This window comes from Saccoglossus kowalevskii, chromosome 4 (genome assembly GCF_978046115.1).
Source record: "Saccoglossus kowalevskii chromosome 4, keSacKowa6.1, whole genome shotgun sequence".
NCBI lineage: Eukaryota > Metazoa > Hemichordata > Enteropneusta > Harrimaniidae > Saccoglossus > Saccoglossus kowalevskii.
The window spans coordinates 16,539,268-16,667,908 of record NC_140644.1 but is presented as its reverse complement, the minus strand read 5'-3'; the positions used below and the strand labels follow the sequence as shown (position 1 = coordinate 16,667,908).

Sequence of the window (128,641 nt, the reverse complement as noted above, 5' to 3'; positions counted from 1 at the left end):
CTCGTGTTAACAGGCAATCTTTGTGACATCCCCATGATACCACTGCGGATTTCGGCATGATAGTTACATATTGTTCAACAAGTATCATAATTGTAACTGTTGCAGTTTTTGCATTTTGATTCGGGCTTACACAATTTCAAACTCATCGCATATTTATGTGTTGGTCACTACGATTTATAACTATTATTTAAAGCAAATTTTTAAGCTCAGGCGTAAACGCGGGCGAATTTCCTCCTATTTCATGAAGGGCTACGGTAATTTTCTTTTGCAAATCTCTTCGATACTCGACGTAAAACGACCAATTTGATGTCCGACTACTAATAAACACCTCGGCGTCTGTAACATTAAAAGTAAACAACATGTATCAGGGAAAAAATCACTGGTTTCAATTGTTTGGGACTTGATGTTTCAAACATATTCACAAGGTTTTAAATTCATTGTTTTGTAAATAAAACAGTCCATTCTATTTTTAATTGTCAAATTTAAATATTCAATGGGATTTAGATTAATTTATTTAGCTATCAGCAAAATAAGCGGTTTGAAATTATAAATGTATGCCCAATATATTAATAAAATTAACTTACATTCAGCAATTAGTTGCTCCAGTAATGACAATACGTAATTATCATTTTTGTACTTGGCAACCATTTTCGACATACTGATAAGATCAACAATGGTGAATACCACGATGTCTTTCTGTTTGAGACTTGATATGAACAGCTATGAATATAGAAATAACATCATACAACTGAAATCAACATTTATAATCCGTGACATTAAATTATGTTCAAGAATACAAAACAATGAACATTACGACGTGCAAACACATTGCAGTATATGTCGAGTCAGTGGCAGGAAAACGTCGTCTTAATGTGAGATGTAAGGCGTTTTGTAAAAAATTATGTTTCAAATACAAATTATGGTATATTGAATGTTCAGTTTTGACCCAATATCTTTAAAACATGTGTTTGTCCGAATTGAATGACAATATAATAAAATAATAACATGACGTAATGTCATGTTCGTAGTATCAAGAGGAATGTATATCAATCCAATATTTAACTAAAATAAAGAAATTTATACACTATTTTTCTGGTTTTAAACCATTATTAGACTGGTTTAGACCGAATGGAGTGGGCAAAAAACACTTGAGCTGATAGTAATTTTTGAGATATTGAATAAGTTTGTGGGATGTACCACTAATCTCATCGCAATATGGCTGTAATAGTAATATACATACAAACAAAATTTCACACAATCTTCCAATCTAAGTTATTTCTCGTCGATAGGCCTAAACAGATTGTTAGAACTATATCTAATTTTTATCGGAATTGGTCTCATAAACAATATTGCTGTTGTCTACACTGTAAATCTGAGTGTTTTTAACTATGACACATATTTCTCCCCACTTTAAAATCACTTTAAGTGTTTGATAATTAAACACATTAATGAGTTTTCTACAACACTACTGTTTTAAAATAAAACATTTTTATTGTATTGTGGTAAAACAATTAATGTGCTTATAAACTTGTCCCCACTTTGAAAACACATGCGGTGTATATAATCTGCATAATAACGAAAAGTGTATATGATGACAACACTTGCTGTCAGTATTTTTATTGCAACATTTCAGGGTTGCTTTTGCACATAACACATTTATGTAAAGTGTTTCCAAATGAAACGCGTATTGCAAAGTGTTTCCTCAAGGAACATGTATAAAAGTATATTATCATTGAAAAGATATTTCACTAGACAGATATTTTGAAAAGTATTTCCACCAGAAATATATATTTGCAATATCATCTTGTCTACTCCAATCTTTTCTTTTCAAATCTAAAAAAGTATAATAATATCAAATCCTGTGAGTAATGATTAATTGTCATAAGAGTTTCAAGCAAATGGATATTTGAATCAGAAATATGTTCTGTAAAATATTATTGCCAGAAGAACTTTGGTTAGGTAAATACAGTTTCACAATGCCAAACCCCCCGTTTTAGGAATGATTTTACCAGTGTTGAAAATAAGCAATCAAACCATTTTAAAACTTTTAGAGTTACAGTGTAGATGCATATCAAATGTGTCATGTATAATGTATACAAAGGTTGAAACATGTATGTTTGTTTTCCGAATTATTTCAAAATAACAATTTTGAAAAAAAGTATGTTAGTTACTCTTATGAAATTGTATACATAAACACGTGCTTCAAATTAACACAGTTTGAAAGAAAAGTGTTTTAGTTACTCTCATGAACACAGATGTGCCTTATGCATTATAGTCCTGTGATTTAGTTTGAAACATCGTTGGTGATTTTGCTCTCTGAAGTGTTTCAAATTGAACAGTCTTCGATGTTTAAATCACATTGTAACTACAACCACCGTTCACCAAATGCGATGTATCAAAATCCATCAGGCCAAGAGGTACCTAATTCGCAACGTGTCTCGATTTTCAATTGTACTTATAGGTTGGTAAGACCATAATATATGCGTACATACAATTAATTCTTCTACAACCTGGTGTTGACATAAAAATATCATGACTATCTCATTATGCGTTGAATTACGTCACCATCGGTTATTGCCTAGTTAGCATATATACCATATACGAGTTTCCAGATTTTTCACTCAATGTTGTTAATACTGCTTGCATAAAGTTGGATGCATTAGTCCATAAATGTCCTAACAATAAACACTTTAATGACACGTTTATGTCAAAATAAAACACTAGGTTTTTTTATTATGAAAAAATGTATTTTTGTGTTCACAATTTGTTTAATTGCCAACAAAAAAGTGTTTTAATAACTCTTCAAAACACTAAAATACAAAAACAATACTGTTTTGATAGAAAATACATAATACAAATTGATAGAAAATGTTTTGTATGATAATACATTGTGCTTTCAATTAAAACTGTCTTAATACAATACATAAATGTTCTCGTAAGATTTACAGTGTAGTGATTTTCAATAGATGTTATGACGTCAGAAATTGTTACCAACACAGTAACTGAGATACAATAGGCCAATAATACATTCGAAAGCCCACATAAATCTCCATGGCCAATTTACATTGTATTTACACATGCCCTCGTATATTGGTAAATCAAATAAATAATGTTATTTATGAGTTTTAAATCCGAAAATAGTTGCTCACCTGTTCATATGGCGGTGAAGCCACATAAATACATCGTAGACTATGTAAATTGGCTGTCTCAATAACTCCGTCTACAATGTCGGGGGTCGCTCTTGATAATATGTTTAACTCACGTTGAGCGTTCGATTCACATTTCCCGTTTGGGTTAATTGGGGCGCATCTGAAACGAACAGTGAGATACTTGGTATTCTTATAAAATAAACGGTTGATTAATTGGAGTTTTCGTAAAATTAACAGTGGTTTAATTGTGGTGTATATAAAATGAATATTTGGGATCACAATGGAAATGAACATGAACTAGTTTGATATCTCATTTGGCAACACCGTTTATTAATTTTGAATCAGACATAAATATAGATGAATGACGTCAGCTGAGTATGTACACATGACTGATGTGACAATAGAAAGTCAAAAACAATTGTCCTGGATGGCGCCCTCAGCTTGTTACTGGTCACATACGACAGTGAAAATTACTAATACAGAATAGAGCTGTCCTTTTTACCTTAAATGAAGTACAAATCAAACTGATTGTTTTGTTTTATAATGGTTGCATCAAACGAAACACAGATGCTGAAGAAAACACAAAGTATAAAAAAAATATAGTATTTTCTCACCGTGATGTTTGCTGTCATAATACTGACAATATGATGTCATCATTGTGTCACCAATATTGTGATTGGTGTTTTCGATGTTGAAATGCTCGGCAATCATCGTACTGGCACAGTAAATTGCATCAATTTTGGCGAGTTTGGCGGCCAGTGAAAAAACCGTGGATCCGATCAGTATACATATAAATGCACAGTTATTACAATTCTCTGAAAAATGTCGACACAGATGAATGTGGGAACATTTTACAATTTGATCTAGTTTGCTCAAGCTCCCCCGGCGCCACGTTGGACGAGAAGTTGACTGGTATGCAAGAGTGACACTGTGGAAAGATCATTACTGTTATTGAGATTTCAGTTTAATTTTTTGTTTTACCTTTCACCTGTTTTATTTCTCCAATGCACTGCAACGTATTTACCATCACACAGCGTTCCAAATACATCATTGGCCATCCCATGTACATATGCAGCAGGTTTCCAATGTTTGACAATTCTCCGTCCCAACTCTTCTTCGTTGGAAAAGGCTAGCTCTCTCGATGGGAACACACCAACGCAATCGGCGGTGCGATTGAAGTCGTCTGTGATTATATCAGTGATAATGGGCAGCTGAATGCCCAACAATTTGTACAGATGACGTGTACCTTTGTAAACTAAAATTAAATAATCTGTGTCTAATGACCTTAGTTTGTAATAGTTCTCCAAAGTTGTGTTGCCATTTTTAATTTCCGTCCGATTAATGTTGTTGTCTGGTATAAGGATATTTCGGGCCGGCAGCACCACTCCACAGTGCTCTATGTATTCACTGAGATTGGCGATCGGTAAAAGTTTCGCAAGTTCTTTCACATCAAACGTTTCCTCGAAGGATCTCTGCACACGAAGACCTCCTTTCTGTGTTTGGCCATGATTGTGAAAGGGAATGGTGACAATGGTACGCTGTTCTTGCATTGCAAACATCATTGACCGTGAATACTCGTTATAGAGCGTCGATAACCCATGGGCCCATGCTAGTATTGGCAGGATATAGCGATTTCTAGAGTATTTGCTCCCGTTATTGAAATATTTCTGAAAATAAGAAATTCGTTTTGTAGTTTATGTGTCTGTTATTATTATGCGATACGACATGTGATCATGAGAATACATGTGCATGTACTGATGATATAATTATGCAGATTAGTTAGCAACACTTCTGTTCTCACTTATTGAACAACGTGAAATTCATCAATTCATCGAACTAAATGATGATTTTAATACTTTGTATGTACAAAATCCAGGATAGAAGCTTTAGTTACCATTTCCATCTTGATACTTAGTGTTGTATATATACTGATCGGATCCTAACAAATAATTTATTTACACTGTAGTTAGTCAAACCAATGTAAGGTGTATGGTGTTCCATTTTGCATGAGACTGTGATTGAGAAGTTATTTTCCAGTTTACAAATTCAAAACCGGGTAGTGCTTTTGGCTTGTTATTACATAGTCAATTTCAAAGAATCAGAATTGCAAAAAACAATCCAATAACTTTAACATCACACTCGGATCGGAAAGTCAAAGGTTAATAGCCTTCTTGGAATTGCTAGTAAAAACATTCCCAAATTACGCGAATTACGTAAGCGAGTTGACCAGTGAATCAGCAAAATACAATGACATCATCACATTCATAGAATTCTATGAGGAAAAGTTGGGCAATGAAAGTGGTGACCTGTCTTGATTCTGGATGGATGGACAACCTAAAGACCTTACAAGGAAAAGAATACTAAATGATGAAACCGTATATTCAGTTTGATAATTAATTTTGAACAAGAAAGATTTAGTCAAACTTTCAGCCATATGTTTGGCATCAGGGGTTGTTTTAATCCAGTAATGAAGTAATGATCGGATACCAAGAAGACTAAAATCTGAAACTATGATGAAAGATGATACTAGCTGCTCAAAGTAGAATAACGTAATAGCACATTGATTAAGACCCCCTTCCTTTGCAACGTCAAGTCCTTATGAAACGAACGAAAAACAAACAAGGGTAACGGCTAACTAGATAAAAAAACACATCCCAAATGCAAATCATATTCCAAAAATTGTGGTTTGAATGGGTCTTATTCATAGAATGAAGGCTGACCAAGTGACATTCACACGCCTCACACAAAGTGTTATTGCAATGGTGCTGTAAGAAGGCAGAATCAATCGATGTTAATGCAGATGATTTTATCAAATTAGCTGAGAGGGAGAGCAAAGGTCAAGAACTTCCGGTATTCGGTTTTCTCTCATTGCCCCAGGTCAAAAAATACAACCATAGAAGATATGTCTGAGCCACTGAGAGACACGACATTGTTTGTTACTTGTGAAGAAAATTGTTATCGACTTTCATCAAATGGAATAACAGGAGTTGAATCTCTATAAAGAAGTCACTTGGACTCAAATACTCAGATGCAATTCATGCTTCAGACTGATGTATTCGCAATGCATTTTAGAATAAGTCATGTTAATACAAAAGAAATACCAAGTAAATGGCAGTGAGGCATGTATAGCATTAGTTGGTTTGCATGCACTAAATGGTTGTGATTTGGTGAGCTGTTTTGCTGGGAAGAAAAAAAATTCGTGCTTTCCATCTGCTGAAAACACACCAAGGGTACTCAAATATCTTGTAGTGCTTTCTCAAACACATTATAGGATGAATATGTATATAATAATTTATTTTTTTCAAAATGTGGTAACTATGGAAAATTTAAGTGGAAACACATTCGACCTTTGAGTTTATTAAATAGTGTTGTGCTGAAAAGCTACCACCCAACCTTTGCCCCATGGCATTCATGTAGTAAGTAAAGAAGTTTATTGATTTTTTTTTCATAAGATATAACACATAACCCATTGAAATATGTGGATCATAGGTGGTGAAAAACATAAATATACTTACTGATTGTTGTGTGTTCGAACTAGACATCAACCAATGTGAATTTTGGAATCGGGAAAACATTCCAAAATGTACGTATTTAGTAGAGGCGAGAAGACTCACTATAACGTACACTAGTATACCTGCTATCACAAATTTAACTGTTCTCTTCATTGTCATGGTCCTATCGTGAATAGATGTGAATTAAACATTCATTAATTGATGGCATTAAATGTTCTTAAAACAGCACAGTTGTAGCACGTGATCGAATGTCGTGAAAACAAATAACGTTACACTCGGTGAATGTAATAGATGAATATAGCAGTATAATTACTCAAATGGAGGGAAACAGTATATGTATGTACGCCTAACGCTCTGGACTATGTACACCTGGTCCAATTGTACAGAATAACACGCACAGTAGACGTACGTATGTCGCTATTTTGTAACATGAACGTACTCACCACCGCACCAGTGTATAATATTCTGCCGAATACGTCCTAAACGTTGACAAGCGTCCCTATTCACTTGAAAGCATGGGTGATAATTACAAAAAAAACTGAATGCGATTTCATCTGATAAAGCAATGGTGTTTTGTTTCACCCCGCACGAGGTTAACAGCCCGAAAATGACATATATAAATCACGTTGCTCAAAGGGTTACTGTTAATCGTGCACGCAGTAAACAACTGAGCATTTGAGCAGGTTACTATTTGCAATGCATATTCATTTGAGTGTGTACGTATCTATTAACCACTATGGGGAAGGATTGTGAGAATTCTGTGAATACGTTTACCTGAATGCGTTTTTCTTCACATTATCCATATTCCTAAGCATACATATATTTTTAAGGTCAATGAGTGAACCAACTTGTAGTCTGCTTCTGAATTCCCCTCAGTTCACTCCGAGTTCACTCAATTGTGAACTCGGACAGAAGACCACAATTTTAACAATTATTTTCAATTGCTTGTGGGTTTCATGCTCGCATAACCACGAATGAATCGGCTATTGCTCTCTATATTGACATACTAATATCTAAACACGTCATACCATACGATATGAAATAACTGAAATACGAAAACATACCACATTACCTAGCATTATCATTGTGAATTATTGAAACCAATTATATTTTTAATTGCATTATAATAGTTATTTGCCACGGAGCAGTCCCAGACCAGCAGTGCTATACATACAGCTATTCGTATGTTAATTAGTTAATGGATCGGGGAACTTTGTCTCGCTTGGTTGACAACACTTACACGTAGAAATACCAGATTCGACACGATGGAATACAAATTAGTTCATTACAGATAGTCCAGCTTTATTCATCAATTTCTCTCCTTCTCTCTCTCTCTCTCCATCTCTATCTCTCTTACAAAAGGTTACAAACTCTCTATCTTAAAAGTCAAGTCTCTAAGGCGTGGCAGAGTAAATATGCGACCAGCCAATCTTCGAACACGTGATTACCAGGGATGTGTCTCACGGTTAGAGCCTTGCAAATTTGCCACTACTAAATACAATAATTAAACAATCTATTTATCAAATTCTTGAAATATATGTTTATAATCTCTAAAAAATAATATCACTAAAAAATACAAGAATACAAAAATGAACGCACCTTCAACACATCATATTAATTCATTAAAATAAAAGTTGTTCTGTATGACCATTTGAAAGTTAACATTTTATACACAAACTATGAATTATGAATCATGCATTGTATTGACGATTTTGCAATTCAAAATGGCCGCCAGATCAGGTTTCAACACTACGACAAAATCACATACTCGCTGATTACTAAATTATCTGAGCTTTCACTCGAAACAAATGTTTGGGTATGCCATTCAACTCCTGAAAATCCATGGTTAGTTTATGTTGACAATTTCTTCGTGATTCTACGTAAAAAGACCAATTAGATGTGCCACTACTAATAAACAGGACTGCATCTAAAACCAACATAAATAGAATATAGTATTAAATCTGGATATAATATTTAACAGTGAGATCTAGCCGTAAATATTTTAGTGTGTTAGTAAGCTAGTTAACGCACACGCTTTTACTAGCTGCGAACATTTTAAACAAGTTAATTTAATAAAAATCTGTTGGATATGTCACAACAAGCATAATTTGATTTAATTTGCTCTTTACAATTTTGATTCAATTTTACATCACCTCGTGTTTACAAATGTAATAGACCTTAGACATAAATGACAACCGAGACCTCGTTGAGAACGGGAAGAGAGAGCCACGAGACTTGTATTTCTTGTATTTGGGACAAACATAAATCGGCGTTTTTGCCCGAGCGCAGGTGATCATTTGCCCGACGATCTCCTTGCGCGAGGGCACTAACGCCCATATTCGGGCTGTAATATTTTTATTACATGCCTTCAATAACATAAAGAATACAGGGTTTATATCTTAATGTTTAAAGGTAATACTCATTGGTAAAAAGGTACATTTTTCATAATCAGTAACAAAGTTTTGCATGCAATCGCAGTTAATCGATAAGTTTGGCACTGCGGATGAATATGTTTACGCATCCTGTTAACCGGCTTCCTTGACAACCTGCAGACGATAATGGCTGCAGCAGACGAAATGGATATTATGCAGTGGTTGCGGTCGATAGGAGAAGGCCAACTTGATGAAATTCTTGGACCAGCACCAGAAAATGAAGTACCAGACGAAATGGACGGTTTTATAAAAGCTCACCAGAAGCGAAGTACCGTTAAAACCACCGAACTTGATGTACCAGCGGAGTGGCTAACTCAGAATTGCGGCGTCCCGAAGACGTACCACCGGTCTAGTTGAATGAGCTTCTGGGCAAATTTTTCATCAGCATACTAAGACGAATATGAGCCAGCTTTCCTCGCCAACATGAAAGGTATCTCCGGGAATTTCTTTGATCAGAGAGGTTCTCTCTGTTGCTATTGACGACGGTCCGTACATGGCTCACTGGCCCGCAAAAATCCCCGGATGTTCCTATTCTAAAGTCATGTCATAAGATTTAATTTGCTCTTTTCAATTTTACATCACCTCGTGTTTACAAATGTAATAGACCTTAGACACTATTTAGACACAAATAGCAACCGAGACCTCGTTGAGAACAAGAAGAGAGAGCCACGAGAATAGTGTTTCATCCTCTCCTGCCATCTCATCCACTGTTCCCCTGGTCTACCATGGTAATTGGAACACTGGGCGGAAGATTTTGAAACAGTGGACGCTATTTGAAAGCCAAGATCAAATCTCGTGGTGCACCTGCTGTTAACGAGATCTCGCGGTCATTTGAAGAGTATTTCGACCAACATTTAGAAAATGATTTAGCCATCAGAATGCCTAAAATCTGATGTGATACCACCACACTCAACAAATAGTATTTTCCAAATTTATGTCACGTATTGTGCACATGGTTGTACTAGTAAATTAGCAATAATTGTGTTTATCTTAGTTTAAAGTGTATCATAGTGTACAGTTAAAAGCAATGATCCACTCAAAATCTAAATTCCAGTGAGCGGTATCGATCAAGGTTTTCTATTGTGGTTAATTTGAGAAGGGGGGGGGTAATATTCATGGCGTCATATGTGTTGTCTTTCACTGGGCCCTGAGTAGTGTAGTGATGATCCAAAACTTAAAATTGAATTCATGTAAATGGTTCATGTCAATTCATTCATTAGAAAAATGAATGGGTTGCATTTCGACAGAAAATTTTTCCACCCCTGTATATAGAGCTCAGTCTTCATGCCACATGTTATTACACTTCTCCAAAATTACATTACATTGTCTATGCTAATATTAACATCGACTCATATTTGCAAAAACTATTTCCGCATTGTCAGCAAAATTGAAAAAGTGTGGATTGAAACGCAATATAATCAGTGAACTTACTTTCAGCAATTATTTGCTCCAGTAATGATAGCACGTAATTGTCGTCTTTGTAGCTGGTAATTTTTTTTGAAGCTATGATTAGATCCTTAACTGTAAACACTTTGACGTCTACATTAGTTGTAAGAACAGATATGAACATCTATGAAAACAAAAAGATGATTGAATATATAGTAGTACATGTTTTTAAATTAGTGATTTTAATTTATAACACGACAAATAAAAGAAGGAGACCTACGCAACTGAATATTTAACAGACGCATATTTGTTGCTATACTTCACGAATAAAGACAGTTGATAGTTTATCATACAGTTCACTCATTAGACATTCATGCCTCATTCTTGTGCCATTTTGAACCACCTGAATTATGCCCAAGACATTATAGTAAACTTCTAAAAAGTCATTTCTGCTTTCAATGAAAACCACCAGGCTCAGTTAGAAAGTTAAAAAATAGTACTTGTTTATAATCGAATCAATCCACATTAGAAAATTATGAAATTTACCGAATCTTGTGTAGTATTAATATTAGGCAAAAATGGTGCCAGAAAATTTAAGACGCAGCCCAATTTAAGACAAAAGCTTATTAATATAGACTTATATCAACAGTTCACAGCAACACTTGCAAAACTTATGACACTGCAATAAACTACATGGAATCATATACATATTTTGGTAATACTGTCTGACGACCCAATTCTTCAACATGATTCCATAGTAATTTAATAAAAGTTAAGTTTTCATTTTCTTTGACCAAACTTACAAATAACAATTGTTTGAATAACAACATCACGCTATTCATATCTTATATATGTGCATAGTTTCGAATGAAAGTACTAAAGCACGTTATTGCCGACAGCTATTCTATCCGTTACACATGGCAACAATAAATATATTAAGTTCACCTGTTGATATGGTGGCGAAGCCACGTAAATACACCGTAGATTGTGCGATTTGACGGTCTTCAAAACACTGCTAATGATTTTGCTAATGCTAATTTAATTTTGAATCAGACATAAATATAGATGAATGAGGTCAGCTGAGTATGTACAAATGACTGATGTGACAATAGAAAGTCAAAAACAATTGTCCTGGATGGCGCCCTCAGCTTGTTACTGGTCACATACGACAGTGAAAATTACTAATACAGAATAGAGCCACCTTTTTTACCTTAAATGAAGTACACAATTAATCAAACTGATTGTTTTGTTTTATAATGGTTGCATCAAACGAAACACAGATGCTGAAGAAAACACAAAGTATAAAAAAAAATATAGTATTTTCTCACCGTGATGTTTGCTGTCATAATACTGACAATATGATGTCATCATTGTGTCACCAATATTGTGATTGGTGTTTTCGATGTTGAAATGCTCGGCAATCATCGTACTGGCACAGTAAATTGCATCAATTTTAGCGAGTTTGGCGGCCAGTGAAAAAAACCGTGGATCCGATCAGTATACATATAAATACACAGTTATTAAAATTCTCTGAAAAATGTCGACACAGATGAATGTGGAAACATTTGACAATTTGATCTAGTTTGCTCAAGCTCCCCCGGCGCCACGTTGGACGAGAAGTTGACTGGTATGCAAGAGTGACACTGTGGAAAGATTATTACTGTTATTGAGATTTCAGTTTAATTTTTTGTTTTACCTTTCACCTGTTTTATTTCTCCAATGCACTGCAACGTATTTACCATCACACAGCGTTCCAAATACATCATTAGCCATCTCACGTACATATGCAGCAGGTTGCCAATGTTTGACAATTTTCCGTCCCAACTCTTCTTCGTTGGTAAAGGCTAGCTCTCTCGATGGGAACACACCAACGCAATCGGCGGTGCGATTGAAGTCGTCTGTGATTATATCAGTGATAATGGGCAGCTGAATGCCCAACAATTTGTACAGATGACGTGTACCTTTGTAAACTAAAATTAAATAATCTGTGTCTAATGACCTTAGTTTGTAATAGTTCTCCAAAGTTGTGTTGCCATTTTTAATTTCCGTCCGATTAATGTTGTTGTCTGGTAAGGATATTTCGGGCCGGCAGCACCACTCCACAGTGCTCTATGTATTCACTAAGATTGGCGATCGGTAAAAGTTTCGCAAGTTCTTTCACATCAAACGTTTCCTTGAAGGATCTCTGCACACGAAGACCTCCTTTCTGTGTTTGGCCATGATTGTGAAAGGGAATGGTGACAATGGTACGCTGTTCTTGCATTGCAAACATCATTGACCGTGAATACTCGTTATCGAGTGTCGATAACCCATGGGCCCATGCTAGTATTGGCAATATATAGCGATTTCTAGAGTATTTGCTCCCGTTATTGAAATATTTCTGAAAACAAGAAATTTGTGTTGTAGTTTATGTGATACGACATGTGATCATGAGAATACATGTGCATGTATTGATGATATAATTATGCAGATTAGTTAGCAACACTTCTGTTCTCACTTATTGAACAACGTAAAATTCATCAATTCATCGAACTAAATGATGATTTGAATACTTTGTATGTACAAAATCCAGGATAGAAGCTTTAGTTACCATTTCCATCTTGATACTTAGTGTTGTATATATACTGATCGGATCCTAACAAATAATTTATTTACACTGTAGTTAGTCAAACCAATGTAAGGTGTATGGTGTTCCATTTTGCATGAGACTGTGATTGAGAAGTTATTTTCCAGTTTACAAATTCAAAACCGGGTAGTGCTTTTGGCTTGTTATTACATAGTCAATTTCAAAGAATCAGAATTGCAAAAAACAATCCAATAACTTTAACATCACACTCGGATCGGAAAGTCAAAGGTTAATAGCCTTCTTGGAATTGCTAGTAAAAACATTCCCAAATTACGCGAATTACGTATGCGAGTTGACCAGTGAATCAGCAAAATACAATGACATCATCACATTCATAGAATTCTATGAGGAAAAGTTGGGCAATGAAAGTGGTGACCTGTCTTGATTCTGGATGGATGGACAACCTAAAGACCTTACAAGGAAAAGAATACTAAATGATGAAACCGTATATTCAGTTTGATAATTAATTTTGAACAAGAAAGATTTAGTCAAACTTTCAGCCACATGTTTGGCATCAGGGGTTGTTTTAATCCAGTAATGAAGTAATGATCAGATACCAAGGAGACTAAAATCTGAAACTATGATGAAAGATGATACTAGCTGCTCAAAGTAGAATAACGTAATAGCACATTGATTAAGACCCCCTTCCTTTGCAACGTCAAGTCCTTATGAAACGAACGAAAAACAAACAAGGGTAACGGCTAACTACATAAAAAAACACATCCCAAATGCAAATCATATTCCAAAAATTGTGGTTTGAATGAGTCTTATTCATAGAATGAAGGCTGACCAAGTGACATTCACACGCCTCACACAAAGTGTTATTGCAATGGTGCTGTAAGAAGGCAGAATCAATCGATGTTAATGCAGATGATTTTATCAAATTAGCTGAGAGGGAGAGCAAAGGTCAAGAACTTCCGGTATTCGGTTTTCTCTCATTGCCCCAGGTCAAAAAATACAACCATAGAAGATATGTCTGAGCCACTGAGAGACACGACATTGTTTGTTACTTGTGAAGAAAATTGTTATCGACTTTCATCAAATGGAATAACAGGAGTTGAATCTCTATAAAGAAGTCACTTGGACTCAAATACTCAGATGCAATTCATGCTTCAGACTGATGTATTCGCAATGCATTTTAGAATAAGTCATGTTAATACAAAAGAAATACCAAGTAAATGGCAGTGAGGCATGTATAGCATTAGTTGGTTTGCATGCACTAAATGGTTGTGATTCGGTGAGCTGTTTTGCTGGGAAGAAAAAAAAATCGTGCTTTCCATCTGCTGAAAACACACCAAGGGTACTCAAATATCTTGTAGTGCTTTCTCAAACACATTATAGGATGAATATGTATATAATAATTTATTTTTTTCAAAATGTGGTAACTATGGAAAATTTAAGTGGAAACACATTCGACCTTTGAGTTTATTAAATAATGTTGTGCTGAAAAGCTACCACCCAACCTTTGCCCCATGGCATTCATGTAGTAAGTAAAGAAGTTTATTGATTTTTTTTTTCATAAGATATAACACATAACCCATTGAAATACGTGGATCATAGGTGGTGAAAAACATAAATATACTTACTGATTGTTGTGTGTTCGAACTAGACATCAACCAATGTGAATTTTGGAATCGGGAAAACATTCCAAAATGTACGTATTTAGTAGAGGCGAGAAGACTCACTATAACGTACACTAGTATACCTGCTATCACAAATTTAACTGTTCTCTTCATTGTCATGGTCCTATCGTGAATAGATGTGAATTAAACATTCATTAATTGATGGCATTAAATGTTCTTAAAACAGCACAGTTGTAGCACGTGATCGAATGTCGTGAAAACAAATAACGTTACACTCGGTGAATGTAATAGATGAATATAGCAGTATAATTACTCAAATGGAGGGAAACAGTATATGTATGTACGCCTAACGCTCTGGACTATGTACACCTGGTCCAATTGTACAGAGTAACACGCACAGTAGACGTACGTATGTCGCTATTTTGTAACATGAACGTACTCACCACCGCACCAGTGTATAATATTCTGCCGAATACGTCCTAAACGTTGACAAGCGTCCCTATTCACTTGAAAGCATGGGTGATAATTACAAAAAAAAAATGAATGCGATTTCATCTGATAAAGCAATGGTGTTTTGTTTCACCCCGCACGAGGTTAACAGCCCGAAAATGACATATATAAATCACGTTGCTCAAAGGGTTACTGTTAATCGTGCACGTAGTAAACAACTGAGCATTTGAGCAGGTTACTATTTGCAATGCATATTCATTTGAGTGTGTACGTATCTATTAACCACTATGGGGAAGGATTGTGAGAATTCTGTGAATACGTTTACCTGAATGCGTTTTTCTTCACATTATCCATATTCCTAAGCATACATATATTTTTAAGGTCAATGAGTGAACCAACTTGTAGTCTGCTTCTGAATTCCCCTCAGTTCACTCCGAGTTCACTCAATTGTGAACTCGGACAGAAGACCACAATTTTAACAATTATTTTCAATTGCTTGTGGGTTTCATGCTCGCATAACCACGAATGAATCGGCTATTGCTCTCTATATTGACATACTAATATCTAAACACGTCATACCATACGATATGAAATAACTGAAATACGAAAACATACCACATTACCTAGCATTATCATTGTGAATTATTGAAACCAATTATATTTTTAATTGCATTATAATAGTTATTTGCCACGGAGCAGTCCCAGACCAGCAGTGCTATACATACAGCTATTCGTATGTTAATTAGTTAATGGATCGGGGAACTTTGTCTCGCTTGGTTGACAACACTTACACGTAGAAATACCAGATTCGACACGATGGAATACAAATTAGTTCATTACAGATAGTCCAGCTTTATTCATCAATTTCTCTCCTTCTCTCTCTCTCTCTCCATCTCTATCTCTCTTACAAAAGGTTACAAACTCTCTATCTTAAAAGTCAAGTCTCTAAGGCGTGGCAGAGTAAATATGCGACCAGCCAATCTTCGAACACGTGATTACCAGGGATGTGTCTCACGGTTAAAGCCTTGCAAATTTGCCACTACTAAATACAATAATTAAACAATCTATTTATCAAATTCTTGAAATATATGTTAATAATCTCTAAAAAAATAATATCACTAAAAAATACAAGAATACAAAAATGAACGCACCTTCATATTAATTCATTAAAATAAAAGTTGTTCTGTATGACCATTTGAAAGTTAACATTTTATACACAAACTATGAATTATGAATCATGCATTGTATTGACGATTTTGCAATTCAAAATGGCCGCCAGATCAGGTTTCAACACTACGACAAAATCACATACTCGCTGATTACTAAATTATCTGAGCTTTCACTCGAAACAAATGTTTGGGTATGCCATTCAACTCCTGAAAATCCATGGTTAGTTTATGTTGACAATTTCTTCGTGATTCTACGTAAAAAGACCAATTAGATGTGCCACTACTAATAAACAGGACTGCATCTAAAACCAACATAAATAGAATATAGTATTAAATCTGGATATAATATTTAACAGTGAGATCTAGCCGTAAATATTTTAGTGTGTTAGTAAGCTAGTTAACGCACACGCTTTTACTAGCTGCGAACATTTTAAACAAGTTAATTTAATAAAAATCTGTTGGATATGTCACAACAAGCATAATTTGATTTAATTTGCTCTTTACAATTTTGATTCAATTTTACATCACCTTGTGTTTACAAATGTAATAGACCTTAGACATAAATGACAACCGAGACCACGTTGAGAACGAGAAGAGAGAGCCATGAGACTTGTATTTCTTGTATTTGGGACAAACATAAATGGGCGTTTTTGCCCGAGCGCAGGTGATCATTTGCCCGACGATCTCCTTGCGCAAGGGCACTAACGCCCATATTCGGGCTGTAATATTTTTATTACATGTCTTCAATAACATAAAGAATACAGGGTTTATATCTTAATTTAAAGGTAATACTCATTGGTAAAAAGGTACATTTTTCATAATCAGTAACAAAGTTTTGCATGCAATCGCAGTTAATCGATAAGTTTGGCACTGCGGATGGATATGTTTACGCATCCTGTTAACCGGCTTCCTTGACAACCTGCAGACGATAATGGCTGCAGCAGACGAAATGGATATTATGCAGTGGTTACGGTCAATAGGAGAAGGCCAACTTGATGAAATTCTTGGACCAGCACCAGAAAATGAAGTACCAGACGAAATGGACGGTTTTATAAAAGCTCACCAGAAGCGAAATACCGTTAAAACCACCGAACTTGATGTACCAGCGGAGTGGCTAACTCAGAATTGCGGCGTCCCGAAGACGTACCACCGGTCTAGTTGAATGAGCTTCTGGGCAAATTTTTCATCAGCATACTAAGACGAATATGAGCCAGCTTTCCTCGCCAACATGAAAGGTATCTCCGGGATTTTCTTTGATCATTGGACCTCTCTGTTGCTATTGACGACGGTCCGTACATGGCTCACTTGGCCCGCAAAAATCCCTGGATGTTCCTATTCTAAAGTCATGTCATAAGATTTAATTTGCTCTTTTCAATTTTACATCACCTCGTGTTTACAAATGTAATAGACCTTAGACACTATTTAGACACAAATAGCAACCGAAACCACAGGGAGCCCAGGAACTATAATCAACTGTAATACGCAGTCTCTATGAACGGGGGGGGGGGTATCGGCTGGTATCTAGTGTAAGAAATAGACAAGGGATGAAGGCTCCAGCCAGCTCACATTTTTTAAACTCGAAAAAACAGACTCGGTTAACCTTGCTCAACTAGTTCGTAACCAGTCTTGTGATTGGTTGTTGACAAATGCTGAACAGGCCACGCCTCCAACGGTGTCATGCGTTCGGACTAACCGTTAGGAATTCCTAAATGGAGTCAATTTGTGTAGTTTTCTTGATTTATTCTGCAGATATCGGTAAAATATAGGTAAGGCTTTGGCGAAATTCGAAGGAGCAACTAATATTCTTCAACCTGGTATTTTTTTTAGATTTTATTTTTTATTTTTTTCGTCTGTTTTTTCGAGTTTAAAAAATGTGAGCTGGCTGGAGCCTTCATCCCTTGTCTATTTCTTACACTAGATACCAGCCGACAACCCCCCCCCCCACGCTCATAGAGACTGCGTATTACAGTTGATTATAGTTCCTGGGCTCCCTGTGCCGAAACCTCGTTGAGAACGAGAAGAGAGAGCCACGAAAATATTGTTTCATCGTCTCCTGCCATCTCATCCACAGTTCCCCTGGTCTACCATGGTAATTGGAACACTGGGCGGAAGATTTTGAAACAGTGGACGCTATTTGAAAGCCAAGATCAAATCTCGTGGTGCACCTGCTGTTAACGAGATCTCGCGGTCATTTGAAGAGTATTTCGACCAACATTTAGAAAATGATTTTTATTCATATTTAGCCATCAGAATGCCTAAAATCTGATGTGATACCACCACACTCAACAAATAGTATTTTCCAAATTTATGTCACGTATTGTGCACATGGTTGTACTAGTAAATTAGCAATAATTGTGTTTATCTTAGTTTAAAGTGTATCATAGTGTACAGTTAAAAGCAATGATCCACTCAAAATCTAAATTCCAGTGAGCGGTAGCGATCAAGGTTTTCTATTGTGGTTAATTTGAGAAGGGGGGGGGGGTAATATTCATGGCGTCATATGTGTTGTCTTTCACTGGGCCCTGAGTAGTGTAGTGATGACCCAAAACTTAAAATTGAATTCATATAAATGGTTCATGTCAATTCATTCATTAGAAAAATGAATGGGTTGCATTTCGACAGAATATTTTTCCACCCCTGTATATAGAGCTCAGTCTTCATGCCACATGTTATTACACTTCTCCAAAATTACATTACATTGTCTATGCTAATATTAACATCGACTCATATTTGCAAAAACTATTTCCGCATTGTCAGCAAAATTGAAAAAGTGTGGATTGAAACGCAATATAATCAGTGAACTTACTTTCAGCAATTATTTGCTCCAGTAATGATAGCACGTAATTGTCGTCTTTGTAGCTGGCAATTTTTTTTGAAGCTATGATTAGATCCTTAACTGTAAACACTTTGACGTCTACATTAGTTTTAAGAACAGATATGAACATCTATGAAAACAAAAAGATGATTGAATATATAGTAGTACATGTTTTTAAATTAGTGATTTTAATTTATAACACGACAAATAAAAGAAGGAGACCTACGCAACTGAATATTTAACAGACGCATATTTGTTGCTATACTTCACGAATAAAGACAGTTGATAGTTTATCATACAGTTCACTCATTATACATTCATGCCTCATTCTTGTGCCATTTTGAACCACTTGAATTATGCCCAAGACATTATAGTAAACTTCTAAAAAGTAATTTCTGCTTTCAATGAAAACCACCAGGCTCAGTTAGAAAGTTAAAAAATAGTACTTGTTTATAATCGAATCAATCCACATTAGAAAATTATGAAATTTACCGAATCTTGTGTAGTATTAATATTAGGCAAAAATGGTGCCAGAAAATTTAAGACGCAGCCCAATTTAAGACAAAAGCTTATTAATATAGAGTTATATCAACAGTTCACAGCAACACTTGCAAAACTTATGACACTGCAATAAACTACATGGAATCATATACATATTTTGGTAATACTGTCTGACGACCCAATTCTTCAACATGATTCCATAGTAATTTAATAAAAGTTAAGTAAATTGAAAGTTAAGTTTTCATTTTCTTTGACCAAACTTACAAATAACAATTGTTTGAATAACAACATCACGCTATTCATATCTTATATATGTGCATAGTTTCGAATGAAAGTACTAAAGCACGTTATTGCCGACAGCTATTCTATCCGTTACACATGGCAACAATAAATATATTAAGTTCACCTGTTGATATGGTGGCGAAGCCACGTAAATACACCGTAGATTGTGCGATTTGACGGTCTTCAAAACACTGCTAATGATTTTGGGAGTTGCTTTCGTTAATTTGTGTAAATTTGCTTTGTCGGCATGTGTACAATTCATTTTAGGGTTGTTTGGAAAACAACTGAAAAAAATAAGAATGAAAACACCGTACGTCAAAGTGTATTGATGCAGGGATATTTTTTGAACGTGGATTTGTATTGTAATTATCAATAATAAATAATACGCACAGTCGTTATTTAAACTTGCGAAAATAAGGTATGAGTTTCGACCAAGCTAGATTGCACACTGCGTCACTGAATCCTGACTAATGCATATAATAAATTATAATCTGTGAGTTTGTGAAGTTCACATATAATTATTGTTTTACTAATGTTATGTTTATGAGTCATGTTATACGTTTAGTGTAGAAGCAACCAGGTATGCCAATTTAATTACTATATTGTGGGAAAATATCTCACCTTTCACCAGTTTTATTCCTCCAATGTATTGCAGCGAATTCTCCTTCACACATTGTTCCTAACACATCCTCAGCCATTTTCTGTAAATATGATGCTGGTTTCCAATATTTGACAATTTCCTCTTCTAACGCTTTTTCGTTTAGGAAGACAAGGTCTCTGGACGGTATCACACCGACACAGTTGTCATTTTCATTGTAATCATTGTTGAAGATATCAGTTAGTAAAGGAAGACTAATTCCTAGATAATTTTAGTAGAGAATCTTCGTCTTATTATAAATCCTTACCAAGTATTCTGTTCTCAACGAATTCAAGGTGGAATATTTAATCTGATAATTTCGATCGTGTTTTTGCATCAGTGGAATGAGGACGTTATCTGCATGTAGGGCTTTCCCACAATGCTTAGTGTATTCACTGAGATTGGTGATCGGTAAAAGTTTCCCAAGTTCTTTAACATCAAACGTTTCCTCAAAGGATCTCTGCACACGAAGACCATCTTTCTGTGTTTCTAAATGGTTGTGAAAGGGAATGGTGACAATGGTACGTTGTTCTTTCAGTGCAAGCATCATTGTCCGCGTGTACCCGTTATAGAGCGACGATAAGCCATGGTTCCATGGTAGTATTGGTAGGATATAACGGGTTCGATTTTCAGTGTTTTCCTTTTCTGAGCGTTGCTGTGTTATACAAAAAATCAATGTAAATACTAAATTCTAAATCACAATTATAATAATAACAATGCATTTTTTCAGTGCCATGCATAATTAATTATACTGTACTGATATCATTTCTAATGATATTTATCACTTAAATTAACCTTGTCCGTGTTATATCACATGATAATCTGAAGTTACGCATTAAACAAGTTAACTACGTTTTACTAAATAAAAATGGTTCCCAAGTCACAAATACAAGACAAACATCACATAAAGTATGATGTCGAAACTAAGAGTCGAGCAGTCGCAATCTCGTTAAAATCGATCACATGGACCGCAAAAATCGTGACGTACGACACACACTTTTCCGCCAGTCGCCAGTGGACCAATCACCAATGAAAGGCCATCAGATAGACTTTGCCTCTCAAGATGGAAAGAGAGTTCCAATTGTACTGTTCCAATCTTGTACTGTAATTGTACTGTAGATGGAGTCCTCTAGGGGAACTTAACGCAAATCCATGGACTTCTGTCTTCACTTGCAAGTTATTTTACGTACAACGTTGGTATACAGCGTATATACTATTCCCTCAGTGTTCACATTACGGCGATGGCCGTTACAAATTAGCAATGATAACACGGGAAATGTTTCATCAACCAGAGAAAAAAATCGATAGTTACAGCTATTGCCACTTTATAAACAAGACTGATATGAACCAAAAAGCACAATCCTTTAAATTTACATTCAGGTATATAAATGTACTTTCAATCAACAATCCTAAATTTAGTTATTATATTCCAATGATGTATCCGTTTCAATTTGAGATTAAGATACTACAACATCTGCTTCTGTTTCATACTAAACAGCAATATCCAATTTTCTCCTACCTCTTTAATATACATTTCCGAACTTATTTGTTGTGGCTGAACATGTAGAACATATGGAATTTTTTTAAAAAAATGGGATTTTTTTGTTCGAACTATTCTTTTGGCAGATATAATGAGCTTGTAGTTAGATACAATAAGACTTTCACTAAAATGATCTCACATGTCATCAATGTCACTTGTAGGCAGTTATAAACAATGTAGACCTTGGTGATGACTAACAGAATATATAGTGAAAATCTGTATCATTGGTATACAGGAATAGATGACACTAAACAAGCTTCAATTAAACGACAGTAAAACTGAGGCCATGCGCATTATGTCACCAAGTCTGGCATTGAAATCATCATTTCCATCCTCATTTACTGTTGGCAGTTCACATATACCTTTTGTAACTTCAGTCATAAATCTTGGTGTTATATTAGACAGCAGTCTCAACATGTCACAACATGTCGGAAATGTTTGTAAGGCAGCATACACTCAGCTAAGACAGATAAGTTCGATTCGCCATTATTTGACCTCTGATGCTACCAAGACTCTATTCGGTGCATTTGTACTCTCTCGTCTAGATTATTGTAATAGTCTACTGGCCGGCTGTCCGCTCACTATCACAAACAAACTGCAACGTGTTCAAAACGCAGCTGTCCGGTTAATTTGTAAATCAAAGAAATCGGATCATGTCAGTCCAATTCTAAAATCACTGCACTGGTTACCAATTACATCTCGTATACATTATAAAGTCGGAACTATTTGTTACAATTCCATAGCTGCTACCGTACAATCATACATATCACAACTACTTCAACTATATACTCTGTGTTCTTTGGCTATACAAGTTTTGTCCTAAAAACTTTTATATACGTATTTGTGAGGTTAAAATATGCTTATCGTCGTGCCCAATAAATCTTGAGCTTAGGTAATATAATTGTACATGATGACACCCAAAGATTCGAATACATATTTTAATTTTGAATATGGCTTCATAAACATATATGATCTGAACTATAACTTCTCTCACATATTAATCATAGCGTGCAAATGTACAAACGTAATCATATAATTACCGATTTATTCATCGCCTGTTGATTTAACCTGACTCTTGGTGGGGGTTGAGTTTGAACATTCTTTAGAAATAATGTTAGTATATACAGACTGACAACAAGAAAAACAAAAATATAGCTCATATATTTTAGTTGATGATTCATTGCAACCATTAATGAGACGATCTGGAAAAAAATGTAAACAAAAGCATTATGAACTATAATACACAAAACAATAAAAATGTTTGAAAATGAAAGCCCGCACTCCAGCGATCAAGGGACTCTGACAGAGCGAGACGGATGATTAAACTTCTAACCTCAGCAGGGAGCCATAGAACCACAGAGACTCACATGTACCAAAGACAGACTTTAAAGGTCGGGTGTAGAAGTGTTGCTGAGTAGTCAGGGAATGAGTCAGTCAAATCAAAAATAAGGCCAAAACATATACTATAGTTATAATCAGTGACATCACATACTGCCGAATTAATAGAACTACTTCAGTTATGTTTCTTACCACAGAAATAACAAACACTAAAGGAAAAGATCAATAATAATCACCATACTGAATAAGCCGCACATAACATGGCTACTAAGCTAAGCAACATTAATCCAACCACTAAACTAAATTAACCTGACAGGACCTAGCTTACAAGTCAAGTTAAATAAATGCTTCGCCAACAAAATGGTTCCCATGAAATGTAAAAGGATAAAAGAATCACCCTAGAACGCCTTTCACAGGATATAGCAAATTCAACAACGTGGCTATGACTAACTAGAAAGTGCACGTCATTGCCCTAAGCACGTCAGCCAAACAGGAAAGTTCCCTTATATTTTCAAGTGAGCGACTAAAACGAATCTGGCCATAAAACAGACAAACAGCGCAAAGAATGGGCCCACCATAAAGTACGTCCACGGTAAAGTTTTATCCTTGATAAAGGCCAAAAACGGCAGCCAAACGGCCACAGAGTGTGTGGGAAAGTTTAGGAAAATTCACGGCGGGCACACCTTTTTTCGCTCCCAAAGATACAAACGTTCGATTGCAATCAACAATGTCCGGTACCCCTTTCCGCCAAAAACGGTTCACCTACTAGCCACAACGAACTCCACTTGGGTTGAAGCGCACTACAACAACAACAACGACGCCTTCGTCAGCAACGTCCCTCCTGTCCCGAAATTTTCGATTCACTTCTATTTTTCTTCAACGGCTGGACAGTCTTCTTTATTCTGTATATGTGAATTGTATGCTGAAGGCTGCGCTATTCTATAGGAGCCGGTGACCTGTGTGACCTGTTTATTCAAGCTACAAGCTGCATGTTGAAAAAAATCACAAAACAAAACATCTTACTTCTTCGACAAAATTCATGATAAGTTCAAATGTTGATTTTGGTGTTTTGATTTCTTTTTTTTGAAAAATCGCCGTAGCTGTAGCTGAAAAGTCTCCAACAATTAAATTAACGCTTTTTACAGTGCCCAACTCGCAGTCTGTCACCTGAATTCTGGACTTAAAAATTGTGTTTGTTTAAGGTGCTATTGTGAAAATTTGAATATCAAGACCATCGTTCATAGCAAGGCAGATTTAGTTGAAATTATTTTACTACCCAACAAAGTTTTGTTGATGGGATTTTTTCATCCTTTTTTGGGGAAATCAGTTTTAATGTAAATGAATTGCAACTATTCTTTTATAAAACTATTTATTTTTCAGACACCACCCTTGACTGAAGACACTGGGACATGATATCAGTGATACCTTAGACTACACCTAATCATTCAGTCATACAAAATGGACATGATTACAGTTTCCCATTACAGTGTTCAGAAATTGCATCTTTGGAGTTGCATTGTGCTAGTTTAGCAGAGCAGTTGGAAAAACAAACTGCAGATTTTTATAGTATGAAAGTGAAAATATCAGAGCTTTAGGAAGAAGTAGAAAACTAGCGAAAAAAAAAGAATTTTCACTTGAACGTATAAAAGAGTTGTACAGTTTTATACAGGTTTCCAAAACAACTACGATGCTTTGACAGCATTCCACGACTTTCTTAAAACTAAAGCTGAGAAGTTGCAATATTTGAGTAATACTAGTAAAGTGACAGAATCACAGTAGTACCAGACTATGAACAAAGGTAAACCAGGGTACAAACAAAAGATGTCCACCTTAGAAGAGTTATTTATGGTCTTAGTCAGGCTGAATGTAGGACTGTTTGTTGTGGACTTTTCAGACAGGTTTGACATAAGTTCTAGCCAGTTTTCTAGAAATTTCACAACTTGGATAAATTTTCTCAGTCATGAGCTGAAACTTTTATTTCCCTTTACAACACAAGCCCAGATTAAGGAAACTTTACCAGACGAGTTTATGCAGTTCCCTACAACCAGATTTATTGACTGTACAGAGGTGTGTGTTGAGGTCTTTACTGGCCCAAAGTCAGACTTACAAGCACCACACCACCTTTAAGTCACTTGTAGGCATCTCTCCAAATGGTGCGGTTACATTTATTTCTGATTTGTACGGGGGGCGGATATTGGATAAAGAAATAACATTAATCAAGTGACAATGTAATGGCCGACAGAGGGTTTGAAATTACGACTATTCTCCCAGTAGGTGTTGATCTGAATACACCACCATTTAAAGGTGACAGGGCACAACTCGCTGTCGATGGAGTGCAGGACATTACAATGAACATTACACCAGTTCGCATACTTGTTGAAAGGGTAATTGGGAGAATTATCACATTATATATGGAGTTGTGCCACTATCTTATGCAAAAATGTAAATCTGATGTTTATTGTTTGTAGTTACCTGACAAACTTTCTGCTACCATTATTAGCACCACAAAATGGAAAACAATGAGCCAGTAATAAGTGGTCAGTGTAAATAGGAATCATGTTGGTAAAAAGATTTGTTGGCAGTGGCTTATTATTTTTTGTTTACAATATTGCACCTTATCCAGATTAATTTTTTTTTTTAAAGACTGGCCACAGATAAGCAGTTTTATAATACCTTAAGTCCACACCTATTCTTTTAATAGCCAACATGTAACCAATAAGAAGAGTTTTATTCTTTAGTTTGCTAAACAAAATACTAGTAGCAGAAATAGTGTAACGCTTTTTTATTGATATTAGAAAACTGAAGAATGTATAACAATTTGTTTTACATTTTATAGGCACAGTAATAAATTATTGCAGAGGTTTTAAATAATTGTATTTTATGAATGGTTTTCCCGGGCAGCACATTAATTGCATCAATTCCAAATACGTACGAACATGAATGATGATGTGACAAAGCCCCGTCAGCAAATCGTGGTATATTTGTTAAGAAGGCTAGATCTTTGCTAGATCATGACTATTATTGTTAGACGACATTGCGTTTTTCAGGCTTCCCTTCCAGCCACGAGTAAAACTGAATGTTCCAATAAACTATTACTGACATATTTTTGACTCGCAATTGGCAAAACACGATAATTCTTTTTTAATATTTGAATTACGACGTTTGCTTGAGTAAGTCATGCTCGCATAACCACGAATGAATCGGTTATTGCTCTCTATATTGACATGTTCATATCCAAACACCTCATACCATACGATATTATTTAACTGAAAAAAAAAATGTATACAAAAGCAATAAAAATGTTTGAAAATGAAAGCTCGCCCTCCAGTGATCAAGAACTCTGACGGAGCGAGACGGATGATGAAACTTCTAACCTCAGCAGGGAACCAATAGGTATCTTCATTTTCACGACCACTAGGACTGTCACAAGTAATAACAACAGACTTTATAAAGGTCCGGAGTTGATTAATTGTTATATAGTTATAGTCAGGGAATGAGGCCAACACATATACTATAGTTATAATCAGTGACAGCACATTCTGCCGATTTAATAGAACTACTTCAGTTATGTTTCACAGAAATAACAAACAATAAAGGAAAAGATCACTAATAATCGCTAGACTGAACAAGCCGCACAGAACCTGGCTAATAAGCTAATTTAATTACCAAACCAAATCTAGCAGGCTGAACCAAGCCGCAAAATCAATCCAACCACTAAACTAAATTAACTCGACGGGACCTACATGCTAAGTCAACTTAATGCTAAACCAAATTAACTGACAAGTCGATTTGAATAAATGTTTTGCCTAGAACGCCGTTCACAGGATATAGCAAATTCAACAAAGTCGTTATGACTAACTAGAAAGTGAACGGCATAAAAGCCGAAACTGCTACAGAATAAGCGGTAAAATTTAGAAAATTACACGGAAGCGTGAAGACGCAAACCCGGCGGCCACACGTAAATAGCCAAACACAACAGTTTTTTTTTTCGCTCCCTAGACAAAGGTACAAACGATGTAAATTAGGAAGTTGTTATGCAATAAAAGTTCAAGTGAGTTCACTGTGTCTGCGTTGCAATCAACAATGTTCTGGCCCCTGTCTGCCCCAAACCTACCAGTGATGATGAATTACACTTCGGGGTGAACTAAAAATCCACTAGCCCGCCTGAATTTGCGATTCACTTCTAAGTTTCTTCAACGGCCAGAAACTCTTCTTCCAATAGCACAGTACGACGTTGTTTGCTCAAACCCAAATTTATACTGTATTTATACTGAATGTTGTAGTGTAGGCTGCGCTATTGTATATGAGCTAGTCACCTGTGTGACCTGTGGTGTGGACGTCAAACGACCTCGTTTCAGGCTACTTAAATAAAAAATCACAAAATTAAATGGTGAATTTTGATAATAGGGACTGCCAAAACTAGCTCATCAAGACTCATTTAATGTACTTAAATAATGTTGATGTAAATGAATACAGGCTCCGAATACAGTCTATACGTTGAAGCAAAAATAATAAAAAATAAATACAAAATATTGTGTTCATATGAAATTCAATCAAGTTGCAATACAATGAAATACAAAACGAGTTACCTATTTCACCAACAACAGAAGAAAATCAAAGAAAGCTTAGAAAGAACTCCCGTGTGCTGAGAGTATTGGAGACACATTAAAAATTAATTCAAAATTACTTGAACTTGAGATATTGATGGAAAAGAAGAGAACTAATTATGCAAATAAGGTTACTAATATGAACAGATTTAAGTGTAAAACTAATAAGGTCTGCACAATGTACCAAGTTTCATTGAAATGTGATTGGAACAAAAAAATTATTAATTATTATGCTAATTAGAGAATTAATATGAACTGATTTTAACCCAAAATTAATCAGGCTGTCTATTGTCCTAGACCATTTATGTACAAAGTTTTATTCAAATGTGATGATCAATACTTGAGATATCAGTACTAATTAATTATGTTAATTAGGTGATTAATAAATATAAAGCATAAATATTTACTAAAAACTAATATGGTGTATAATCCTAGGTTCATTGAAATGTGGTGGGTACTCTTAAAATCCAATGAGTGTTTTTTTAGATATCAGTGCAACAGCCATATAACAGCCACAAATTTACTAATTATGCAAATTAGGTAATTAATATGCACAATTATTTATCCCCAAATTAATCAAGTCTCTGCATAGTCCTAGATAATCTATGTCGCAAGTCTCATTGAAATGTGATGATTAGTACTTGAGATATCAGGTGAAAAGCTGAAAATTAACTAAGTATGCTATTAAGGTGATTACTATGCACAAATATTTACCCAAAAACTAATTAGGTCTCTGCACATTCCTCAAGTAATTATGTACAAAGTTTCATTGAAACGTGATCATTACTACTCGAAATATCAAAAGCTGAAAATTAATTATGAAAATTAGGTAGTAATTAATATGTACTGATATTACCCAAACAACTATCAGGTCTGTGCAGTGTCCTTTGATATCTATGTTTTATAAAAAATTTTATGATTAGTACTTGAGATATCAATGGAAAAGCCGAAAATTGATTAATTATTATGCGAATTAGGTAATTAATATAAACAGATTTTTAGCCAAGACTAATCAAATTTGCGCATTAGTTCAGAGTATCCATGTGCCAAGTTTCATCAAAATCCAATGAGTGATTCTTCAAATATCAATGGAACATTCATGGAACAGCTAAAAATCAGCTAATTATCATGCAATTTAGGTAATTAGTATTCATGGATGTTTACTAAAACCTAATCAACTCTGCGCATTATCCCAGAGCATCTATTTACCAAGTTTCACCAACATGTTATTAGTGGTTCTTGAGATAACAAAAAAGTGACATACATACATACATACAGACATACAGACAGGGTAACAGCAAAGAGTTCCTTTTGAGCTTCGCACACGTGAGTCAAAAAGAAAGAAAAATTGTATTTGTTGTGGAACTGTTTGGTGTTGATGAAAATACTTTGTTCCGTCTGCTGCTTGTACTGCGACTAAACGACAAAGCTACAATTATTTTACATTAACACAGGTTTCAAAACAAAATATATGCATATTTATTTGTGTGTGTACATTATCAGTGAAATGTACAATCAATGACATTGCGAATAAAACTGGCGAATGAAAGTAATACGTACAGTGCATTCCATCGCCGACGTAAACATTTGTAATAACACCTAAACTAGTGATTGCAATTAATGCAGTCGCCAACACTACAACATATTGTGAATGTACAACATGTAAAATATGAAAACAACGACACTGTACACACCCATACATATTGAACCAAATATAACAGATGTTTATATAAATGTAATTATAATTATAACAAATTACCACATCTGTAATCTGTTCACTAACTAAAATGTGGGTTTGCAATACCCGGGAAAATGGGATGGCATTACACTTGATGGTATATCGTTATAATTGAATATTGATGATGAACACATTTCCTACACTGACTATTTTAGTTGTTGTGCAAACGCTATTACACAAACAAATAAAATAACATTGTGAGTGTATATATTAACATTAAATAACGTTTTCTATATTTACCAGCGTTGCATGCAATGAGAGCTGCATGAAATTAATTATATATAACATTTTAATCAAGAATTTACGTTTTGCTCTGCCATTTATATTTATAATATTCATACATTGCTTGTGTATGTCAAAGTTCCCATTTAGCTGTTGTATTAAAATGATGTTGGTGTTTAATATTACATGTTAAGTAAATATTTTTTTTTGTAAATATATCAACAGTAAATAATTTTCTAATAGAGTAACTCGTCGCAACGTAGATATGTGTAAGCATGACACCACCACGTTCTGTAATTTTACATGATTAGTCCAACCTGTTGGAATTTGTATTGCAACTATTGCTGTTCTTGCATTGTTGCATAGCGTTAAATCAGAAATATTTTTCTCACAAGAAATTAGTGTTTTGTTAAAGTAGTTTCAGTAGCTCAGGGGCTGGAACCAAACAAATTGCCCCGACTCCATGAAGTGCCATGGTAATTTTTTTTTATTTGTGGATCTCTTCGAAATTCGACGTAAAAAGATCATTATGTCCGATTAGTATTTAACACCTCGGCGTCTGTAACATTAAAAACAAACAATATGTAACATGAAAAACAATTCACTGGTTTTAAATTTTATAAATTGATGCTGCAAACATATTCACAAAGCTTTCAATTCATTGCCTTGTAAATAAAACGGTAGATTATATTTAATTTTGAGTATTCAGTGCTATCGGCAAATTAAGCGGTTCAAAATTATACAGAAGTGCATGCCCAGTGTATTTATAAAATAACTTACATTCAGCAATTAGTTTCTCCAGTAATGACAATGCGTAAATTACCATCTTTGTACCTGACAACCAATTTCTAAACAATCTTATTTATGGAGGATTAATACAAAAATAGTTGCTCACCTTTCCATACGGGGGTGAAGTCACATAAATACATGGGAGACGATGTGACCTGGTGATATCAATAACACAATGTCAATGTCGGAGGTAACTTGTTACTGATCACAAACGACAATGACAATAATACACAAACAGAATGACTTAAATATCTTAAATGAAGTATAAATTAATTAATTCAGAAGATCTGGTAGGCAACCATCATCCTCAAGGACGTATGAATCCATTTGTATAATGTGTCTTCAAAGGGGTAGTATCTATATAACAGGAAATGTTCCTGACGCCTTGGTAATGTTTAGGGCACTTCAAAATGTATACCTTTGAATATAGGATCTCCTTCTACACCTACTTGCGAATGATTCAGCAAAGCAAACTGAAAAAGGCAAAGACGTAGCAAATTTAGTTGCAGAGGACAATAACCAGCAAAGCATAATTTATTGTTATTTGTAGACAAGAGCCCAACGGGGCAATGTTGAATTGATGCAGATGTTAGCATGGGATAGTATTGATAATTAAAATCGGAGTGGGGAAGTACGAAATTTATGTACAAACACGACCATTAGTTAGGCAAAATACCATTCGGTTCCATGTAAAAACTGTAGTCAGTAACTCAAGAAATAAGTAAAAACAAGGTGAGTATTGCACCTGATGTTCGTTCAGCATTTATTTCTAATGCTGGGGTGAAAGTTCGCCCAAATATCAATGTTATTAAAAGCATGGCTCTCGGGAAGAATGTAACATGGATTTCAGTGAAACTGGGTAACTCAAGAGAAGAGAAGGCTGACCAAGTGACATTCACAAACCTCGCACAAGGTGTTACTGTAATGGTGCTGAACCAAGGCAGGAACAGTTCACGAATTGATGTTTATACAGGGGTTTATATTACGTCATCAAAGAGAGAGAGAAAGAGAAAGAGCAAAGGGCAAGATCATCTCGTATTTAATTTTCGCTCCAGGTCACAAGATCCAACAATAGATATTTCTGAGCAACAATTTAAACTCACTGAATTAGAACATAGATCTACAGAGAGACTTATGTCATGATTTATTTCTATGTGTCTAAGATCGGTACGACTTGATCAATGTTTCTTGTTTATAGCTGGTTAACATCATTTATAATTTTCCCAATAATCTGTCATCATTTAAGTTTATACGAGATCCTGAACAGAACTTGAATCAGTCATTGAAACTATTTCTGACAGTTTGGTATGTGTAGTTTCTTAATATAATGAGCAATTAATCAATGGATATGACGTGTTGAATACTTCGTGTGATTGGCTACATGCGAGTTGAATGTTTGGAGGCTACGCCTTAAGCTTTTAAACTCCCCTGTGATTGGCTAATATTAGAGAAGTAAATAAAGCTGGTCTTAGTTAGTCTTGGCGAGAACACCACGAGGCACGCAGTGAGAGGTTTGAGCCAGTCTTGAGAGAGTCTCGGGGGACTTTTCTCTAGGGCATTCTGCCTTGGAAAGTTCTCGACAGACGCCGAGACTAGAAGTTGACACGTATTCTACCTGGGTGTGTGTCTGTGTTCAGTCGAAACGGTTGCAAATGTATTGATCCCTGGTACCTGAGATGATAAATAAGCCGCATCTTACTTACGCAGTTGTCAGGCATAACTAAATTTATAATGATATCACCAAACCTTTACTGAGTTTTGGAATCAGGAAACAGTCCAAAATAAACGTATTTAGTATAGGAGAGAAGATTCGCTATAACTACACTAGTACACCTGTTATCACAAATGTGACCGGTCTCTTCATTGTCATGGTCCTATCGTAAAAAAGATATGAATTAAACTTTCTCACTCATGTTGACGAGAAAGCAGTCAGCTATACAACTAGGAATAAATGTATTGCTGAGGTCAATAAGTCAACCAACTTGTAGTCTACTACTGGATTCTCTCTACCGGAACTGACGAGGCATGCTCATCGATTTTTCGGTGGAAATTACAATATTATTTCTCAAGAGTTGTGTTGGTGACATTGTAATGACTGGCTACAAGCAATGATTGACTGCGATCTCAATTAACAGGTGAGACAAATTGCCTTCAAACAGAAGTTTGTGTGTGAATAGTGCGGAAGTGCCCAGTTCACACAGAGTTCACTTAATCCATTCTCACAGTGAAACACTATATTCGTCGCACAGCGTCGTAACGTAAAATATATACAATAAATCTGATGACCCGTGACGTGACAAATACGGCGCTTTAACAGAAACAGAAGACCGCAATGTGTGTTCAAAGCATCTCTCATGTTTTAACAAATACTTTCACCTCCACATTAATTACATCAGCTCCAAATACGCACGAACATGCATGAAGACGTGACAAGACCTGTCAGCACATGGCATCGTGGTATATTTGTTTTCGAGATTATTGCTAGATCATGAATATCAATATACGACACCTCATTTTTTCGGGCATCTCTTCGTCCACAAGTATACGGAATGTTCCATCAAACGATATTTTGAATTCGCTGTTGGCGAAACATAATATTTTTTTTTTAAATATTTGAATAACGAAGTTTGCTTGGATATTTTCATACTCGCATGACCACGAATGAATCGGTTAATGCATTTGTAATTGCATTGTAATTGTTATTCAACCACGGCGCATGCCCAGACTAGCAGTCCATACAATGGTACGGTATAGATAGGAGAGCATGTTGAAAGTACAGGAGTGTGTGTGCATATTTGCAAACATTTTAGCACATATCGGTAATGTATTATCGTTTTACTAAATTGAATGTATAGCAGCCATGTTGAAAATTATAATAAGCATTATTTATTTATTCATCGTGAGTGCTGTAAATTAATTATATTGAAAATGTAAAAAAATAACATTACAGAACAGCAGAACATTATCTCCCATAACTGGTATACAAGAATGAACGCACCTTCAACACATTACATGAATTCATTAAAATAAAAGTAATTCCGTATGTTGTTTGAGTTATGAATCATGCATTGTATTGCCCATTTATTTTTATTTGATAACAATTTTCACTTAGCCAAATATAAAAGACTCATATTTCCACTCACTTCTTAGGAAGGAACTAATTTTTGCCACACAAAAAATTTGAGTGATTTTCATGGAGTTTATTTTCACTGCCTTTAATGATTTGATTGTAAAATATATAAGTAAAAAAAAAGGTATATTCGCTTGGTTTTATTTTTACTGAATCATCACTTCCTCGAATGTAGCAAAATAAATTCCAAGCGAAAATAAAGTTTTTTACAGTAGCCGCATCTGTTTTTCTTGATGTTATTTCAACAAGCAATACAAGAATGCTAAAAGATATAATCAAACCTAATATATGGTTGCCTTGTTAAATATATACATTATAATCATTTATCGCCGGCTTGACATGAGTATAAATCCTTAATGTGTCATGCTCTATAAAAATACATACGTCATTGTATTTGTATGGTAACAGCTAAATCCTAGAAAAAAGGAAAACAAACAATTTGATGGAAATGTTTTTTAATTTGCAAACGCCAATCCATATATTTCGAGCCATGTGGTTCAATCCACGAATTCCAAGCGAAAATAATGTATTCTACAGTACTTCTTGTAATGCATACAAATTTATTTTCGCTATTTTCGCTGAAGGGATGATTCCGTGAAAATTTAATCCAGTGAATATACTTTTTTTTCTATATTTCACATTAAACTCATCAAAAATCATTGAAAATAAATTCCACACAAAACACCCAAAAAGCCTTTTCAGTGAAAATTAATTCCAGCGAACATAAAGTATTCCACAGTATGTTACCACATTATTTATAGTTTGTTTAGAAACTGTCGGAAACACGTAGGCGCAACAATTACGCCAATATTATATGGCCACACATTGTTATCAGTCTGTGTGTTTGCGCGTATATTATACCGTATTGTAGCATACAGCATTTAAATATATCGCTTTATACAGCATCTAAATCATTGAGGTATTTTTGTATTTCCACGGCCACCATAATAATTGTATGAATTCTTCGAATTCAGTTGGAGATTGGTTCGTAAAACAGCTGAAATATCTGTGAGGATCCTGTGTGTGCTTTCTTTGTGTCGTATTCCTGTGTGTAACTGTAGATAGGCTGTGAGATGAATTTGCCCAGGTCAACGCCGCCAGCCGTAACACGTCTGGAGTCACACAATAATTTTCTTTGTCACTCGCCCCAGGGAACAAAACTTTGCCAGACGCCACGTGCAGCCATTATATCTCGTTCATAACATAGAGTTATTTCTCTGTACAAATTATCAGACAGCTCCTTTGTCACCATAAAACATATAACATGTGTCACAATAAAAAAAATGGATTTCATCTTTAATTGAAAGAATTAGACAAATGACTAGAAACAATTATTGTATTTATATTTATATTTAAATGTGATTCGATGTATTATGCAATGTACTGTATATTGTACTGCTGCTGGAAAGTTCATCTGTCTAATATCACACACTGCAACGGTAACTAAATTATCTGAGCTTTCACTCAAAACAAATGTTTGGGTATGCCATTCAACTCCTGAATTGCCATGGTTACTTTATGTTGACGTTTTCTTCGTGATTCTGTGTAAAAAGACCAATTAGATGTGCCACTACTAATAAACAGCTCTAAAAATAATAATTCACTATTGTTGTATTTTTTACATTTACACTGTTTACCTTTGCATAATATATTTAAAAAACAGCTTCAATTTTGCAATAGAAAGCCAAAAGTACAAACATTTGCTCAGTCGCATATACCGACATAAGCTTGAATGGATGAAATAATAATCTAAAGTTACGCATCAGAAACGTTACTACATTTTTTCAAATAATAATTTTTCTAGTCGTCACAAATACAAGACAAATATCACATAAAGTGTGAAGTGGAAACTTAGAGTCGAACACGGTCACGTGGTGAGGGCTGTAGAAAATCATAACGCACGACACATAAAGTTACGAAAAATGACCAGTCACCAGTGGTCAGTGGTGCAATTGCCAGTGAAAGGCTATCAGAGAGACACTTTCAGAATGGAAACGTAACTGATTTCGCAAAGGATTCCCAGTAAATTGTCATCTTGTACCGTCATCCTCGATGTTCATTTGACAACATTAAGATTTCAATAGATGGCGCCCTCTGGCAAACTTAACTAAACCTTACGGTCATTTGTTTTCACTCGCAAATGATTTAACGTACAACGTCGGTATATATAGCGTATATGCTATGCCCTCAGTGTCCACATTATGGCGATGTGATCATTTCATATTCAGGCATATTGTTGGCCAATAATTCTAAAGTTAGTCATTAAATTCCAACTTGAGATTACGGATACTACAGAATCTGCTTCTTCTATTTCACACTATGACTACGCTTTGGACCCTTTTACAGCAATATGCAATTTTCGTATACTTATTTACTAAACATTTCCAACTTATTTGCTATGCCCGTGCATCTAGAACATATGAACTTGAACCTTGAACTCAGCCAATATAATTAGCTTACTAGTATTTGATATGCTGGATACATATTCTACCACTAGATCGGTTATTAACACCCAGAGATTCGAATACATATTTTAATTGTGTATATAGCTTCATAAACATATATGATCTGAACTATACCTTCTCTCACATATTAATCATAGCGTGCAAATGTACAAACGTAATCATATAATTACCGATTTATTCATCGCCTGTTGATTTAACCTGACTTTTGATGGGGGTTGAGTCTGAACATTCTTTAGAAATAATGTTATTTTATACAGACTGGCAACAACAAAAAAACAAAAAATATAGCTCATATATTTTAGTTGATGATTCATTGCAATCTTAATAAGACGATCTGAAATGATTGTACACAAAAACAATAAAAATTGTATTGAGAACAATAAGAAATTTATTTAAAAAAACATGTCAACATGAACGATGAAGATATAATACAAAAAGATATCGGGAAACGTTTCTATAAAAGTGCTTTCCATACAATTAATTTACCCTATTTACTAACGCTGTTCTTTATATATATTTTTATTATTTGTATACTGTATGTGTGAATTGTATGTTGTAGGCTGCAATATTGTATACATGGTAGCCACCTGTCTGGCCTATTTATCAAATTTACAAAACAACAAGCCTTGTAATTTTGCCAGTTACAACTGCCCCTACATTTTCTCGCATATGATCAATGAACGGATCAATACGATACAAACTATATTGAGTGTTTTGTTCTTGTCAGCGAGCGCACCAACGAAAAATGTGCCAGTCGGTCTTTGTTTACACTTGTTGCAACTACATAACGCCCTCTGTTGATAAATTGAAACGCGCACAATTTGTGTGAATTATTTTAGCACGCACATTAGATGAGCAATACCATCGACATGGTCACTGAAAACTGGACGGGGAATATGTGAATTTAAGCAATTTTATTTGTTATAATTACCAGTTATATATTACTAGTTACAAAAGAATATTCAGTATGATACAATCGGTGTTACTCCAAATATCATCGTATTCAGGTTTTATTCAATCAAAGTGACATAATCCGCACATAAATCAGTTGGACATTTTAAATCACAAAACAAAACATCTTACTTGTTCGACGAAATTGATGATATATTCAAATGTTGATTTTGGTGTTAAAAAATCGACACCAGTCAATCAATATTCGAAGAAGCGAACAATGTGAACAATATCAGTTCAGACATGTTCCAGATATAATAAGATAATGTTAATTAATGTATTACAAATGCATAAATAAAATAAAAATTTCACAAATATACTCAACATTTTGAAAATAGAGATCGACAGGGCCGGGCCATCAAGACTCATTAATGTACGCGTCAACTTAAATAATTTTGATGTAAATGAATACAGGCTCCGAATAGAGTATACGTTGAAGCAAAAATAAGTATTAATACATATACATCTGTCATCATAACGCCATAAGTTACAACGTGACGTAATTTACGGCATTTGACGGGGTAGTTTCATTCTACCATATTAGGAAATGCGAATTCCAAATACAGAATGTGTACACCAGGGTTTGAATGGACTCCACACAAAGAAGTTCGCTGATTCTGTTCTAAAAAATTTGGATTTCGGCATTCCCATGATGTATCCTTTGAAGGAAAAGATGTATAATAATGAGGTTATTACGAGGATACCTCAAAGTGTGCACTCAGACAGTACACCGTCGCATCGACCTCTGCTGCGTGTCGGTCGATACTCCCACTGTACTGTCTTCGTGCATACTTTGAGGTATCGTCGTAATAACCTCATAATATTGCGTCCATATTAAATTCAATCAAATTGTAGTAATTCAACATTAACAAACGAATTTAAGCAATAAAACAAGTTGCCTACCTTACTAACAACAGCAGTAACGGAAACGGTACACAAGAAATTGTTTCATTGATGTTTATGAAAATACAATTATCCATGCAGTGTTTGCGCTGGTTGCACTGCGCCTAACGATGCAGTTACAATTATTTGGCATTACCGCATGTTTTTACACAAGTGCAATGGTGAGTTAATTAACACTAATACAACTCGTGCTAATATATAGTAGTATTTGCATATTTATTTATTTGTGTGTGTATGTTATCAATGAAATGTACAATCAATGCTTCTCGACGTAAACATTTGTAATAACAGCTAAACTAGTGATTGCAATTAACGCAGTCGTAAACACTACAGCATATTGTGAAAGTACCACAATATAAAGTCAATTGACAATTCTTACAAGTAAAATATGAATACAACGACATTGTACACACCTATACATATCGACCCAACATATCACAGCCATGTAAATAAATGTAACTATAATTATAACACATTGCCCTATTAATCAGTTCACTGACTAAATTGTGGGTTTGAAATACCCGGGAAAATGTGGTGGCATTACACTTGACGTACATGGTGTATCATTATAATTGATGATAAAAATACGTTTCGTATACTTACTATTTTTAGTTGTTTTATTATGAGACGATTTATAAATACAAATGACCTATTACATAGTGAGTGTATACCTCTAAAATGAATAATGTTTTCTATATTTACAAGTGAGGGTGGCATAAAATTAATTATGTATAATTACCACCACATGCACACATATTTATATACAACAATCGGTTGCACGTTTTAACCTGCGTTATTGGAGCCTGATGAATTCATGCGATACTATATTTCAAAAGCGGTGCATTTATCAAAATCCCGTTTATTTGGATCAAGTTAAAACTGAACTCAATGTGTTAATAATTTAGTAAACTGCCTACTACATAAATAAAAAAAACAATTACCGAACCAAAAATCTCGAAAAATTCTCCCCGCCCACAAACCTATTTAAATATTTCCCGCAAATGCTCACTCGGGGTTCGGTAATATGTCATACCATACGATATAGAATAACTGCAATCCAAAAAACATGCCACATTACCTAGCATTGTCATTGTAAATTATTCAAACCAATTAAAATACACCGATGCTTCATATTTCGTTTTTTCCGAGAATTCAAATGTTTAAAAGTAATAACTGATCAACGCTCGTACCTTCATTGTTAGTGTTTTTTGGGGGGTTACACGAACATCACTGTTTAATAGTTAATATCCTATTACTAATTACCACTGTGTAATTATAAAATATTAAGCTAATTTGCATGATATTAGTCTCACTCACTTTCCTCATTAAGATATGCATGTACGTAGTGTGTGCGATGCGCCAACTCAATATCCTGAAATAGTGATTTTATCTCAAAATTTTATTCAGTACATACAATGAAAAAATCGTATGTATTTACAAGGTAAGTAAGTATTGTTGTCGCAAGTACTATACGTTTTTCATTATAATATTTTTTTTAATGTTTTGTGGTAAAAGTTTTGAAGTTTTTATAAGCTTGTAAACTCTTAAAGTGTTCAATATTTGTTTTCATATTGTATTTATTGTATTAATGAAATTTCTAAATAACAGTTGAATGATTATGTATTATTAGACACTTAGAGGAGCTTTTTTAAATTATACGCAAATTTGAACAGGTGTGTAGTAATCACCATATTAGAATAATGGTTATGAAGAAAATTAATCTAATGATTATGTGATATCACCGTGCATGTTTAATTTCATCGGTTATTAAACTTGAAACAGGTACATGGTAAGCACACTCGCGAAATATACGAATATATAAAATTGTGTACTATTGACAATACTAAAATCAATAAATTTATCGCTACATGGATTGTATGTCTACTGACAATGGTGATGTGTACGAGCATACTTTTCTAATAAATGCTGCATAAATTCAATGATGAGAATTGTTTAGATTCTAGATGAATATCATAGACGGCATACAAACAAATCTAGTATATTAGCACTTGTATAGTCGGCTGAAGTATCTAAAATATAGTTTGGAAGAAAGTTGTTTTAGTTACTCTTATGAACTTGTGTACATATCGTATAAATAGACACTCATGAAACATTCATAGTCGGGTGGTTCGCCTTGAAACATTGCATGTATGTTTGTTTTCTGAAGTACTTTAAAAATAAAACAGTCTGGAAGAAAGTGTTTCAGTTACTCTTATGAACTTGTGTACATGTACATATACATAAACATATACATAAACATATACATAAAACATTCATAAAACATGCATAGCCGGAAGTTGTACAATGAAACATTACATTTGTGTTTTCTAGGAAGTGCTTCAAGATAAAACAAGGAAAACGTTTTAGTGAACACAAATACATTAACATTTATAGTCTGGTATTTTGGGTTGAAACATCGTTTATGATTTTGCTTTCTGAAGTGTTTCGAAATGAACAGTTTTCGATAACAATGTTTAAATCACTTGTGAGAATGCTCATATTTGATCATTGGAACTACAACCACTGCGGAATTATATCAAAGTTCATTTGGCCACGATGTACTTAATTCACCACGTGTCTCGATTTCCAGCTGTACTTATAAGTTGCTAAGACTATATAAGTGTAGATACAATTACATAGTTAGTGTATACTTCCAAATTAAATCGTGTTTTCTATATTTACCAGTGTTGTGTGTAATGACATCGGCAATCAATTATGTATAATTACCACCACATGGACACATAATTATATAAAACAATCTTTTTAATCAAGAAAGCATGTTTTGAGCTGCCGTTTTTATTTAGAATATTCATACAGGGATTATGTAGACTGCGTTATTGGATCCTTCTGAATTCATTCGATAGAATATTTTAAAAGTGGTGTATTTGACAAAGTCACGTTTATTTGGTTAAACCTGAACCTGAGTCGTCACCTGCGCATGCGTCAGATGGCCATACCGTGTCATTGTTTACAAACAAGCGTCTAGCCATGAGCCTTTGTATTTTAGCGTGTGTTGTTATCGTCGCTTGGGATTCAATTCCCGCGCGTGCGCAGGTGACGACCCTCCCCCTTTAATAATCTGCTAGTGTGTAAAGTTACATTTGTCAACTGGTACTGCTCACTCCATGAGAATGGTTAACAACATATGTTTCATATTATTTTGCACATTTTCTCGCCAGAATTTTTTCGTAACAAAATAATGTCTGAAGTGTCAGACTTAGAGTCAAGTCTAGTATCGCAGACAATGTGACCATCATGGATTTTGAAGTCTATACATATTTTTCTGATCGATTGTGTTCCGTTAGACCACACTTGATGAATCTGCATGATGCTATAAAACGGTCACCACCTCTAAATAACATTTTGTTGTGATTTAAATGCCAACATTTTTGTTTAAAGATACTTCAATGTTTCTTAAATAAATCATCTAATCATTTAAACATTCCTTATTTGAATACATACACTTCATTTTCATAAAATCAAGATGGCCACCATAGTTTCTTAAAGACTTCATTTTATTTTTGAAAAAATGTCGGACTCATATCATGTATGATTTGGTATTTATATAAATCTAAAATGGCGCCCATAATTGCATATTTGGAACTGTAATATGTTTCTCATGTGCATACAGAGAAATCGGCTGAGAAAAAAATCCTCTGTGAAAATCACTACCTATTATCATAACTTATATTAATAGTAAGCACCATACGACTATTATACATTAAATATTCTACATAATACGTTACAAGACAAATAAATTGAAAAAAACATTGATGTTGTTTTATGTATCGCTGATACATCTTAAGCAGAGGACACACACACTGTAATTTCTAAGCTTAAAAAATAGTCAAAAACATACTGCAAAATATAAAGGCTCTGATAAGATAATAAAAAATTGATATTATTATATTGATGATCATGCTTACTTTTTAGGTATGGCTCATCATCCATCCTTGCATCACATATCCCCTATCGAATATCATCTCGAGTTAATAGAAGATCTGTGTGACATGTATACATGATACCACCACGTTCTGTTATTCAGCACGATGGTTATATGTTGCTCAAGAATTGATTAAGTATCGTTTTGTCCAACCTCTTTGAATTCTTATCGTAACTGTTGCTGTCCTTGCATAGATGCAAAGCTTCAAATAGCGACATATTTCCTTAAAAGCTATTTAAGTGTTGGCCACTCCGTTATATTAAAGCAAATTTTTAAGCTCAGGAGTGAATGCAAGCGAACTGCCCCCTATTTCATGAAGTGCCACCGTAATTTTCTTTTGCAAATCTCTTCGATATTCGACGTAAAACGACCAATTTGATGTCCGACTACTAATAAACACCTCGGCGTCTGTAACATTAAAAGCAAACGACATGTAACAGGAAATAAAATTCACTGGTTTTACTTTTTTGGATTTGATGTTGCAAAATATTCACCGGGTTTTAAATTAAATGCTTTGAAAATGAAACAGTACATTATATTTATCTGTCAAATTTGAATATCCAATGGGATTAAAATAATGTAATTAGCTATCAGCGAAATAAGCGGTTTGAAATTATAAATGTATGCCTAATATATTAATAAAAAGTAACTTACATTCAGCAATTAGTTGCTCCAGTAATGACAATACGTAATTGTCATTTTTGTATTTGGCAACCTTTTTCGACATACCGATGAGATCCATGACGGTAAATACCACAAGGTCTTTCTGTTTGAGACTTGATACGAACAACTATGAATATAGAAATAACATCTTAAAACTGAAATCAACATTTATAATCTGTGACATCAAATTATGTCAAATAATCATTAAAACATGTGTTTGTCCAAATCGAACGTCAATATGAAAAATTAATAAAATTACATAATGGTGTTTGTTGTCATTCGTATAACTAAGAAAATGACATCAAAAGGAATGAATATCAAACTAATATTTTATCAAAATAAAAAACAAAACTATACACTATTTTCCTATATCAGACTGGTAATAGCCGAGAGCGAATAGTGTGGTCAATAACATCACTTGGGGTTAATCGTAATTATTGAGATAAGAAGAAAGTTTGTTGAATGTAGCACTAGTCTCACTGTATTATGGTTGTGTCATGATATATATTTACATGTGTTTAGCTGAGGCCGTTTTTTGTAGTCATAGCGACATTCACTGATGACCCCTGGATAATCTACACCTGCTCGTAACTTGTCATGATCAGGTTCATTCGTATGTTAGGGAATTAGTAAATGGAACAACTGGCTGGTATAATGGTCGACTACGGAAGTTGGTTAAGTCAATTTCGTACGCCATTATCGTTTTCACCGCAAAACCTTTACATCTGGCATACGTCCAATTTATTTATCATCGATAGACCCAAAACAGACAGGGCAATATCTGTATTTTAAATCAGAATTGATGTTGTCTTTGTGATTATCAAAAACAGTACACAGGAATGAAGAGACAAAGGGCCAATAATACAATCGCAAGCCCGTAACAACTTCCCTGGCCAAATTATATTGTATCGACAGCAGGCGCTAGTATATTGGTAAGTCAAATAAACAATGTTATTTATGGGTGATAAAAACGAAAATAATTACTCACCTGCTCATATGGCGGTGAAGCCACATAAATACATCGTAGTTGATGTGACCTGACTGTCTCAATAACTCCGTCTACAATGTCGGGGGTCGCTCTTGATAATATGATTAACTCACGTTGAGCGTTCAATGCACATTTCCCGTTTGGATTAATTGGGGTGCATCTGAAACGAACAATGAGATAATTGGGGGGGGGGTATCTAAAATGAACAGTGGTTTAATTGGGATCTATCTCAAATGAATAATGGATTAATTGGAATCTATCTAAAATGAATAATGGATTAATTGGAATCTATCTAAAATGAATAATGGATTAATTGGGGTTTATATAAAATGAACACATTGGAAATAATCATGAACTAATATTGCTTGCACAAAGTAAAGTTTCTTGTCTCATTTGGCTACACCGTTTATTTATGTTGAAGAGGACAGAATATATGTGACTGACGTCAGATTAGTATGTAAATATGACTGTTGTGACAATAGAAAGTCAGAACAAAATTGCCTTCAGCTTGTTACTGATCTCATAAGACAGTGACAATTATCTTACAATAATGCACGAACAGAACGAATAATTTATCTTAATTGAAGCACAAATAACATTGATTGGTGTATTCTATACTGGTTAGATATGTGTGGGCATAGTGTCTACATTAAACGATAACACAGACATAGAATAAACAGAAATGGATCAGTTAACTCCATATGTGTGGGCAGAGTGTCTACATCAAACGATAACACAAACATAGAATAAACAGAAATGGATCAGTTAACTCCATATGTGTGGGCAGAGTGTCTACATCAAACGATAACACAGACATAGAATAAACAGAAATGGAACAGTTAACTCCATAGTAGTATTTTTTCATCGTTTTACGCCATAATACGGTCAATATGATGCCATCATTGCGTTATCCATATTGTGAAAGGTGTTTTCCATGTCGAAACAAATGCTTGACAATGAACTGGTCGCACTAATTTGCATCATTCACTATTAAGGTCAATTGCAGGGCAAATCCACTTCATGTGGAATATTCGAGTTTGGCGGCCTGTGAAAACCTATCACAAACACACAGTTATTAAAATCCAATGAAAATGCATACATAGATGACAGAGGAAACATTTTACAATTTGATTTCGTTTGCAAAGCCTGCTTTATTGTCATAACAACGATCTCCCCTCAGGTCCACATACGACGAGAAGTTGACTGGTATGCAAAATTATGCGACTCCCAGTCCAAAGTGGCACTGTAGAAAGATCATTATTGTTATTGAGATATCAGTTTTAATTTTTAATTTTATTAATTTCCCACCTTACCTTTCACCTGTTTTATTTCTCCAATGCACTGCAACGTATTTACCACCACACAGTGTTCCAAATACATCATTAGCCATCTCACGTACATATGCAGCTGGTTGCCAATGTTTGATAATTCTTCGTCCCAACTCTTCTTCGTTGGAAAATGTTAGATCTCTGGTTGGAAATACACCAATGCAATCGGCGGTGCGATTGAAGTCGTCTGTGACGAAATCAGTGATTGCGGGCAGCTGAATGCCCAGAAATTTTTTGTAGAGATGACGCGTGTTTTGGTAAATTATAATTAAATAATCTGTGTCCAATGACCTCAGCTTGTAATAGTTTTCCAAAGTTGTGTTCACATTTGTATTTTTCGTCCGTATAATGCTGGTGTCTGGGATGAGGATATTCTGGGCAGGCAGTACCACTCCACAGTGCTTTATGTATTCACTGAGATTGACGATCGGTAAAAGTTTCTCAAGTTCTTTCACATCAAACGTTTCCTCAAAGGATCTCTGCACACGAAGACCTCCTTCCTGTGTTTGGCCATGGTTGTGAAAAGGAACGTTGGCAATAGTACGCTGTTCTTGCATCGCAAACATCAGTGACCGTGAGTACCCGTTATATAGCGATGACAACCCGAGGGTCCACGGTAATATTGGCAGGATATAACGAGTTCTAGAGTATTTTGTTTCATTATTGAAATATTTCTGAAAATAAAAGATTTATTTGCTTTTGTAGATTAGTGGGTTTACGGTAGCTGAAATTCGCACTCGCGTGGCGTTACCCTGGAACTTACTTAAAGCGGGAGGGTCGTCACCTGCGCACGCTACGCAAGCGACGATAACAACACACGCTAAAACGCAAAGGCTCATGGGTAAACGCTAGCTTGTAAACAATGAGGCACTATGGCCATCTGACGCCTGTGCGGGTGACGACTCTCCCGCTTTAAGTTATGATATTGGACGACGTCATATTTTATAGCATCGGTAGAATCTGATAATTAGTTCATGGACCAGGACCCGATTAGTGATTTGATACCACCTGACTTGGCAAAGGTATCATTGAAAAGGCTCTGATATGTACTTTTTGGAAATGGATGAAAGCAGTTTCAATTGCTCAGCTTAATTTTAATTATCAAGGGTCAAATGGCAAGTAGTATAGTCAATCTGCTTATGCGAAACATTCTTCCCACTGCATTTTCTATGTTTATTCTTACTTTGTCTAGCACATTAAAATAAAGAATTTGTGTTGTGGGGTCGATAATTTGCATATTTGTGAAGATTATTTAAATGTAATTCCATTAGGAATGTATTAATACCCTGACAACATGGGTAGGGACATTTCATTTGTCGTATTCGATATTCTAGTCGCGGAAATAATGCAAAAAAATGGAGATTTGGCGATCATTTTGATTATGCAAATTAGACAAATTCAAAATATGGTTTCGGAACCAGGTTTTTATTTTATTCAGCATATATATTAATACCCAAGTTATGGTAAAAATTCTGGTTCCCAACTTTTACCCCAATTGCCTCTACCATCCATCAACATAGTCTAGAAGTGGCTCTAGACTATATATCAGAACTGAATAAAGTTGGGGTGCAAAATGTAAAATACCTTTGACATTTACCCTCATTAATTAGTGTTGCGCTGAACAATTGGCACTGTTTCACGCATAAATACCTTTCTAATGACACCACCGAACCTTTGCTTCCTTTGCTGGTACCACTTAGCACCATCATGAGTCAATTAGACCGGTGAACATCAAGACGGTTTGTAAATCCAAAAGAGTAATTCGAGATTTGGTGCGTTTTATAATTAGGTGAAGAGGTTAACTGGCGTTATTATTAACAGAAGATATAATACGTAACCCATTTAAATATAGGGGTCATTTATGTCGTTGACTTCGGTAATGTAAAATCATATATAAATATGGCATACTTACGGATTGTGTGTTTGAACTAACCATCAATCGACTTGAATTTTGGAATCGGGAAAACAGTTCAAAATGTACGTATTTAGTAGCAACGATAAGACTCACTATAACGTACACTAGTATACCTGCTATCACAAATTTAACTGGTCTCTTCATTGTCATGGTCCTATTGTGAATAGATATGAATTAAACATTCATTAATTGATGGAATTAAATGTTCTTGGAACACTACAGTTGTACTAGCACGGTTCAAATATCTCGAAAACTTACAATTACACACGTAACACGTATGTAGGTATGATGAATATAGCAGTATAATTACTCAAATGGAGGGAAACAGTATATGTATGTCCGCCTAGCCCGCTGGACTATGTACACCTGGTCCAATAACACGCACCGTAGACGTACGTATGTCGCTGTTTTGTAACATGAAGGTACTCACCACCGCACCAGTGTATAATATTTGTTTGAAAAAATGATGAATACGTCATAAATGTTGACACGCGTTCCTATTCACTTGAGAGCACTGACGATAATTACGGAAAACGAAAGCGATTGTATTGGTTACAAAAATGCAGGTTTGTCCCAACCCGCACGAGATTGAAGGCCAGAACGTGATCTATTTCTATAAATAACGTTGTTTATAATCGACTCAAAGAGTTAATAGTAATTGTACCCGCAGTAAACAACTGAGCACGTGAGCAGGTTAATATCGGAAATACGCATATACCACAAATTGTGTTCGAAGCATCTCTCAAAATTTAACAATGACTTCTACCTCCACAGGAATTACACCATTTCCAAATACATGAATAATGAAGTCATAAGGTTGTCATTGCGATGTATCGTGTACTGTCACCACAAGAAATAGTGACATATTTGTTTTTTTAAGGGGTTTTCAAGAGTGTTCACTAAATGTGTTCTGAATAGTTTGCTAGATCATGACCGTTATTGTACGACAACACCGCGTTACCGGGGCAACTCATCGGCCACGAGTAAAATGGAATGTTCCCTTAAACGATTACCGACATATTTATGACACAATATAATGTTGGCGAAACACGATAATTCATGTTTAATATTTGAATAACGACGTTTGATGGTGTGTTTCATGCTCGTATAATCAGGAATGAATCGGTTATTATGGCAAACTTACAAATAAAACTAATAATAAATAATAATAATAAGAATAATATCGAATTTCCAGATGCGAATCCCATAGTTAATTACATTAACACAAAGCAGGTTATTCATTTTTCATTTTTTAAGACTTTAACTGTTCAAAACCAATAACTTATCAATATTAACCCTAGTACCTCCACTGTCAGATTTTACTCGACTTGTTTTAGATGAAACCAACCCCTAAGCAAAATCTCGAGAATCTATGCAACTTTTAAAATTGTCTACAATTTAACTGGTCGTGTCCAACAAAAAATCGCAACAAATAAAATATCAAAACATATAAGCACTTCAATAAATATTTCGAAAAGGACGAATTTTCAGAGATATATAATTTACATCTCTGAATAATAATGATTTGAATAATAATGAGAAAAGATTATCAATCAGTAATATATATATATAGATACAGTGACAATACACATAAATATATAATGTGCCAAAGTCAAACCTGTCAAAGATTTCCTACATGTTAATATATTGAAGTTAGAACGAGACAGCGTATGGTACGTTTCACGTACAAATTGAAATATCTATAATTTACACAAAAGTTTATATATAGCATAATTTGTGTAGGAAAAATTGGGATCAGCTTATTTCTTTTGGAGAAAATCATGGTTATATTCCTCGCTCACATCGGAAGTCACGTGGGCTCAAACAAGTATAAAATAGCTATAGAAACAGACGAGAGACGCATGAATATATTTAAAAGAAAATTAATCATATGTAAAAAAAAAATCTTTGACACAATGACGTTGATGTTTTTATTTATAATCATTGTCTTTTGACCTGCGCATTCGCAGACGCGTCAAGTTAATGTCATGCGCACTATTTATAACCTTGATTTCCACAGAAAATACTAAATTGATCTCTATTTTTTCGCATAAAAATATTGTCAAATTAGCTGAAATTGCTGTATATCATTAGGAAGTAATTTAATTGAAAGGGTCAATGACACGCACATACATATACATGTATACCGCTCCTTAATAAAGCGTACATGTAAACAGACGCATATTACAACATACTTAAATCACAGGATTCAAACACACGATCTACGGAACTGACAAGCTGAACATACACCTCATATAATGTACAAACCTAGGAGATAAATATTCCGGGGTAGATATTTAATTACTTGACACAGAACTGAATGATTAAACACAAAGATACATGTACATCAGTAGTTTCATTTCATTTGCAGTTTATTATTCCAATTAATAAATAAACCAGTCATTGCAAATTACTCTTGTAACAATTACAATACAACACAACAATATTCATTACATGCAATACATTAAATATTTCATTATTTGTAAAATTCATTATTTATTTGATGATCACACACAATGTACTTTTGAAAGTCGTCAGCAATTAATAAGGCACATGTGATTCACACATTCACTTTTCACACATAATATTTCAATACAAATTAAGAAAACATTTCATTTATTGTGCGTAATTAAGAAATCCACTACACATCAATTGCCCATATATTAACTTGCAATGCAATGTTAATAAATTATTTAATTGTAAAATATTGACACAGTTGCAGAGCAGTATCGACACTGGAATTCGATAATATTTTCACTGTATTTAGTTCCAAGTTACTGCTGATAGTATAAAAACAATGGCAGAAATAATACATATTGCAATGGAATACTGTTTTAGAACAGTGTACGTAAGTGATTTCTCCTTGGAATTTTGATTCTCAAGTGTGGCAGCTCATTTGCATATGGGTAGCATTTATGTTAATGTATCAACTGTTTACAGCTGTTCTGAAATGCAATGTACAGCAGCCCAGTTAAAAATTATAATAAGCTTTATTTATTTATTTATTTATTTATTTATTTATTTATTTATTTATTTATTTATTTATTTATTTATTTATTTATTGTGGGCGTTTTTTGGTTTCTAATTGTTTTCTCGCACCTGAGCTGGAATCAGACTCATAAAAATTGGTCATAAATTGCATGAAAATGTTCATCAGTTTATTATGTACAATCATAAAGCTAATGTCCCATGATATAATGAAATAGCATTATTTTGTGTGTTACAGTTAACCTTTTTGAGAAACATTTCCTAATATTTCTTGAAAATCGTTATTTTCAGAACAATTCCATAGAACACAATGTTAAAGAAATACTGCACTTTTTAAAAGACAGATTTTTAAATAATTCTGAACAACAAAAAGTCCATCATTAACAGTATATGATTTTTTCAGCCTATGTCACCAGGCTAGATTTTGAGATATTGCATAATATCTCTGCTATAAGAACCTATGGTAAAAGTGTTATAATAGTACCAAAATAGCAACTTTCCACTAAAATACAACCAAATACAACAACAATAAATTTCTCGAAAATAAGGCTGGTGACCCCCAACTTTTTTTAGTCAATATTCTTATATTGCCTTGGAGTACAATTTATTGAGAAATTAATTACATTATGGGTATTTTAATTTATGAGTAGGCTTCTACCTAAAATAAAATTACCCAAAATGTAAAAAACTTTATTAAATATTCTTTCTTACAGAAAAAATACCAAAGACAGAAATGAACAATTCATAATCTTAAAGATGAACCTTTTGATGTTCACATTTGATGTTTCTGCATAGAATTATTGAAATTGAACAAAACTGTAATCAAAAGTGTTGTCCACTTTCAGAAATTGTAAATACTGACGTAAGATGAGCCAAGGCAGCAACATGCTCATTGATAACCTTAGTTTTGTTTGCCACATTAATTTTGTCAAATTTGATACCACCGGCTGTCAATAATATGACTATAAAGTACTTTTCAAAATAGGAAAAATTACTTTTGATAAATTGCAGACAAGTAAAAAAGTAATTGTCTAATTAAGTTATGGTACTATATATAATCGGTGATATGCATATTTTTCTTTTCTTTAAATGGAATAAAAAAGGCTAAATCCTGAAATAAGTAAAAAAAAAAAATTTTAAATCTAGAACTTTAACACACATTCACCTAGACGATTATTTTTGTTCATTTTCACATAACCATGTTGCGTATCTTTAGTAGTGAAATATCACTAATATTTTGTACTAAATATTGCATATGCGCAGAAATGTTATCAGTTTGTGTGTGCTCAAACAGCACATGAAGTAAACCAAATAGTGTAACAGCAAAGAAGGATAATGTTTCTGTTGATTTCTAAAACAGTGTATTCTCAGGGGTAAGTATAAGTAGTAGCATGACTTGTAAGCTGCCAATCAAAGACGAGGCAGCTTTTGATATGATCTATTCTTTTGGAGACATTTCATACCATATCGTGAATAATAAATGAAAATGGATACTCATTACAACGGATCAGTCACGGATATTTTGAATTAAAGCAGGGGAAGTTGTCACCTGCGCATGCGTCAGATGGCCATAGCGTGTCATTGTTTACAAACAATTTATTGACTCATTTCCCCCGTGCATAGGTCATGACCCTCCTGCTTTAAACTAAGATTAAAACAAACAAAGAATGAATTATAAAAACTGCAACAGTTGGGTTAATCTAGCGGACATCAATTAAATAGAATAATGTTGACCTGAAATTTATATAGAAATTTATTTACAGTATTTTGAAGTGTATATACGGTACCTATCTTTACTTGGGAAGCATTATTTTAATAGGACTTATGTTATGTTATACTGATGAATTTTCAGAACCTGAATAAAATTAGTATAATCATAACCACTATGAATAGAATCCAACCTCCATGCAACACACATAATATGTCATGCAGGTAGTTACTCCATATAGACCAGACACAAATTCATAAATTTTGAGAAGAAGGCACACCTTGGTCTGTTTCAGATAAAAGTCTAGATGTGAGAGTTTGAAGGTCTATAAGAATATTATAAGCCTGAGATGAAACAATTGGGAAAAACACAATCCCAAGGTCATGCTTAAAACATGAATTTAATGTCTTATGTTAAAAAAATTGAAGTCTAAGGTAGGTTTATAATCGTTTACGTAATCATCTCAGCTTTTAGGATTCAGCTATATGTTTTGTATAGTCTGTTATTCAGTTAATTGGTAAAGATGAATAAATTACTATAATTTTTGTATAGTCTGTTATTCAGTTAATTGGTAAAGATGAATAAATTACTATATGTTTTGTATAGTCTGTTATTCAGTTAATTGGTAAAGATGAATAAATTACTATAATTTTTGTATAGTCTGTTATTCAGTTAATTGGTAAAGATGAATGAATTACTATATGTTTTGTATAGTCTGTTATTCAGTTAATTGGTAAAGATGAATAAATTACTATATTTTTTGTATAGTCTGTTATTCAGTTAATTGGTAAAGATGAATGAATTACTATATGTTTTGTATAGTCTGTTATTCAGTTAATTGGTAAAGATGAATAAATTACTATAATTTTTGTATAGTCTGTTATTCAGTTAATTGGTAAAGATGAATGAATTACTATATGTTTTGTATAGTCTGTTATTCAGTTAATTGGTAAAGATGAATAAATTACTATATTTTTTGTATAGTCTGTTATTCAGTTAATTGGTAAAGATGAATAAATTACTATAATTTTTGTATAGTCTGTTATTCAGTTAATTGGTAAAGATGAATGAATTACTATATTTTTTGTATAGTCTGTTATTCAGTTAATTGGTAAAGATGAATAAATTACTATATTTTTTGTATAGTCTGTTATTCAGTTAATTGGTAAAGATGAATAAATTACTATATTTTTTGTATAGTCTGTTATTCAGTTAATTGGTAAAGATGAATGAATTACAAAATTAATTGAAATGACAATTAATTTGAATCTATAACCAGCATCTGAATAAATTAGATATTGATGCTTAATCAACCGTCGTCCAGTATAAAAAATAAACCAGTAATGGTACATGTTACATAAAAATAATCTGAGTTTATCCTGAATTTCATTTCTTAATTCGCACGTATTTGGTAAAAGTAACTGCAAACGAATGGTTTGGTAAAACACAACATTTTGTAAACCTTTGAAAAATGACTTGTGTCCTTAACTCAGTGTTGCCATAAACATTGAGTTTTCGAATTATAACAGTATGGAATTATCGACAGTCATATTGGAATTGACTTTGAATCCAATCTAGCAATGCAGGAAGTTAATTATATTTTTAAGGTATACCATCAGTGTGTGTTAAATTTGAAGTGATACGTGCATCACCCTATTTTGTCTTCTTTCACGCCCCAAACCTGACTGGTGTGTTGGCTGGTACAAGGCATAAAACACTGTGGCCAATGAATATACTGTATTAGCACACATAATGCTCCATGCTGAAACACACAGTGGTTGATCATAAATGTTTAAAGTGCTTTGTAAAGTTGATTTTTATCAATATGTTTTCATTGTTCCCAAACTGCAAAACACTGGAATAGTTGGTTATGTATTTTTTTTCACAAAATTTATCATCAATATGTTATGCAAATTAAGGGCAGCTGAAATGCATATTTCGTCTGATAAAGTATAGCAATGCTGTAGTGAAATGTACAAATATGAGAAATAGTACGTTGTGATTACTAATATATACATAGCTACAGGAATTGAATAAATAAATTCAATTTTGGCCAGGTCTCTATAAAACCACCTTCACTTTTGAAATAACTGAGATTTGTTCAAATACTGTTGCATATTTTTTATATTATTTGGTTTTTGGTGAATAACAGCAAATATCAACACTGTACCAGTATATCAATTGTCTGTGCAATGTCATACATATTCATCTGATCGACCAGTATATTGGTAATGTACATGCTGATTCCATTGTTCTAAGCTTTTTCTGCAGTTGCTCCATCCAGTATGGGTTCCTTGTCGTGATTCTCTTGTATCGAATTACCATGCAGAGGCGTCTAGTAAAGTAAAAAACAGGGAAGTTATCAGGTAGTTCATTAATAACACTGACAGGCCCCAAAACATATCAGTTTGTTTTTGCTACACTAGCTAGTAAGGTGAATGTAAATTAAACATCAATTTTTGGGTTATTATCAGCAAATTTCACTATTTTGCAAGGTATGTTATAAGTAATAATTAATGGAATATTATCAATAACATGAGAATAATACAAAAAATAAGATAATAATGAATTCTGTGACGGAGTTAATGTCATGTCTGAAGCCTTGAGTCAAATGTAGTAAAAATTGCAGTATTGGGAATGAGAGTGAAATATAGTAGAGGTTTAATTATAGAGCAAAACTGAGAAAACCAAAAAATCAGTACTGTAAAATCTGTATTAGAAACCGCGGCTTCTATTAAAATGGTACAATGCAATAGAGGGAATGCGGCTTCTAATAGAGCATCTACACATCTATGAGAAATGATGAATTTTTGGTTCTCAATTATTAAAAAAAAATGGGTGCGACTTCTATTAGGGATGCGGCTTCTAATACAGATTTTATTGTAGGAGAGGGAAATAATTTATTTTAAATAAATAAAATATAGAAAATCATTGTTTACAAATGTAATACATGTAAGTACATTCATGCACAAATAACATAGTAAAATTGAAATGCAATAAATAATATTTTTTTTATATTAAATATTTATTATGTAGCATAACTCTAAATACATAGAATATTTTAATCTCCAAAGTTTTGAGTTTCAACGATTTAGTCATAATGATAAAGACACTTCAAACAAATCAACAATGCAGAGCTGCTTATTGGCAATGTAAAACAACTGATGACAAAAAAAATTGTATTGGAATTGTACCTGATATCTTCTTCTTTGTTTTCTAGCCAACAAAATCAGGGCAATGATGACAATGAGGCATCCAATACCGAACACAACCCATGGCGTTATTTTGGCCAAGTACAGAGGTACAAGTACCATATGTTTGTATTTGGTGGCACTGGCTTCGTCTATTGTAAACGACTGGAAGAAAAATACGAAAAACAAAGTGAACACAGCACATGTATTATATTTTAGCCAAAGTGGTTTACTGCATCATAATATACAATCAAAGGGAAATGTATTATATATAGATCCAATATTGTTACTTCTTCAAAAGCGGAACTATTGTCAGAACCATGGAAGGTAGCCATTAGTACCTTCCATGTCGGGACTAAGCGTGTGCAAATACAGTTCTATTACTGTTCTTGTTACCCGATTGGTTTTTACCTACATACTGCACACACTATATGTACTATATGATGTTCAAAACATAATTATTGCTCATAACTGTACTTATCATCATAAAAAACCTTTAACGATGACCAAGTATGACGCATACACACTAAACTATCAATTTTTGTCACCATATTTCCAAACATTGCCATTACCAACATGTAAATATTCATTATTGTGAAAGCTTCCCCTACTATGCATATGGACAATTTTGACTGTTATGCAAACCAAATAAAAACCGAGACATCACTTGCTTTAACTATGTAATTTCTTTTAGTGATTAGAAGGTATCAAAGGAGTCATCAGTGGTAATTAGGTAGTGCATCTTGTGCCCAGATCAAAACTACTACTACAACAACAGAAATAGTGCAGTGGGTTAGGAATTATGCATTGAAGTAGCGGTTTATCTACCTACTACTCATTAGAGGTTCAGTTGAGGTGGGCTATTGAACTACTTATTTTTTTTTAGAGTGGAGACAGAATAACATATCCCTAATTAAAAGTACTTTGTTATATGCTGTATTATATCTATTGTACCAAATATTAATAAAAAAATGGTCATTGAACCACTTTTTGTACAAAGATTATGCCAAGCAATGATGATTTTATTTTTATGGTAAAATCATGTTAATACAATGAAAAAATCATATGAATTTACAAATCGAGTATCATGGTTGTCATGAATATTATACATTTTTCATGAAATAATTTTCAACATTAATTCCTATGGGATTATAACGTCCTATTTAACAAAATATATCATACTTTGAAAAAAAAAGCTGAACATGTGAAGACTTGTGTCACAATTATGAAATGCTTTCAAAATGAAAAGAACATGATATTTTTTTGCTGTTATTTAAAGCGGTAATAGCTGTAACTATCAATGATTTGCCCTGATTGTTATTTTTAATTGCCAAAATGTTGATATGTATTAAAAGTTCAGCATATACGCTCCTATACATACCGATGTTGTACATTAATTCACTTGCAAGTGGAAAAGATGGCCACAGATTAAAATACAGTTTTGTCAAGCAAACCTTAGGAATTATAGTACAAGATGACAACAAAATGTGGGGGGGGGGGGGCAAGGTAAAATGTCAAATACATTGTCATCTTAACAATAAACATTGGATGCAAACGATACCATTCGAAGCATTGTATAATTTAGCTTTTTGTGTGGTATTGATTAATCTCAACACCGCACCATTTTTGAATAATTCTTAAGACAAAGAAGCAACATTTTGTTTTTACTTAACTTACTGCACAATATACAGCATAAAAATAGTGTTTACTCAAAAAGACACGTTGCTAAAATCAGCTTTCTCACATTTACATCCATTTCTATAACCCTTCATGTTATTGCTTTATGAATAAGGTTTTTGTTATCCTGGCCAATCAGAATTGAGAGTAATTACTGTTGATTAGTGAGCAAGTTTTAATTTATTATAGTACATGTACATGCATAGGAAGCCATGATTTTGAAATTATATAACCTTGAACTAAAGAGGGCGCTACGACCTGAGATTCTGTTTCACAACTAATTAGGTGATGATGGAATCTTTACTTGTATTTCCATTGCATATATGCGCATAAATACGTCACTAAATAATATCTTACCTCATTTAACCACAAAACTGGATAATAAACATCATTTATCTCAGAAAGGTCACTGAAAGTAAAAGACAAACAACCATACACAATGACTGTATATTACATTAAAGATGCCCGTTCTACCAATTAGACATCAGAGAATAGTTCAAAAAAAACAAAGGAATGGTTTATTTTCGACCAAGCAAGCATACATTGAACATAAAAGTAACACATGAAATGTAATCATGGTTTTCATGTTATCTTAAAGAAAAGCAGAGGTCTGACTTACTCTGAACATGAAATTTGAGATCAATGAATGAATTCTGGAGATAAAAAAATATCAAAAATTTAAAGTACTTCCAAATTCCCATGTCTACTTATTTTTTACTCTAAAATACTTATTTTAACAGGAATTAATCTTTGCTGAAAAGAATCTTTTGGTGATTTGTAAAGAGTTTATTTTCACTGACTTTTGATGAGTTGAATGTAATCATCCCTTCAGCGAAAATAAATTCCAAGCAAATTCAAAGTATTTTACAGAAGCCACATCAAAAGAATTACTAAGAGATATATTCAAACCTGATATCTTTTTGCCTTGTTAAATGGACATTTACTTGCATTCGTTTATAAACACTCATCGATATACCAGTAACCTACAAGAAAAACTTCATTAGTAAAATTTGACAAACATAGCATAACTAGTAAAAACTTACTTACCCCTTGAGAATGTGTTCAGAGTGGATACAAATTAACGATGCATCCGCTGGCTGATACAATCTTTTTTGCAGACCTAAAGTGAAGATACCTGATTCTGCCGTAAATTTGCCCATCCGAAAAATCGATTTTACGGCTGGTGGGCGCTTATTTGGGGTTCAAAATTTCGAAAAAATAATCATCCAAAATTTTTTTGGAGACTTCTATTTTCACTGAAAAATCCAACTACGCAGACTTTCAACGCCGTTAGTTGGGTAAAAAACAATTCTGACGAAAAATGAGGTCATTGTAATTAAAAATATAATTAATTTTCGAATTTTTTTTTTTAAATGTTATATTTCAACCAAATTTTCCCCTTCACCTTATACAATTGGAAGAGGACAGGAAAAAATATATGAGACAACAAATAAAAAAACTGGTTTGCTTACATAATCATATTCAACTAGTGTTTGATGTTCTTCTTTGTTTGGGTTCATACACGGTAATATCACGTCTTTATCGGCGTACAGGAAATGCGGAAATGAATAAACAATCGGTGCACCTACAAATAAATCATCAAAACTATAATTATAGTATATCATTAGGGAACAACTTTTATTTTCTGAGAAAATTTGTTTGTAAATTTCATGAAATTTTGAATCACTATGAAGTGTCAGCAAAGTGTGTCAAGTGTCAGTGTCTTCATGAATGTCACAACATCATCAATTTGTAAAAGTTTCTGATGGAGAAAATTATGCATTAATTTACATAATTTAGAGCAACACCCCTATGATAACTGTGCATGTGACACTAAATAGCGTTGCAGCATGTTATACCATGAGCAATAGATGCAGAACATATACGAATGAGAGTAAACTATTGCATATATGGAGAGCTTTGATGTCAGTACTTAATAATATAATGCAGCTCACCTTCGTGGCAAACGCTCGTATTGAGTAGCCCTGATGGAAGACAGTTGTTTTTAGGTGTACAATATGCTGCATTATCTGGATTATCTGTGACATTGCCCAGTATATAGGAGTCAAGGACAAATCGATTAGCCGTGATTCCTCTTACTTCGACTTCTTTCTCAAACACTCCATAAACCGATCTAGAAATGTTGAAATTACGATACCATCATTTTTAATGAAAAAATTACTTTTTAAAAGTTATGATCAAAAAATTGCATTTGACAATCACAATGCAATAGTGGATGTACTGACCAATTACAAAGCAAAAATGAATGAATTGACCCAATCAAAATGCAGTAGCAGATGAATTGACAAATCACAATGGAATAGCAAATATTGTCTGATAGAATTTTACAATGGTTAATGTGAACTTAATATGGTCATAGCGCCACCATGAGTCAGTATAATGCAATTCTTTTGTTGAAACATAGAGGGTGTTAAATGATTCAGAAACACTGTCCTTGGTATTTAGAAAGACATGTTAACAACAATGCGAATGATCACGTTTCCCCTGAACTTGTGTGAATGAGTGTTATTTCCACAATCGTATACTATTTAACTATTGCTGATTCAACCTATTTGCTTATTTCTGTGAATATTTCAAGCAGTGTAAACTCTTATTATATATTGATTACTGCTGTACACTGTGCCATCCAAACGAAAAGAAATTTTGGATACTTTGTATGGAATTTACTTTCATCAAAAGTTGAATGTAAAATATGTGTGCATGTATTTGTTTCTTGATAAGACTCACTATTCCGGAACCAGATCTCGATCTGTGTGTTGACGGATTTGATCTAAACTTGGTACATACATACATTGAACACAATGGGACCCTGATGCACATCATTTTATTTTTTGGATCACATTCAAAATGGCCAACTGGTGGCCATTTTGTTTTAAAGAATGTAGTCCTGGATTCATATATCTGATATGCCTGGACAGATCAAGTTCAAACTTCACTCATACATCAAACATTAGGTCATATATTTGACCATGACAATGATATTGGTAGTCAGCACCAACAACCTCTACTCTATGAAGGATTTGGTTGACAGGGCTATACAAATGTAAACATTTGCAGAATACATTCGTTGTCATGTGATATGATATTACTCATGTGTTAATGTTGTGTGTATATAAGACTATGGTACAATTGTCCCTGGGGTGGGGTTATTCCTTAATTATACCATGTTCGTTACACTGTGGTATAATTGTCCCTGGGGTGGGGTTATTCCTTAATTATACCATGTTCGTTACACTATGGTACAATTGTCCCTGGGGTGGGGTTATTCCTTAATTATACCATGTTCGTTACACTGTGGTACAATTGTCCCTGGGGTGGGGTTATTCCTTAATTATACCATGTTCGTTACACTGTGGTACAATTGTCCCTGGGGTGGGGTTATTCCTTAATTATACCATGTTCGTTACACTGTGGTACAATTGTCCCTGGAGTGGGGTTATTCCTTAATTATACCATGTTCGTTACACTGTGGTATAATTGTCCCTGGGGTGGGGTTATTCCTTAATTATACCATGTTCGTTACACTGTGGTACAATTGTCCCTGGGGTGGGGTTATTCCTTAATTATACCATGTTCGTTACACTGTGGTACAATTGTCCCTGGGATGGGGTTATTCCTTAATTATACCATGTTCGTTACACTGTGGTACAATTGTCCCTGGGGTGGGGTTATTCCTTAATTATACCATGTTCGTTACACTGTGGTACAATTGTCCCTGGGGTGGGGTTATTCCTTAATTATACCATGTTCGTTACACTGTGGTACAATTGTCCCTGGGGTGGGGTTATTCCTTAATTATACCATGTTCGTTACACTGTGGTACAATTGTCCCTGGGGTGGGGTTATTCCTTAATTATACCATGTTCGTTACACTGTGGTACAATTGTCCCTGGGGTGGGGTTATTCCTTAATTATACCATGTTCGTTACACTGTGGTATAATTGTCCCTGGGGTGGGGTTATTCCTTAATTATACCATGTTCGTTACACTGTGGTATAATTGTCCCTGGGGTGGGGTTATTCCTTAATTATACCATGTTCGTTACACTGTGGTATAATTGTCCCTGGGGTGGGGTTATTCCTTAATTATACCATGTTCGTTACACTGTGGTATAATTGTCCCTGGGGTGGGGTTATTCCTTAATTATACCATGTTCGTTACACTGTGGTATAATTGTCCCTGGGGTGGGGTTATTCCTTAATTATACCATGTTCGTTACACTGTGGTATAATTGTCCCTGGGGTGGGGTTATTCCTTAATTATACCATGTTCGTTACACTGTGGTATAATTGTCCCTGGGGTGGGGTTATTCCTTAATTATACCATGTTCGTTACACTGTGGTACAATTGTTCCTGGGGTGGGGTTATTCCTTAATTATACCATGTTCGTTTGTTGTTTTCCAATAATTTATTTGTTGCTTAGATACACAATTGTAATTATAAATAGTGCAATCAATCGATTCTTCTGGAAGGTCATGTTTTACCTGACCCTGCATGAACAATTGTTGCTTTCACCCACAATGGTACAACCCAAGTTGTGTCTAATCCCATTCCATTAAAGCAGCCATATCTTTTTGAAAATGATTTCATGAGTTGAATGTAGCAACAAATTTAATTTCTGGGTTAAATAATTTAATGGGAAACAAAACGTGAATTGTACAACACATTGCTCTTCACTCTGGATAAAATCTAGAGAAGAGGGGTTGTAAATATGTAGATAGAGAAGGATTATATTTCAGTTTTATTTATAAAGGAATATATAAAATGACAGAGATAAATTTGTTTGTATCTTTATTTCAAAAAACGAGTATAATATTTGCATATTTAAATTATTTGAAAAGTGTTGCTGGTAGTGGAAACTGAGAACAATAAAGAATAATCACTGTGTATACTTTTACCGGATATGATGTTGCAGGGATAGTCACTAGTAAGATTTTTAAAATTCACTGGTGTATTCTTGCATTAATTAAAATAATTTAGCGCAATTATAAAGTATGAAGTATAAAATAAAACCCAGTAAAAAATTAAACCCTATACTGTAATAGGAATAATTTACCGGTAGGTCCGTTTGTCACACTGAGTAACTCATACAGAAACAACATACATAAAAACTATAAGAGAAACAAGTAACCAAGGTAATCTTATCAACTGCTACTTTACCTGCAAATGTCCGCTGAGAATAAATAAGTAGGTTTGGATCGATCAGAAAATGGTGGAGTTTGTGAACCATCTAGTAAAAAAAAAAAAAATTAAAAAACACACAATTAAACAATATACATGTATAAGCTATGGACTATTCAAAAGCAGCAGCAACTGAAATTTGAACACATAATTGAATAATTCATTCAAACGCACTAGAAAATCACACACAAATTTGTCCATGGTATTATAATGCTGGACATTGTCTTATATACATGTAAATACTGACTGATTTACAAACCGGTGCCATTGATCATATTTGCATACTGGTCATTCCACCATGGTAGACTAGATAACCCTTGCCATTTGTCAATAATATTTAGCTTATCAGCACTTGTATAAACAGTGTGCATACCATTGTCTGAATTATTCATCTGAGAAATTAAAAATACACAACATAGACTAGTAATAACTGATAAGACTTGCATACTAAATACAGTCAGAATAATTCCCCTCCCATCAGGGATTTCTATGTACATTATAATGAGCGTTCCCATAATGACATTATCTCATTGAGGAACCCTGGTTTCTCTGTGAATTTGAACAATCTGTGGAAAATTCTTTCAACTTTTTGTGCATTTTCTATTATGAGGTGGAACAGGTTTATGAAATCAAAACATTTCTCAGCATCATTTGTGCTGGGATGATACAGTCGTTCTCCATACTTCTCAGTATTCCAGATAAAAGTGAGTTATGAGTAACTTTCACTATTAATAACAGAGGCAAATTTGTATTCTAAAATAACTGTGCACATCGTAGTGTAGCACCTTAAATCAGCGATGTTGCAGAGGTTATAAGTGATGTTTTGATACAAGGGTTAATAAAATAGGTGATAACAAATGACGAGAATAAATAAAATATTATAAGTAAACGAAACTCACCCCTATGAAAATCCCAAACTTATCTGATTTAATAAACCGTTTTTTTGTTAAGTTCATAATAAACTTCAGCATATCATCATCATAACCCCATAAAAGTTCAGCGACTGTTTTCTTCATAAACAGCTCGGCACCCGACACTTTCTCCAGTGCCTCGATCAATGTCTGCAGTAAATCTGGCATGTATCGTGCCATGCTAGCTACACTCTGAAAACAATTAACAAATATGTCAAATAAGTTACAACACTTGCAGAGAGAAACATTAGCCCCGATTCTGTTATGTACCAGGGGTAGTCTACCGGATATGTTAAATTGAAGTTATATTGAGAGGTGAAATTGCCAAATTATAGTACTTTTGTGATGCAAAAGTCTCTGTCAATGTTTTTCAACATTGAATTTATGTTAGGCATTAAATTATTATTTTTTCTGGTACTTTCATCTTCTTCTGACAATTTTACAAAAAATAAACAGAAATTTTCTGATTCAACTTAGAGCCAACAATATGTTAAAAGCAGTTTCTTGTTAATTTGTTTTATATTTTTAATTTTAAAATACTAAATGAATTTGTACTTATTATTTTGAATTTTCCTAAAATTTTTTTATTTCTTTGGCTAAAATATAGAACTTTAAACATATTTCAGTAATTGACAGGACTCTAACTCAATACATTATATGTTCCCATACTGGTGAATGTAATAAAAACAGGACATTGATTTTTTGTAAATGTGGAATTACTATAATTGACTTACTATTAATGGAATGTTAATTGTTGTCAAAGTCTCGTTATCCCACCCAGATGACATGCTGCGATCAAAGAAGTATGTGACATTCTGAGTATACGAGACTGTCCCATTGTTATTGAAATGGACATCAATCTTTGGTCGATAACCCCTGAAACGACGAATATTAATGTCATTATTGATACCAATTAAATTTAACATATTTACAGGTTTGATGTCATAAATAGTTGAATTATAACACAGAATCACTTTATAGGTCATCGCACTGTGCCATCATTTGTTTACATTCTTTGTCATGCAGCAAGCGAACGTCTAATAACAAGAATATGAGACTATTACAAGGATACCGAAAAATATGCACAAAGGCAGTACAGCGAGAGTATCGCCTGATGTGGGTCAATGTGACCGTGTACTGTCTGAGTGCATACTTTTTGGTATCCTCGTAATAACTTTATTATTATACATCTTTTCCTCCCAAGGATACCACATGGGAATGCCGAAATGCAAAAAGTTTAGAACAGATTGGGCGGTCAAATGCTGGGGCTGCCATGTTTGTTTTTATTATTCCATATTTGGAATTCGCATTTCCCAATATGGTAGGATGAAAATACCAAGTACAATACCGCAAAATTACAGCACGCTGTAACTAATGGTATTACGATGACAGATGTATAATAATATTTAATAACAGCATCAGCGAACAATGTCATGATTTTTATTTCCAGGTGCAAATCACTACACCAGTTTATTCCAACCAGTCACTACGCAAGTGCATGCTTGCAAACTGAAAACATGTGCGAGATCAGCCAGAGATCAAACAGTCAGAGATCAGCATCCAAAGCATTAAAACTAAAACTTATAAGAATAATTTTTTAGGAATAAAAGTCTCATGGAATTCATACTGCCCTCAATGTTCATACTAAAATTCTGTTGTTTTTTATGTTAGTGATCAGCATCCATTGGCGTATTCAGCACATATTCAAATGTTTTTCCATGATCAAATGATGCATATACATTCAAGTAACAATGACAATTAAAAGATACTAATTGCCCACATCAACAATAATATAAACAACTTTTTTTGAAGCTGTTTATATACCGGTAATACTCTATTACAAGCGTACATGTATAGAAACTCATAAAACAAAATTGCATTTAAATGGATTTTCGAAAAAAATATAAATTTTGGAGACATAAATATGACTTCCTAAGAGCATGATTTTTGTAACATCATGGCGGAAACTATCCAACCAGATGTTACCATAGCAACTAAAATTACCCCCCCGGTATATATTTGGAACAAGAAAAAAAAAAGACACTTACTTATAAGTATATGGACCTTTCTGGATAACGTAAGGCAACTCTTTACCGTGTTGTACCTCGTAAGAATTAATGATATCATAGACGTAGAACTGCATATATACTGGAGCTTGTGGGTTTTTCCAGCTATTGTACATTGCTGATGTATTGGTTAAAGTCATTTTCTGCAATGAACCCCACAAAAAAAAATCAGTAAGATTTGTAAATTGTAGTTTCTTATTCAATTTGCATAACATACATGTTAACAAAAATAAGATATGCACAGAGAAAGGCATATTGTATATGAACAGGGGTTTTTCTAGAAAAAAACTGCTAGAGGTAGTGTTGCAATTCAGCGGTGCCACCAAGAGGGGGAGATAAGTTTCTTCCTACCAGGGTGTGGAGTTTTTGATAATTCTAAGTTAAAATCGAGCATTGTATGACTTCCTTGGGGTCAGAATTACTATCAGACAGGTCACAGTTGAAGACTGTGGCCATGTGTGATCTCTGGTCTATCAGAATTTTATGGTTGCCAGAGGATCTGCTCCCCAGGGTAAGGGGGTGCATGGCCATGGCATGAGGGCGCTGCGCTCCTGTTCCCTTGTTTTAAAAAAATCCCTGTATGAAAACTTTCAACTTTAAATTACTCAATTGTTGTCAAAAAATGTTGTTGGACATGTTATACACTTTAGTTCATATTGTATGACATCTGTACATGTCAATTTTGTGAATTCACCCAGCATGCAGCTAGAAACAGGAAGTGAGCGCCAACCAGTGGCCACTTTTCAGTTAAAGTGCCTGTGCAATGCCCACCCTCACGTTTCCTATTTTAGATCTGTGTCCCACTGAAATGGGCAGTTATTGATTTTTTTGCTAAAAATGATTACTCGTATCCAAGTAAATTTGAGATTATTCTCGTGTTGTAGCCACGCCCACCTATCCCGAAACGGTCGACTGTTTCCGGATTTCCGACTCTCGCCGAAAATGCGCCACCAAATGCCAAAATGTGAGAGGAAGTCATACCCCTGAGCCGTAATAACACTGGTCATTCAGTATACTTTTAAACGATATACATTTTTCGAACGGCGTTTTTTTTTTCTACTTTTTTTGTCTATTTTATTTTTTTGGAGAGTTTTTAGATGTTGTGTCGTGGACAGCTGCAGTGAAATGTATAGTCACAGTGTAAGTATTCACACGTTTCTAATCGATCCGAAGGTGCGACATCAGTGGAAGAAAGCCACTTAACCTCAGATTCCTTTTTTTGTGGAAAAACTGTTCTCGTCCATGAAAAAAACAACTAGGTTTAAAGAGAAACGCCGACAACATAAACCTGGCGCAACACTTTTGAAAGAAATACTAGTAGATTCCGGACCATGATCATTGAGGTGGATTTCAGAAGAGAGAGACGTCTGGCAAATGTTTCAAATGAGTTGACTTTTTTGCGATCCTGATTATCGTTTTATAGAGACCATATAGTCTCTGTTAAGTAAAAGGTAGCAATAATTTTGACAGTGACACAAAAACAGAGTGTCGACAAACAGGAAATTACACAGCCCTTACACACTGCTAATTGTTTTCATTTTCGAAGGCTAAAAGTTTCTGAATTGTTTGGTGATTGGTGTTGAATGTCGAATTCACACCTCTGTTCTTTTTTTACCTCCATGCTTACAGCTTAATCTGCACACAGTCCCTCTATCATAGTGATAGAGGGACTGTGATCTGCGTAATAATTTATGAAATAAGAATCCGGGCTTGGTCAATGTGTTTCCACCAAATAAAGTATTAATATGATGTTATAATTATGACAATCACGCCATGGATCACGCTAACTCGAATCCACTCTGAATTTATCTGTATGTGTGTCGATCTCGATTATTTTTGTTATCCAATTAAACGCCGCTTTTAGCGCACTTGCCCTCGTCGTGACCCAACGCGTTTACCTATTTCAACAAAATTTCAATTTATTTCCACGCGGCTGTCATTTATTTAGTAACTGTAATTTGTCGTTTTTTTAATTATTTTATAGTGATCACTATAGTCTAATGTTTAGAATGTCAAAATGTGTTCTCTTTTATTTTAATTTTGAAAGTTTTACTCAGACGATCGATGAAATAAAACAATGTAGTGACGTGCCTAGTAACCTGCTAAATAACGAGATAATTCCGACGTCAAATTCTATTTTGTCCAGCGATAGTGTACAAAAGTGCGCCGGTAACTGTTATGACCACGGTGACCAGCTACACCAGAACGGACATATTTCGCATCTAACTCAACCCCATGCAACAAAAATTGATACTATGTGTTCATTATGGTCCATTCTTCCTCGACGAACAAGTACATAAGTGACAATATAGTCAAAGACGAGAAAACTGCACAAGAAATTTGCCTTATTTACACGTATCGGCAATGCAAGCTGCCATGCGACTTCCCCTTCTGACATCACAAGGGGAATTTCTGTATGCAAATAAGAAGCTAATGAGGAGCCTCGTTTTAAAATACACAAAAATAAAGTTTTATATGTGAAATAGCAGCCATTTCACAGGCACTTTAAACCATAAAAAGATACATGGTTGGCAAGCAAAATCTTGGCCACAGCATTGCTATGACATCACAGCTTTGCTGCGTTATTTTTTTTATTTGATGAACAAATTAATGAAAAACTCAATGCACATTTAATATATATTTAGGGAAAGTAGAATTATAGACAAAATACAGGACAGGTAATTGTATCGATGCTTGTTAATTATAGTTAATTTATCATTATTTATTCATCTAAACGAAATGCCTATTGCCTTCCTCCCCAGACTGTAGTGTTCCCCCTTAAAGGAGAAGTCAAGCCAAACAACATAATGCTCCCCAAGAGCAGAGCTCCACAAATGTTGGAGAATGCACGCCCACTTTTGCGAAACTCTGCATACTTTTGTTCACACTACTGTGGCAGCAATTTATTTTGTTTCATACTTAGAACATGTCTGAACATGTTTTTTTAACTTCTTCTTGAATATGGAGCCTGTGGAATTTAATTTCTCTTGGCTTCAGCTCACATCAACCAACACAATTCCTCCATCCTTCCCAAATTTTAAATTGGTTATACCTACTTAATTCTTTGGGTGGAGTTTCACCTTCTAGGCAATGACGTTTATAATATCAAACCTAGGGCAATTACTACGTTCAATTAATCCTTTGTGTTTGCAGAGGGATTACAGCAGTTGGGTTCACGTTATTCGGGACCCACAGAGGACAGACTCGACTTGTGCCGAAATCACGCTCTCATTCGTCTATTATTTTACCCAAACATGGAAAACAATACGCATATGAAGATAATAATAATTACTATACTGAAATTATATCTATCTGTTGTTATCTCTAAGACAGACCGGAAACGGAAACGAGACAAAAACAAAAGATTTTTCAAGTTAGCAAGGGGGAAATAACGTTGCTAAGTATTATCGTCAGGGAAAGCTATTGTTTAAGCTAGTCTGTGATTGGTTGCTGGCAATGTTTGGGGGATTTTGACCAGTTTGTGACGTAGGCTTGTCTTAGAGAATTTATAACAAGTCATCATACACATGAACGGCAAAGAAGATTCAAAAAACAATTATATTTTTCACGTCTGTGGTGCATTGCACATTAGTATGCGTCTCAAACGACGGTTTACCGACTCGGTCCCGACCGTTCACACACAAGTTTCGGCACCTGCCGACTCAGTCCTGAGACTCGGCACGTGAATAAACAAAACAATCAGGTGATTGCCGACAATAACAGCAACCGGTGTAGTCTGAAATCCATCCATGGGGGGCCTGACGATCTGTTCTTGTGGTTGGTTACATCATGGAAGGTACATGTACATGTATGGTTACATGGACGTCTGCCAGACACGACTATGTCCCGACACACAGTCAGCTGGCATCGGTGTATGATCATATACACCCAGCGACACCGATGCCAGCTGATTGTGTCCGGACACAGGACCTTATCCGAAGCTCCGAAAACTTAGCTCAAAATCACTAATTATACTGTACTACGATTAGTTTCTGCCCGATCAGACTAGACTGTTATAGATCTGCACGAGTATACACCCTGGTATACACCCCAGAATGCATCTAGTGTACAATCTATCCATGTGTTATTAGTACTTACTGTGTTCACCATAGAATGTACAATGTTGTCCAATACGAAGACAAGCGCCACTCCAAGACACATGCATATCGTACCAACTGCCAACGGAACACATAACTTGACACCGGCGTGTACCATGGTGAACTGACGGTATATGCGCGCAATCTGTTCGGTAGATGAGATGGAAGCAGTGATTTACATATACAACATCACTGGATGGGAAAACTTAAAGGCCAGAGCGCTACAGCAATACTACAAGTGAAACTGAAATAAAGCATGTCAAGGCCGGTGTGCGTAATCCTTGTGTCACCTGATGAAATACTAGCAACCAAAACGAGGTCATACGTACGTAATCCGTAGATGGCGCTCAACAGATAATAACTTGAATACGATTTACTAAGTTTTCTGACTATAATTTGCCCATTAATAGTTAGAAAAAGTTGTCAGGACAGCCAATATTTTTTCTTCAACAATGAAATAATGAAAATGCAACATTTAATATGTCCTTATTCGTTTTCTAAATTCAAGTCGTGCATATATATTGATTTTCTATTTCAAATTACGGTAGTGACCTTACGGTAGTGCTTGTGAAACATAAAAACATACTGAAGGATGCTCTTTCTTCAACAAAACGCGTCCTCCGTGAACGGTGAGCCGGGCCGTTTGGCAGATGCGGTCCGGTCGTCGAAATTGGCGCGTGTCTTTTTTATTTTTCTTTAAATGTTATGTTTTGTTATTCTTACAGCTTATTTTGTTTTATTTAGCTAAAAAATATTCATCTAAGTTTGAATAAAAGATTTTATGTATTCAAATTATCGTCAATGACATAGTAGTTCCAACTCAGTTTTAATGACTGAGTCAAATAGATAATTAATGACAAGCCATGTATGGCACATTCCTCGTTAGTTATCAAATTTAAGATATATAGTTTTGTTTATACATTTTTGTAGTAATATAGTTGAAACATAAACATGTCGGAAGTGTGGATCTAGAAGATGATGCTTGATTTTGATGATTTTTTAACATTAAAATGATTGACATCTTGTATCTGTCAAACGAGTACTTGTCCATATTGATAAATATTGCTCTGGAACAGCATTAATTAAAACAAAGTGGTCACCAGTCGGCCATTATGAATACATCTATATATTTATAACCTGATGTAAAACGAATATATACAATTTGAACATAGTCAGTCAAAGCATGGCAGAGATATGGCACTAGAGATATGTCCAATGTCCAAAGCTTAAACAAAATCCATCCATAAATGATTTTGATGATTTTTTTAACATAAAAATGGCCACCATTCGGCCACCTTGAATCAGATCGTGAAACAAATTGATGTGCATATGTATAATATAACGCACGCATGCACGGACACACGGACGCACCGACGCACAAAGGTCAAAACATAAGTCCCCGTTTTAGGATTCTAAACGTGGTGGCCGCTACTAGCAATAAGATCATTCTCATATAGCACAGGACCCTGAAAAATGTGATATTGCAAGCTAAGTGTTTAAGATAATAGTAATGGGTTTATAATGAACTGGGGTAGATTTTCGCAAAAATAATCCAGGAATAATTTCATCAAACGAATATTAAGACACAAAAAAAAAAAAAAAAAATAGCACGCATTTCAAAAACGCAACTGATATTATCCTGAAAAGAAATCCAGCTCAAATCTTAATTGCCGCCCAAACCCATATTTTTTTTCTAAGATCGGCGTCCTTCATAGTGATTCAAATGGAAGAGTCTGGACGTTTCCAAAACACGTATGCATATTTATTTATTTACACATTTAATGATAATCCATTTACATCAAAGAATATGAATAATTACACAAAACTCTGAAAGTAATCTACCATGGGATCACACGTACACACACAGGTATTATAAGACAAACTATATCTATCAACATTCTCCTTAATGAAAATAACTAAAAGACGCTTAAAAATTGGTAAACTGGTACATTGCTTAATATTGTCAGGTAGAGAGTTCCGCATCTTTACACCACGCATACTAAACGTTCTGTGCTCACTCCCTGAACAAAATTTGGTTACAAGCAGATCCTGATGTGCTGAACCACGAGTATGATATTGATGTACTTGATTGATCTGAGTAAATTTGTTGCATCATGATAGATACAGTGGAGCAGTACTATTGAGACATTTGAAAACAAGGATAGCAGCGATATAATGAATACGCTGTCTAACTGGGAGCAGATTCATTGAACTAAACAGAGATTTAGTTGGTGTATCAAAAAGAACATTGAAAATTGCATTGCTCTTTTTTGTAATGTAAAAACTCTACTTAAATTAGAAGATGTGGTATTTCCCCCATACAACACAGCAATAATCCACGATAGCTGACTGTATTAATCCAAAGTACAATACTTTACGTAACTGACTAACGTAACAAATATTTTTGGGAATTAACATTACAAATTTCCTTTCCATTGATAATAATGCTAAGTACTTCATTATTGGTGGCAGCCCTGTTAATTTTTTAGGATCATTTTAACATTGCTTGGTTCCTATTTTCCGTAACACGATATCAACCGTATGTGTTACTGTGGCCAAATTATACTACGAGATGAATTCAAATGTACAGTTATTTTGACTGACTTTCTCGGAACCGGGCTCGGAACTAGCCGTTATGGCGATGTGTAAGTGTGAGGTTCAAGAAAGAGAAGAGTATATTTTTGGGAAGTCAACATTGCAAAGCGATCTTTTTTTTTTGGGGGGGGGGTCTAATATTAAACTGTAAAACAACCGCCCCAATATGTTGTTGTTTCAAAATTCACTTCACCTGCAAAATCTACTTTTCGCCCATCGCCAATGAGTGTCGTGCCGTCCTTTGCGAAAAACTGTCCACTATCGAATCTCCAAGGCTAAGCCAAAATAAATTTTAGGACATAAAATATATAATGTTTAGGAAAAATAGGACGACTTTGATAGTCAGGTCGATGCAGATAATTGAAATTTATTTGTAAAAGCAAGCAGAATATATGGCGCAGCCTCACCGGTTTGCGTCTTGGTCGAGGGCGCAGGCACTATGCTTGAAATGACCAAGGACTCAACAGGTAAAAGTGTGTATATATAATATTGATAATTTTGACAATAAATGAGTACACGACCATGATTGGTCACCCATATGCCCACATTAGTGCACTTCATTTATAGATGATTAGGAGAGACAACACAGAAGAAGTAAACAGGCGCGTATTAATATTGTTTTACCCTATAGAGGGACTGTGGTTTCACGGAGGTTAACGCTCAAACGGGTAATATGTGACATCTTAATTATTCCCGATCCTTACGCGATGGCTGCGATTGGTCATAGATTTTAAGTTATGTGGTACTTCATGTGTTTCTAGCTAGTTAGTTACAGTGTGACAAATGAATCACGAAGTCCGCAGTTGGAACGGGATTCAAACCTAAACCATTAAGTTTCAGTGTATAGGTAGATTTTCCCCTCCAAGTTAGGTTCCTTTTCGCCATCGCGTGTTTTTGAAATCAAAGTTTTTGTGTGTGCACTTTTTCACTACATACGGTAGAATGGAGAAATGTTTTGTTCTCAGATTCAGAGGATGTTTTGTTCTCAGATTCAGAGGATGTTTTGTTCTCAGATTCAGAGGATGTTTTGTTCTCAGATTCAGAGGATGTTTTGTTCAAACAAACCTTTAACCTTTTCACCGACAGATTTTCTTGCCCAAATATTTCTGCATTGTTTTCTTATATTCTTCAATATTTCTGGAAATGAACACTAAATTTTGAGTCAAACTTTGAATTTTCAATTATTTTGCTGTTTTTGTCCCAATCTTCTGAAGGAAACTACAGACTAACTTTTTTTGTGAATTTGTGATGAAAAGGTAACTTGTGCTAAAGGTTAATGCATGCATTCATTCGAAAAGATTATTTGATAAATGATAAACCATAACCTTTCTATCACTATGATAAGAGGGACTGTGGTTAAAGGGGAGCAGAGGTCTGACTTTTGTCGCTTCGTACATGAAATTTGAGATCTATTAATGAATTCTGGCGATAAAAACAACTTGTATGTGCCACGAAATGCCCTCAATATAGAGTATAAATAAAACAGGCTGTGAAGTAGACGACAAACGACCACTTTGCATGACGTTATTTTGCCTCTAGAGAGGGCCAGTCAATGACGTCATTAGTGAACACTGATAATTGAACCCATTCATACTAGCAGGTCAATCCCATAGAAGTGCTGCTATGAAAGACCTTATCTTTTGTTATTGGAATCAATGATGAGATAATTTATGCAAACTAGGTAATTAGTAAGCAGAAAATTCAACTCTAAACTAAACACGTTTATGGCTTACCATAGAGCATCTATGTACCAAGTTTCATTGCATCTGATGAGCAAAATATTGGCAAATTAATATGCAAATTAGGTCATTAATGTGTTTAGATTTCAACTAAAAACTAATCAGATCTGTAAATTATTCCAGGGCATCTATATAATATGTACCAAAGTGTCATTGAAATATGTTGAATGGTACACAAGAATCAAGTGTAAAATGCTTCAAAATGGCTAATTATTATGCAAATTAGGTAATTAATATTAACTAAAAACTAATCAGGTCTGAGCATCATTCTAGAGCATCCATGTACCAAGTTCCATAAAATCTGAATTGGTTCTTGAGATATCAGTGGAACAGACACACAGATGCACGAACTGCAAAAATTCCATTGTGTGCTTTGCACTCGAAGTCACAAGTTAAGGAAAAACAAAATACCGAGTCATTTCTTTGATATTGTTGTCATCAATCAATGCAGATTATTTTGAGATAGTTTACTATATTCTAGATGAACAACTACACAGTTAGCTTGAACTATACATGTCAAAAAGGAGTTTCATAACAAGTTATGTAGTGGCAAAATATGTTCAGTTACAACAAATTAGATTAGCTTTTTAGTAACATAAATGAAACTTTAAGGACCTTAATCATGAACATCTGTACTTTGTCAATTTCATTAAAATCAGATGTAGCTAAACAATTTGAATAAACTACTATGCATGTACATGTAGGTTGCCTCAAAGAAGTCTTGCAAATCAGTCAATGATTGGTTTTCTTTCATTACAGGTGATACTTTGACGTTAAGGGCAGTAACATGTATTTTGGGGGATGTATACAATGCTAGACCACTACATAATACTATGTTATTATTGACACGCTATTATATATTTAAATGTAAAATTGTTGGGACAAAACCAGACATTGGTGGTTTTAGATCATATATCAAATTAATTTATCATACAGAGAAGAAAGTCGCAATTATAGAAAACAGACAGGGAAGTCACAATAAAAAATGGGGAGAATTCATTAATTATTTTGAAGCATAAGTCTGTTTTTGTGTAGTAACCTGTAATGTTTTTGTGTATTGTTTCTTTGTTTTGTTAAGCATATCAATAAAAAAAAAAAAAAAAAAAAAAAAGAAAAAAGAAAAAAAGAAGTCTTGCAAATTGCTTTTTTCTTGCAGAATTCATTCTTTGACAATTATCTTTTGTTATCCTTTATTATTATACATCTGTCACCATAACGTCATAAGTTACAGCGTGCCGTAATTTTGCGGTATTTTACGGGGTATTTTCATCCTACCATACAAGGAAATTCCAATTCCAAATATGGAATGATTACGTGCATATAAGCGTCCTCTAATAATAAAAACAAACATGGCTGCCACCGGGGTTTGACCAGACCTCACACAAAGAAGCTCGCTGATTCTGTTCTAAACTTTTTAGATTTCCCATGATGTATCTTTGGAAGGAAAAGATGTATAATAATAAGGTTATTACAAGGATACCTCAAAGTATGCACTCAGACAGTACGCCGTCGCATCGACCTCTGTTGAGAGTCTGTCAGTATTTCCACTGTACTGTCTTTGTGCATACTTTGAGGTATCCTCATAATAACCTCATATCTCGGGAGACGGCAAGGTGGAAAAATAGAATACACAGCAACAATACTTCGTTTTTATTCAATATGATGAGAGGACTAAAAAAATATCAATTGGAAATGTACACCCTTCATATAGGTGTCGCACCCACAGGCTGATCTGGAATTTTTTTTTTTCACCTGATTTGTTTTTGTAAAAAATAAATATTAAATCATACAAATCTTTTAATTTGAAGGGATTCATACATACTCACAGAACCCCTCTGTATCTGGCCTACTATAAATAAAGTTTGTCAATGCCTGTCTGTAGATCGTGAAAAGCCAGACTACTGACTAAATAACGATGACTTCATATTAAATTTGTATGCGTGTTCAAACATTCAAAATTGGCTTAATACTACTAATATCCAATTCAAATGTACTCATGGTATAATTCTAAATTAACAGTCAAACCCGTGTAGTGACAGCTTCACCTATAGTAACCAATTTTAGGCATAGCAAAAGAGCAACCTGTGTATGAAGACCACCTGACAAAAGTGAAAACCCTTTCAGCAATATTTTTGCAGATTCGCTTTTGCTTCAAAACAAAAATATTAATTATCATTTTGTTTTAATTCTTTTAAATTCAAACTCTTTTAATTCAAATTTAATTCAACGTTTAATTTCCACAAGTCAAACTTATTTGATTTTGATCAACTCAAATGTGGTTTTATTGTAACAGTACCATCTAATTATTCTCTGGACAAATGTACGAGTTAATGATCTAATACAGCCTCCATATAAAGACAAATTTAAAAAAAAAGCCCCTTGGGTGGTTGCTATGCACAGGTTTGACTGTATTGATAAGGAAGAACACATCTCAACAGACAATGAAACATTTGTCAGCCAAATACACATTTCAAATAAATACTGCCCTCTAGTGTCAGATCACTTATGCGAAGTCGAAATGAAAGGCGTATTCAACGGTGTTCAAATAGAGGATTCTGGTGGCGTACATGCAAAAAATAGAATTTAGCAAATCTGTAAAAAAAAAAATTATTTTTATTGACTGACAATATCATCCCTTACACCAAACAATTCATCACTTGGAGACTGCAACAATTAACCCCTTATTAAATCAGCTGCTCTTGTGACATAAATATATAGCTATGTAAATAGATCTATTACAGAGTTATACGTGGTATACAAACTAATCTCAGAAGACATGTGAATATTTTTGAGTATTTTTGAGAATGTTAAATTTTGTTTGATAAACGAGTGAATTCTGCTAGTGTTTTCTGCCAAAACGGGGGTCAAATTTTGATAGCAAATTAAACCCTGACATTTTTCTCACAAAAAATACTCAAAACGGTGTCACATGGCTTCTTTAAATGCACATACACTTTTTTAAAGCAAATTGTACATTATTTTCAACAGTAAAAATACTACTGCAACACAATAAATAAACAATTATGACACACACCAGGCATAAAATTTACAGACACAAAATGATCAGATAGTAGATTATATATAGAATTAAGGCACCATGAGATGTGGTTACTTGTTTAAAGAAGCATGAATGTCCAAATTCAAGAATTTATTTGAAATTTAAATAAAGCATCGTGTTACGAAGTAGCAAATACATGTCGCACCCATAGTTTTCTCTTGTAAACTTTGGGGCAACAGTCGCTTCCTGTCCCTTGTTGTGAGATTGTGTAAGTTGTTGCCACATTGTTTGTAAGTTTGTATGCTGTGCTCAACCTTGTGTGATAGTGACATCCCCCGTTTTCATGAATGGTCTCGCCCATCATCGGTTGTTTACTTCTAGAACACTGTCATGTGATCATGGCGAACCTCGTAGGAAACAGTGGAATCTGTACAAAGTTGTTATGAATGATGTGACTCGCGCATAGCAATGGGCTGAGTACGCTTCAACGCTAGATCAGAACTTAGCGAGAGGGACGAACAGCGCGAGAATGAAGGAACGAACATCGCGAGGAGGAGGAAACAGGAGAAACAGCGCGAGGACGGGGGGAACGGGTACAAAAACAGTGGAAGGACGGGTAGCAACGGAAAGGCTGTGGGGAAGAGTGAGTGTTGGACAGGCTTATCGTGACACGAACACTGCGCAGTACATGATTTGTATTGTTTGCGACAAGTGCTTGTAGGAAATTGAGTCGGACTTGGTTGTAATACAGCGCAACGTATGTACAGTACGTGTGTATGAAGTCTAGTGTGTGAAATCTTGCTGTTCCTGTGGTGCCGTATATTGTTGTTTTGCCTCGCTGTGACAGAAATCCCCCAGGAAATCGCCGTTTATGTGTTCTGACGTGGAAAAGCAGCTAAAGACCGAATAGTGAACATTGACTTGTGAGTTATTTATCAGTGCACTTATTTCTGTTTATTCAGACTTTTCTTGGGTTATTTCCCCTTTTTTATTTGTCACTGTGTGTATCTGTGTATGCGCGTGAGAGACGTCAGTGTCTTGTTAGCTCAAATGTCAGTTTGTTGTTTCTTATTGCTTACATTTAGACGTTGTACTAATATTTGGGGTCACTTGTGTTAGGTGGTGACAGTATTTGAGGAAATTTTACCCATTTGTGTTTAGTTGGGTTTCTCTTAATATATTTCTGTGCCGCGCGAATTTCCTTTTGCGTTTATCGATTCCACTTTTAGCCAGCTGACATTATACGTAGCAAGACTACCCGTATGTGTGAGTGAGTGGCAACAGGTTGCACGCTATTCTAAATAGTGTGATTTCCTTTATTTATTGACACAAAAGTAATTGTATTTCATTCGAGTGTGGCAAGTTTACTAGTCTGAACATAGCCTATTTATGTGTACCTTGCCTACATTGATATTATTGAATATAGCCAATTTATTGTGTACCTTTAGTGTGTATTTCTCATTATATTGTCACCTGTGTTATGTACTTATAGCAGTGCAAGGCTTGTTGAAGTGCATTTACGGTGATATTGAACTTGGATAGTTGTTATATTGTTATATTATATTGCCAACATAGTTATTATTGACTGCTGCATAGTATCTAGCTATGAGCTGAGTTTTGCTGTGCATTTTTATACAATGTTTGTGTACTATTGTGTATGAAATTTAACATATTTTGTTGATATTTTGCCTTATTTATTAAATGCTCATGTTGACTTGTAACTGAGATTTTGTTGTCAGCCTATTGCTTCCTGTGCTGTCCTGTATCTGTTTTGAGTCATCACCTCAACCCATCAAAGCATTTTTGAATACCGACTCGTGACACCACGAATCGCCCCTGAAGATAAAATTCTATCGTATACTCTCACCAGTGGGGTCCCAGAGCTAGCTGGCCCTACACCAACAGCAGAGGAAAGAAACGAGAGGTGTGACAGTGGCGCCCAACGTGGGGCGGCGTGTTACGATTACGAAGTACGTGTCGGTGACGCTTTGATTTGTGATATACTTTGTACAGTGGAGGTTTCAATTGTGGTCCCTTGCGGCTTGTTTTTTTGGCTCAGTAACCAGTGGTTCAGCAATCAGTAGACATGGCTTCTAGTGGCAGTGATGACGAAGTTCCTAAACTTGATGGAACTCCTGCTTCAGGAGTGTCTGAGTTGCATACTGTGGCTCATCAACGTGAGTTAGAAGAAGAGATTGAGCGGTCACGTAAGTTGGTACAGGAGCTGAGAGAGAGTAATGAGCGACTGCGTCAGCGAGAGTCAGAGAACCTGTTCCTGTCTGAACGTGGTGTCCAGATGGACAATGCAGGCAAGATCAGGAGTAGAGGGTTTGGTGATAGCCTTCCTGTGAGAGCACCAGAAGTTCAACCTGAGCACTATGGTAAGCGTGAGTGGACTAGGCCGATATATGTGCAGCAGAGGCCTAGGTTGTCTTCATTCTCAGGTGACCCTGGTCGAAAAGGAGATGTAGTCTTTGAGGTATGGAAGTATGAAGCTCAACTACTGCGGGAAACAAACTGGCAGGTTCCAGAGATAGTGCTACAAGCTATTCGAGCCTCTCTACATGGTAGTGCAGCTCGATTGGTGATGTATATGGACATGGGTGTAACCGCTGATGAGATCATAGCGAAGTTAGAAGGCAGGTTTGGCGAAGTTGAGACTGGAGAGACCCTGCTGGCCCAGTTCTACAGTAACAGTCAGCAGAAGGAGAGTGAATCCATAGTTGAGTATGGGAACCGATTGGAACTTGCATTGGAGACTGTTAGGAAGCGGGGTGGCATTGACTCTAGTCAGTTAGACAAGACATTGAGAACAGTGTTCTGGCGCAACATTTCTGATGCAAAAGTGAAGTCCATAGCTCGCCATGGCTACCATGGGGCCAGCACTTACGATGAGTTGTTGCGTGTGACCCGAGAAGCTGAGCAAGAAGTGAGAGAACAGGTTCAGGCTTTGGCCAAGCCAAAGCGTTTGATTGGTGCCAAATCGCAACAATTGTCTGGTGAGGATGTGTGCGATGAGGATAGTCCAGCTGGTTCTGCACATGTCAAAGCATTACAGAAAGTGCTGACACCACTTGAGTCATTGGTGGCTCGCATTGAGGCAGTTGAAACCCGACTGAAGCAGTGTGAGGTTGCAGACAAAGAGCAACCAATCAGAGGCGCTGACACCAAGCCTCGAGGCAATGCATGCTACTCGTGTGGAGAGGTTGGACACTACTCAAGAGATTGTCCACGCAAGATAAAGTGTGATAAACGGAACATACAGTGCCGTGAGTGTGATAAATTTGGCCACATAGCCAGAAACTGCCCTGAAAGAAAGGACAAAGAGAAGGATGGGTCTGGTGGGAGATCAGGTTCTCGCTGTGCAACAAGTAGAATATCTAGAGGACACAGGAGGTCTGGGAAGCCCAATGCAAAACCTTGTTCTTCAGAAGATGCACACATGGCTCAAGATGGAGGCAAGCCAATGATGCTGCAGTCTGTGGTGTGGAACAGAATGGTTGGATCTGCCCGTGAGGAGACTGTCTTTATTGAGGGCAAACAAAGCAAATGTTTGATGGACACTGGTTCACAAGTGACAACAGTTGGGCAACGTTTTTATAAGGAGCACCTTAAGTCTTGCCCAATGCTGAGAATGGAGGAGGATTTTATTGTTACTGGTGCTGGTGGCCAAGAAGTACCTTTTCTGGGGCACATTGAGGTGACTGTCAAGTTTCCAGCTAGGGTGTTTGGTAGAACAGAGAATCATGATGCAGTAGCTCTCGTTGTGCCAGACAATGACTACACTCTAAAGACTCCTGTGACCATTGGCACAAATGTCTTAGATCAATGTCACCGCTCATATGAAAACAGTGGCAGTGGTCATGGATACAGTGGTGCTGCTAGATACATGAGGTCAACAGCGGCTAGACTGGTGCAGCGTGACTTGGATGCACGAGACAAGTTCCTAGGGCCGAAAGGTCAAGTAGGAGAAGTGAGGGCTGATATAAACAAGCCAGTGATGATTCGTCCTGATGACTGCCAAATCATATGGGGCAAGGTTAAAGGTGGCACTAGAAGGGACAGATATGTGGTGGCTGTAGAGCCAACTGGAAACTCATGGGCGCCCATAGAAGCAGAGCCTGCAGTAGCTGTGTTGGAATGTGAGGGAAAGAAGTCAAGGGTTCCAGTGAGAATATCTAACACTTCACTGAAAAGTATCACTGTCAAGCCAGGATGTGTGATTGGGAGAGCAACCGCAGTGATTGAAGTGAGTAGTACTGGGGAGAAGTCACATTTTTCTGGGACAGATTTTGCTGACAATGAACCACATTGTTTAGAAATAGATGGAGTCCAGTTTGATCTGCATGGTGCACCTATTGATGAGCACGAGTTGAAGATGGCTGAGAACTTTTTCAGAGATCATGTTGATTCCTTCTCTAAGCATGAAAATGATCTAGGCAAGTGTGATTTAGTGAAACATCGGATACGTCTTACTGATGATATTCCAGTTAGAGAGAGACACAGGAGGGTGCCACCTTCAATGTACAGTGAGCTAAAGAGAATCCTCCAGGGGATGCTAGATGGTGGAATCATCAGAGAATCAAACAGCCCTTATGCTGCTCCCATTGTGTTGGTTGCGAAGAAGGATGGGAGTAAGCGACTCTGCATCGACTATCGCAAATTGAACTCGAAAACCATCCGAGATGCCTATGCACTGCCCAGAATAGAGGAAAGCATGGACGCATTGAAGGGAGCAGAGTGGTTCTCAACCATAGACTTGAAGAGTGGGTACTGGCAAATGAGCATGGATGAACGTGACATAGAGAAGACTGCTTTTGTGACACCAGTTGGTCACTATGAGTGCAATAGGCTTCCTATGGGGCTCTCTGGTAGTGCCAGCTCATTTCAGAGAGTTATGGAGAGATGTCTAGGCGACTTAGCCATTAAGACCTGTTTGGTTTATCAGGATGATGTGATTGTCTACTCTGTTTCATTTCGTGAAAACCTTGAGAGGCTAGGAGAAGTGCTGAAGAAGCTGCGTGACAATGGGTTGAAGGTCACTGCCAAAAAGTGCCAGTTCTTCAGACAGGAAGTGAGATACTTAGGACACATTGTTTCTAAAGATGGAGTACGCACAGACCCTGCCAAAACAGAAGCCCTGCGTATGTGGCCAGTTCCACGAAGTGCCAAGGAAGTGAAGACTTTCTTGGGAGTTGCTGGGTATTATCGTCGCTATGTAAAGGATTTTGCAAAGATAGCAAAACCACTGAATGAACTGACCGTGGGTTTGTATGTAAGAAAGAACAATAAGAAGAAATATTGTGGCAGAAAAGAACTTCCTGAGTTCAAATGGACTGCGGAATGTCAAGCTGCTTTTGAAATATTGATTGATCGTCTAACAACACCGCCAGTGTTGGCCTATATTGACTACGAGAAACCATTTGAGTTGCACACAGATGCTAGTCAAATAGGACTGGGTGCGGCCCTGTATCAAGACCATGACGGAGTGAAGAGAGTAGTGGCATATGCCAGCAGGGGGCTTTCCAAGAGTGAAAAGAATTATCCAGCTCACAAGCTGGAGTTTTTAGCACTGAAATGGGCAGTCAGTGATAAATTTAGGGATGTGTTGTATGGAAACAAATTCAAAGTGGTCACAGACAACAATCCTCTGACCTACATCCTGACATCAGCACGTTTGGATGCCACGGGGCATCGGTGGTTGGCGCGTCTTGCAGAGCATGATTTCACACTTGAGTACAGACCAGGAAAATTGAATGGTGATGCTGATGCCTTGTCACGTCGACCGCAGCAGGGGTACTCAACAGACAGGAAGGAGAAACCTCATTGGTTAGACTGGTGCCCACCTACAAAACGTGATAGTGAAGTCATGACATCTGAAGAAGTATCAGCTGTTTGTCGAGCTCAAATGGCTGACACAATTCCCTGTGTAGAGGTGATTGGTGCTGCATCAACGGCTGTGCCTTTGGCACTAGGTGAACCAAGTGTTGACGTATGTCAAGGGACACTTCCAGAAATGACACCTGAGATGTGGCGAGAAGAGCAATTAAAGGATCCAGTCGTTGGAAGAGTGCATGAGCTTTTTCTGAGAGGACATAAACCCAACAAGAGGGAACGCGAAACTGAGTCTGTTGAGGTGCTAGATGCCCTCAAGGAGTGGAGTCGACTGTGTGTGAGGAAGGGCGTTCTGTACAGACAGAGGAAAGATGCTGACGGCCATATGATGTATCAGTTGTTCTTGCCAAAAAGGTTTCGCGGCACTGCCCTTGAAGCACTGCATGATGATGTTGGGCATCTGGGACAAGACAGGACACTTGAGTTGATGAGAGCCAGGTTTTATTGGCCAAAGATGGCAGGTGATGTAGTAAAGAAAGTACAGTCCTGTGACAACTGTATCAGACGCAAGGTGACTGCTGAGGGGAGAACCAAGGTTCCATTGGTTAGTATCAAAACTACACGGCCACTGGAGTTGTTGTGCATTGACTATCTTACACTTGAAGCATCTAAAGGGGGATATAAAGATATATTGGTTGCAACTGACCACTTCACTAGATATGCATTAGCTATCCCCACAAGAAATCAGACAGCAAAGGTCACTGCAGAAGCCCTTGTAGATCATTTTATGAATCACTATGGTTTCCCGGCTAGGCTTCATTCAGATCAAGGTCGCAACTTTGAAAGTGGAGTGATACGCCATCTGTGTGAAATGACAGGTGTTATCAAGTCTCGGACAACACCTTATCATCCGCAAGGGAATGGACAGTGTGAGCGATTCAATCAGACATTGCTTGGAATGTTAGGCTCACTTACTGAGGAACAGAAACAGAATTGGAGGCAACATGTTGGACCAGTTGTGCATGCCTACAATTGCACGAGAAGTGATGCTACGGGGTACTCTCCATATTTTTTGATGTATGGGAGGCACCCCAAATTGCCTGTTGATGTGTACCTGGGGCTTGAGACTAAGGAGGATGCTGTAGAGAGCGCTGCAGAGTATGCTGTCCATCTACGCAAGCGTCTGGCAGAGGCATACAAGTTAGCATCTGAGCATGCAGACAAGAAAGCAGCTCAACATAAGAAGCGATATGATAAACACACAAGAACAGCTGATTTGGAACCAGGAGATAGGGTCTTGGTCAGGAATTTGTCGGTGCGAGGAAAACATAAGATTGCAGACCGATGGGAGAAAGAACCCTACATAGTCATTAGACAGACAAGTCCAAACATTCCTGTGTATGAACTGCGACCCGAGGGTAGTGGTAACCATAGAACTCTACATCGTAATATGTTGCTCCCGTGTCACTCCTTGCCAGTTCAGTATCCTGATAGACCCATGCGTCAGTCAAAACAGAAGTTACCCAGGCAAAGAGTAGTGAGAACCCGCTCAAGGCAGAAAGACAGCAGTTCTAGTGATGGAGATGAAACTGATTCTGACTCAGTCGAGTGGGTGGTGGTTCCAAATAGAGTGCATGCCCGGGAGAACTATCCCAATAAAGCAGCAGAAGGACAAATCCAGCTGGCAGAATCTGAAGCTTGTAGAGGTATGGCCGAGTCTGAACCATTGTCATGTGAAACTGAGGAGATTGGTCTGATCCAGTCAAGTGGTAGTAGGGAGGAGCCCACTGCTGAAGAACCTGCACCTGATGGAGATTTAGCCAGTGATGTACCATTTGTGGGTCAGAGTGTGAGGAGATCAAAGAGAGCACCTAGACCACCTGTGAGATATGGGTATGATGAGTTTATAGCCAGTACACAGCGGTGTGATGGTGCGCCGAAGCCATCTGAGACAGAGAAATATGCGGTTATTAAAGGTGAACTTGAGGACTGTAAGAAGCAAGTTTGTAAGCTGATGTCTGAATTGGAGGCATGTCGTAAGACCAAAGTTGGAGATGTAGTTCCAAGCGCAACTGAATCCATCATGCATGTGCCAGTGTTGGAATCTAGTCATAGGAATGTATTGTCGCAAGTGAGTCAGTGGTTTGGTGTCACTACTCAGTGAGTCAAAGGCTAAGGCTCTCATCATGCTTCTAGTTGAGACACCATAGTTGTCGTTTGGCATCTGCTCTTTATGTGAGAGAAGAGGATAAAGGATGTTCTGGAAGTAGATGGGATAAAGGATGTTCTGGAAGTAGATGGAAGTGGAACTTCGGAGAAGCAAGATGAAGAAGGGGGTCCCAGTTCCTTTTACTTTAAAATACCAAATTTAGCACACTTGGAAGTATATGGTGTTGATATTTGCATTTTTGTTGTATGTAAATTAGCTTCTGTTGGGGAGATATTGTTAGTTTTTTTTATATAATTAAGTCAAAAGGTCTAGCCGTCAGTGTGAAGATGAAGTTGACATGAAGATAACTAGTCAATGGCAAAATGAGAAGATAGTGGTGATGAAGAACAAAGTTGTTTTCTCTGTGAGAGTTGTCGATCGATGGTCTTTGACTTTTTTTGTCAAAGATTAATGCGGTCGGGGACGACCTTGGGTTTGGAGGAGGAGAGTGTCGCACCCATAGTTTTCTCTTGTAAACTTTGGGGCAACAGTCGCTTCCTGTCCCTTGTTGTGAGATTGTGTAAGTTGTTGCCACATTGTTTGTAAGTTTGTATGCTGTGCTCAACCTTGTGTGATAGTGACATCCCCCGTTTTCATGAATGGTCTCGCCCATCATCGGTTGTTTACTTCTAGAACACTGTCATGTGATCATGGCGAACCTCGTAGGAAACAGTGGAATCTGTACAAAGTTGTTATGAATGATGTGACTCGCGCATAGCAATGGGCTGAGTACGCTTCAACGCTAGATCAGAACTTAGCGAGAGGGACGAACAGCGCGAGAATGAAGGAACGAACATCGCGAGGAGGAGGAAACAGGAGAAACAGCGCGAGGACGGGGGGAACGGGTACAAAAACAGTGGAAGGACGGGTAGCAACGGAAAGGCTGTGGGGAAGAGTGAGTGTTGGACAGGCTTATCGTGACACGAACACTGCGCAGTACATGATTTGTATTGTTTGCGACAAGTGCTTGTAGGAAATTGAGTCGGACTTGGTTGTAATACAGCGCAACGTATGTACAGTACGTGTGTATGAAGTCTAGTGTGTGAAATCTTGCTGTTCCTGTGGTGCCGTATATTGTTGTTTTGCCTCGCTGTGACAGAAATCCCCCAGGAAATCGCCGTTTATGTGTTCTGACGTGGAAAAGCAGCTAAAGACCGAATAGTGAACATTGACTTGTGAGTTATTTATCAGTGCACTTATTTCTGTTTATTCAGACTTTTCTTGGGTTATTTCCCCTTTTTTATTTGTCACTGTGTGTATCTGTGTATGCGCGTGAGAGACGTCAGTGTCTTGTTAGCTCAAATGTCAGTTTGTTGTTTCTTATTGCTTACATTTAGACGTTGTACTAATATTTGGGGTCACTTGTGTTAGGTGGTGACAGTATTTGAGGAAATTTTACCCATTTGTGTTTAGTTGGGTTTCTCTTAATATATTTCTGTGCCGCGCGAATTTCCTTTTGCGTTTATCGATTCCACTTTTAGCCAGCTGACATTATACGTAGCAAGACTACCCGTATGTGTGAGTGAGTGGCAACAGGTTGCACGCTATTCTAAATAGTGTGATTTCCTTTATTTATTGACACAAAAGTAATTGTATTTCATTCGAGTGTGGCAAGTTTACTAGTCTGAACATAGCCTATTTATGTGTACCTTGCCTACATTGATATTATTGAATATAGCCAATTTATTGTGTACCTTTAGTGTGTATTTCTCATTATATTGTCACCTGTGTTATGTACTTATAGCAGTGCAAGGCTTGTTGAAGTGCATTTACGGTGATATTGAACTTGGATAGTTGTTATATTGTTATATTATATTGCCAACATAGTTATTATTGACTGCTGCATAGTATCTAGCTATGAGCTGAGTTTTGCTGTGCATTTTTATACAATGTTTGTGTACTATTGTGTATGAAATTTAACATATTTTGTTGATATTTTGCCTTATTTATTAAATGCTCATGTTGACTTGTAACTGAGATTTTGTTGTCAGCCTATTGCTTCCTGTGCTGTCCTGTATCTGTTTTGAGTCATCACCTCAACCCATCAAAGCATTTTTGAATACCGACTCGTGACACCACGAATCGCCCCTGAAGATAAAATTCTATCGTATACTCTCACCAGTGGGGTCCCAGAGCTAGCTGGCCCTACACCAACAGCAGAGGAAAGAAACGAGAGGTGCGACATACACAATAGAAATTTTAGGAGCCATCCAAGTACCCTCGACTTAGCCGAATTGCGAGTAACCGAGGCGCGACTTAGCGAGGGGTCACTGTATACATAATTAAACGTATGATCATTATTTGTAAGGATGTATATTATCAGCAGAATACGTATACACTGTAAGATTGCTATTACCAGTAATATGCTGCTGAACAAAAGTTTATAAGTTTCAAAAATACAATTTTTATGTCGTCATTTTTAAAATGACCATTGCATATCTTATAACATTTGATGATATTTGCTGACTGGGCAACTTAACAACATCGAGTCAGTTTGGGGGTATGGAATATTTGCGCAATTTCATCATATCCATATATGTCAATTGCCTGTATTTTACCAATGCATGTGCATATCAAAAAACAAAAACGCTTCAACAGAATACAGTCTATGTACGGTAGTACTGTGTGTACTTCACACACACTGGATCTATTTTTCTAAGCCTTTGTTCTAAGCAGTTGCTCCTCCCAATATAGGTTCCTTGTCGTGATTGTCTTGTATTGAATTACCATGCAGTGGCGTCTAGTAAAGTCAAAAACAGGTAAATCATTATTTAGTACTACATGTAGTATATAACCATACATGTTTTTCTGGGTAATTCCTGTTTCTGCTTGTTATAATTCACATCAGAATGTTAGGTTGATGTAAATTCACCACCAATAGACCATTTTCCGTTCACTGCGAGAATCACACGTTATGCGTGAAATCGAACGTAAAAACAGGACAAACAAAGGTCATAGCGTCGTAGTCGCGTCAAACATCGCGTGGGATTCAACAAACGCGAAAGTATTTCGGGGACATTTCCATGCTTAATAATGTGCTGTCCACATTTGATGATAGGCAATTTCGATTAAGTAAGGGTATTCGGAAGCAATATTCCTCTGTCGAAGATCGGCCGGTCAATGTAAGCTGCGAAATACAGAAATTCTAGTTCAAAATCAAATCGTTCGTTTTTTGCGGCAGACGTTCGACGCGCGTCTTTCATGCATCTCGCGAGATCGCGCAATTGTTCGGAAAATCACCTATTTCTTGACTCGGCTATTATTCAATCTAAATTTAATTTATTTTTGATGATACATGAAGATATGTGATGTAGTCCTAGCTTTGATGAGTTTACACTAATCAAAAACTGTAAAATGTAAATCTACCGAATATTATTTCCTTATAGTAATTATTTTGAGTCAAGCAATATTTTACAGTTTCCAATGCTGCTGTTTGAGAAAGACTTTTTTTCGTGAAATGTATTTTTAGGATAAGAGATGTGACTGTTGCTTGGCCGACACTTAAGTAGTGAAAACTGTACCTAATCATTCTTTGCAACTCCCATTTCAGTCAGAGAGTAGGGCAATGTTCAAAAGCTTTTAATAAATTACAATTCACGTTCAAGTAATTTTCTGCACTACATCAGTAAGCTGTTTTTCTATCACCAAATGAAACAGCCATTGTCTATTGACATGTCATAAAGGTTTCATTACACTGGTTTTAAACTGATTCTGGATTGAGCAACTGAAAAGAAAGCAGAAATTAGCACACGCAACCATGGACGGATCCTGATGAAAGTAACAAAACAATAACCAGTGTGTACATTACCTGATATCCTCTCCTTCGGTTTCTAATCAACAAAATCAGGGTAATAATGACAATTAGGCATCCAATACCAAACACAATCCATGGCATTATCCTGGTGACATACAAAGGTGTGAGTACTGAATGTTTGTATTTGGTTGCACTGGCATCGTCTATAGTATAAGTCTGAAAATTTAAAAAAACGAGGAAAGTCAAAGCCGGTTATTTCTACTTTGAATAAATGATAAAAATAAACACATTATTAATAATTGTTAAATCTAAAAAAATTTTTTTAAGATACACAACAAATTTAGTTAAAAATAAATATCTAATTATACAGGTAATACAATAAACTACTTATTAACGCAGTAATCACCCTTGGTTTTTGGACATTTAACGAGTTGAGGGCATCCTCGAGTATAGGCCCAGGGTGTTTTTACCGGGGGTTGACAACATTTATTAAAATATGCATGTAGGAAGTGTATTTCATAGCATAAAAATCATGATTGGTACGGTAGTTTGGTTCCAGCTCTACGAGAAAACTCCATTAATTTCAGACTGCATGGCAGTCGAACGTACGTGACAGAACATACTGGTTGTTCGCATGTTTTCTATTCTGTTATTTACTCGGGATGGACCTTGATGTTGCAATACTGAAATAATCCATATTTCTTTTGAGTAGTAGTTTTCCAAACCGCAAAAATGTGAAACCTGGTCACAGATCATTGTTTTACTTTTCCGAATAATCTTGTCCATTGAGTCTATCGTGAATGGATTGTGAACGAGCAAACTATTCTTCGACATGACTTGTTAGTGGCCGTGAATATTTCCCTCACCCTCAGTTTACCTTTCGAAAATTGCGAATCAACAGCTTTTAGGGAAAAAAAAAATCACCATTTTTCGTTGAAATTAGTGTTAATAGATCGCATTTTAACATCGCGGTAATTCAGTTCCGCATTGCAGTGTAAAAAATTATTTTTATTGCTTAACGAAAGACGTGACCTGTTAGGTCAAAGGAAGTTTTTCAGGTCAAATTATGATGAAACCATGGCGGAAATAGCTTTGTATCGAGAGTTTGCGTACGATCTTGCCTTCGGCCGTTTTCCCACAGACCCTACCAATTTTTGCACCGTAAATTCAGTAATTGTAATAAAATGTTTGTATTTTTTGAACATGTTTGTTTCTTCATTGTGAAAAGTGTTGTTGAAATCAAATGACGACTCATTTTGCATTTCTTCCCTCAAAAAGACATAATATTCCACTGGAGACCGGGCGCTGTGAACGAAAACTGTAATTTGGATAATGTTTCGAGGTTGGGAAGATGGTTACAGTTTTAAATGCACCAAAATATTACATGTTCAAGCCCCTGGGCTTATACTTGGGGGAAATACGGTATATTGTCTTTTACCTACTGCCAACAAAATAAGTCAAAGAAATATTTGAGGCCCCAAAAAAAAACACCATCATGCATGGCTGCCAGTCAAACCTTCTGAGTCAAACCACAAAACAAACTAATATGCATCAGTAACCATCATAAGTGATGACAATGCCAAGTTTGAATAATATCTGCACAGCCAAACCGATCCAAAATACCTGAAAGCATTCATAGCATTACGTTTCACTATTTTGGTCATAATAAGTAAGCCTTATCTTAGCTGTGAAATAATGGTTTCTAGTATAATTCATATAGATTTAATTTAAATTAACAGATTTCATATAATCGACAAAAAAAGCGAAATTAAAACCCAAGAATGTTATTAAAACACTTACAGTGCAACATGAATACAAATAGGTAATTAGTATGCACATTTTCTAATTATTATGCGAATTAATACTCAACTATTATGGCGAGATGTCAAAATATACACTAAACAATATCTGCAAATGTATAGTAGTGAGACTATGGCCAAATAATCTGAGCTTGGCAAGTGAAGATGAACAGGAACATTTAGGGAAAATAATCAATGTATTTATACCAAAATTAGATATAACCAGAAGCACATTACTTGGGGTTTTCAACGCGCATAGTACTGTATGGAGACATCTTGTCAAGATTCCATTCAAGTCTCATCTCGTAGATACATGTAGCGAGACTGAGGCTACGACCTTCTGACATGACTTAGGCGGTTTGTAATAAAACAGTAAAACATGTCTCAACACTATCATACTGAAAAAATGTAATACATTGAAAATGTACAGAAAATATAGTTATCGTAATCCGTCATATTGTGAGCAGCTATTTTGATCCACCTGGACATTCCAGTATCCTAGTTACCTCGGGCATGCGCATTCGCATTTTTCTGAGTTGGAACGCTTATGCGAGAGAGAGATTGTAACAGGATCTTGGTATCATGTCGCCGTAGTTGCAAACCCCAAGTAATGTACCTCTGATTTAACCTATTATCATGTATGTAACTAGTTTCAGTCCATTCAAGCAAAATTATTGGATACAAGTAAACCACCAAAAAATAGTTACATGTAGCTAATTAATAACACAGCAACTAATTAGAAAATTGTCTAATAATCAACTACATGAACGAAAAACAAATTTCATTTCATTTGGGCAAAGTATTGTTAGGGTACAAACAAAACATGATGAAACTATCCTAAAAATATCTTACCTCATTTATCCATAAAACTGGATAATAAACTTCATTAATCTCAGAAAGATCACTGAAAGTGAAGAAAAACAACAGCACAATCATACACACACAATCTTTTACTGCAATATTAAACTGGTATTCGTAATCAGTTTCTTTTTGGCCATGAAACATCCCAAAAGATTGTTGCTTTCTGACAACAAGTGATGCTCTGTAAAGTGGCATCCAATGATTTTGTAATTACAATATTCACAATATTCTTATAACTGATTAAGCAATAAACCAAAACTCGATATTGCACAATTCACTCTATATATGCACTCGCTACCGCTCGTGCATATATGTCGTGAGTTGTGCAATATCTCGTGGTATACCCGCCCCCGGCAGTGGGTTTATTGCTATTGCTTCATTTCTGTAGCATTTTCGACACTCTCGGCCTTTTTACAAAATAATAAAGAGTCGTTTTCGAACGACGTGTAATGAGCATGAAATGGGCCCTGGAACTAGTATTTAATCTCTTATCACACACTCTCGCTCAGTACACAGAAACGCACAGAACAGCAAGTTTAGATATCATCACAATCAAAGAAAGTTTATTTCTACAACGCAAGAAACTAGCAAATAATTAGAAATTGAATAAACTGAACAAGCTCAACGCTAAATTTACATATGAATAGCTGTGAATAAATTATCATCAGCAGAAATTACCGGCAGCGCACACTGTGCGTCATTTTTGAAAATATGTGCTGTGAACTTAATATCGTTCTCGAATTTTCTATTTTGTGTTTGTTATGCTGACATTAATTGGTCCACTAAAGGTGCAGTTATGGAACAAAGCAGATGCTGCATGTGTACTTTGATTGTGGGTTTTAGAAATAGAAGCGGTGCCAGATTCTGCGAGAGTTGGTCCAGACGCTACTATGCCGGTGTTTTTAGGGGTACGGATGACGTTGTCGGAAACACCTGCTTCGATCGCTACGGTCACTTCTCTATCAAAGGATTTGTTTTTATACCAAAAACTGTGAGACAGGATACTGGATATTCATTGACTCTGATCATTGGTGACTTTGTTAGTGTAGGCCGTGAAATACATAAATGTGCGTTAATAAATGTGTCTGGTTTCAACTCCTGCCGAACACAGTGCACGCAGTTGATGTGTATGAAACGTCAACAAATTTGCTGCTATCGAAATCTCTTTCATCATAGATCTCAATTTATTTTCACAAATACCAGACTATCAGTGTGTGTTACATTTACACAGGGCCACTGAAACAACACATTTTGCAATTTGGACAAATACATTTTGAAATGCTTCAACTGGACAATTTTCGCCGCCGGTAACATACATTTTAGCCTGTGTTTCCAGCTCCCGAACATGATACTCGGCCATTTCTATGTTGCAGACAATGAAAACATGTCGCAAAGAATAGCCTGCAAAAATTGTAGGTTGTACAATTTTTTTTATTTAACCACTGCAAAAATGAAATATGTATATAATATCTTCAAATCATGCTATCAATATTACCCCAAAAATTCCCTAAAATTTAAATGCCCTTCCTTTTATTTGTTTACGAATTGAACTTGTATTCATATTCTGGGGCCTTATTTGGAACACCATAACTGTGCATTATGCTCTATTTAACCATGGCTTGCATAAATTAAAACAGTCTCCCAACCAATCACAATGATGCATGGATGGCAGTGATACACTGGTATAATATAATTGATGATAACTGAACATAATTTTGTTTTTCAAAAATGATTATTGAAATCGTTAAAAATTCAGAGTTTTGTGATTCTTAGTACCACTTGATAAAATACTGTTTTTTTGGAGGGGGGGGGGTCTAAAAATTACCCTGGTTTGAACTACACCTGACAGGAACAAATTCAAGACCAACCTGATAGCCTTGTGTCTTGTCAAATGGACATTTATTTGTAGTCGTTTGGCAATTCTCATTGATATACCAGTTACCTACAAATATACAATAAAGATGGTAGTCTAGTTTAACAGTATCTCAATTAATACAAAAATACATTTGCTGTAAAATCTGTATTATGCACAATGCAACAGAAGGGATGTGGCCTCTATTAGAGCATCTACACATACGAGAAATGGTGAATTTTTGGTTCTCAATTGTTCAAAAAAGAATGGGTTCTTATATTAGAAATTCAACTTCTAATACAGATTTTACGGTACTAGTAACTACACACAATCAAATTACTGAAATACTAGACAACAAGTCATTGTCAATGACACGTCCCCGTTCCGTTCATATTTGAGTGACATATACATTCAAAGCAGATCATGACCGAAATGCACCTGCATATGTACAACACATTGTGCTAAATCTGAACAAAATCCATCCATGCATGACTGAGATCCGGTTCTGGAATTGTGAAAATACGTGATTTTGATGCATTTTCGGCCTTAAAATGGCCATCATTCCGCTATTGTTAAGCAGATCATGAAACAAATGCACATATCTATTTGTGACATGATGTACCATGTGTGTGTGAAGTTTGAACTTGATCAATCCAGACACGTCTTGGATACGGATCCAGAACTGAATTCTTTAACAAAATGGCCGCCAGTCGGCCATTTCGAACTTGATCCGAAAAAAAAAAAGACGTGCATCAAGGTCCTATTATGTTTAATGTATGTACCAAATTTGAACAAAATCCATCCATGCATAACTGAGATACGGGTCCGGAATGGTGAAAATGTGCGATTTCAATGCATTTTCGGCCTTAAAGCGGCCCCCCATTTGGCTATCGTTAATGAGATCATGAAACAAAAGCACATACATATTTGTGACATGATGTACCTTGTGTGTGTGAAGTTTGAACTTGATCAATCCAGACATGTCTCGGATACGGATCCAGAACTGAATTCTTTAAAACAAAATGGCCGTCAGTCGGCTATTTCGAACTTGATCCGAAAAAGAAAATGACGTGCATCAAGGTCCTATTATGTTTAATGTATGTACCAAATTTGAATGAAATCCGTCCATGCATAACTGAGATCCGGGTCCGGAATGGTGAAAATGTGCGATTTCAATGCATTTTCGGCCTTAAAGCGGCCGCCATTTGGCTATCGTTAATGAGATCATGAAACAAATGCACATACATATTTGTGACATGATGTACCTTGTGTGTGTGAAGTTTGATCTCGATCAATCCAAGCATGTCTCAGATACGGATCCAGAACTGAATTCTTTAAAACAAAATGGACGCCAGTCAGCCATTTCGAACCCGATCCAAAAAAAAAAATGACGTGCATCAAGGTCCTATTATGTTTAATGTATGTACCAAATTTGAACAAAATCCGTCCATGCATAACTGAGATCCGGGTCCGGAATGGTGAAAATGTGCGATTTTGATGCATTTTCGGCCTTAAAATGGCCGCTATTCGGCTATCGTTAATCGGATCATGAAAAAAATGCATGTGCATATGTCCCATATAATGTGTGATGTATGAGTGAAGTTTGAACTTAATCGGTCCATGCATGTTCGAGATACAGGTGATCACGGACGCACAGACGCACGCACACAGGGCAAAACATAAGTCCCCGTTTTCGGACTGCGTCCGAACGGGGACTAACAAATAAAAACTGGTTTGCTTACATAATCTGAGTCAAGGAATGTTTGATGTTCTTCTTTGTTTGGATTCATACACGGTAATATCACGTCTTTATCGGCGTACAGAAAATGTGGAAGTGAATAAAATATTGGTGCACCTACAAATATATCAATAAAACTAATCACTCATCCATATCTAGATTTCTGTTATGCAGCATGTAACACCATATACTGTGTATATACCGTATATATACTGTATACTATTACAACTGTATATATATATATTTAATATGCTTCTGTGTAAGTAGTCGCATCATTTGTGATAACAGGTAAAATATTGCTGGATCAGGCTAGGTTTAGGTGATTAGTTTTAAATTAGTGATTGGGTTTTGGTTAAAGTTTCAGCATAGTTTTGAGTTTGAAACATTTTTGAAATTATTCAAAACAATGAGATGTATATCAAACTACACATGCATATTCACAATTACTTATTCAGGCCGAGTTTTCATCACTTTTGTGTGTCATCAAGTTTAATAGCTGCCCGACCAAGATTTGAAGCGATCCCCATGCAATGAACATTTTTCAGCACATGTGGATTTCATGATGCTTCTTTTTACAGTCACACAGCAGGATTTGAATTGTGTTACAATAAGATAAAATTTGTGTTTGTCATGATTAAAATAAAAACACTGAGCGTCCAGTTCCAAGGTATATATAACTTGGGAATGTCATAGCTGCTGATATTGATTCATGGCTCAATTAAATACATATGTTAAAGACTTCAATTGAATTTAACAGATAAGAGAAATCGTAGTGTTGCCGAAATTGTGCTTTATAGATGTACTTAATATGTGTACAAAAATAAATGAATAGCTACGGTATTGGTAAGATATCCACCTTGCCAAATATCACCAAGCAGTATCAGATTTAGTTTTCAGCATTTCAGGGTGTCGTCAAAATCACCCAATCACACTTGGGATTCTCTGTCTGATGATTGAAAATGGAGTATATTAGAAGGATGCCAACTAGACTTCTGACAGTGAATTACATCAGGTTTTGTTCAGTACAACTGGCGAACACTGTAACTTTCATATTAAATTTTGGATAAGTTATGCCAATAATAAAACAACAAGCCATGCATGGCACAGTCCCAGTTAGTTATCAAAATTTAAGATATATAGTTTCGTTTATAGTAATATAGCTGGAATATAACCATGTCAGGAATAAGATTTATTAACATTAAAATGATTTGTATCTGGTCGTCAAACAAGTACTTGTCCATATTGAGAGATATTGCTCTGGAACAGCATTCAAAATCAGCCATTTTGAATACATGTATATATATATATAACATGATGTATAACGAATATATAAAATTTGAATATAATCAGTCAAAGCATTTAAGAGATATGGCTCTAGAACCCCAATCATTAAAGCAAAATGGCCGTCAGTCAGCCATTTTGAATCCGAAAAATAAAATGACGTGCATCAGGAACCCGTAATGTCTAATGTACATGTATGTACCAAGTTTGAATGTAATCCATCCATAAATGCCAGAAATGCTTGATGTATGATGATTTTTTAGCACAAAAATGGCCACCATTTGGCCCTTTTTAATAGGATCGTCAAACCAATATATCTGTCTATGACATGATGTATAATGAATATTTAAAATTTGAACATAATCAGTGAAAGCAAGTCAGAGATATGGCACGAGAACCACATTCATTAAAACAAAATGGCTGCCAGTCGGCCATTTTTGAATCTTATCTGAAAAACAAAATTATTTGCATCAAGGTCCCATAATGTCTAATGTATATACCAAGTTTGAACAAAATCCATTTGTAAACAGCCAAGCAATGCTTGATATTTAGGATTTTTTTAGCACAAAAATGGCCGCCATTCGACCATCTTGTATCAGATCGTGAAACAAAATGATGTGCATCAAGGTCCCATAATGTCTAATGTATATACCAAGTTTGAACAAAATCCATTTGTAAACAGCCAAGCAATGCTTGATATTTAGGATTTTTTTAGCACAAAAATGGTCGCCATTCGGCCATCTTGAATCAAATCGTGAAACAAATTGACGTGCATATGTATAATATCATGTATGATGTATGTGTGAAGTTTGATTGTGACTGGTCCAGGCAATTCTAAGATACAGGTCCGGACGCATGCACAGACGCACGCACGGACACACAGAGGTCAAAACATAAGTCCCCGTTTTCGGACTGCGTCCGAATGGGGACTAATAAAAGAAACCTTAGCTACTGGTACCTTAGATTTTAATCAGACTCCTGATTCCCGAAACTTTGACTGCAATTCTCTAAGGTACATGGAGGTGAACTTTTCAATTACTCACCTTGCTGACAGGCACTTGCATTGAGAAGACCTCCTGGAGGACAGTTATTTTTAGGTGTACAAAATCCGCCATTGTCTGGATTGAAGGTGACATTTCCAAGTAAATATGCATTAGAGACAAAATGATTGACAGTGATTCCTTTCACTTCAACTTCTTTCTCAAACATTACAAAAACAGATCTGGAAAAGTCAAAATTGAAAGAAATTATTAGTTGCAGCATCCTGATACAATTGTTTTCAAAAAGGCAAGATGTTTTTTTTCTTTCTTTTTTAAGTGCTATCTTAGCATTAGTTGAATTTAGAGGTAAATTTTGTTTCCGAATTAAAGTGGATAACTTTTTGTACTTTTTTTAAGCTAAAAAAAAAAATTGCATTGATATTGCATGTTAAAAAAAACGTAGCAGGATCTATCGTAAAATATCAATAAAGTTTTGTCTGCAAATAGGTCGGTATTCAATGAAATACTGAAAATACACTTCTAGTTTTTAATTACCTGCATGTAAATATAGAACGCTTTAACATAAACTGTAATCAAGGCTAAAGGCACACATAAACACATATATTGCATGCATTTCCGAAATCAGTATCCCCCCTAGTGTTAGAAACACTAAATACCAGTTGCCCTCACCCCCAAATCGCATAAAGTCTAGGCATGAAGTTTACTACATTTTATACTTTATTAAACACATAAAATTCCCCAGGAGGAATTAAAATGGTTACATTTACACTAAACAAAACTAGACTAATAATACAAACATTATGACTAAAGTAATGATTAAAAAATAATAATCGAAATTAAAATAAATAACTATTATAGTTCCTGGGCTCTATGTTTTGCAATATGTTATAATTAGAGTCAGTATCCAATGTGTTGACTTAACTACGATGTAATGCATTACATCATGCTGTATTTATGATATCATAAACTTGTTTGAATGGCTTTGATATCAACAGATTTGCTAGATTCCTATGGTAGTAAATAACCAAGCTTATGCTGTACTTTAGTTTCCTTGTAAAAACCAAACCATGTTTACAAAACAATGTTCACCAAGTTGACTTGACTACAATAGAATGTAGTACGATGCAGATTTTTAAGCCATAAACTATGAAGTACCTGGATTAAATTGTACCCGCCATCCACACTTTGTCGTCCCTTACATTTACAGTTGATACAGTGATACAGTGTAACAGTGTCGGCGCCAGTGGTCTCTTGTCATTGCCAACTTAGCCAAAATAAAAAGCATGATCATTTGAACACTGCTATTACAAGACTGGTAGGAGGTGATGCATTTGGCAACGATTAGTAATCGAGATTTGGTGCAAAAGTATTCAAAAACCAGTTTTGGGGCTGTTGCAATGGCTGATGAAATCACAGAAGAGTTAAAAAGCCAATCCCGGTGAAAAGTTACCCCAATTTTGAGATCAAATTTCTTGGCAATGAAAAAACAATATCACAAAACAAATTGTAACTACTTGTTCACGCTCAAGCTGAGTAGAATGAGCTATATCCTGGGTTTTTAATCCTTGATTTATAGGAGAAGATACATTTGAGATGAAGCTATGCAAAAATCATTTTTTTTGCTGTTGCCATGAGTAACGATGCAACCTACCTGCCAAGTTTGAACAAAATTGGTCAAGCCAAAACAAATTAACGGAAGAATTAATATGCGAGGGCACCGGAAATCACACACACACAGACAGACAGACAGACAGACAGACAGACTGACAGACAGACAGAGACAGACACAAAAGTGATTTTAACGGCAATCCTCGTAGAGCGGATCGCAAATGATTTGGTATACAGTCAATGCAATATTTGGTTTATATGTACCTCTAATGGAGAAGCACTTCTTATAGAGTAAATATGGGTAGAGTTGTTCCATATTTCATTAAATGAATACTGACAAAAGAGTGATTTTATGCTAAAGTTAATACCGGTATACTAAATAACCAATATGCATCAGAATTTCGTCCATTTAAAATCAAAATACACAAACAGGAAATGCACAACCAATAGACTAATGAGGATTATCAGTAATAAACATGTATGACTAGATGACAGAAAAGAAAGAAAGTGGATATTTTGTTTTTGTGTGTTTCAATTATCTATGCTGGTTGCATACCTGCAGATGTCTGACGAGAATATATAGGCTGGTTTGGATCGATCAGAATATGGTGGTGATAGTGAGCCATCTGAAAAAACAAAAATACAACTTACAATAAATTTGAATACCATACATTGAATGTCACATTACTGGTGTAAAATTAGTCCCCGTAAAAACATAAACATTTGCAGAATTTAACATTTTCATCATTGTTTCCTCTTTTCATTATAAATTCACAAAATAGTCCTGTTTATAGTCTGCAATTTCTTTCAGAAGATGAGAACAGATTAAATCCGATTTTGTCTGTTGGCTCAAAAACTAGGGTTCATTTTCAGAAATATTGAAGAATATACATGTTTGAAAATGTGGGAAAATTTGGGAGAGAAAGTCTGATGGCGAAAAGGTTAAAGCATGGTGAAAATTTGCTGATTTTGTTGCAAAATTCTATAACACGATTTTTAAGTTGGAACATATTTGCATCATAAAAATACTGCAAAGTGTATACAACATAAATAGGTTGATGCGATTCCGTGCTGTCTTGGGTATAGTTTGAATTTTACATTTAGTGCAGATATACAGCTTTTCACAGAAACATGAATTCAATTTTTTTCAAATGCAACATTGGCATTGATTTTCAATCAACTCTTTGCCACACTTACTCAGAGTGTAAAATTCTTATGAAAAATTGTTCAGGTATTTTTTCCATCTGGGAATAAACCTGAAAGTTGATAACTTATGTATGAATCAATAACTACAGTATATGACAATTTTGAAATTAAAAAAAAAAATTGTTGCCTTTGTTGATTTGGTATAATGCATGTGAATGACCTTAACAGAAAAAAATAATAATGCAACTAATTTACATACCGGTGCCATTAATCATGTTTGCATAATCATCATTCCACCACGACAGACTTGGTTCACCTTTCCATTTGTCAATAATGTTAAGTTTATCAGAACCTGTGTAAATATTGTAGATGCCGTCATCTGTACCATTCCGCTAATAATTTAAAACATATACAATGACAATTTTAATTGTAGAAAATTTTGATTACCACTGTGTGAATATATTTATTATGAGAATGCTGTAATATATGCACAAAGACGATACAGAAAGAGTATCGTACAACAATGCTTCCAACGTACTGTCTGGATTCATACTGTGCTGTTCATCTTTGTAACAACACATTATTGTGATCTAACCACTTAGTAGAAATATATTGCTATGCACTTTGTTTTCAAACATGTCAAATAATCTTTCAATACAATTTACTTGAAATTTGCTTCTAATAAGGTAGGATGCGAATATCTTGTGTTTGATACTGTAAAATTACACGATGGGGTGACTTATTGAGATACATGATTCACATTATTTTAGAGACTAATCCAACCCAACACTGCATGTCACATGGCATTGTCCATATATGGACATTGACATTGCATGTCACATTGCATTGTCCATATATGGACATTGACATTACATGTCACATGGCATTGTCCATATATGGACATTGACATTGCATGTCACATGGCATTGTCCATATTTGGGCATTGACATTGCATGTTACATGGCATTGTCCTTATATGGACATTGACATTGCATGTCACATGGCATTGTCCATATTTGGGCATTGACATTGCATGTCACATTGCATTATCCATATATGGACATTGACCTTGCATCTCACATGGCATTGTCCATATATGGACATTGACATTGCATCTCACATGACATTGTCCATATTTGGGCATTGACATTGCATGTCACATGTATTATGACAAACAATATTAATAATTAATATCAATATTAAAGTTTACACCATACCATTGTATTTAATGCTTTTGTTAAATCAAATCGATTCAGTAGTCTATATGTATTTATGAACATTGTTTGAAATTTAATAATAACAAATTGTGGCTTCTGGATCAAAAACTGGTAATATGCATGACAATATCACAAATAATTATTTCAAATTGACCGAATATTATTTCGCATACACAATGGGCTTGGATAAAATGGTATAAAAATTACATAATAAGAGTATAGCAACAAATAGTAAATAAAACTTACCCCCATGAAAAGTCCAAACTTAGCTGATTTAATCAAAAGGTTCCCTGTAATATTCATAATAAATTTCAGCATTTCATCGTCGTATCCCCATAGCACTTCATTCACTGTTCTTTTCATAAACAGCTCGGCACCCGACACTTTCTCCAGTGCCTCGATCAATGTCTGCAGTAAATCTGGCAGGTATCTGGCCAGGTTGCTTACTGTCTGAAACAGATTTAAAAAAAACAGTCTGATGACAACACTTGCAGAAGAAAAAACACATTATCTAATATATGGACTAGGCACCTGTATTATTTACGTACTTTGAAGAACTTTATTTTGGCTTGGAATGCATTTTCACCATCTTCGCTGAAAGTGCGATTCAGTGAAAATTAAATGCAGAAAATATACCTTTTCTTTCCTTTTTTTTTACATTCAACTGGTGAAAAAAAACTATGTATAAAATACTCAACAAGCAGCCTCTTGACAGAGATAGTTCCTCTGTTAGCTATGCACATTTCAATCAAAGGATTGAAAATATCATCACAAAATGAAAAAATCTGGGAAGGTCACGTGTAGAGTGCTTATATGTATCAAAGCAATCAGACTTGTGGTTTTCAACAAGAAGTTGAAAATATCAATTTTTACCAAAAAATGACAAAAATAGTCATCAAAATTAGATAATTGAATATACCATAATGAAATGAACAAATCTAAAAAAGGTAAATCCAAGGTACATACCGATAGACACCAAGTATCAAAGCAATCAGGCTTGTAGTTTTTAAGAAATCAAAAAAGTAAAAAGACGACCACAGACAACAACTGACAATCACTCATATGATAAGATCTGCTTGACAAAGTCGAAAGCAAAGCTAAAAAGTCAGTTCAGTGAAAATTAATTCACCAAAACTAAAAGTACTTTACAGTACCTATCTGGAATCAAAGACATTACTGTAAAATACTTAATTTTCGCTTGGAATTAATTTTCGCTAAAGGATTGATTCAGTGAAAATAAAATCTAGAATAATCTAAAATAAAATCTAAAATAAAATCTTTTTTCCTATATTTTACATTTAACTCATCAAAAATCGTTGAAAATAAATTCCATACAAAACACCCAAAAGGTATTTTCAACGAATATTAATTCAAGCTAAAATATTTTACAGTAATTGCAGGGAAATACACATATAGAGCAACTACAAAAAAACTGTTGGCACAAACAAAAGATGACATGCTTGTATGCATTTACAAAAAGAAAGACATTGGTGGCAAGTTATCTATAATTTTGTCCAAATAATGTGATTGCTAACATAAATATTTGTCTAATGATTACACAACACACCTTTACACAGAGTGTCTCATGATAGCTACAAGATTCCTATAGTAGATGTTTTTAACAACTTTAATCTCGCAAGAGAAACATATTTTCGCCAATTTCATTGAAAATGACAAAATAGTGTAACAGTGAAAATTAAGTTTGCATTCCAAGATCATTCAAGAAGATTTATAGAGGTGAAGTGAGTGAAGTACTTGATGGTTTGAAATTTGTATTAAATTTTCTAGTGACACTGTTTCAACTGTCAACTCAGAATGGTTTGGATTGTTTTTAAGTTCCCCATTTGAAGTTTGTTTCTGTGCAATTTTAATGATTGCAACATAAACAGAATTTTGACACCACACCACCACGCATAAGCGTCTTCTAATAATAAAAACAAACATGGCTGCCACCACACTTTAAGATCATGGTCAATAGAAGTATGCTGTACCCCTGTCAGTACAGTGCAGTACCGTTTTTGTGCAATTCCTATAATAATTATAATTCACTTACTATTAACGGAATGTTAATCATTGTCAAAGTCTCGTTATCCCATCCAGATGACATGCTGCGATCAAAGACATACGTGACATTCTGTCGATAAGAGACCGTCCCATTTTCATTGAAATTTATGTCAAACTTTGGTCGGTGTTCCCTTAAAAGAAAAATTATTCATAGAAAAAAAAGAATATGTCATGTATATTTTAGACAATGGCCAATGAAATCTGATTGAGGGCAAGAGAAAAAAAGAATTATAACAATGAATACAATAATGCAAGAGAATGGAACACTGTCTTGTGACCCTTTCGCTCTCAAAAAATTTTACATAGTGTGTACTCCTTGGAATGGGACCTTTTCATAAGTCTGGTGTCCTCACAGTTCCCTGCGGAAGAGCCTTTCAGGTAAACTCAGAAAGAGGCTCCTGGGGGAACCTTGCTGCATACATAGGCCGGGGGAAGAAACACTTTGTTTTTTAAATTTTTTAATTTAACCCATCAGTGTGTTTAATTATGATTAAAAAAAGATTGACCGGAATCAAGAAAAACATACTTACTTATAAGTATACGGACCTTTCTGTACAACAAAAGGCAACTCTTTACCGTGTTTAACCTCGTATGGATTGATGATGTCATAGACAAAGAATTGCATATATACTGGAATTGACGGGTCTTGCCAGGTGTCGTAAGTTGCTGATGAATTGGATATTGTCATTTGCTGAGATGAACAACAAAAAATATTACTAGAATCGATAATATTCACACACAGAAATGATTTGTGATGAATATTGTTATTACATGTACATGTAACCAGTATCACAATAACAGTGAATTATTGAAATATAAATATAAATACTACTCCATACTGGGGATTTCTCAATAGACTATTTTTCTTTCACTGTCTGATCTTGCATAATGCATGACAAGCACAGATGTAAAATCTGCTGCAAAAATTGAACTTTGAATTTTGAACTTGAATTTGTTTTTTATTATAGTTCAACGTCGAAAGGCTGATATTTCTGAGAAAAATATTGCATAGAGATAACACTTACTTCAGCAAAAGTGACAAAATTATTTGCTGATGTGGAAATACCTAAAAAATACAATATTTTGATGTCACTATTTATTCTGTGGGATGTCGCAGTGAACGGAAAATGGTCCATTCCCAAGATTTCACCGTGGAATATTAGGATACTATTGATCTGGTTGTTTAAACTTTTTATCCAGCTATTACTTTTCATTGTCTTTTCATAATACAGTAAACTAATAATTACCAGTAATAGCAAATAATAATATTTCTCATTTCACACAGCTACCATATTTTGCCCTATCACTGTGGCACATTAGCTAAATATGTAAATGGGACATGCCTAATAAAATAAGTCATATTTTAATGATTTATTGTACAGTTAATATAATTGTTTTTTTATATCATTCCTCCGGAGATGTTCTATTCAATATCAATTTAAATATAGATGTCTCAATTATTGTAAATTTCTTGATTTACATATTCAAATCAATCTTTTCCAAAGCGGTTGGACTAGGTTGAAATTTAGTTTCTCACACCAGTGAGGTAAACATAGCGCTATAATGCAGTTATTAAACTTCTATGTTTTGTTAAAAGACTTTTCATTCTTAATATGACCCTAACCAATAGCCCTGTGTACATGGATTGTCATGATACGAACAGACGACACCCCCACCCCCGACCACATGCCCTAATCAATGCTATACAATCAATACTATTATTTGATAAATTATAAATGATAACAAGTAACTACCAGGTGAGTATGGACAATAAAACCAATCGGTCTGGTTCTGTATCAATGTGTACTTACTGTGTTCACCATAGAATGTACAACGTTGTCCAATACGAAGACAAGCGCCACTCCAAGACACATGCATATCGTACCAACTGCCAACGGAACACCAAACTTAACGCCGGCGTGTACCATGGTGGACAGATGAGTTTGCTGGATAGACTGGATGGATTTAAATGACTATCTATAACATCACCTCGCGGATAAGCCAGGATCTGCTGGAAAAGTCCGTCTCGCATACAGTTAACGAAAGCAATCATGTGACATCAGTTGCGTCACCTGACCGAATGATCAAGGGCCACCCTGCTCGTCGCATACCGTAGATGGCGCTCAACAATACAACCACCTGGTTGCCATATATCCATTATTTTGCGCGCAACTCAGAAGTTCGCTATCGCAGCATTGAACTAATGTCTAAATAATATCGTGATTAATATTATTTGATCAGAAAAGAAATTAATAAAATTGACAATCTATTAATGTAAATGTAAGTATATGAAAATTTGTAAGTAAGAGGTCAATTACTGTAAAGGGGGTAATTATTCACTGGGTTTTAATTTAGCTTATTTCGCTGACTGGAAAATGCGCTAAATTAAAACCCAGTGAATATGTAAAATTTAGCATAGAACACATTATCTAAATGAAAATTAGTCATTTTACAGTATTTTAAATCATGAGAGAGAAAAACGAATTGCAAGCAGGACACCGAGAAAATTCATGCAAGGAGTTGCAGGGGAAAAAAAACTTTTCACATTCAAAGAAAAATAAATAAATAAATAAAATTGTACAGCTTAGACACCAGGAAAAAAACAAATTCACTCGTCACATTCTTCGAACTACCTTGTGATGGTTGACTCCTAAGACCTAATACTAAATACTATTAGGGATTGATCACTAGGAAATCTGAGAGGATAGATAGTAACAAAAAAATGTACAAATTACTGTGCTTCATTGCCTAGTTTTGTTACGGTGAACACAATGTTGATGTATGCGTGCGTTTTTATATTTTTTTTTACTGCAACTTTTTCTTTGTATTTTCTTTTTCAGAATCTAACACCCCTAGTATATAACGTTCAACTTTAAAAAATAAGTTAAATAACAAAACTACTGGCCGATTTATTTGCACTTTGAGAACATTTTACTGACTGGGGATTAATCGCAGTTCCATGCATTGAGTATACACAGCGAGTAGATTCAGTTATCTCAGAGTTGTCTCCTGGCAACCCCAACCGGACCGAGATTGGTTTGTACACTTCAGGGAATGAGTGAGCTCCTATTTGTCAGATTATCAGATTTGTGATGTCCCATCTCAATATGAACACATCAATCAGACTTTCATTATCCGCGCTTCTCTATATTTTGCACTAATTTCAATTCTTATAACTTGAACACTGTTTGTGCTATAACCGGCACATTTCTTTCTAAACTTGCATACCATTGTATAACGTTCATGCACAAAATAATTATTTTTTCAATAGAAGTCTACCCGAGTGTTTGCTAAGAGCGTGAGTCTTTTCTCACAGATCCATACATATATATTTCATTGTACTAATAACACAAAATAACTATTGGATCTGGTCAACGCTTGGTTATTATTGTGTGTCAATTAGATTAGCAACACCGTAGAATGCGCGCCTTCTTCGGCAACGCCGATCTCGTACTGCGTATCGGTGAGGGCGCGCCACATAGCTGAGTCTTTCTTTGTGCTCGTAACATTTACTCCGAATTAAGGTATAAATAAGTTTGATTAAGACTTAGACTGATTGATTAAAATATTCATTTTTTATACAATTCTGCATTCTTATTATTTGGATCTATCGTCCACGTACACTATAGAAGTTTTATATAGTATTTGTCTTTATTTTACAACTTTTTGTTCGGAATTAATATGCCCGGGGTCACACATTTTGTACTTCAGTACTAATATTGTTATGTGTAGCTTTCTAGAAAAAAATTGTAAAGTCATCGTCCCAAATTACCAAGTATAGATCAGACCACCATGTTATTATTATATCTATGTACACGGCAACTATGAACTTGAAGGTAAACTCAAATTTGTACCTAACGTTTTCCGGATTTGACGATGATGTGATACTGCCCTAAAGTTCAAAAACGCTGTACAGTGCATGACTAAGAGTCAAAGTGAATCATCGTTGCTGTATCGGCCCCCATTGAAATAAATAACTACGTCAATTTTTTACCGAGTTTACACAATGGAGAATATACGGCAACTCAGGTGTAGTCACTACTAATGGGTGGGTGGGGGTGAAATCCATTACATAAAGTGAGCATTACACGTATTTCGTCACTTCCGGGAATAAAATAATGACAGCACCCACATGAACGTACCGAGAAGAACACACAGACATATGTTAGGAGTTCAAACACTCATGTCCCAATGAACAGAAGGTTAGGTGGTACTGCATAGGAACTGTCTGCTAGCATATGTAATTCGTGCATTAGTAACTTATCATAGGTAATTATAGCCAGTGTGGTTGAAATTTACACGCGAGTCCATTTTTATGAGTATAATTTGTGACCCTGGATATGAGTTCCGACATCATTATGATAGGACTAGTTTGTCACATTGACAATGATTATGTGTATGACCATTTACTATGTAAATTATAATATAAAATACTGAACGTACTCTGACATTGAATTCCACTTACATACTACGATTTTCACACAACTTGTTTATCAAACAAGTTGAACCATGTAGTGTAGTTTAGTGTGGTGTAGTGTAGTGTAGTGTAGTGTAGTGTAGTGTAGTGTAGTGTAGTGTAGTGTAGTGTAGTGTAGTGTAGTGTAGTGTAGTGTGGCATTGGACAAGTGAATTTATTATTTGTTATCGTTTTCCACAAGAAGCAATTCAGACTCACGGAGTGAAATGTGGTCATGACTTGAATGTAATTTACATGTAATTTGTCTGAACATAAATTACCCCTCGGCGCCTTATGAAGCATTAGTACACAAACCGCAGGAGAACAAATCACTATTGAAAGGCACTTCTTGTCGGGTATATTAATAGTTCAACTGACTTGTGTGAACAGCTGCGCGTCTAGCACTCTGAGTATGCGCAGTAAATTACATATTGCATACTTGCGTATATATACAAAGACAGTGTAGCGGAAAGTCCCCTGTTGAGTTTCACTGGAAATGTCTGGTTGTTTTCACTTTATGGCTTCGATCGTTGGAAAATCGTAAAGAAATAGAAATATCGATTTTTGGGCTTTATATTTTAACTAGAAAACTATTGCCATTGACAACGTGTTCCTTGCTGCATTTACAAAGCACGTGACCGGCAAACACCTCAAACCCCATGAAAATAATGCAGGACGGTAAATTAGAAAATGGGAATTTTTCGACGTTATACGACTCCCATAATCAACGATGCTCTGCCTCTCCTAACCAGCAGTTAAATTGACTAAATGGTTATACTGTCAAGCTATTTAAGTGGATAGACTAAGGGTGTAAAGTACAACACGTAATACACCTATCATTGCAGTCAAAGACATTCAAATGTGTTGCGTACATAAATAAAATCATTCAATGTAACTGAATCGTCTGGTCAGCCGCGAATTCGCACTCCCACTGTGTATAGTACTATTACATACGACATACATTTGCAGGGTGTGTGAAAGCCCCAGATTAACCGGAAAGTCCCTTGTTGAGTTTCTTAGGAAATTCCCGTTTCACTTTTATTTTGATACTATATTAGCTGGGTATCATGGGGTATTAGGATGCGGGTACAGCGTTTATAAAGTTTTTTTTTTACTCTTTTCGAAATGAGGTAAGTTTTTTTTTTTTCAAAATACATGTATGTGTGTTTGACTTTTTAGTGTGCGAGTGATTTGGGGGAAAATGAATCACTCATTCTAGACTATTTCTACGCAATGATGACTCAGCACATTTCAAACATTATTAAAAATGCATTATTCGCTGCGTATACATACTATAATCGATGGTCAGCTGCGCATCTCGGACCCTGGGCATGCGCATTATCACCATAAGTTGGAAAGTCCCGAATCAACCGGGAAAAAAACCCTTGTTGAGTTTCTCTGGAATTTCCCGTTTTACTTTTATTTTAATACTAGATTATCTCGGTATAACAAGACATTTTGATGCTGGTGCGACGTTGTTCAAGTTAACTTCTTTTTTCTCTTTGCAAAGTAAGTATTTTTTTTGACGTCTCAGTGTGATTTTTGAGGTCGAGTTACTCATTCTAGACTAAGTCTATGCTATTATGAATTGGCACAATTCAGAAATTATTAAACTACACTACACTGCATATATATAACAGATTGTCCAATTGCTTAAATCGAACTCCGGGCATGCGCAACACTATCATGATCGTATGTTTGAAAGACACGGATTTCCACGAAATACCCTTGCGAGATGCTCGTTTGAAAATTCTCGTTTGGCTGGCAACATGACGTTGTTCAAGCTATTTTACTCACGTCAAAATAAGGCCGCGAGTTTGCTCAAAAACCCAATGTGATCAGTATATACACAATGTGATCAGTATATACGAAGTGATTCATTCCGGAGTTAGTCGCAGCGAAGCGAAAAGGACCTCCCATATTTAAGCGACTCGCGGAAGAGCGAACGGTTAGTATTCAGTGCCGGCGACACAGTGGGGGCAGAAGGGGCGGTCGCCTCTTCGAATAAAATGCATGAAATATCATTTCCGTGGATGTAGATTTCAAAATTGTTGAGGGAGAGCTTGGCCCTGGTGACCAGATCTCACCCCTCCATATACAATTCCGTGCCGCCGCCTCAGTATTCACACCCTTCTCACATGACTGAATTTTTAATGGCAATAATGAGGCAATAATATTGTACTCTACGTCGTCGCGTTGTTCTTATTCTACAAAACAAGCGTAATGCTTTGAAGCCAACAGATTTTCAAACCGATCGTTGATAACAATTTTTCCCGTCATCAATTTGTTGATAGATTTTATTAATTTTAAGGTTATTTTCATTCCTAGTAAGCTAAAACGAAAGTAGATCCACAAACTGCAGTCACAAATGAATAGAAATTACTTGAATAGTCGATGTGCCCTTAATGAATAATTATTCACATTTGTAAATTCTTTAAACAAATATTTATTGATAAAATACTTGCTTGCTAGTGGTGATTTGTCATGCGATGCAATTATATGATGACTACATATACACCAACAAAGGAACCATTTTAATTGTATTGCGTCTGTATTTAATGTTGAAAGTCGGATAAATTCATATTTTAAATCTCTATGATTCCCTAGATTACAAATATGCCTGGACGAGGTAGAAACTACCAAGCACTGGACGTTAGAGATGCCGTTGTTCATGGACGCAATCGACACAGGTAACACAACACTATTTCGTAACATTGGTGACAAACACGCGTTAGTTCATATGTTTCTGACTAAGCAGTGAGTTATTAATAATGATGAGAGAACCATACATTTTTGAAAAGTTATCTCATTGCACCCATAAGTGAGATGTATAGTCACGTGACATGAAAAGAGTTGAATCAACGCACTTTTATCAAAACTACACGAAGAACCAATCACAAGACTGGTTACGAACCAGTTGAGCAAGGCTAACCGAGTCGTAACCTCGATGTGGTTCGTAGCCAGTCTTATGATTGGTTGTGGACAAATTCTGAACAGGCCACCGTGAGACGTCTCCAACTGTGCCGTGCGTTCGGGCCAACCGTTAATTATTCATAAATGGAGTCAATTTGTGTAGTTTTCTTGATTTATTCTGCAGATATAGGTAAAATATGATTATAGGCTTTGGCAAAATTTGAAATAGCAAATAATATTCTTCAACCTGGTATTTTTTATAGATTTTATTTTTCATTCTGTTCGTCTGTTTTTTCCAGTTTAAAAAATATGAGCTCGCTGGAGCCTTCATCCCTTGTCTATTTCTTACACTAGATACCAGCCGATACTCCCCCCCCCGCTCATAGGGAGTGCGTACAGTTGATTATAGTTCCTGATGGGCTCCCTGTGGTAATTATGTGCGGCAATACCATACACGCTGAACTGTTTTTGGGTTTAATTTAGGAATGACTGTCTTGAAGGTTATATATGGGAATGTGGTGATGATTATTAATCCTCACATTATACATATGACTTCTTACATTCTTACATTATTATTATTATTATTATTATTGTTATATTTTCTAGAACAAGGACAAGCGTTGCATGCAGTCAAGTCTTTGCCTTACTACATATCGTAGTCGGACTGGTTTTACCACTGGCATACGCCTTTCAGAAGTTTCGGCAACAAAACAAGCGATATGGCAAGGATGTACAGTTCTGGCAACTCGACGCATATCACATATATTTGTACGGCTTATCGATAATATGTGTTATTTGCATGATCGCATTTGGAATGTTGAAAACGCATGACGGGAAACAGAGCCACCAGGCGGCGTCAGAGTTCATAAAAGGTGATTTAGATGCCTTTCAAAAGATGTATTTTAAAGTAAACATAGTTTTTTTTACATTTGACATTGTACACTTATTCCTGCATTTAACAAACAAACGTTAAACTATTTTTCAATTCAATAGCTGGCGCTGTTTTGTTCGGAGTCTGTGGTATGCTGCAAGCGGGATTTAAATTCTGCTCAATAGTTGGCGACCATAGTTGTGAGAACTGTGGTAACCATGGTGTTGATGCTAGTGAATCGTTTCTGTCCATGCTGTTTATATTTATACTCTGGTTATTCGTTTGTGCCTACTCTAACAGATGCATAACAAAATGGAAGAGATTTGCAAGGTATTCATATTTAAAAATAAAATAATGTAATTAAATAAATAAAATGGGCAAACGTTAAATGGCGGTTGTCGCCGAGCCGCGTCGTGTTCAATATGTGACTCATAGCAAAATATACGTGTAAAACGCGTGTAAAATATACAAGTTTGTTTACGTGATACGACCAGCGGATATCGGCGTGTCGATTCCTTTTTGGCTTATATTTAATTTCTAGGCACGTACGCACAACCTTGTCTCGACAGGTTCCTGTTAACAGAAGCAGAGTCATGTCCATACACCCATGATTAACCCAGAGTTCAACCTTCATTTAATGTTCTTTCACTTACACAGGGTGGCGATCATGCTTTTATGGGCAACGTGTATGAGCTCTTGGAGTGGATTATTTGTTGATGAGGTTATGCACGACTTTGAACACGGCAATTTTAGTTATAAGATATGCAACTTGAAAAAGGAGAACGTTACTCCAGTGATGGAACTGGTTAGCTCCCTGGGTCTGTTCAGTGAATTCCCATATGTCGTCAGTTATCACAGAAATAACGGTAAGTACTGAATGTGCATTTTATGCTACATGGATTACTAAAGTAAATGTGTATTAATTCATCATTGGTACAACAAGTATATCGACAAAGTACATTACGCAGATGATGACAGCGCCGGAAGTTCTAAAATTCCGTGTGACAAACATTATATGCGGACAGCTAGCTCTGGAGCTATTTAGATAGATCTAAAATTGGCTGCCTTGTTTTGGTTTATGTTTCAAAATTTTAATTATAAACAATTATAAAAAAGCTATTCTATCTTCGCCTACAGATGACAAAGTAAAATGTGTACCATAGTCTCATGTTATATTCCTTAACTGAGAAGAAGTTTAATATATTTGGTTGTAATTGTTTTTAGCAGAAGACAGTCAGGAAAAGATGTCATATGACGACGTCAAAGACGAGACTTCTGCTTTCCTAATTCCAGGGGCAATGGAGTTTTATCTCATCATGTCTGGCTTCATGTACGTGATGTATGGAAATATCGGGAGAGATACGGATAATCAGGCTGTACGTGGAACGAGACACCTCACCCTGGACAAAAGTTACTTCGGACTAGGACTAGGTATTATTACGATAGTGTGCGCAATCCTAACGGTTGTAGCACATGTCAAATCAGAAAAGGACATGGCAGAACTATTAGTAGGAAAACCCTCAGTAATCTATTTCGCGTTTGCTATTGGGGTGTATGCGTTTGCTATTGCGGGTAACGTTGTATCCCACCACATCATGAGGAACAGTGACGTCTGGGTAATTGATGATAGACGTGATGATGAAGTCAGGCTCACCATGGTTCTCATGTTTATTTCAGCCAGTGGACTTTTTATTAACAGCGTGTTCACAATAATTGCGGCCTCGTTATCGATGCAATCCGTGCACCAACCAGAACTTGTAATTGCGCAGGACACCATCAAAATCATTGATATAACATGTCAGATGGTATTCCTATACGACGCATTTCACAGAACGCCACCGAATGAATTTAAGCCGACCTTCGCTCGTAACATAACGATGTTTTTAATTTTTTCAAACTTCGTATTTTGGGCAATGAACATTTACGAGCAGAAAGACCTTGGTGTATATCCTATGCAGTACTGTTTCTATAGTTACGAGATTTGGTCGATTGTGTTACACCTAGTGACTCCATTAGAGATATATTTCCGATTTCATTCATGCCTTTTATATTTTGAAATTTGGTTGAGCGGATGATTTTTCTATCGAGTGACTGTTCACTTGAGACGCCTATTTTATTTGTTATACACATTTTCTGTATGATATTATATGTAAAGCTGCATCTGAAAGCACACGGAAGTCTTGATTTGTAAAGCACTGTGTAGTGGACTGTGATATGATTATATATAGATATATATATACCATGATTGCCGTTGCTTTGAGATATTGTTTATAACTGGCCGTGATCTGAAACTTTTTCAAACCATACATTTCCGTCCGACTTTTAAGGATGGACGAAAAGTGCCGATAACTCATCGAAATACACGAATATTTTCAAAACATGTCATGAAACCACAGCCTTGTGCGTGTAAATATTCATGCCATAAAGTGTATTTATTCTTGAGATGATGCGCATTGTTTTTATTGTTAAAACGTATATAGCTTGAATAAGCACAGAGTTACGCTACGTAAATCAGGAAGTGTCAAATCGTTGTCCGGCATTGTGACGACCACACTCATTGTTTTCATTTTATATACTGACTTGATGGAATTATTATTATTTTGGAATCTCGTTTTTAACCGCAATTACAAGTCAAACAATCAAAAATATATACAAATGTCTCTGGGACAATGCTACCCAAGTTTAGAAAGTTACATATTTTAGTTTAGTTGAATGCTCACCAGAAGTATCACTTACATGTGATTTGAGAACAAATTCTCAAAAACAGGAACATCATATGCATATAGTTGACATAAACAATGATAAAATATGCTTAAAACAAGGTGAAACGCTGATAGACATGCGCATAGTTGAGCATTCGTAAAGGACAATCATTATGATAGTTATGGCAGGCAATAGACCTTTTGCGCAATACACCGGAAGACATTTCTGAGACTGCGCAGTGGTACGCAAGTCCCCCGGTTGACCCAGTTGAGAGGCGGAAGTAAACAAGACCGATGTTTATATTCAGTACGCTATGGCTAACGTTCAAGATATCTCGTCTATCGACATTCTAAGGAAAAAAAAAACGGTGAAACAGTTAAAGGAACTACTAAAATCCAATGTCTTAAAGTTGGTGGCAACAAAAACGAGCTTTTAGCTAGAGCAATTGAGGGGAAAAGTAATATTATTTTCTACTTTCGTTTATAGTTTTGTGTTACTGAATTCATCATATTGTAATTTGTAATGCTCCTGCCTCCTACATTATGGTCATTCAATAAACCTGTATTATTACCCAAAATAATAAGAAGCCTGGCAACCTATATTTCCATAGTAACCCAAATCGCACCAACAGAATTATTGTCTGCTATGTCTGTTGTTGACTTGGTGGTATATCTAGTAAATAAATGCAACCCTTAACTGCATATTGCGAGAATAAGACCGCCATGAGGTGTTCGAGTAAATTTAGAATGTACATGCATGAATACATGAAACACACGCACCTTCATTACCTGGATTGTTGATACGTCATTTGCATAGGAAAAAGGAGTGTCCTCACGAATAATGATTAATAATCGATAGAGACAGGTGTAATACAACGAAATGACTCTCGGTATCAACATATTCACATTTAATATATTCATTGATTGAAATTTAGTCCACACTATAAACTAGTCTGTTTCTATGGCTGTAAATTGGTACCCTGAATGTGAATGGCGAGATCAGACCATTATAGCAAGTTCTCATGACGACGGCGACAAGATCAGAACACCTGGCATATAACCTTTCTTTATGACAGCAATTATTTCATCTATTAGGGTACGGCCAATGTAACTGCATTGTGTACGCAATTATCAATTTAGTAAACGTGTATGACCACCCTAAAATAAAGCAGTCTGAAGTCGTCTCTATTCGTAATATATCCCTGCATAAATGGCTTTACATGTACGTTAGCGACGTTTCTTTAAATTATCATCCCCGGTCCAACTCATGAATGCTACTGCAAAGAATTTAAACGTTTAACCATGAGCTAACCACATTTGATCGTATCGCAATATATACACACAACGCAAACTTTAAAATTGTACTACTCAAGTACTTTAACTAAAATTTACGTGTCATCAGCAGCAGCGTATCTCAGCATAATTTTCTCACTCAACTCACAACATGCATTGCATGCAGGTAATTCGTGCACAGTAAACCTATACGATGATTATTTGGGCATGGGCATATAAATCGACGTTATATAAATCGAAATTCCGATTCATCACCGGAAATACCCTTGTTGAGTTTCGCTGGGAAACCCCCCTTTATTTTTACACTGAGGCTATATTATTATTGCAAATAATTTCGTTGAAACCACGATGTTGTTTCAAGTTGATTAGGGACAAGACAATTTATATAATCTGTAGTCATACAATACCTGTTTCTGTTGGTGAGTAGCCTTTTAATGTTAGTAAACCACCTAATTTCTCAGTGATTAGTGACCTATTTTAGAACAGGACTAAAGTCACCAGTAACATGCATGACCTCACTCGCTCACAATTAACAACAGGCGCGTTATTATACCAAATTGTGTTTATATACCTACACTTATAAATTCAATTCGCTGCATTTTGTGAGTATATGGTGAATAGGTGCGTATGCCCACCCTCCCAACTTGCTTAATACATTACGCATTACATATACAATGATATTTAAAGTGGCAAGCACATAGAATCTCTGACTAATATCGCTCAGACTCTACTGTTATTTAATAAATTTTATTTTCCAACTTGTTCTTAAAAACTTTTATTTATTATACCATGTTTCATTGTACAGATATTTGGTGTATACGTGTCTCCTAATTTTGGTTACTAACGCCATAAAACCTTTAGTATGAGCGTTTTCGATTTGCTATATGCACATCTATGTAGGATGCTCCACCCCACGGAACATGAGTAATGTATTATCAGTTGTATTATGAATAATGAGCAGCAAGCTAAGGGGACCAACTCGCATCCGTATCGATTATTACACATGATTTAGGGAGTCGCGGGTGCCTTGGAGTTAAATAACAATACGTGTGTTATGCTGACAGCCATAAAGCTGACCGAGGTGATGAGGCATTTACGATGAAGCTACTAACATACCTGGATTTACTCACGATTGATTGTGTCACAAATCACGATTATGGCATGGTTTTATGCATGGAAAATAACTGTTTCAATTAACAGTAATATTTTGTCTGACACTATTAAAGAATATTTTTTATTTTACAATTTCCATTGATGTATTTGACCAACTCATGTATTTCACTGATTAAAATCAAGTTAGGTATCTGGCGATAGTGTACCTATGCATTCATTTCCTACTGTTGGTCGAAAATCAAATATAAATGCATTTGGTATATTTGCCATGTAAAAAAATACTTAAATTTATAACACGTCCGAGCCAAATAAATTAGTCTAAAAGTTGTAACATTTTTTAAATCTACTCATATGGGTGCACCTCCACGTCAGATTGTCCTTTCTATTATGTTCATGATTACACTAATTGCAGTCATGTTACTGCATCAAAGAATGAGGTGAAAGGTCGCTGTTCATAGCATTAATTATGCACAGACTCTGGGCATGCGCATTTTAATAATCATCACATGCATGATTAAGTCATTCGCATTGAAATTGGAAATTCCCGGTTTCACTGAAATGACGCGTTTACTTTCACTTCGATGCTGTGATAGGCGTTGTTGACTGTTGACTGTTTTTTTTCATTTTAAAACAAGGTAAGTTTTCTCAAATAAGTAATCATACACGATATTCTGTGTTAGCTGTAGAGCCAATGTTTCCGCGTAGTGTGTACCAGAGAACTCTCAGCAGCGCAAAACGTAGTATTAATGAATAACTATCCAGGCATAGTTTTGATTTGAGCGAGGCGTTATTCTCCGTCTTTATACGTCGTTCAAAACCCATGTGGTTCTCATTTCGTCAACCACTGCGCCATAGTTACGGTAGTGTTTTGAGGCATTTCCAATAATAATAATATTCCAATAATTTTATGCAAAATTTATTCATGTATTATATTGAAAGTTTAAATAAAAGTAGCAATTCTTTGGGCTTACCTTGGATGTTCAACGCTCGAAAATCTAAGGTTCCTTGCCGTGGCTAAACGAAACTAGAATAAAGCAATTATAAGTATATAAAAACCTTTATTTTGCATAGAGCAAAATATTTGTATATGTCAATTCCTGTTAATAGAAAGATTTAACCTTTCTGTATGACATTCACGTACGAGAACCTATTTCCGAACAAGGAAAACCGTAGTATGTCGCATATAAAACCACAGATTACAATCTGAAAGACGTGTACAGGCAATTTAAATGTTAGTAAAATACAATTCTCTATAATCTCTCATAGCTTGTTTTATTCATTTATATTTCTAGTTATATTTGGGTTGAGTCTGAATATCTTGACGTTTAGGATGCCTGGGCGTGGAGACTATCAATCATTGGACATAGAACGGGATGTAGTTCACGGAGTCAATCGGCACAGGTAACACAAACTGCAATAATGCTGGTGTCATGGTGACACATGTACCCGTCATCATTTTGAATGGCAATGTGCATTATCAACAGTCTCGATAATGTATGTATTCCTGCATCTACAATTGTAAAGTAACTGCATTCAGACAGTGTTAATATTGTGGAGCTACATCATAAGTGGAATATCCTAACGACCCCCCAAAAAAATTACCCACAAAACCTTCAAATATTTTTCTTTCCAACGCTCTGCATAATTTACAGATAATAAATGAATAATTGAAAATATTAAAATTTTAAAAAAGTGAAACGTTTTGGAAACCGCTTTCTTATACGTTTTTGTCAAACTCACACCGGTTGAATGGTTATGTAAATTATTCGCTCACCCCACGTATGATTTAAAGTTGGTCCTGAAAGAGGACTCGATCTTAAATAGCATTTTGGGTATAATACTTTGAGCTTTTTTCGTTTCATATTTATATTCCAAAGCTTTCGCGCTTTGCTTCGAAAACACAATAAGTTAATAATATTTTAAAGTATTTACAGAGAGATGATGTCATATCCGCGAATGACCGGTCAGAAATTTCTGCATCAAGTCAGTTACACTATCTAAACACATGCCTCTCTGCTCAAGATTCCCACTTTCCTCCAAAAAAAACAACCTGTCCGTAATATTCTGACATCACCACCCAGAAATAATAATTGCAGAAATAATAAATCATCATTTATTATTATTATATATTCTAGAACACGAACGAGCGTTGCCTGCAGTCAGGTCTTTGCCTTACTACATATCGTAGTCGGACTGGTTTTGCCACTAGCTTACGCCTTTCAAACGTTTCAGAAGAAAAACCTGCATAGCAAAAATTTAGAGTTCTGGCAACTTGACGCTTATACTATTTATTTGTATGGATTGTCGATTATATGTATATTGGCTATGATAGCGTTTGGAATGCTGAAGACACATGATGGGAAACAGAGCCACCAGTTCGCCTCGGAATTCATTAAATGTAATCATTTTTTCGTAGATTCTTACCAGTGTGCTCATAACGTTTCTGATTTTAAATCTTCAAAGTGTTAATTTTCAACAATAATTTCAATTATTCTTCAATTCAATAGTTGGCGCCGCTTTGTTTGGGGTATGTGGCATGTTGCAAGCTGGATTCAAGTTCGGCTCAATATTACACGACCATAATTGTGAGAACTGTGATAACCATCGTGAAAGTATTGGTGCTACTGAATCGCTACTGACCATGCTGTTCATATTGATACTCTTTTTATTCGTATGTGCCTACTCTAACAGATGCATAACAAAATGGAAGAGATGTGCAAGGTATTACAACTTAATGCATGTTGTGTTGTAATTAAAGGGCAGTGGTCGTCCTCCCGCGTTGTGTTCAATATGGGACACACAGAGACGTAAACAACGCGTGATAAGTTCATTGTTTGTTTATATCAAATTCGGACACACAATGCGCGACGACCATCGCCTCTTAAGAAACTCGAAGTGTTTTTACAATCTAACGAAGCCAAACACAAAGTGTGCATATTATTTACCAGTTTTTGTATAATAATTATTCAATTTTCGGCTTTTGCTTCAATATCTTAAGTATTAATCATCACATCTCAATGAAACATAGTACACGTATGATCTGAAACAATGGACAAACCTGATTGTTTTGCGGTTGACTATGTTTCCCATGAATATTATAAGAACTAATCATTGCATTCCAAATTACATAGGTGTTTTAGGTCAATGCACATGACCGATTAGTCGAAGTCCGTGCATATTAATTAGCTATTTTGTATAATACTCCCGTATCAAAGAAACATAGTACATAAATACCCCACCAACATGATTAATTTAATACTGAAAACCATGCATATTGATTACCTAACTTATATTCAGATATCCCCAAAAATCAAATTTAATTACTTGTACTTGTATCTGTGGCTCTTGAATAAAACAGACTCAGACCACATTTGTGCAGTCATTAAATTGTTTTCACGTTCAGGGTCTCAAATAGCAGACTTATATCGTGTCAAGTAAGTAATAATAAAAACAAAACTATTTACTAACACAGAGTGGCGTTAATGGTATTATGGGCAACGTGTATGGGCTCTTGGAGTGGACTGTTTGTGGATGAAGTCATGTACGATATTGAACACAGTGAATTTAATTATGGAACATGCATGCAAAAAATATCGCCTATATTGCAGCTCACGAACTTTCAATATATAGTTAATCGCAACAGAAATAATGGTAAGCACCGCCTGTGTATTCGATTCTACATTTGCCACTTATTTGACTTTAATATGTAATAACCAAACATACGCAACCATTCAACCAGCCAAACATACCGAGACAGTTTACAAATAAATCACTGTATCACTACAATTCACGTTCAGATATATTAACAATGTACGCTCCATCAACAATTCAAAATGTGATTATTATTTTTCAATGATATCTTATATATCATGTTTAACTTGAAACTAAATTATCTGTTTCAAGTTCCGGCCTTGAGTTTGATTCTAAGCGGTCAACCCCCTAACTAAGATAGATGATTTTAATTGTACTGTCATCACGATTTTCCAACACATTTACAGCAATATCCCACTCCCTCCTACTGTAAAAACATGAGATATACATTATCCAATTCGTTCGTTATGCCCGGGCCTGTAGTTACAAGTGTAGACTTGTTACCAAACGCATCAGCGTGGTATTAAGAGTTTGTTTTCAGGAGTGGGTGATACCAAGGTGGAAAATCGATGTACACATGGGGGTAATTCCCGGAATTGCAATAGAGAGGGTTCAGGCTGAAATACAATATATAGTGTTTTCATGTTTTGTCTGATATTTCTGTGATATTCTGCTGCTGTAACTAATGCAAGATTTGTTCCGAAATTCAGTGTATTGTGTGCACTTCAGGGTTATTTGTTTTTTGCTGAGAACACCCCTATTTTTTAATGGCAGAGTCGAACCAGTTTCACTCCCACTGGGAAATTTGCATTGTTGCTTGAATGATAGCTAATTAAATACATTTTCCAGACCGGCGGAAGAGTATGTAATAGCCCATTTTAACAGCCTATCATGTAATTTACATGGAAAGAGGCTATTCTATTTTACGCAGGAATAATTGAGAGTAGAATATACGAGGAATTGTATCAACAGAGATGTGTATAATGAAAAGTTATATCTATCCTTCTTTTGCATCGCTGAGCTTTTCTGTTTTGGTATACTGGTTTGAAAATGTTGAATTTGCATGCTTTCCGATGTTTTTTTACTGAAACACCCCTAATAGTTGAATCCCAGGTTTGGAGGAGAGTGTAACAGCGCACCACGTGATTCGTGTGAATACAATGGTGAAAGATTGGCACGATAGGGCACCGCCCGATCTCGGTGGAACCACAGTCAGCTGGCGCACACGTGATAATAAAATAAATGCGATACTGTAAAATACTTTATTTTCGCTTGGAGTTTATTTTCGCTTTATTAAAATCCAGCAGATATCCTTTTTTTCCTATATTTCACATTAAACTCATCAAAAATCTGTGAAAATAAATTCCATACGAAACGCCCCAAAGCCTTTTCAGTGAAAATTAATTCCAGCAAAAATAAGTATTCCACAGTATTTACTTTTATGGGGGTCATATCACAATAATTTTACTGCGGGTGGATCTTTCGAGAGCCCTTTAGGGTTGATAAAACTCAGTTTCCTGGTGGTCAACATACATCAAGTTCTCCAAATCGTAGTATTCCATATGAAGTACACCTAATATGCCAAAAAAAATAGCAGACGAAAATTTGTTTACAAAATAAAATAGTTTGGTTGCCAATGGGAATACCACGTTCATTTGCATATCGACCATGAAAATACCAAAAAAAAAAACATTATTGCATGGGTGATATGCAAACTAGTTTCAGTCGAAATAAGTGACTGCCTAAAAGTACCATTACTATTTTTCAAATTTCACTCACTCGGCAAGTATATTCCTGTACCCCAAAGGTAAAATATCGTATAGATTTCTCATTGTTTGGTAACTATTTGCTGCAAATGCAACAAAAATCAATATAAAAACATTACCCACACAGCATTCTACAGGTTACTTGTTTTATAAGACATTGCCTTCTTTCATCCAAACTATTATATAAATGGTTACACAGGGAAAGGCTAGTCTTAACATTCAAACTGTTTTGATAGATACAATAAGACTGTAGTGGAATACAATTATATCACTTCATCCATGTTTCATTAACCTATCCGGCACGGGACTATAATATGTTTGTTTACGTTTTTTTCAATAGTAAGTGTGGGTAACGAGACATTTGATACTTTACAACATGACGCTGCACCGTTCTTGACTCCGGGGGCAATGGAATTTTATCTCATCATGTCTGGCTTCATGTACGTGATGTATGGAAATATAGAAAGAGAGATACGGATAACCAGGCTGTACGTGGAGAGAGACACATCACCCTGGACAAAAGTTACTTCGGAATGGGACTAGGTATTATCATGTTAGTGATCTCAATCCTGGTGACATGGGAGCATGTCAAATCAGAAAAGCATCCAGATAATCAAATAATAGGCAAACCGTCATTAATTTATTACGGATTTACCATTAGCGTGTATATACTGGCTATTGTGGGTAACCTTGTGTCCCACCACAAAATGAGGAACAGTGATACATGGGAAATCGACGACAATCGCGACGATGAAGTCAAACTTACTATGGTACTCATGTTTATTTCAGCTAGCGGTGATTTTATTAATAGCACGTTTACTATAATTGCGGCCTCGTTATCGATGCAATCCGTGCACCAACCAGAAATAATTATTGCACAGAACGTCATAAAGATCATTAATGTATCATGTCAGGTGATATTCCTGTACGATGCGTTTCATAGAAAGCCACCAGATGAGTTCAAACCGACGTTTGTTCGTAACATCATGTTGTTTTTAGTTTTCCTAAACTTCGTGATTTGGTGGATGGGCATTTACGAACATAAAGATCTTGGAGTGTGTCCCATTCAATACTGTTTCTATAGTTATGAGATTTGGTCGATTGTTTTACATCTGGTGACTCCACTAGAGTTATACTTTCGGTTTCATTCATTCCTATTATACTTAGAAATTTGGATGAGGGGATGATTAAAAAGTCCCGTTATGTTCTATATTTGTTTTGTGTGTAAGCTCACATGTGATAATACATTTTTAGATATATCGCACTATGCCCCGCGTTGAAATGATGATTTTGTATTTAAAGCCACGCTGTTACGTTCAATTCATAATTGAACTTGAGCAAGAGAGTGATGTATTTGTATTTGCCGGGAATAACCTTTTTAGCATATATGGAACTTTCTGTGCCATTTTTTTGTAATCCGTTCAAGGCGGACGTAGAGTCAAACTCGTCCAAAACGCATCCCAACCCAAAGCCCTGGGGGCGGGGCTTTTTATTAACAATTTACTGTTGAATGATGTCATTTGTTGTCATATTATTGGAATAAATCTATCTTGCATTTATTGACATTGAATCCTGGCGAGTGTAATTATTTCTCCAGCGTGAGTGACATGTACGCTTCAAGTTAAAGCGGGAGGGTCGTCACCTGCTCACCCCGCTTTAAACTTTACACCAACGAATCCGATAATTTTATGTAATCGACTGATGTGTGTTCTGTGATCCGTTTAATACAAATAAACCTAACCACGTGCACCATCTACGCCTCCGCGTCTACAAAAACAACTACCACTATGTATCAAGGCAAAGAATTCTTATTATTCAAGTTCAGAAGATACTTATCTAAATTTCATAAATTGCATAAAAAGTACTTTCTAGCAAAATGGAATTATTATGACCATGAATAATTTGCCTCACGAGCAGAAAATGCAAAATAGCGCAATTTAACCAAAAATTACGAACATTTTAAAAATCGTTACATAACTGCATATTTCTATCTGTGTTATTGGGACAACTCAGGGATATTATTGTATCCCTTGTTGGGGCCACTCAGGAATAATATTGTCTCTCTTGTGGGGGCCAATCCGAGATAATACTACCTTACTTCTTGTTGGGACTACACATGGATAATATTATCTCCCTTGTTGTTAGGACCACTCAGGAAAAACTTGTTTCTGGGGCCACCCATGGATAATATTATCTCATTTTTAGGTTTAACACCGTGCGTTGCTGTTAGAATACTGTAAATAATGTGTGTAAGAAAGAAAAGAAAAACCCGTGCAATGTCTTTTAACTTACAACCGACAAATGTTTTATTCTCATTTATTGTACGTCTAATCCCAATTCCAGTCGATGGGGACAATGTGTAATCTTATTAGCTATGATAGTTTGTGATTTGTTTTCGCTTGCAATCCAAAATGTCAGATTGTAGATGGAACGATTCTAATCGGGCCTCTAGATCTCTGATACCAAATAAAATGGGTATACCGGAAATGTTGATGTATTGGCATGAGTGCCGGACGTTGAAGACAATTTTACGTCTTATACCTTGACGTTTTGATTGCTGCTTCTCTTCAAGATGGACGTTTCGGCCGCGGGTGTTAAACTAAGGTCATTAGATTGAATGTTACATTACAAATTGCAAGGCTTTTAATTTATGCTGTGTATGCTTATTTTTTCCACTCTCTCTGCAAAATACAATTTTCAACTTCGATAAATATGAAAAGATTATATATGTTACAGTTTGATAGAAGACGTCAATGGATCATGCATTCTACATAATTTTGTTGTAAATTACCACGGATCTTTTCTCTATCTCATGAAGGCACTGTACACGGACGTAGTTATACGAATTGACCAAATACATAAGTGTCACGAAAATAATTAGATAATGGATAACACCATACAAATACGCCCTCGTGAGTCAGGAAACGCCTATAATACGAGATACTGAAGTTACGAACACATCTTAGGAAAAACTCGCCCTAATTGTAATTCAATGTACAATTAACAGCAAATGGAACTACGGGCAACACAGATCTCTTTATCGTTCACATTTAGTAACTCGAACTTTAATTTACAGTTTACCAAATGACAGTTAACTTAAGTTACGGACAATAACTTTTTTCAGTTTGTTTATTTCTTTTGTCGTCTCAACATCCGATCACGTAAATTTAATTTAAGTCCACTCAGCAACTGAAATCAAATTTTGAAACAAGCTTATCACATAGCAATACTACGGTTTGTAGATGATTACACAACAACGGCAACATCAGCAGCGACAACAACAATGTTGCCCGTAACTCGTAGCTACCCATAAATTGAACATTGTTTTTCAAAGCTAGGCGTAGTTATATAAGGGCATGGTTAATTTTTGTAACTCGAATATTCAGCATGTCGTATGATACAAATTTGTTAATACTAGTAATGTCTGTTTGTCTGGTCCATTGCCGCGATGCACACGTCCTGTTTTCGATGTCACCGTTTGGTTTGGTCACGTGACCCGCACTTGGTCTAAAGTATGCGGACATCTTACGCAACACACTATTCTCAGCATTTTTATAACACAATGTCTAGGCTTCATAGAAAATAATATTTAGGTAATCACGTATCCCGGCTGCACCAAATAATGACAAATACTCTACAAATTATAACGTGAAAATATCACTGGAACAGAATGCTTTCAAAGGTGAATCTCCATAGCCAGGCATTAACCTCTTGTTCTCTTACAATAGCACGAATAATCGACGCGTGGCTGCACTTCCGTCGCTATGACATACGCTCTACGCATGCGCAGCCTGATAACAATTTCACCGACTTGTTAGTGGATATAAAAAGCACACACTGGTCTAATTGTCAATACCTGAATAGAATTCCACGTGGGCTCCGCATGACTACCTGGCACTAGTAGGCATCTAGTCGCTTAACTTGACAACACGCTGTTGTATAAGGGTTTTCTTCAAACTCATACCAGCTAACTGGGTTGTCAAAGATTATTTCAAATTCTGTTAAGCATTCCTTGTAAGTTATAATAACAATCAGAACAATATTTATATATTTAATTTAAAATTGAAATCTAGCCAATAAAAAATTATGATGCAACTCGCAGATATCAATAGAGATTGTGGGGAAAACCAGTTTATATTACCACGCATGTATGACCTATGTTCATCCTGGTTATCGGGACCGTGGTTGATTCTCTGTATTGTATTTATATATAAATGAGTTCGCCGAATAAGAAAAATTACTTTCACTTTCGTATCATATAACAGGACGATACTGTATGCAATTTGTTATTGTGTAATAAGTGGTGCTGTGGTCCGTCATCAACGTGCCGTATTGTAAGTAATGTTCATCATGTATATACATCTGATATGTAGGTAAGCTTTAATTGACAACGCCAAGGTTTGATGAGGATACAACAGTAGTTATATACTCTTGAATCTGTTGACTGACAGGTATATGTACAGTATGCATATATTCTCCATGCGAGCGTCTAATTCAGGGATTCAATATTATGCAAATATTGACCGCGGCCAAGGTCGTATACTGATCATTGACATACCAAACTAATGCACCTGTTTATCGACACATCTGTATATCGACATTTTGTGTTTCAGTTAGTGTACACCCTGGTGGGTATATACTAGTCACTTGTATCAATCACTACATGAATGCTTACAGGTGGAGCTCTTTGGGTTGGTAAATGTGTCGTAAAAAGTAAAATTTCGCGAGAAAGCGGAATTTCCAACACGGACTGAATAATTGACACATTTACTTTGAAAATCTCTTCGGCACTTAACCTTCATATTTATAAATTAAAATGGTGACGGCTTCCAAGAAATAAAGATCATCTTCTGAGAAATCAATGTGTACGGATCAAATAACAACAATTATGGTGAATGGTCGTTTCGTAGAAAAAAACGATTCTAATTTGTATCATGATACTTTATTAGGCAATATCGACGACACAGGTCATGAAAACAATGAAATGCAAAACGTTTTTTGTTATGATTTAGTATATAATTTATTCGGAATTATTTGTATAAATATTGAACGTCAATTTATATTATCAGTAGAAGTGATAATGGTCAGGTTTACCACTATGTTTTAATTAACATGACATGAGCTCATACTGTACAATGCTCACTAAATTGTGTTTTAATGCTTCTCCAAGTGTCACATAGACTATATTATAATATGAGACAATTTTAATAAAATTGATCACTCATATTTTATATATACTTTTTGTTTAGATCCTATGCATTTCAATTTACGATCGAGCATAGACGGACTTTAATCTCTGCTTCAGTCGTCTCTCCAAAATGTCAAAGGAAGAAAATGATCGTATAATCTCATCCTGTGAATTGGATGATTATTGTACGGTGCATAATAAAGATGGCGTTGAGTACGTAAATCTACGACGTTTACAGGTTAATCGAGAGTAAGTATATGATAGTTACAAATGGGTATAGTAAATATGTTTATTATTTAATATAATTATAGCGAGACATATGTCATTGAAATGCTGTTAGTTTTGTTTTTTATAAATATGGGATGGAGCATGTGACCTCAAACCACGATTAGACACCATTTCACCACGATTTGACCAATCAGAAGGATTGTGCGTCATCGGCCGTCAGTTGTTAGATACACGCTTCCGGGTAGATGGCAGCACACAGAGAAAATTGATCATGTCAGTTGGAGTTTCTCAAAAATATACAATTACCAAAGGGAGTTGAAAAATGTATCACTATAAAATACTAAATATAAAATAATGTTGTATCTACCTCTTCCTGTATAATGGACTGTTCTCCTGGCCAATTCTGAAACTATGCGACAACGTCCATTGGTCGAGGAAAACAGGAAGGGAAAGAAAAGATAAAAATATTGATATTTTTAATTACTTATACTCTATTATGCAATGGAAGTATTCCAAAGTAGAAACGATAGTGTAGGTTATTCATTCCACTGATTAACAGAGTTTGAATAGTGCATAGTTCATGAGTAAAGAAACCTTAATGCTGCTGTCATGCGTTCTGTCCCAACCCGTGCTGACACTAGGATCTGCTCACTAATACAAGAATGCATATATGTAATTTAATTATCATATAGTGTTATTAAACATTTGATTTGATATATCACATATTGTAATACATTCATTATTTAGAGCCACAATATTATTTTTATTTCAGATCAAAGGCGAGTGTGGCATTTAGCCAACTCTTCGCCATTTTGCAGATTGTGGTTGCGATCGTATTGCCGTTCCTGGACATTTTACCAAACTTCAATGTTAATCATGGTAATTCTGAAAATGATGTGAGACGATGGAATATCTCCAAACATTTATGGTTTATTTACTTACATGTGTCATCAATATTATTCATAGTTTGTATCAGATTTTCTGGTATGATGGTTCCACATTCAACCAACCAGCGCCAGCAGTCTGGTTCTGCTTTTGTTAAAGGTATGATCGTTTTTGCTTGGGGTCTATGTAAAGGGTAAAGGCACGAATGGAGTGTATATGTGTACAAAAATGGCCAACACATATGGGAGCGAATTATCCAATAGTGCATTATTTGACTTACAATACATCACAACACTGGAAGTTTGTACTGGCTAATTACCTTCAACTACTTGTGTTGGTGTGACTGTGTACACGTGCCCGGACTTTGTCTAGCATTTACTTATATAACAATCGGTCAGAAAATTCTTTTCCAAAACAGTCAGATCACGTGCATGCACTATTGTAACTGACGTTTGATATATACACTAGTCAAGATATTTGATGGTTAATATTTAAATTATGTCTAGCTTATTATTGCCATGCCAACATTCCAAATATTGTAACAAAAACACGCGTTGGGGATTAGCGTAGAACACACCACGAGACAGATGGATGTGAGAGCGAGGTCCGAAACAACTCTCTGATGTTCTGTGGGGAGAAATACTTTGCAATGGAGAATATTGGCCAGTAACGACATTTCACTCAATAATGCGATAATCACCAATAATATTCACTAACTGCAACGCGGATCGCTGATTGGCTTTTTGGCCGATGTATAACTCAATTTAAATATAAATCGGAAACTCGATGATGCAAATTTGTAATTCAGGACGATCGACGAGTCTAACATTGACCACATTTTTTACACATACAATAACCAAGAAAGATGTACCCGACATTATGTTAATGTAGACGTAGACAGATATAGATTGTGTTTGTCTAAGGCATAGGATCCTTCATCTCCCTCGAAATAAAATAAGTCATTTTTTTAGTTAAAACTTTATAGAGGGTTGTTTACATACTTCAAGTTGCAAAATGGGACATGCGGTCGCACATC

General features: G+C 35.6%; 5 protein-coding genes and 1 long non-coding RNA gene across 7 annotated transcripts; 2 read left to right on the top strand and 4 right to left on the bottom strand.

The window, feature by feature from the left end:
• Positions 1–15,970: 15,970 nt before the first annotated feature.
• Positions 15,971–19,253, bottom strand: LOC146746647 (uncharacterized). The gene is made up of 2 exons (XR_014929168.1): positions 19,114–19,253; positions 15,971–16,609 (listed from the first exon to the last, which is right to left on the bottom strand). It is a non-coding gene; the product is annotated as an uncharacterized LOC146746647 (long non-coding RNA).
• A 22,469-nt stretch (positions 19,254–41,722) lies between these two features.
• On the bottom strand, positions 41,723–45,710 carry LOC146746646 (uncharacterized). Its single transcript, XM_085498516.1, has 4 exons — positions 45,133–45,710; positions 43,820–43,979; positions 42,823–42,958; positions 41,723–42,576 (listed from the first exon to the last, which is right to left on the bottom strand). Exons 1-4 carry the CDS (start codon positions 45,702–45,704, stop codon positions 42,428–42,430), a joined length of 1,017 nt encoding a protein of 338 aa, XP_085354642.1. The 5' UTR covers positions 45,705–45,710; the 3' UTR covers positions 41,723–42,427.
• Positions 45,711–49,416: 3,706 nt separating this feature from the next.
• On the bottom strand, positions 49,417–69,172 carry LOC102804484 (lysosome membrane protein 2-like). The gene is made up of 12 exons (XM_006819690.3): positions 68,904–69,172; positions 64,788–64,948; positions 63,474–63,615; positions 62,728–62,931; positions 62,088–62,220; positions 61,808–61,877; positions 58,582–58,760; positions 58,099–58,211; positions 57,536–57,609; positions 56,984–57,035; positions 54,953–55,114; positions 49,417–54,093 (listed from the first exon to the last, which is right to left on the bottom strand). The coding sequence occupies exons 1-12, from the start codon at positions 69,018–69,020 to the stop codon at positions 54,013–54,015; spliced, it is 1,488 nt and encodes a 495-aa protein (XP_006819753.1). The 5' UTR covers positions 69,021–69,172; the 3' UTR covers positions 49,417–54,012.
• Positions 69,173–86,928: 17,756 nt separating this feature from the next.
• On the bottom strand, positions 86,929–104,644 carry LOC100373976 (lysosome membrane protein 2-like). The gene is made up of 12 exons (XM_002737328.4): positions 104,411–104,644; positions 103,130–103,290; positions 102,589–102,730; positions 100,782–100,985; positions 99,578–99,710; positions 98,729–98,798; positions 96,607–96,785; positions 94,287–94,399; positions 92,561–92,634; positions 90,684–90,735; positions 88,087–88,248; positions 86,929–87,018 (listed from the first exon to the last, which is right to left on the bottom strand). Exons 1-12 carry the CDS (start codon positions 104,525–104,527, stop codon positions 86,947–86,949), a joined length of 1,479 nt encoding a protein of 492 aa, XP_002737374.2. The 5' UTR covers positions 104,528–104,644; the 3' UTR covers positions 86,929–86,946.
• Positions 104,645–108,137: 3,493 nt separating this feature from the next.
• Positions 108,138–113,281, top strand: LOC144356750 (proton channel OtopLc-like). Of its 2 annotated transcripts, XM_085498514.1 has the most exons (7): positions 108,138–108,185; positions 108,490–108,564; positions 109,663–109,745; positions 110,575–110,840; positions 110,962–111,169; positions 111,497–111,705; positions 112,067–113,281. In XM_085498514.1, exons 3-7 carry the CDS (start codon positions 109,672–109,674, stop codon positions 112,912–112,914), a joined length of 1,605 nt encoding a protein of 534 aa, XP_085354640.1. In that variant the 5' UTR covers positions 108,138–108,185; positions 108,490–108,564; positions 109,663–109,671; the 3' UTR covers positions 112,915–113,281. The 2 variants fall into 2 exon arrangements, with proteins under 2 accessions (XP_085354640.1, XP_077867568.1); XM_078011442.2 differs by lacking the exons at positions 108,138–108,185; positions 108,490–108,564 and adding an exon at positions 108,845–109,003.
• Positions 113,282–116,522: 3,241 nt separating this feature from the next.
• On the top strand, positions 116,523–121,976 carry LOC144356747 (proton channel OtopLc-like). Its single transcript, XM_078011438.2, has 6 exons — positions 116,523–116,582; positions 117,240–117,348; positions 118,083–118,345; positions 118,455–118,668; positions 119,420–119,598; positions 121,645–121,976. The coding sequence occupies exons 2-6, from the start codon at positions 117,278–117,280 to the stop codon at positions 121,845–121,847; spliced, it is 930 nt and encodes a 309-aa protein (XP_077867564.2). The 5' UTR covers positions 116,523–116,582; positions 117,240–117,277; the 3' UTR covers positions 121,848–121,976.
• The last annotated feature ends 6,665 nt before the right edge of the window (positions 121,977–128,641 follow it).

Coding starts and splice junctions, on each gene's coding strand:
- LOC146746646 (XM_085498516.1), bottom strand. CDS start 45,704: ATGCAAGAACAGCGTACTATTGCCAACGTTCCTTTTCACAACCATGGC. Junction 43,980..45,132: donor AGAAATAAAACAGGTGAAAG/GTAAGGTGGGAA, acceptor TGTTCGTTTCAG/ATGCACCCCAATTAATCCAA. Junction 42,959..43,819: donor CTTCACCGCCATATGAGCAG/GTGAGTAATTAT, acceptor CTATATTCATAG/TTGTTCGTATCAAGTCTCAA.
- LOC102804484 (XM_006819690.3), bottom strand. CDS start 69,020: ATGGTACACGCCGGTGTCAAGTTATGTGTTCCGTTGGCAGTTGGTACG. Junction 63,616..64,787: donor AAAGGTCCATATACTTATAA/GTAAGTGTCTTT, acceptor TCGTCGTTTCAG/GGGTTATCGACCAAAGATTG. Junction 58,761..61,807: donor TTCTCAGCGGACATTTGCAG/GTAAAGTAGCAG, acceptor CAACATTTCTAG/ATCGGTTTATGGAGTGTTTG.
- LOC144356747 (XM_078011438.2), top strand. CDS start 117,278: ATGCCTGGGCGTGGAGACTATCAATCATTGGACATAGAACGGGATGTA. Junction 117,349..118,082: donor CACGGAGTCAATCGGCACAG/GTAACACAAACT, acceptor TATATATTCTAG/AACACGAACGAGCGTTGCCT. Junction 118,346..118,454: donor CGCCTCGGAATTCATTAAAT/GTAATCATTTTT, acceptor TCAATTCAATAG/TTGGCGCCGCTTTGTTTGGG.
- LOC100373976 (XM_002737328.4), bottom strand. CDS start 104,527: ATGGTACACGCCGGCGTTAAGTTTGGTGTTCCGTTGGCAGTTGGTACG. Junction 102,731..103,129: donor AAAGGTCCGTATACTTATAA/GTAAGTATGTTT, acceptor TTTTCTTTTAAG/GGAACACCGACCAAAGTTTG. Junction 90,736..92,560: donor ACAAGACACAAGGCTATCAG/GTTGGTCTTGAA, acceptor CTTCACTTTCAG/TGATCTTTCTGAGATTAATG.
- LOC144356750 (XM_085498514.1), top strand. CDS start 109,672: ATGCCTGGACGAGGTAGAAACTACCAAGCACTGGACGTTAGAGATGCC. Junction 110,841..110,961: donor GGCGTCAGAGTTCATAAAAG/GTGATTTAGATG, acceptor TCAATTCAATAG/CTGGCGCTGTTTTGTTCGGA. Junction 111,706..112,066: donor CAGTTATCACAGAAATAACG/GTAAGTACTGAA, acceptor TGTTTTTAGCAG/AAGACAGTCAGGAAAAGATG.